Below are 144,179 nucleotides of genomic sequence, written 5' to 3' on the forward strand. Positions count from 1 at the left end.
TTAGAGTATATATAAAATTACAAGCTCTGAGAGGAAGACTCAGAGTCAGTATTCAGTCAAGGAGAGGTCTTCCCAGGAGAACTTCAGGGGACTTCGAAGGAGAGGACTTTAGGAGAGTCAGGGCCAAAGAGGACTTTGGGAGAAGACTTGGGGGGATTCACAACTAGGATTGACTTCCAGTAAACCCACAATCCCACACTCTAGGAGATTCAGAGTCAGGATTCATTCCCATTTCAACCTTAGTGCTGGCTGGAGACATTCGGATAATGTCTCTTGGGAACCAAAGAGAGAGGTAGGCCTCTAAAAAAGCTTACAGAGCCAAGGAAAATATTCAGGATTTTGAAGGACACAATAAAGGATATGGATTTTAACTCCTGGCTGCATTTTGAGATTATTGAACTGAACTGAAACTAAGACTAAGGCTTACTTAGAAGTTCCCCAAGAAACCTGTTCCCAAAGAATGATTACAATTTAGAGAACAGAACATTACAATTACTTATTTTAGAAGTTGTCTGAAAAGGGTGTGCCCTTCCCAGAAGTGGGAGGGTTTGAAAGTCAGGAGCACCTTTCTCCCCAAAGGGGACACAGTTTACATCAGGCCCCCCTCCAAAGATTAAAGGGAACATAATTTACATCAACGAGATGTCTTCAACAATTTTCTTCATGTGTGACTTCTGCTAACTTTTCTATTTTCACACTGAAAGAACGCCTAGAGAGAAAAAACAGTAATAGTTTGTCAGAATTATTTAGTTAAATATAAACTTCTGAAATTAAATAAAAAAGAAAAGAGTCTTCTTGACATTCTTAACAACCTATTTTTTTTGTCCATCATCCCCTTGAAAAACAAATGATTCCATCCATTTCTAGATATATAAAATTAGATCTCTACTCTCAGGGATGAACAATCCATGTTTCTATTTTCTGTTTCTGCTCATGTAAACAGTTCAGCATTTACTTCAGACAGGCTTCATATTAGAAAACGCATAACCAAGCATGACAAGCCACTTTAGCAGACTTTAAAAGATCAGTTACCATGCCTCGGCCAAAGCTTTTTCTTCTTAATATTTGAATCCATGAACTTATCGCAATTCTTTTGGAATTGTTGCTTTCTATTGCCTTTGAAAAGCATGAAATCCCATCACTTTTTCTCATTTGAAAACTGGTAAATAATATTTGAAAACAAATATTATATACAGCTTCTAGACACTCATTCTGCTGTAGAAGTACAAACATGAATAATTTCAAATTTCTCAGGAAAGGTAAAATTTAGCCACTTTAATTCTTTATTTATAAAGTCACTAGTTAAGTTTATTAAAGAAATGGAAAGGCAGCTACTTAGCATAAGATTTAAGGAAATAATAAAAACATTTATATAGAATCTTAAGGTATGTAAAGTGTTTTAATATATGATCCTCACAATATTCCTAGAAAGTAAGACAAAGAAATTTAAGCACAGAAAAGACTTTAAATGACTTGCCCAGGGTCACTATAGCTAAGGAATATTTGAAGTCTTTAGATTAGAACTTCTCTCCTGGATTCCAAATACTGTGCTATAGTTAAATCCTGCTTCAGATAATAGTTGACTTTAGTTTGAATCTAGATGAGATCTTTTTCATTTGAATTTGTGACTTCTTAATTTCTCTCAGATCCAGTTGTTCAGATTTGCTAATCCGACTTCTCATAATTACAAATATTGACTCACCTCATTTAAATTTTTGGCTTAATTTATGATTAAATAAAACTTTCTGATAATTATCTTTATTTATTTACAATTCTCTGTGAATACCCCCTTTCTTCTCCTCTTCTCTATTTTTCTTCCAGTTTCTCTATCTTTTAGTCTGTTTCTAATAATTCTGAGAATTTTGTCTGCTTAATATTTCTTTTTATCATTAGAGCTAATGACATGTAAGTTGTTGGTTTTTAAAAATAATTTGTAATTTCATCAACAGCTTTTGTTTTTATTTTTTCTTATTTCAAGGATTACTTTTTTTTAACTTATCAGAAATCACAATCTTCTTATACACATAAAAGTCCTCATATAGTACCAGTAATATATGTCCTATTTTAGTTAATAATTAATAGTCCAAGTTTTTTTTTTAAATCCTTAATCCTCCCTTCCATATGGCTATCAGAGTTAAGAATTCCATGGCCATGACTTTTTAAATAAATATTTTATTGTATCTATGTATTTCTCACTAGAAGTTTTACATAATTACCTTGCTGTGTATCCATAGCTAAAGTTCAATTTCTCTTATAGCTAAAACACTTCATATTTAATAAGTTTCATTCATTATCTTTAACATTATGATGATTCACACACCTTTTGACCCTCAAAAGATGACAACCCAAATATAAACCCTAGAAGAAATGCTGCTTTTGCTAGTTTTTGCTATGATTTTCATAGGTTTACATATGCCCAGTTCTAACTTCACCAGTTTGATACTTCTGTTATCCAGATAGCATGATTGATTTCACTTGAAGTGATTCAACTCATCTTTTGGGGGTCTCTACTAATTTTGTATTCCTCTTGTTTTCTAATGGCTGTATTCATCCTGTTTGTTATTGAGAATTTCATGTTCCAGCCCTCCAAACCAAAGATCCCCATCTCTTCTATCCATTCTTTATATTCTTATATTGTTGAGATAATGTACTTGAGATTCCATATTATTAAAATGAAGCCATTATGTTTACTGAGAGACTTTGCATTATAATGAAAAAAAGAACTAGCATTAGAGCCAAGAAGACCCAAGGTCAAGTCTTGCCTGTTACATACTCTAGCTGTGTGATCCAGACAAGTCACTTAAACCCTGTGTCATATATAACTCATTAAGATTGTAAGTTTTAAAGGAAATGTAATCTGAATTGTCTTAGTGTGTGCTTCCTCATTAGGAGCTTCTATACCAGAGAAGTGATAGCTCCAGTCTCCAAACTATACCATCATGATTATAACAAAAGTCATGGAGGGGTTTTCTGCTGTAGATGTGAGCCAAAGCCCCAGCCAATTCACCTAAGACTTTATTTTATTGTTGTTCTAGTAATGACTTCTATTATCCCAAATTAATATTTCTTTTTGGTGTCTTATAAATTGAGATATGATCACTCTGATGTTTCCTGATCCAGCCAATAAGGTTTTACTGGCCTTAAACTATAAGAGACCTCAACTAGAACAATGAAATATTTTCAATCCCAAGTCCACACTACCCAAGTCCATCCTGGGTGAGGATGTAGGAGTATGGTAGGCAGTGAATGATTCAACCCCAGAACTCTTTTGAGTTTCAATGTGAAAATAAAATGAAGAACTTGTGAGAGCAAAGATTTTCTTTGTCCCCAAACAGAAAGGGAATATAAAGATACACTAATTCTTGGTTTCTTTGGATAAGGTGTTCCATTTTGCCATCTAGAAATTTGTGTAGTCACTACATCTTCAGATTATGGATGGTATGGTCTCAGGTACCCACCAAATCTGAAAAGCTTCTAATTATAAGGGCTTGGGAGATTTTAGGTTCCCAGGCAAGAAAACTGTGTTGGAGAAACAAGTGCCAATCATGTTGCATGGGAAGAAAGGGTTAAGGAAGTCAGAGAACCCAGGGGAATTTATGGAAACAGAGTCAGGAAAAGGATGACATTTATAGAGGGACCTGAAGTGTAGACCTAAATCAGTTAAAATATGACCAGAAGGTAGCACTGATGAAAATTAGCCCAAGATCAGGCTGGCATGGTCTGCTTATCAGGCTAGGCAGTTTTGAAGTGATTTCTCTGTTTCTTATCAGAAAAATAAAATATATATATATATATATATATATATATATATATATATATATATATATATATATATATATATATATATATATATATATATATGTTAAACACACTTAATTTGTGTATAGTTAATGTTGTTCATACTGCTGTCCTGGATTACCCAAAAATAAATTATGAGGTCACAAAAGTTTATCCCATTTCTCCTTTTAATACAACATTCTACTCTTCTATTTCTCTCCCTTCGCTAGCCTTCCATCTTCTAGCTTATTCATTATTATCATAGAATCATAGATTCAGAACTAGAAATAAACTTAGAAATCATCTAGTCTGACCCCCTCATTTTACAAATAGGATAACTGAACTCCAGAGAGATTAAGGTATTTGTTCAAGAGAGAATTTTGAAAATTAGGATTTGATCCAGATTCTCCAATTTTTAAACTAATAGTCTCTCATCCCAAAGAGCCTTTAACTATTTCCTAAGGTGATCTTGACTGGCCCATTCCTACAATTATGATGGGAAGCTTAATTTGACACTGAATGGAGAATAGATTTGAATAGGAAGAAATTTTATTTTGATAGATAGATTTATCAGTAGACTATTATTATAGCCCATGTGTAAGATAAGGAGGGTCTGTAACAGAGTGGTTGAAGAATGAGAGGAAAAAGAAGAGGTATATTTGAGAGAAATTACAGAGGAGGAAACTTGACAAAACTTGACAATCATTTGGAAAAAAGAGACGAGAAAGTATAAAGTCAAGGATGATACTCAAGTACTGAGTCTGATTATACAAATGATGGTGACATAGACAATGATAAAGAAAACTGGAATGGGAGAAGTGTTTGTGGGGAAAATAATAAGCATATTTTTGAACATGTTGTTTTTAAGAATACAGAACATCCAATTTAAGATATTTAAAAGTAAGTTGAAATTATGAGACTGATGGTCAGGAGGGAGATTAGCACTGAATAAGTAGATTTGAGTTATTTGCTTAGAGACAAAAAGTGATATCATGGGAGCTATTAATATCACCAAATAAAATAATATGGAGGAAGAAGAAAAGAAGCCCTTTGACAAAACCTTGGGGGATATCTTCATAAATAAGAAAAAAACTTTCAAATTTAAATTTTATATAATAAATGGTCATTCCCCTATGTCTCCCCTTACAATAATCACATTCAATATTTCCCTTCCTAATCTAAATATATTTTTCATATTTTCTATTGCTCTCTATTTGTTTCATCCCTTGATTTTTATATGTAAAGTGTATCTTATATGTGAAGCCTTTTTTTCTAATTAGATTCTCATGAATAGGGAAATTCTTTTTATTATCTATCTCCTCATGCAGTGAGGGAAGTGTTGTGCATATAGTAGGTGCTTATTTACATAAGTTAAGGTAATTTAAATCATGATCAAAGCATAATACATGTATTCTCTAAAGATACAATCATTCATTCATTTTTAATAGAACACCAAATAAAGAAAATAAGACTTAAAACAACAAAATCCTGAGGTGTCATCCAACTAGAATATATTAATAGGTTATGATATTCCAGGCACTATACTAAACACTAAAGAAACAAAGAAACAGACAAAAAAAATCTACTACATAATATTTTCCTTCAAGGAGCAAACATTTAATTGAGGGAGATAATACATAAATAATTTTCATGGTTTAACTGTGAAAATAAGCTGCTTCTAGGAAATCCATTCAATTTCCCTCATAATGGTTTAAAGAACAAATCTCTTTTTCATGAAGAAATTTTAAATCCTTGAGGTTTAAAATACGAACAAAACCTGATCAAACTTTCTTTGTGATTTTTTATGTCATTAAACATTTTCAGATCTCATTTTCCTTTTCTGTGAAATGAGCTAATTGGACTAATCTCTAATCCCTTCCATTTCTACTTCTACGATCCTATGATTTTTAGATATTTTTTTGCTTTTAAAACACCAGTTTACCACTAAACTATGGACTTTTATCTTGCAATTTATGACATAATTATGTAGTCCTTCACTAAGAGAGCAGAACCTTTTCACCAAAGCAGAGCTTTGTGATGCTTTGTGGATTTTCTTCTTGCTGTCCTTTTCCGCCCCTCCAATAAATGTTCAGTTTAAAGTTTATGACAAACACAACCTTAGCAGAGACCACAAACAGATAGAGAAGGCAAATTAAGATATGGTTCTGTGTACCATATTATTATGATACTTCATTTGCCAGGATTTTCCTCAAAGCAGCATAAGAATTTATGGCTCTAAACTGTGTGTATCATAAGCATCTTGTTTCATTTTGATCAAGAAATGTTTTCTGCCAATACTGCTTTGTAGTAACCAGCTTCCAAGGGGGTAACATTAAATAATCTCCAGCTCACTTCTAATTCTAAATCTCTGATTTGTGATTCTTCACCTGAGATTAGATGAAGTTCTTCAGTCTCCATATTTTCATATTCCCCTGCCCCTCCCTTACTTTTTTTTCTATTACATATTCACTTGAAAATATTATCATAATTTTCCATTTAAACTCAGCAACAAAGCAGCTCCCCAGATAAATGAATAGGAAAAAAAAAGCACAAAGCTCTCCATCTTAGAAAATTCCTATCCTCTGATTCTGATGGGAACTTGGCCTCTCAAAAGCAGTTAGGAAAAAGCACAAAAATAACATAAATATTTTATCTGCAATACAGTAAACTCTTAGCCTAACTTAGCTGCCTATTTGAATGGTGGATTTATTTCCATCATCAGAACCAGGTTAGGAAGACCTACCAATGAGACTCCCAATTTCTAATGTACCTGTAGTAAATAAATGAATGATTGTTCTGCACCATCATGTTTGAGAGAGTGATTGGTGGGTAAATCTTGACAAAGGATTTCATTGATTCCACAGCACATTTTTGAAGCACCACTTCCAAAATGTTTAATGTGTGCACCTATGAACTAGTCACTGGTGCTGTTTCTGATCACCACAGAGAGCACACCTATAAAAGATAGAACTAAAGAAAACTGCTCTTATTACTCTCTTCTGGATAAAAAAGATGGGATAGCCAAAGGACAATTATTCTTGGGGTCATTATAAAATAAAGTTCATCACAAGGGTGCCCCTTTTTATTCAAAATGTATTGAATTATTTGAATTTTCAGGAGGTGTCTTTTAAGGGAGTGTTTTGATCACTTAGATAATAAAGGTAGAGCACGACTTACAGTTTCGTGGAACTTAACGGTACAATTACAACATCTTTTCAGTGCATGAAGTGGGGTTATAGATCAGTAACTGTACATTGTTCTTACCTGGCATTTCTCTAATATTTGCAATGGCAGTACCTTCTTAATTGGAGAGGCAGTATCTAGACTCTAGTTAGAACATGAAGTCCATGACTGAAGTTATTTTTTCTATTAACCAAACACTTTTAATCCTTTATGATTAACAACAAATAATCTTTCTTTTCCCATTCACTATTCAGAAAGTGTATATGTTTTAATGCAACAGGGACCACAGAAATGAACACTAATGAGTTTCATGATAAAAGTCAATTCTCTCTTTAAACACTGATGTTACAGGGTAGAGCCAAGATGGTAAAGGCAGGGACTCATCTGAGTTTTAAGATATTTAAATTTAAAGGTATTTAAAATACATTTAAATAATTACTATAATCAAATTCTTGAGCAGCAGAACCCATAAAAAGATGAAGTGAGATTCCAGTCCAAGACAACTTAGAGAAATTAGCAGGAAAGCTTTTACACAAGATGAAAATGGAGCACACTCTAGTACAGGTCTAGAGCATATCTTCTCAGTCATTGAATCAAGCAGCAGTATCTGTTCCTTCAGGGATTTTCAGCCCACAGATGGCAAGGGGATCAAAAAACTGAGCAGGAGATTATAGTGGGCCTTTGTTATCACTGAGATAAGGCTCCCTTGCTTTGCTCATACTCAAAACTGGGTGGCAGTCCTAGGAGGCAATCCCAGGAGACTCAGAGCACAATAAACCAGAGCTTGCAAGCACAGTGAAGCACAGTCCTAGGTCAGAAAAGAATGCTTGTAGTTGCTCACAGATCACAGCACCGTTTAGGAGAGGAGTAAACAGACCTCTCCTTAAATTATATTCCCTTGTAAGAACTAAAAATGCATAAGTCCCTGGAAGTTTCCCTGAAAACAGCTATATCAAACCCTTGAAGTGTGGAACTATACACCCCCTACCCTGGAAGCAGAGCACTACAAAGACGAAATTGAGGAAAAATTGGGAAGACAAATGAGTGTCATGTAAGATAATCATGAAAAAATGAGTCAACAGCTCAATAAAGAAGACATACAAAAAACACTGAAGAAAATAACACCTTAAAAAAATAAATAACATTGCAACACTCCTGTCAGGTTGGCTAGAATGATAGGGAAAAATAATGCAGAATGTTGCAGGGGATGTGTTACAGGGACACTGATGGATTGTTGGTGGAATTGTGAATACAACCAGCCATTCTGGAGAGCAATTTGGAACTATGCTCAAAAAGTTATCAAACCCTTTGACCCAGCAGTGTTACTATTGGGCTTATACCCCAAAGAGACCTTGGAGAAGGGAAAGGGACCAGCATGTGCAAAAATGTTTGTGGCAGCCCTTTTTGTGGTGGCCAAAAACTGGAAACTACACGGATGCCCATCAATTGGAGATTGGCTGAATAAATTGTGGTTTATAAATATTATGGAATATTGTTGTTCTGTAAGAAATGACGAACAGGATGATTTCAGAAAGGCCAGGAGAGACTTACATGAACTCATGCTGAGTGAAATGAGCAGGACCAGGAGATTGCTGTATACTTCAACAACAATACTGATCAATTCTAATGTGTGCGGCCATTTTTAACAGTGAGATGAACCAAATCAGTTCCAATAGAGTAGTAATGAACTGAACCAGTTACATCCAGCAAAAGAACTCTTGGAGAAGATTATGAACCACTACATAGAATTCCCAATCCCTCTAATTTTGTCTGCCTGCATTTTGGATTTCCTTCACAGGCTAATTGTACACTATTTCAAAGTCTGATTCTTTTTGTACAGCAAAACAACTGTTTGGACATATATTTAATTTATACTTTAACATATTTAACATGTATTGGTCAACCTGCCATCTGGGGGGACGGGAAAAATTAGAACAAAGGGTTTGGAAATTCTCAATATTGTAAAATTACTCATGCATATATCTGCTAAATAAAACCTATTAAAAAAAAAACACAGTGTAGATCAAATGGTAAAGAATTTTTTTAAAGCCCATAGGAAAAGAATGCCTTAAAAATCAGAAAAAGGCAAATGAAAAGAGAGTCACAAAAATCCACTGAAGGAAATAACTATTTTTAAATAGCCTTCTATCTTCAAAATATATGCAGATAATACTCAACACTCATCCCTGCAAAATCTTGTGTTCCAAATTTTTCCTCCCTCCTTTCTCTCCATCCCCTCCCTCAGACATCAAGAAATCTTACATATGATAAACACATGCAATTCTCCCAATATACCTTCACACTTATCATGCTGCACAAGAACAATCAGATTAAAAAAGAGAAAGAAAACAAAATATAAAAATAAAAATGCTATGCCGTGATCCAGACTCAGGCCTCACAGTCTTCACCATGAATAAAGATAACTCTCTCTATTACAAGTCCGCTGGAATTAACCTGAATCACTTTATTATTTAAAAGAACCATGTCCATCAGGATTGATTGAAAATAACTCTTTTAAGGCCTCAACTCCAACATACATAAAAAATTGACTCTAATATATAAGAAATCAAGTCATTCTCCAATTGATAAATAAAGGATATGAACAGACAATTTTCAGATGATGAAATTGAAACTCCTTCCACTCATATGAAAGGATGTTCCACATCACTATTGATCAGAAAAATGCAAATTAAGACAACTCTGAGATACCACTACATATCTATTAGATTGGCTAAGATGACAGGAAAAAATAATGATGAATGTTGGAGGGGATGTGGGAAAACTGGGAAATTGATACATTGTTGGTAGAATTGTGAAAGAATCCAACCATTCTGGAGGGCAATCAGAAATTATGCCCAAAAAGTTATCAAACTGTGCATACCCTTTGATCCAGCAGTGCTACTACTGGGCTTATATCCCAAGGAAATACTAAAGAAGGGAAAGGGGACCTGTATGTGCCAAAATGTTTGTGGCAGCCCTTTTTGTAGTTACTAGAAACTGGAAAATGAATGGATGCCCATCAATTGGAGAATGGTTGGGTAAATTATGGTATATGAATGTTATGGAATATTATTGTTCTGTAAGAAATGACCAGCAGAATGAACACAGAGAGGCTTGGAGAACTGATACTGATACTGATGCTGAGTGAAATGAGCAGACCAGGAGATCATTATACACTTCAACAATGATACTGTATGAGGATGTAATCTGATGGAAGTGGATATCTTCAACAAAGAGAAGATCTAATTCAGATCCAATTGATCAATGATGGACGAATCAGCTATACCAACAGAAGGAGCACTGGGAAATGAGTGTAAACTGTTTGCATTTTTGTTTTTCTTCCATGGTTATTTTTACTTTCTGAATCCAATTCTTCCTGTGCAACAACAACAAAAAACAATTGAGTCCTGCGCAAATATATTGTATCTAGGATATACTCTAACATATTTAACATGTATGGGAATGGCTGCCATATAGGGGAAGGGGTGGAGGGAAGGAGGGGAAAATTCAGAACTGAAGGGAGTGCAAGGGATAATGTTGAAAAAAAAATACCCACGCATATGGACTGTCAAAAAATGTTATAATTATAAAATTAATAAAAAAGAAAGTTGGGACAATAATGCCCCCCCCAAAAAAGAAAATGACTCTTTTGAAAATAGAATTGAACAAATAAGAAAAGAAGTACACAAACTCACTGAAGAAAATAATTCCTTAAAAAAATAGAACTAAAAAAATAGAAATTAAAAGGTTTTATGAGAAATCAAGAAACAACAATACAAAACTAAAATAATAAAAATATAGAACATAGTGTAAAACATCTCATTAGAAAAACCAAATGGCCTGGAAAATAGATCCAGAGAAGATAAAATAAAAAAGGTCTGACCATAGATAGTTATTATGTAGACAAGGAATGACAGACTTCAATACCTGAAAATATTAAATGCAGAACATCTCCAAATGAAGCCTCAATGGATGCTATCTATGATTTGTTATTCAATTCAAAAGGCTCTACTTGAAGAATTAAAAGAGAATTAGAAGGTAAATGGGGAAAGTAAATTACAGCTTTAGAGCATTGTGTGAACCTTACTCATTATATTAGTCTCAAAGAGATAATATCAGTCTTATTTAGTTTAATAAAGAAACTTCTATCATCTTATAAGAAAGGAGAATAGAGAAATGAAAGTACAAGGCTAACAAAAGGGAGAACAAAAGTAGAAGGGGAAAGGGATATGAAAGGGAAGAGGGGTTATAAAAAGGAGTGCTGTTTGTGGAGTGATTGGGCAGAAGTAAAACATCAGTGAAGAGGGAAAGGAAACAAATGGAATTCCTCTGTTTCATTAAATGACCATCTTCTTCCATTGAAGAAAATGCTAAACTTAGCTGGGTAGATTATTCTTGGTTGCAATCCTTGTTCTTTTGATTTTCACAATATCATGTTCCAGGCCCTTTGATCCTTTAATGTGGAGACAACCAGATCTTGTGTGACCCTAATTGTGGCACCTTGATATTTGAATTTTTTTTTCCTACCTGCTTGCACTATTTTTCCTTAGTTTGGTAATTCTGCAGCTTAGCCACAATGTTCCATAGAGTTAATTTTTTTAGGATCTTTTCCAGAAGGTATTCAATGAAATCTTTCAACATATTTTTTCCCTTCTGTTTCTACTATCTCTCAACAGTTTTCTTTGATGATTTCCTGTAAAATAGTCTAGGCTCTTTTTTTTCATCATAATATTCCGGAAGTCCTATGATCCTCAGATTATCTCTCCTAGATCTATTTTCCATGTCTGTAGATTTTACCAGTAAATATATGACCTTATTCTCCAGCTTTTCTTTTTTTTTTCTTTTTTTTTTTTTTTTGGTTTTCTTTGACTGATTCTTGGTTTATCAATGAATCGTTCATTTCTATTTGTTCAATCCTGATTTTTAATGAGTTATTTTCTTCATTCACATTTTTTTAGTTCTTTTTGTATATGCCATATTGAGTTTTTAAATGATTACTTTGCTCTGTTGAATTTTTTTTCCATTTCACTAATTTTTTTTAGGGAATTATTTCCTTTTTTCCAATTCAGAAATCCTACTTTCCTATGATTTTTTAACCTTTTCTAATTCACAAATTTTGTTTCCCTGCACCTCTTGTGAATTCTTTATTTTTTCCAACTCAAATTTCAGTACATTGTTATTCTCTCTCTCTCTCTCTCTCTCTCTCTCTCTCTCTCTCTCTCTCTCTCTCTCTCTCTCTTTTCTAATTTAGGTATCAGTACAATATCTGTGTCATAAAAGGAGTTTGGTAGGACTCCTTCATCCCCTATTTTTTCAAATAATTTATATAACATTGGGGCTAATTGTACTTTAAATGTTTGGTAGAATTCACATGTGAATCCATCTGGCCCTGGGGATTTTTTCCTGGGGAGTTGATTAATAGTTTGTTCTATTTCTTTTTCTGAAATGGGACTATTTAAGCAATTTATCTCCTCCTCTGTTAATCTAGGGAGCCTATATTTTTGGAGAAGTCATCCATTTCACTTAAGTTAATAAATTTATTGGCATAAAGTTGAGCAAAGTAACTCATTATTTCTCTTATTTCCTCTTCATTGGTGGAAAGATCCCCCTTTTCATTTGTAAGACTAACAATTTGATTTTCCTCTTTCCTTTTTCGGATCAGATTTACCAAAGGTTTATCTATTTTATTAGTTTTTCATAAAACCCAGTCTTAGTTTTCTTTATTAATGCAATTTTTTTTACTTTGTATATTATTGATTTCTCCCTTTAATTTTTGTATTTCAAGTATGACTTTTAGTTGGGGGTTTTTAATTTGGTCTTTTTTCAGCTTTTTAAGTTGCAGGCCCAATTCATTAATCTTCTCTTTCTCTATTTTCTTCAAATAAGCCTCTAAAGATATAAAATTTCCCCTTATTACCGCTTTAGCTGCATTCCACAGGTTTTGGTATGATGTCTCATATTGTCATTATCTTGGGTGAAATTATTAATTGTTTCTATAATTTGCTGTTTCACCCAGTCATTCTTTAAGATGAGATTATTCAGTTTCCAATTACTTTTTGGTCTACTTACCCCTAACTTCTTACTGAATGTAGTTGTTATTGCATTGTGATAGGAGAAGAAGGCACTTATTATTTCTGCCTTCCTGAATTTAATTTTGAGATCTTTATGTCCTAATATATGGTCAATTTTTGTATAGGTTCCATGAATTGCTGAGAAGAAAGTATATTCCTTTCTATCACCATTCAGTTTTCTCCAAATGTCTATCATACCTAGTTTTTCTAATGTTTTATTTACTTTTTAAATTTCTTTCTTATTTATTTTGTGGTTTGATTTGTCCAAATCTGAGAGTGCAAGGTTGAGATCTCCCACTATTATAGTTTTACTGTCTATTTCTTCTTGCAACTCTCTTAACTTTTCCTTTAGAAAGTTAGATGCTGTACCACTTGGTGCATATATGTTCAGTATTGACATGGCTTCATTGTTTATGGTACCTTTTAGCAGGATATAGTTTCCTTCCTTATATCTTTTAATTAGATCAACTTCTGCTTTTACTTGATCTGAGATAAGGATGGCTACCCCTACTTTTTTGACTTTAGATGAAGCATAATAGATTCTGCTCCAACCTTTTACCTTTACTCTGTATGTGTCTCCCTGCTTTAAGTGTGTTTCCTGTAAACTACATATTGTAGGGTTCTGACTTTTGATCCAGTCTGCTATCCATTTCTGTTTGATGGGAGAGTTCATCCCATTCACATTTAGTTAAAATTACTAATTCTGTGTTTCCTGCCATCATATTATCCCCAGAATATGCTTTTTTTCCCTTGACCCCCCGAACTCCTTCCACAATATTTAATTTATAGACCCCACTTGTGACACATAGCCCTCCCTTTTTAGTATCCCTCCCCCTATTTCCAAATCCCTTCCCTTTTATTGTACCCTTCCCTTATTCCCCTTTTCCTTTTCCCTTTTCCTCTCCCCCCTTTTAATGAGGTGAGAGAGAATTCTCTTAAAAACAAAGATGTCAATTATTTTCTCTTTGAGTCTACTCTGATGAGAATAAGATTCACACAATGTTTCTACCCCTCTCTAAATTCCCTCAGATATGGTATATTTTCTATGCCTCTTCCTGGGATGTAGTTTCCCTCTTCTTATCACTCCTCCTTTTTCTGATACTACTCCTTTTCCTTTACTACTCCCTCTTTTTTTATATCAGTAAAATCAAATTATCCATGTGTACTTTCTATTTATCCACAACAGAGATACAGTTATGAAGATATCTATAGATTTTCCCAGTAAGTATTTGACATTATTCTCCAGCTTTTCATTTATTTTTTTGTTTGACTGATTTTGGGGTTCTCAATGAATCATTCATTTCTATTTGTTCCATCTTGATTTTTAAGGAGCTATTTTCTTCATTCACATTTTTTAGTTATTTTTGTATATGCCCAATTGAGTTTTTAAATGAATTATTTTGCTCTATTGATTTTTTTTCCATTTCCCTATTTTTTTTTAGAGAATTATTTTCTTTTTCCAATTCAGAAATCCTACTTTCTTGGGACTTTTTTATCTTTTCCAATTCAGAAATCCTACTTTCCTGTGATTTTTTTAACCTTTTCTAATTCACAAATTTTCTTTCCCTGCATCTCCTGTTAATTCTTTATTTTTTCCAACTCAAATTTCACAACGTTGTTATTCTCTATCATAGCTTCTCTTTCCTTTCCCCATTTTTCTTCAAACTCTCTTAACTTTTTAATAATCTCTTCCAGGAGAGAGTTATGTGATGGGGGACAGGAATCGTTCCCCTTTAGGCTGTTATCTGCTGACTCTCTGCTGTTAACTTCTTCGGGGTTGGATACCCGCTCTTTCTCTGTGTAGAAGGAATCAATCATTCTCTTCAGCTTGTTACTCATTGATAAAAATCTGCTGGGGTCTGTCCTTGGGGTAAGAAGTTTATTTATTTATTTCTTTACTAGCTTCCTCCCAAACAGGATGGATGCAGCGGTTCCTGTGTCTGAGCTAAGAGAGAGCTCTGGGAGAGAGTTTCCCTCCCCCTCCCTGGAAGTGCATTAGAGGTGATTAGTATGCCTGCACTGTGAGGGTTGCCCAGAGAAGGACCCTGCTGTGTGTCCTAGAGACTTCCCTGAGGTTAAAGACTGAACAGTAAAGGTGACACAAAGCCCAGCCAATGCGTCCCATGGGGCGTGGATATCAGCAGCTGATGTGAAAAGCCCTTGTGCTCAAACTAGAAGTGTCTGCCCAGAAACCGCGGTCCCTATTTCAAAGGTTCTGCTTCTCTGGGAATTCCAGGGCTGCAAGAGTTCCACAGCCTCAGGCAAAGCCTGGCACTATGTGGATTAGATGGTGCCTCAGGCTGTGTCCCCACTGTTCAGGCTCTTAACTACCCCAAGGTGAGGCCCAGACAGCAGAAAGCGGCTGCACAGCCATGCCGAGATCTGTTAGGTCACTTCTGGATTGGGGTGTTTCTAGGTTCTGGCTTTATATTTTAAAGTGGCTTGATTTCTCTACTGAACTGCTCTTTTATAAGCATGGAAGAGCTAACAGCCTGTGCCAGATTCTTCTATCTTAGTGGTTTCTCTGATCCCAGAGTTCTCCCCAGCTCTATCGGCGCAGTGTGCCACCACCCAACTGTCTGTGCTGGCCTTTTTTCTTCCTCCCCTGGGAACCGACCTTTTCTGTTGAAAATCCAGATTCTCTTCAGCTAGTATGTTGTGCTTCTAATCCTTGTGGTTTCTATCAGTCCAGTGTTATTTTTGAGGCTGATTTAACTAATTGGTAATGAGGGAAGAAGGGACTTTATAAATTTGTATGTATCTTCTGCATCCTCTTGGCTCCGCCCCTAGGACTCTGTTATTCTCTATCATAGCTTTTCTTTCCTTTCCCCATTTTTCTTCAAACTCTCTTAACTTTTTAATAGTCTCTTCTAGGAGAGAGTTATGTGATGGGGGGGTGAGTATCATTCCCCTTTAGGCTGTTATCTGGAGACTGTCTGCTGTTTGCCTCCTCAGGGTTGGATACCCATTCTTTCTCTGTATAGAAGTTGTCAATCGTTCTCTTCAGCTTCTTACCCATTGTTAAAATTCTGTGTGGGGTCTGCTCTTTGGGTAGGAAATTTATTTATGAGCTTCTTCCCAGACAGGGATAGGACGCTTCCTGTGTCTGGACTAAGAGAGAGTTCTGGGAGAGAGTTCCCCTCCCCCTCAGAAGTGACCTAGAGATATTTAGCATGGCTGCATTGAGAGGAGTACACAGTGAAGGACCCTCGCTGTGTGGCCTAGCTACTGCCCTGAGACTAGAGGCTGAACAGTGAAAGTGTCACAAACCCCAGCCAAAGCTTACCTGGGTCCATGGATATTAGCAGCTGATGCACAAAAAGCCCCTGTGCTCAAACCAGAAGTATCTGCCTGGAAAGCACAGTTCCTGCTACAAAGGTTCTGCTATTATGGGAGTTCCATTGCTGCTAGAGTTTCACTGCAGGGAGAATTCCACTGCCTCAGACTGAGCCCTGCACTATATTGATTAGAGGCTGCCTCAGGCTGTCCCACTCTGTTCAGGTTCTTAACTGCCCCAAGGAAAAGCCCTGGACAGCAGCAGGCGGCTTTAACGTGGCTTTGATTTCTCTTCTGATCTTCTATTTTTAAAAGCAGAATAGAGCTATCAGCCTATGCCAGATTCTTCTATCTCAGTCGCTTCTCTGATCCCAGAGTTCTCCCCAGCCCATTTGGCACAGTGTGCTAGCCCCAATGTGCTGATCATTTTTTTTTTTTCTTCCTCCCCTTGGAATTGACCTTTTCTGTTGAAATTCCAGAATCTCTTCGGCTGGTAAGTTGTGCTTCTAATCCTTGTGGTTTTTATCAGTCCAGGGTTATTTTTGAGGCTGATTTAATTAGTTGGTATTGAGGGGAAAAGGGAGCTTACAAATTCACGTGTATCTTCTCTGTCATCTTGGCTCCGCTCCTGAAGAGGGAAAGGAGAAAGAGAAAAATATAGCAGGGAAAATAAGATGGCAGGACATACAATTAGCACGTTTATCTGTGAATATGAATGGGATGAACTGTCCTATATAAGGGAAGCCTATAGGAGACTGGATTACAAGCCAGAATCCTACATTTTTTTTTACAAAAGTAAAGATAAAAGGCTGGAGCAGAATCTATTATGTTTCAGCTGAAGTTAAAAAAAAATCTTAGTTAAAAGAGATAAGGAAAGAAACAACATGTTTAACTCTTGAGATCTGCTTCTCTGTTATGGGTATATTTAGAGGATGCAGTTATAATTTAGTCTTAATGGGATGATTTACAAAAGAAATCAGAGGAGGAATGAAAATTATATTGTAAGAAGAGAAAAAATGGAGTCAAAAGGGGAGTAAATTACATTTCATGAGGAGGCATAAAAAGTCCTATTGCAATTGAGGGAAAGAGGGAAGGAGGGTGAGAATTGTGTGAATTTTACTTTCATCAGATTTGATTCAAAGAGAGAATATCAGAAACATTTATTTTCACAGAGAAGCTTGTCTCACTCTATAGAGAATTAGGGGGAGAAATGGAGAAGGAAGTGAGTAAACTAAAAGAAGAGAGAATATAAAGTAGAAGAAGAAAGGTATAATAATGTAAGAAGGGCTGCAAAAGAGGAGGGAGTGCATGATCAGTATCAAAATAGTGGAAAGAAGGGAAAGGAGGAAAGGGAAGAGGAAAATATAACGAAATAAACAAGATGCCAGAAAATACAGAGTTAGTAATTTTATCTGTGAATGGGAATGGGATGAACTCTCCCATAAAATGGAAGCAGATAGAAGATTGGATTAAATACCAGAATCCTACCATTTGTTGTTTACAAGAAACTTATTTAGACCAGAGTGACACATTTAGAGTAAATGTAAAAGGTTGGAAGCAGAATAAATGATGCTTCAGCTGAGGTTAAAAAAAAAAAAAAAGCAAGGGTAGCAATGCTGATCTTAAATCAAGCAAAAGCAAAATATATATATATATATATATATATATATATATATATATATATATATATATATATATATATATATATATATATATATCAATTTAAACAAGATAAGGAAAAGAACCACTCCTGCTTAAAGTTATCATAGATAAAGAAATAATATCAATATTAACATTATATATATATATATATATGCATTAAATTCCTAGAGGAGAAGTTGAAAGCTGCAAGAAGAATTAGAGAGCAATACTTTACTGGTAGGGTATCCTAAACTTGTTCTCTCAGAACTAGATAATCAAACCACAAAATAAATCAGAATGATGTTAAGGAGGTAAACAGGATCCCAGAGAACTTAGGGATGATAGAACTTTGGAGAAAATTGAATGGAGTCAGAAAATAATATACCTTTTTCTCAGTGATATATGGAATCTACACAAAATTATTGTATTAGAGCATAAAAATTACAAAATCAAATGCAGAAAGGCAGAAATAGTAAATACAATTTTCTCAGATCATGATGCAATTAAAATTAATTGCAATAAAAGTCAAGGGAAAATAGATCATAAATTATTTGAAAATTAAATAATCTAATCTTAGAGAATGAGTAGATGAAAAGATGAATCATAGACATAGTTGATGATTTCATCCAAAAGAATGACAATAAAGAGAGAATATACTAAACTTTGTGATATGTAGCCAAGTGATTATTAGGGGAAATTTCATATTCTAAATGCTTATATGCATAAAATAGGGAAAGAGAAGATCAATGAATTGGGCTTACAACTAAAAATGCTAGACAAATAATAAATTAACAATGCCTAATTAAATACCAAATTTGAAATTCTGAAAATAAAAAGAAAGATTAATAAAAAAGAAAATAACAAAGAAAAAGAGAAAATTAAAAAAAAAAGAAAAAGAAAATGAATTAATAAATAAAACTAAGATTCCACTTCATGAAAAAAAAATCTTTAGTTAATTTGGTTATAAAAAGGGCAGAAAAAAATCAAATTGTTAGCATTAACAATGGAAAGAGAGGACATTCCACCAATGAAGAAAGAATTAGAGCAATAATTAGGGGTTATTTTGCACAAGTATATATCAATAAATATGATAATTTAAGGGAAATGGAGAAATACTTACAAAAATATAGATTGTCCAGATTAACAAAAGAGGATATAAGTTACTTAAATAGTCCCATTTTAGGAAAAAAACTTGAACAAACTATTAATCAACTCCCTAAGAAAAAATGTCCAGGACTAGTTGGATTTATATATGATTCTACCAAACGTTTAAAGAACAACTAATTCCAATATTATGCAAACTATCTGAAAAAATGGAAAAATATTCCCCACCAGAATTGACTCAGGCCTGCACAGCCAAGCTGAGAAACTGCCCAGTGAAGAACCCTTACTGTGCAGATTAGCAACTGCCCTGAGGCTAGAAGTTCAGTAGTGAAAGTGTCACTATCCCAAGCCAAAGCCCTGCTGTGAGGCTGTGAGTATTAGTAGTTCCCCAGCAAATTCCCACCTGCACTGGAAGTGCCTGTTCTTAGGGAAACACAGTAATGCTGGGAAGTCCTATTGCCCCAGGCCGAGCCCCACACTGCACCCCAGTGCTATGCAGATTAGTGACTGATTGCCAGAGCCCTGTGATGCAGATTCCTGCTGCATAGCTGTGCTGTGATCTGTGCTGAGTCACTTCCAGTTTTGGGTGGGTACAGCAAGATCTTGTTAAGTTCTGGCATTTTTAGAGTAACCTCTACCTTTGGTTTTAATTTCTCTGCTCTTCTACTGCTTTGTAATCAAGGCAGAGCAGTCAGTCTGTGGAAGAGTCGTCTCTATAACTTTTCTAGCCACAGAAGTCATCCCTGCTCTTGATCTGCTGTGGATGCTAGACTCTCCTACCTCCCTGCTTGCAGTGGTCTGCTTCAGCCCTTCAGGTCAAACCTGTTCTGGTGGTCTTCCAGATTATCTTCAGCTGTAAGTTGTTGTACTTCTAATCTTTGTGAAGTTTACTAGTCAAGTGCTATTTTTGAGGCTGAATTTAATAATTGGTCATGAGGGCATAAGAGGAGCATACAAAGTCTCGTGTGCCTTCTCCACCATCTTGGCTCCCAAGAAAATAATTCTTAAAAATTATAATTGAACAAAGGAAACTGAATGAATCAAAAAGACTTTAAGATTCACTCAAACAAAGCCAAAAAAATTGAAAACATAGAAGAAAATGTAAAAAATACCTTACTGGAAAAACATCTGACCTAGAAAACAGTTCAAGGAAAGTCAATATAGGAATTACTGGACTTCCTGAAAACCTTGAGGAAAAAAACAAAACACAACACAACAAAAACAAACAAACAAAAAAAATGAGATATCACTTTTCAAGAAATCATAAAGGATAACTGCCCTCATATGGAGAACAGAGGGCAAAAGAGTCATTGAAAGAATTCACCAAGTACTGACTAAAAGAGACCCCACAATAAAAATTCCACAAAATATTGTAGGTAAATTTAAAAATTATATCAATGAGAAAATATAGAAACAATTCAGATATTAAGGAGCCACAATTATAATTACCCAGGTCATAGCTTTTACTTTAAAGGATTGAAGGGTCTGAATTCTGATATTCTAAAATACAAAGGTACTTGAATTTCAGCCAAGAATCAACTACCTAGAAAAATTACATATTATCTTTCATGGAAAAAGATGGACATTCAATAAAACAGGTAAATTTTATTTATTCCTGATAAAAGGACCAGAGTTGAACAGAATGTTTGATCTTCAAATACAGAATTTAAGAGAAGCATAAAAAAGAAAAAAAAAAATAACTTTCTTTTAAAAGTTAAGAAATTTATTCCCTATATGGGAAGATATGTTTAACTCTTGAAACCTGTATCTATGTTTTGGGTATACTGACAGGATGCAGGTATAATTTGATTTTATTGTCATGATATGAAAAGAAACTCGAGGTGGAAAAGAGATTGTCCTGGAAGAACAGAAAAATTGAGATAAAATGGGGTAAATTATATCTCATGGAGAGGCAAAAAAGACCTACTACAATAGAGGGATATAAGGAAGGTGGATGAGCTTTGTGTGAATCTTACTCTCATCATATTTGGCTGAAAGAATATCACACATATTTAGCATCACAGAAAAACTTTTCTTACTGTGTAGGGAAATAGGTGGGGAAAAGGAAAAGGAAAGTGGGAGGCTAATAGAAGGGAGAAGAGAAGTAGAAGGCAAAATGGATAAGAAAATGGGAGGAGCTCTAAAAGGGGAGGATTATTTAATGGAGGTGGTGGTCAGAAGCAAAATACTAGGGAGGTGAGAAAGGGAGAAAGGAAAAAATATAATTTGGGGAAAATAAGATGTCAGGAAATAGAGTTAATCATTTTAATTGTCAATGTGAATGGGATGAACTCTCCCATAAAATGGAAGCAGATAGTAGAATGAATTAAAATCCAGAGATTACAGCAACTTATCCCTAGATAATACACCATGACCAAGTAGAATCTGTACCAGGATGCAGGGCTGACTCATTATAAGGAAAACTATCAGCATAAATGACTATATCAATAACCAAACTAACAAAATCATATGATTATCTCAATAGATTCAGAAAAAGCATTTGACAAAATCCAACACTCATTCCTAATAAAAATACTAGAGATTATAGGAATAAATTGAGTTTTCCTTAAAAGGAACAATAGCATCTATTTAAAGCCATCAGTAAGCATTATATGTAATGGAGATAAAGTAAAACCATTCCCAAAAGGTCAGAGGTGAAACAAGATCGCCTACTATCACCATTACTATTCAATATTTTATTAGAAATGTTAGTTTTGACAAAAATATAATTAAAAAAAAAAGAAATTTGAATAGGTAATGAGGAAACCCAATTTTAATTCTTTGCAAATTATATGATGGTATACTTACAGAATCCTGGAGAATCAACTAAAAAACAAACAAACAAACAAACAAACAAAAAAACTACAAGAAACAATTCACAACTTTAGCAAAGTTGCAAGATACAAAATAAATCCACATAAATCATCTGAATTTTTATGTTTCCAACAAAGTACAGCAGCAAGACATAGAAAGAGAAATTCCATTTAAAATATCTGTTGATAAAATAAAATATTTGGGAGTCTACCTACCATCACAAAGTCAGGAATTATATGAACACAATTAGAAAACACTTTCCACACAAAGAAAGTCAGATATAATCAGCTGGGAAAATATCAAGTGTTCATGGGTAGGCCAAGTTAATATATAAAAATGGCAAAACAACCTAATAAATGTATTTATTCAGTGCCATACAAATCAAACTCCCAAAAATTTATTTTATAAGGTTAGAAAATAACAAAGTTCATCTGGAAGAACAAAAGGTCGAGAATTTCAAGGTAATTAATGAAAAAAATGCAAATGAAGGTGGCCTAGCTGTAGACTAGATCTAAAACTATATTATAAAGCAGTGGTCATCAAAATCATTTGGTACTGGCTAAGAAACAGAGTAGTTGGTTAGTGGAATAAGTTAGGTTTATTAGACACAATAGTTATTGATTGTTGAACCCAGTTCCCATGATAAGAACTAACTCTGACAAAAATTGCTGGAAAACTTTGAAATTAGTATGGTAGAAGTTAGGGATTTACCCACACCTAACACCATATACCAAGATACGGTAGAAATGGGTTCATGATTTGGACATAATGAGTGATATTATAAGCAAATTAGAAGAACAAAGAATAGTTTGTCTCTCAGATCTGTGGAGAAAGAAGGAATTTGTGGCTAAACAAGAACTGGAATACATTATGGAATAAAAATAGATAATTTGGATTATATTAAGTTAAAAAAAGGTTTTTGTATAACAAACCCATTGCAGATAAAATTAGAAGGGAAGCAGTAAACTGGGAAAAGTTTTACATTCAAAGGTTTTGATAAAAGTTCTAAAATACAGAGAGAATTAAGTCAGATTTATAACAATTTCAGCCATTGCCAATTGATAAATGATCACAAGTTATGACCAGACAATTTTCAGAGCAAAATATTAAAACGATTTCTAATCACATGAAAAGGTGCTCTAAATCACTATTGATCAGAGAGATGCGAATCAAGACAACTCTGAGGTAACTCTATACATCTTTTAGATTGGCTTAGATGTCAGGAAAGCATAATGATAAATGTTGTGGATGTGGGGAAAACTGAGACACTAATACATTGTTGGTGGAATTGTTGATTGATTCAACAATTGTTGGACAGCAATTTGGAACTATATCCAAAGGGCTATCAAAACATGCATATCCTTTGAATCAGCAATTTTTATACTTGGATCCCAAGAGATCTTAAAGGAGGGAAAGGGACCCATATGTGCAAAAAATATCTGTGGCAGTTTTGTTGTTGTTGTTGCTGTTGTTGTTGTTGTTGTTGTTGTTGTTGTTGTTGTTGTTGTTGTTTTTGTAATGGCAAGAAACTGGAAATTGAGTGCAGCCCATCAGTTGTAGAATGGCTGAATAAGTTGAGGTATATGAATGTTATGGTATATCATTATACTATAAGAAACAATGAGCAGAATGATTTCAGAAAGGCCTGGAGAGACTAAGTGAAGATGCTAAGTGAAGTGAATAGAACCAGTAGATCTGGCAACAGATGCACATACATGGCCACACCAAGATTATAAAATGATTAATTCTGATGTATGTGGCTCTTTTCAACAATGGCATGATTCAGGCCAGTTTCAATGATCTTGTGATGAAGAGAGAGCTATCTAGATGCCCCCAGAGATAGGACTGTGGGCACTGAGTATGGATAACAATGTAGTATTTTCTCTATTTTTGTTATGTAATTGCATTTTGTTTTCTTTCTCATTGTTTTTTTTTTCCTTTTTGATCTGATTTTTCTTGTGCATCAGGATAATTGTGGAAATTTGTATAAAAGAATTGCAAAATTGCAAATGTTTAACATATATTGGATTACTTGCCTTCTAGGGGAGAGATTGAGAGTAAGGAAAAAAAATGGAACACAAGGTTTTTCGGGGATAAATGTTGAAAATTATCTATGCATATATTTTGAAAATAAAAATATTCAATAATATATATACATATATATATATATACACACACTAACTTTTTGCTCACACTGTGTGAATTTCAAATAAACAAACAAAATTAATTAATTCATTTGGAAAATATAGTTTAGATCTGAAGTATCAGTGGCCATATAACTAAGCAACACTACTAGATATTGCTCAAATAAGATTAACATTTTATTGGGGGAACATTTAAGAAAATAAATAAAAATATAAATGAACATAGGTAATGGAAATGTGTATTTTCCAAGTCAATAATTAGTCTGTATGGATCAAATATACTTAATGGATTATTTTTATTTAACATCATTGGTTTAAACAGTTTGATAATAAAAGCAATCTCTGACATCAAACACAGTGAAATAAATAAATTCATTTCAGTACAAAACAAACATTTAGTGAGTATATTGTCTTTGAAAATGAATGTGCTAATTATTGGAAGAGATTTAAATTTTACATAAGATCAATCTTCTTGGAATATATTTATATGCAGGTATCAATAATCAGAATATCAAATAGTGCATAATGAACGCTAATTCATGAAATTCGAGCAATGTGTTATGTAAATTTGGAGAGAAATTATTGATTGTGAATATCAAGGGAAGATAGTAAGGAGGACATGTTATTGCAATTGTACACTAAGTAATGCATAATTCAGCAGAGAAGAGGGAGAAAAATGATGACATGTGATATATGAAAACATGTAATATAAGTTAAGAAGCTGGGAAGAATAGAGTTTGCATATGTAGCTGTTGGGAAGTTCAGACTCATTCTGTTTTTCTTGGTGTTGACAGAAAACAAATATGACATCATGATTCAAAAGGTCAATGTCAACTATATCTGATGGTTCTCCCATAGGTCAGGCAAAAATAATCTATTCAGAATAGCTGTAATTAAAAGTGTATCAGGGTTGTAATATAAATCAGAATTGAAAAGTAAAGTGGTGATATATTGTGAAAAATTTATATCTATACAAGTGTTGGTAGTCACAAGTCATCACAGAAAACAGCAGATCCATAGTTATATAGATTAGTATTATCATATAGCATCAGGCATGCTAGATCAGGCACTAAAGTCAGAGATTTTAAAAAGTCTTAAAGAAGTTACTGGTATTTTCATATTTAATAGTCTTCATTCTTCCTTAATTTTTGGAATATTACCTTGTCTTTATTTAACAACTGACGCTAGCAATAGACTTCCTCGTTGCCCTCAGTACCTTGAATAGCAATGTTTTGAAGTCAATTTGATAGCATATTAGCCTGAAGAGGTCAGAGATTTTGAAAGTAAGGATTTGGCCACAATTAGGGAGTAGAGGACTTGGCTATACCAACAGATTCTAGAGGAAAAAAGAAAACTTTAGTAGCCAAGAAGAAGGAAGATTAGAGAGGAAAGAAACTTGAGCAGAGAAGCTAATTAAAAGTTGTTACACTCAGTACAAAGTACAGTTGAGATGCGATGCTGGAGGACCTGAATTATGGTTATAGCTACTTAAGCAGATAAAAGCAGAAGTGATAAGTTTTGGTAACATTTTATTTTTAGTATGTAGAGATGAGTGGGATTGAAACATTTAAGATGAAACCAAGGTTGACATAATGGAAAATTTTGGAATAAGAAAGTTTGAAGATGAGATACTACAAGTGGAAAGATAACACATTTTTATTGTTATGAGCCAGAACTTGAAATAGGGCACTAAGTGGATTTGAGGAGACAATGGTTAAATCTAGTTTAGCATTGATTTAATCCTACAACAAATAATGGTTTCCTAATGATATAATGATTGGTGTATACTTAGTGTAGAGCATATAAATAAAAAGCTCTCAGGGCCAAAAAAGACAAGCACACTAGAAGCTTTCAGAGGCTGAGAGAGATTCATTCTATCATCCATCTTTGTGGTGGCTGGAGGCTGAAGCACGAACCTTTGGATTCAGGGAAATTCAGAAGCCATAGAAGGCAGGTGGGAGCTCAAGCTCTTGGAAACAAGGAGAGAGATAGGCCTCTATAAAAGCCAACAGGGCCCCAGGAAAGGCAACAAGACTTTGAAAGAGGCAATAAAGGATTTGGACTTTAACCCTTGGCTACTCATGTGGTGATTACTGAACTGAAACAAAGGCTGCCTCCAGATTCCCCAAGACAGGGGGCCTCAAACTATGGCCTGTGGGCCAGATGCAGCTCGCTGAGGACGTTTATGTGGCCTGCCTATGGCAAAATCAGACCCAAAGTGATGTTCGACCTAAACTCGTGTTAGCAACACACACTTCCAGCACTGGGCTGAGGCGGCAGAGACAGAGTGTGAGGCACTCCAACAGTCTGAGGCACAGTGAACTGTGCCCCTTTTTAAAAAGTTTGAGGACCACTGCCCCAAGAAAACCTCAACAGAGAACATTACATTTTAGAGAGAACATTACATGTTATGATCATTTTGAGTTTCAAATTTCTGCATGATATTTGGTTTAACATATCCAAAAGTTCAAGACTAAAGTTCAGAAAAGAGAATAGGGCTACATATATAAATTTGGGAATCATTTAAATGTAGATAATAACTGAAACCAGAGAAGATGATGAAATCATGAAGTGAGATAATATGAAAACAAAAGAAAAGAAATTAGGACAAAACTGTGGGCAATAATCATAGCTAATCAAGTGTTTAGAAAGCTAAATAGCACAGAGGATAGAGAATCAGTACTGAAATCAGAAAGACCTGAGTCCAAATCCAGCTTCAAACACTAACTGGGCAAGCCACTTAAGTCTGTTTGTCTTAATTTCCTCTTCTGTAAAATGATCTGAAGAAGAAAATGGCAATGCTCTCCAGTATCTTTGCCCAGAAAACCCTAAATGGAATCATGAAAATTTTCACATGATTGAACAACAGCAACAAAATCACAAGACTAGAAAGGGAAAGAACTTAGATATGAACTTAAGTCCTCTGACTTTTGCCTTCCTATGCAATAAAAACATTACCACGTAATCAGGTTGGGAGTAGGAAGAGACAATTTTATTTTATTTTATAAAAAGAGTTTTCCACACCCAAACCAACTGATCTTTCTCTCTGCTTTGACCTAGAATTGTTATGAACAAGCACAGTTTTCTCAGTTATTACAAGAGAAATATTATTATATAGAATTTTCACATGCTTTTGAAGTATTTGGTCTGTGTAGGCCATCTTTCCTAAATATATACCCTGGGGACCTATGCTATACTTTCAAACTGATTACATTCTTAGAGGAAATAGGACAGATGCTTCTGGGAAAGACAACCTGGAAAGGCCCCATTTTGCCAACTACATTTAATTGAAGTGTATCTATTTATAAACAACTGGAGCATTGTATCAGTCATCAGAAGCAAATAAAGCAGTAAACAGCCACTGAGGTCTCTAACTCTGAAGTTATCCTGTGGACCTTTGTTTGCATGAGGATCTGAGAGGCAACTGAAGAATATTCAAGCCCAATAACAGTTATAACAGATGCCAACTCTGATTAGGGGTTATTGTGGCACCCCTATGCCCTTCCATCAATTATAGTTGGCACCTCACCACCTTTAACAGAGACTCCCGAATAATACCATGTTGAATTACACTCTTGGTTTCCTTTTCTTCTTCTTCTTTTTTCTTTTTTTTCCTCAAGGCTGCGAAAATAATTTCCTGGGCCTCTGAAATCTATTTTCCAAGAGCACTTCCACCTGCCAAACTAATTAACAAACAGCATCCCTTGGGCAAGCAGCATGTTTTGTTTGCATTCAATTCCCAAAAAATGTTTTGAAGGGAAATACTTTCTCCTAAGTAGATAACCATCTGGAGAACCAAGAAGACTCAATTTAGGAGTAACCTACTTTTCAAACCACTCTATTTCTAGTGTCTACTTAGATAAATAATAGACTCCCTATGCCTGCAGTAAGGAAGACCTGAGTTCAAATTTTATCTTAGATACTTACTAGCTGTGTGACCCTAGGTAAGTCTTGTAACTTCTGCCTCAGTTCTGTGTGGGATAATTCCACAAGGATATCTTTAAAAAGAATGAAACTTCAATAGAGAGGCAAAAAGAATTTCTTTCTTTCTCATGAGAAAGAGTACTTCCCATATGCGTTCAGAAACAGCATGCAAGGAGTACAAATAACTCAACAAAGTACAAAACGTTTATCCCTAATTCAATACCCCATCCCCTGGCTCTTCCTCCTATTTCCTGGTCTTCAGAACTTACAATCTGAACTTGGGAATTTCCCCCAGCAACAATAGAAAAGAGCATAAAATAAAGTTACTTGCTCAGCACCAAAGGAGTGGTCTGGAGAGGAAGCAAGGTCTGGGGTAAGAGAATCTTGCTAATTATGGCTCCTCATCCTTCTTTTATCTGATTTATCATTAGTCACAAAAATAATTGTTTAGACAAGTGGTTGTCATGTAAGATTGTAAACATTTTATAAAAATGTTCTTTATGCTTCCTGAGGGGGCTTCACTCTTTAGGTATTCTATTGGTTTCCTTCAACTACAAAATGAGGATAATGATAAATTCTGAGTTGGATTATTGGGTTATTGAGTTTAATTGTACAACAAATTTGTTGAGGGTCAGTACTGAAGATATTGTATGCATTGACCCATAAAGTATCTGGAAGCTGAATTTTAGAGAAAATAATACCTCAAAAATTATTGTGTCTTGAAACGTCCAATTACATGTCCTGTCCTATGTTTCTTTTTGTGTTTCTTATTACTAAAATTCAGGATTGTTTCTTGACTCTAAAGCCAAGGGAGTGATAATATTTGGTCACCAATATCCTACTAAGACAGAAAGGAAGGTCATTTTGAGTAGGAGGGGAGGGGGTCTCATTCATATAAATAACAGAAAGCCATCTTCCTCCTCAGTTTACATTTCTGGCTGGGAACAAGAATGCTGAAACAAGTCATTACTTTAATCTGTGATCTGATTGGGATCATTCCTTCCTGTGTTTTCTTGTACCTGGTCCAATGAATCATAGAATCATGCTTAAGGAATAGGAAAGGACTTTAGATCCAGACTTCTCTCTTTATATGTGAGAAAACTAAGACTCAGAGGTTGTGACCCCCTTGGGATTCAAACTCATGTGCTCTATTGCAAAATGTAGCATTACCTGTACTGTGCCATGATATCACAATATACATGGTAACAATATCATCTCCTGCCTAGAGGAATAGTTGAACTGGAGCCATCTAATAAAACAAATGAAAAAAATAGAAAAAAAAAAAAGTAGGGCAGAGCCAAGAAGGCAGGAAGTAGACACATCTCCATCTGAGATGTGGTCCTCCCAGTGGCCCATCAAATCAACAGTAGAGTAAGTCTCTGAAATGGTTTTGGAGTGATAAAACCTACAAACATTAGAAGTTCAACAGATTTTCAGAAGATACTTTGGAGGAACTTGATAAAAAGCCTGTTTTAATAGAGAAGTGAGAGAGGTTGCCAAGCCCACATTGCAGTGCAAGAAGGCCAGGGCAGAGAACCAGGGAGGTCCAGCTTCCAAGTATTGAGTTATCTACTGCAAGGCTCTTAGGTTACTCTGTCCTAGTTGCAATACAATGGTTTAGTAGATTTGCTGAGATGCACCAAAAAGCAAAAGCAAATGGCAAATTGTGAGCTACTGAGCCCCAGAAGAAGCAGAACCTGGCCAAGCCTTCCCAAGCACAATAAGCCAGTGAGCAGCTCTGGCTCCAGGGCAAATTAAAGTGTCCGTTACCCCTTTTGTCTTAAAAGCAGACTTCACCCTTTTAAAAATAGCAAAAAAAAAAAAAAAAGCCAAAAGAACTCTGCCCACAAACAACTTTTGTAGAGAAAGAGAACAAGAGAATTCAAACTGTGAGGATGGTAAAGGCAAATCAGCTTCAGATGAAGTCCAAAAAGGTGATATGAGTTGGTCACCATTTCATAAGTCTCTTTTTTTTTATTAATTATAGATTTTATTTAACAGATATATGCATGGGTAATTTTACAGCCCTGACAATTTCCAAACCTTTTGTTCTAATTTTTCCCCTCCTTCACTGCCCTCCCCCAGATGGCAGGTTGACAAATACATATTAAATATGTTAGAGTATAAATTAAATACAAAATATGTATACATGTTCAAACAATTGTTTTGCTATACAAAAAGAATCAGAATTTGAAATAGTGTACAATTTGCCTGTGAAGGAAATCAAAAATGCAGGAGGACAAAAATAGAGGGATTGGGAATTCTATGTAGTGGTTCATAGTCATCTCCCAGAGTTCTTTCACTGGGCGTAGCTGGTTCAGTTCATTACTGCTCTATTGGAATTGATTTGGTCCATCTCATTGTTGAAGATGGCCACATCCATCAAAATTGATCATCATATAGCATTGTTGTTGACGTATATAATGACCTCTTGGTTCCGCTCATTTCACTCAGCATCAGTTCATCTAAGTCTCTCCAGGTCTTTCTGAAATCATCCTATTGGTCATTTCTTACAGAACAATAATATTCCATAATATTCATATACCACAATTTATTCAGCCTTTCTCCAATTGATGGGCATCCAATCAGTTTCCAGTCTCTGGCCACTACAAAGAGGGCTGCCACAAACATTCTTGCACACACAGGTCCCTTTCCTTTCTTTAAGATCTCTTTGGGATATAAACCCAATAGTAACACTGCTGGATCAAAGGGTATGCACAGTTTGATAACTTTTTGAGCAAATTGATCAAAATTGCTCTCCAGAACAGCTGGATGTATTCACAATTCCATCAACAATACATCAGTGTCACTATTTTCCCACATCCCCTCCAACATTGCACATTATCTTTCCCTGTCATTCTAGCCAATCTGATAGGCGTGTGTAGTGGTATCTCAGAATTGCTTAATTTGCATATCTCTGATTAATAATGACTTGGAGCATCTTTTCATATGGCCAGAAATAGTTTCAATTTCTTCATCTGAGAATTGTCTGTTTATATCCTTTGACCATTTATCAATTGGAGAATGGCTTCACAAGTCTCTCTTAGAGAAATTCAAAAAGATCATAAAAGAGAGAATAAAAATGGGGAAAGAAAATGAGATTTTTGCAAGTGGGTATGGAAAAGGAAAAAAAAAATCTCTGAAGAAAACTCTTTAAAGATAGATGTGATGAAACGGGAAAAATATATAACTCCTCACAAAAGAGATTTGATGAATGGAAAGGGAAAATTACATCTTACAACATAGATATGAAAAAGAAAAGAATTCATTAAAAAACAAAATCTGTGAAATGGCAAAAAAGTGCAATGTACAAAACACTTCATATTTAAGTTCAATTAGGCAAATGCAAAAGGAGATTTAAAAAGCTAACTGAAGAAAATTAAATCATTAAACATTACAGTTGAAGAGATGAAAGTTAATGAATTAATGAGACCTAAAAAATAAGTCAAATAAAACCAAAAATATAAAAAAAATAGAAGAAAATGTAAAATACCTCATTGGAAAAACAAATGACTTGGAAAATACAACTGGAAAAGACAATCTTAAGAATTATTGGGCTTACTGACAGCTATGATGAAAAAAAAAGAGTCTAGATGTCATCTTTCAGGAACTCATCAAGAAAAACTGCCTGAATGTCCTAGAACCAGAAGGTAAAATAGCCATTAAAAGAATACACTTATTAAGCAGGGTAAAGGGCTGGAGAGACTTATATGAATTGATGCTAAGTGAAATAAGCAGAACAGGACAGCATTGTACACAGCAACAAGAAGATTATATGATGATAAATTATGATAAACTTTTCTCCAACAGTTAGAGGATTCATACAAGTTCCAATATTCTTGTGATGAAGAGAATTATCTTCACCCAGAGAGAGGAGTGTGGGACCTGAGTGTGGTTCTCAGCATAGTCTTTTCACCCTTTTTGTAGCTGTTTGCTTTTATTTTATTTTCTTTCTCCTTTTTTCCTGTTTTCTTTGAGTTTTTTCTTGTGTGGCAAAATAATTGAATAAATATGTATGGATATACTGTATTTAACATGTATTACTACCCTTAAGGGACAGGTCAATTCTCTGAGAGTCTCTACAGCTGTGGATCATAACATCTGAAGGAGTTGCAAGGCAGCTTTTACTAACACAGGTGTTGTGGACTGGGAATTAGATAAACTAGAGGCAGAGGGAAGAGCAGAGAGATCAGACAATTCAAGGCCCCACAGGAGGCTTTGGCTGGGGTTTGTGACACTTTCACTGTTCAGCCTTAAACCTCAGCGCAGTTGCTAGGCAACACAGTGGGGATTCCACACTGGACACTCCTCACAGCACAGCCTTGCTAACCACCTCTGAGGCATTTTCTAGAAGGGTGGAAGAGAACTCTATCCCAGAGCTTTCTCTTAGCTGAGACACAGGGTTGTTGGATTCTACCCCCGGGCTGGGAGGAAGCTGATAAATTTCTTGTCCAAGAGCAGACCCCCACAGAGTTTTAACAATGAGTAAGAAGCTGAAGAAAATGATTTACACCTTCTATACAGAAAAAGATTGGGTATCCAACCCTGAGGAGGCGAAGAGCAGATGAAACCCTAAAGGGGAATGGTACCAGCCCCCCCCTCACAAAACTCTCTCCTGAAAGAGATTATTAAAAAGTTAAAAGAATTTGAAGAAAAATGGAGAAAGGAAAGAGAAGCTGTGACAGAGAATAACAACGTGCTGAAATTTGAGTTGGAAAAAATAAAGAATTCACAGGAGATGCAGGAAAACTAAATCTGTGGATTAGAAAAGGTTAAAAAATCACAGGAAAGTAGGATTTCTGAACTGGAAAAGATAAAAAATTCCCAAGAAAGTAGGATTTGTGATTTGAAAAAGGAAATAAACTCATTAAAAAAAATAGTGAAATGGAGAAAAAAAATTCAACAGAGCAAAATAATTCATTTAAAAATTCTATTGGACATATACAAAAAGAACTAAAAAAATGTGAATGAAGAAAATAACTCATTAAAAATCAGGGGACTGAACAATAGAAATCAATGATTCATTGAGAAACCAAGAAGCACTCAAACAAAAAACAAAAAAAAAAAAAAAAAAAAAAAAAGAAAAGAAAAGTTGGAGAATAATGTCAAATACTTACTGGGAAAATTTATAGACCTGGAATATAGATCTAGGAGAGATAATTTGAGGATCATTGGATTTCCCAAAAATTGTGATTAAAAAAAGAGCCAAGATTCTATTTTACAGGAAATCATCAAAGAGAACTGTTGAGAGATAATAGAAACAGAAGGGAAAATAGGCATTGAAAGAATTAATTGAACACCTTCTGAAAAAGACCCTAAAAAAATAACTCCACGGAACATTGTGGCTAAGCTGCAGAACTACCAAACTGAGGAAAAAGTATTGCAAGCAGCTAGGAAATAAAACAATTCAAATATCAAGGTGCCACCATAAGGGTAACTCAAGATCTGGCTGCCTCCACATTAAAAGATCGAAGGGCCTGGAACCTGATTTTCTGAAAGGCAAAAGAACTAGGATTGCAACCAAGAATAAATTACCCAGCTAAGTTTAGTATTTTCCTCAATGGAAGAAGATGGTCATTTAATGAAACAGAGGAATTCCATTTGTTTCTAAGAAAAAATTCAGACTTAAACAAAAAAATTGATCTACATCCACAAGACTGAAGAGAAGCAGAAAAAAAGGTTAAAATAACTCTTGAGAACTGTATTTCTGTTGCGGATATACAGAAAGTCCACATGGATAATTTGAGTTTACTGATATAACATAAAAAGGGAAGTAGTAAAGGGAAGGGGATAGTATCAGATAAAGGGAAAGGAGATATAAAAAGAGGGAAACTACATCCCAGGAAGAGGCATAGAAAATATACCACATCTCAGGGAATTTAGAGAGGGGGAGAAATACTGTGTGAATCTTACTCTCATCAGAGTAGACTCAAAGAGAAAATAATTGACATATTTGATTTTCAGAGAATTCTCTCTCACCTCAATATAAGGGGGGAGAGGAAAAGGAAAAAGGAAAAGGGGAATAAGGGAAGGTACAAAAAAGGGGAAGGGATTTAAAAGTAGGGAGGAGGGATACTAAAAAGGGAGGGCTGTGCATTACAAGTGGGGTCCATAAATTAAATACTGGGGAACGGGTTCAGGGGGGACAAGGGGAAAAAAAGCCTAATCAGAGGATAATATGATGGCAGGAAATAAACAATTTGTAATTTTAACTGTAAATGGGAATGGGATGAACTATTAAATGGAGGCAGACTGGATCAAAAATCAGAATCCTACAATATGTTGTATACAGGAAACACACTTAAAGAAGGGAGATGTATACAGAGTAAAGGTAAAGGGTTGAAGCAGAATGTATTATCCCTCAGATGAAGCCAAAAAAGCAGGGGCAGCCATCCTTATCTCAGATCAAGCAAAAGCAGAAATTGATCTAATTAAAAGAGATAAGGAAGGAAACTATACCCCTTTAAAAGGTAGCATAGATAATTAAGCCGTATCAATACTAAACATATAAGCACCAAATGGTATAGCATCTAACTTCCTAAAGGAAAAGTTAAGAGAGTTGCAAGAAGAACTAGACAGCAAAACTATAATAGTGGGAGATCTCTACCTTGGACTCTCAGAATTAGAAAATCAAACCAAAAAACAAATAAGAAAGAAATTAAAGAGGTAAATAGAACATTATAAAAACTAGGCATGATAGATCTTTGGAGAAAACTGAATGGTGACAGAAAGGACTATACTTTCTTCTCAGCAGTTCATGGAACCTATAAAAAAAATTGACCATATATTGGGACATAAAGATCTCAAAATTAAATGCAAGAAGACAGATTTAGTAAATACCTTCTTTTCAGATCACAATTCAATAAAAACTATATTCAATAAGAAATTAGGGGTAAATAGACCAAAAAGAAATTAAAAATTAAATAATCTCATCTAAAGTGGTAATAAGAGGAAATGTTATATCTTTAGAGGCTTCCTTGAATAAAATAGAGAAAGAGAAGAGTAATGAATTGGGACTGCAACTTTAAAAGCTAGAAATAGACCAAATTAAAAAACCCAAGAACTTGAAAACTAAACTTGAAATTCTAAAATTAAAAGGAAAATCAGTAATATTGAAAGTAAAAAAAAAAAAAAACTATTGAATTAATAAATGAAACTAAGATTTGGTTTTATGAAAAAGCCAATAAAATAGACAAAACTTTGGTAAATCTGATCAGAAAAAGGAAAGAGGAAAATCAAATTGTTGGTCTTACAAATGAAAAGGGGGATCTTTCCACCAATGAAGAGGAAATTAGAGAAATAATGAGTTACTTTGCCCAACTTTATGCCAATAAATTTGATAAATGAAATGGATGACTGCCTCCAAAAATATAGGCTTCCTAGATTGAGAGGAGGAGATAAACTGCTTAAATACTCCCATTTCAGAAAAAGAAATAGAACAAGCTATTAATCAACTCCCCAGGAAAAAATTCCCAGGACCAGATGGATTTACATGTGAATTCTAACAAACATTTAAAGAATAATTAGCCACATTGTGATATAAATTATTTTTAAAAATATGGGATGAAGGAGTCCTACCAAACTCCTTTTATGACACAGACATGGTACTGATACCTGAAGCAGGTAGATTGAAAACTGAGAAACAAAACTATAGACCAATCTCCTTCATGAATATTGATACTAAAATCTTAAATAAGATATTATCAAAAAGACTTCAGAAAATCATCCCAAGGATAATACGATATGATCAAGTAGGATTTATACCAGGAATGCAGGGCTGCTTTAATATTAGGAAAACTATTAGTATAATTGACAATATTAATAATCAAATTAATAAAAAACATATCATTATCTTAATAGATGCAGGAAAGCATTTGATAAAATCCCACATCCATTCCTACTAAAAACACTTGAGAGTATAGGAATAAATGGACTATTCCTTAAAATAGTCAGGAGCATATATTTAAGACCTTCAATAAGCATAATATGTAATGGAGATAAACTGGAACCCTTGCCAGTAAGATCAGGAGTGAAACAAGGTTGGCCAGTATTAACATTACTATTCAATAATGTACTAGAAATGCTAGCCTCGGTAAGCATTTCGAGAGTCGAGAAGGAGATTAAAATAATAAGAATAGGTAATGAGGAAATCAAACTGTGACATCTTTGCAGATGATATGATGGTATACTTAGAGAACCCCAGAGATTCTAATAAAAAGTTATTAGAAATAATTCACAACTTTAGCAAAGTTGCTGGATATAAAATAAATCCACATAAATCCTCAGCATTTTTATGCATCACCAACAAAATGCAACAGCAAGAGATACAAAGAGAAATTCCATTCAAAACCACTGTTGAGAGTATAAAAAATTTGGGAATGCATCTACCAAAGAAAAGTCAGGAATTATATGAGCAAAATTACAAAACACTTGACACACAAATAAAGTCAGATTTAAATAATTGGAAAGACATTCAGTGCTTGTGGATAGGCCAAGTGAATATAATAAAGATGACAATACTCCCAAAAGTAATCTATTTATTTAGTGCTATACCAATCAGACTCCCAAGAAACTATTTTAACGATCTAGAAAAATAACAACAAAATTGATATGGAAGAATAAAAGATTGAGAATTTCAAGGGAATTAATGAAAAAAAAGTTAGATGAAGGTGGTCTAGCTGTATTTGATCTAAAGTTATATTATATAGCAGCAGTCACCAAAACCATTTGATATTGGCTAAGAAATAGACTAATCATTCAGTGGAATAGGTTAGGTTCACAGGGCAAAATAGGGTACAACTATGACAATCTAATGTTTGACAAACCCAATAATCCCAACATTTGGTATAAGAATTCATTATTTGAAAAAAAAACTGTTGGGAAAACTGGAAATTAGTATGGCAGAAATTAGATATGGATCCACACTTAACACCATATACCAAGATAAGATCAAAATGGGTCCATGATTTAGGCATAAAGAATGAGATCATAAACAGATTAGAAGAACAGAGAATAGTCTACCTCTCAGACCTGTGGAGGAGGAAGGTTTATGACCAGAGGAGAACTAGAGATCATTATTGATCACAAAATAGAAGATTTTGATTACATCAAAATCAAAATCTTTTATACAAACAAAACACATGCAAACAAAATTAGAAGGGAAGTAACAAATTGGGAAAATATTTTTACAGTTAAAGGCCTCTTTTACAAAAGTCTATAGAGAACTGACCCTAATTTATAAGACATCAAATCATTCTCCAATTGATAAATGGTCAAAGGATATGAACAGACAATTTTCAGATGATGAAATTGAAACTATTTCCACTCATATGAAAGTGTTCCAAATCTCTACTGATCAGAGAAATGCAAATTAAAACAACTCTGAGACACCACTACACACCTGTCAGATTGGCTAAGATGACAGGAACAAATAATGATGAATGTTAGAGGGGATGTGGGAAAACTGGGACACTAATACATTGCTGGTGGAGTTGTCATTCTGGAGAGCAATTTGGAACTATGCTGAAAAAGTTATCAAACTGTGCATACCCTTTGATCCAGCAGTGCTACTACTGGGGTTATATCCCAAAGAAATACTAAAGGTGAGAAAGGGACCTGTATGTGCCAAAATTTTGTGGCAACTCTTTTTGTAGTGGCTAGAAACTGGAAAATGAATGGATGTACATCAATTTGAGAATGGCTGTGTAAATTATGGTATATGAATGTTATGTAATATTATTGCTCTGTAAGAAATGACCAGCATGATGGATACAGAGAGGCTTGCAGAGACTTATATGAACTGATGCTGAGTGAAATGAGCAGAACCAGAAGATCACTATACACTTCAGCAGCAATACTGTATGAAGATATATTCTGATGGAAGTGGATATCTTCAACATCAAGAAGATCCAGCTCACTTCCAATTGATCAGTGATGGAAAGAAACAGCTACACCCAGAGAAGGAACACTCGGAGTTGAATGTAAACTGTTAGCACTATTGTCTTTCTACCCAGGTTACTTATACCTTTGGAATCCAATTATTAACGTGCAACAAGAAATTTGGATTTACATACTATATTGTATCTAGATTATACTGTAACACATTTAATATCTATAGGATTGCTGTCATCTAGGAGAGGGAGTAGAGGGAGGGAGGGGAAAATTTGGAAAAATGAATACAAGGGATAATGTTATAAAAATTACTCATGCATATGCACTGTCAAAAATTATAATAATAAAATTAATAAAAAATAAAATAAGACAAAATATAAAATATTTGTTAGTTTATATGAGAAGTCAAAGTCAGGAACCATATGAACACCAAACAGTTTTCACATAAGTTAAATAAGATCTAGTCCATTAGAGTAATATGAGGTACTCATGCGTAGGCTGAGCAAATATAATGAAAATGACTGTGCTACCTAAATTAACCTACTTATTTAGTGCCGTACCAATCAAACTCCCCAAATTTTTTTTTTTTACAAATCTAGAAAAAATGATAACAAAATTAATCTGGAATAACAAAAGTTCAAGTATTTCATATTAATTAATGAAAAAAAATGCCAATGAATGTACCTTACTGTGACAGACCAGAAACTGTATTATTAAGCAAAGGTCATCACAAATTGTTTGGTACTGGCTAAGAAATAGAGTAGTCAATCAGTAGTATAGGTTAGCTTTACAGGACAAAATAGGCAATGGCAATAATAAACTAATGTTTGGCAAACCCAAAGACCCCAGCTTTTGGGATAAGAATTCACTATTTGACAAAAACTGCTAGGAAAATTAGAAACTAGTATGGCAAAAACTAAATATTAAGCCATACCTAACACTGTTTAGCAAGATAAGGTCAAAATGAGTTCATGATGTAGACGTAAAGAATGATATTATAAATGAACTGGGGCACTTATTTTCTGTGGATTTGTGAATTGATACATCCATTCTGGAGAGCAATTTGGAATTATGCCCAAAGAGCTATCAAAATATCCATACTCTTTCATCTAGCAGTGTTTCTACTGAGCTTATATCTTACAGGATGAGATTTTACATTTACACATGTGCAAAAAAAAAAAAAAAAAAAAAAAAAAAGTTTGTGGCAATCCATTTTGTAGAGGCAAAAACTGGAAACTTTAGTTGGATAATGGCTGAATGGTATATGAATATTATGAAATATTATTGTTCTATAAGAAATGATAAGCTGGATGCTTTCAGAGAGCCCAGGAGAAATTTATATGAACTGATGTGAAGTAAAATGAGCAGAACCTGAATATCATTAAACATGGCAACAACATGTGCAATTATTTTTAATAATCAGATGCTTCAGGCCAGTTCCAATAATCCTGTCCTGAAGAAAACTTTCTAGACTCAGAGAGAGTATTATAGGAATTGAATGAGAATAACAACATAGCATTTTCACTCTTTTCATTATTATTTGCTTAAATTTTATTTTCTTTCTCATTTTTATTCCTTCTTGATTAAATTTTTCTTGTGCAGCAAGAAAATTTGTATACATAAGTATGGATATTTTGGAGTTAACATATTTTTTTGCCAGGTATAATATATATAGAATTACTTAACATATTGAGGAGTGGATGAGGGAAAAATGGTAAATTGGAACAAAAGATTTTGCAAGGGTTAGTGCTGAAAACTTGTCCACACATAGGTTTTGAAAATAAAAAGCTTTTAAAAAGAAAAAGAAAAAAGAAAAAAAAAAAAAATATATATATATATATATATATATATATATATATATATATATATATATATATATATAATATTTCATTTGAAAAACAACTGACCTGGAAAATAGATCCAGGAGAATATTTTAAAATTATTGGTCTACCTGAAAGTCATGATCAAAAAATGATCTTGAACATATGCTTTCTTTTTTCTTTTTCTGTTTTTTATTATAAAGCTTTTTAATTTTCAAAACATGTGCATATCCATCAGCATTAACCCTTGAAAAATCAGGTGTTTCAATTTTTTCTCCCCTTATCTACAACTCTCCTAGATGGCAAGTAATACAATGTTACACATGGTAAAAATATACTCAGTTCCTACAGTCCTCTTTTTGGTTGTAGATGGCTCTCTTCATCACACAATCATTGGAAGTGACCTGAAAAATGTCATTGTTGAAGAAAGCCATATCCATAAGAAATGATCATCACTTAACCTTACTATTGCCATCTACAACAAATATGTTTCTTTTTTATATCTGTCTCTATCTCTATATTTTTGTAAAGAGTTATATGCTTTTTCCATTTCTAAAAAGGTAAAAAGAAATCTTGAGAGCTATATTTCTGCAATAAAGATATGTAGAGACCAGATGTATAATTTGTCCTAGAAAATAGAGGTGGAAAGAAAATTATATCATAAAAAAGTGTAAAGTGGTGGTACTACATATCATGAAGAAGCAAAGGTAACCTATTATATCTGAGAGAAAGAAAGGAGGGAGATGAACACAGTGTGTATCAATAGACATATTCGATTTATGGTGAAACTTCTTCTACTTCATTGAAAAGTGAGACGGAAGGAGTAAGCTAAGGGGAAGGGAATACACAAATTGTGAGGAAAAGGGGTAAAATAAGGGGAGGAACTTTAAGGTGGGGGAGGGATACTAAAAAGGGAGGGCTGTGAAAAGCAAGTGGTGCTCACAAGTTTAATCCTGGGTAGGGGGGTAAGAGGGAAGGAAAGGAGAAAAGCATAAGCAGGGGTTAACAGGATGGCAAGCAATATAGAATTAGTCATTCTAACCATAAATGTGAATGGGATAAACTCCCTCATAAAGAGGAAGCAGTTAGCACACTGGATTAAAAGTCCGAATCCTACTATATGTTGTTTACAGGAAACACACCTGAAACAGGGTGATACATTCAAACTAAAAGTAAAAGGGTGGAGCAGAATCTATTATGCTTCAGGCAAAACCAAAAAAGCAGGGGTAGCCATCCTCACCTCAGATCAAGTAAAAACAAAAATTGATCTAATTAAAGAGATAAGGAAGGGCATTTTGTCCTGCTAAAGGGTAGCAAAGATAATGAAGCAGTATCAACAGTTTACATGTGTTACAATATAACATAGATACAATACATGTGTGTAAATACCATTTTCTTCTTGCACAATAAGCATTAGATTCCGAAGGTACATGTAACCCGGGCAGATAGATATTAGTGCTAACAATTTACATTCACTTCCCAGTGTTCCTTCTCTGGGTGTAGTTATTTCTGTCCATCATTGATCAACTGGAAGTGAATTGGCTCTTATTTATGTTGAAGATTTCCACTACCATCAGAATATATCCTCATACAGTATTGTTGTTGAAGTGTACAGTGATCTTCTGGTTCTGCGCATTTCACTCAGCATCAGTTGATGTAAGTCTCTCCAGGCCTCTCTGTATTCCTCCTGCTGGTCATTTCTTACAGAGCAATAATATTCCATAACCTTCATATACCATAATTTACCCAACCATTCTACAACTGATGGACATCCATTCATCTTCCAGTTTCTAGCTACAAGAAAAAGAGCTGCCACAAACATTTTGGCACATATATGTCTCTTTCCACTCTTTAGTATTTCTTTGGGATATAAGCCCAGTAATAGCACTGCTGGGTCAAAGGGTATGCACAGTTTGATAGCTTTTTGGGCATAGTTCCAAATTGCTCTCCAGAATGGCTGGATTCTTTCGCAACTCCACCAGCAATGTATTAGTGTCCCAGTTTTCCCACATTCCCTCCAACATTCATCATTATTTGTTCCTGTCATCTTAGCCAATCTGACAGGTGTGTAGTGGTATCTCAGAGTTGTCTTAATTTGCATTTCTCTCATCAATAGTGATTTGGAACACTCTTTCATGTGAGTGGATACAGTTTCAATTTCTTCCTCTGAGAATTGTCTGTTCATATCCTTTGACAATTTATCAATTGGAGAATGGTTCGGTTTCTTATAAATTAGGGTCAGTTCTCTATATATTTTGGAAATGAGACCTTTGTCAGAACCTTTGCTTTTAAAAATATTTTCCCAATTTGTTACTTCCCTTCTAATCTTGTTTGCATTAGTATTATTTGTACAGAAACTTTTTAGTTTGATGTAATCAAAATCTTCTATTTTGTGATCAATAATGATCTCTAGTTCTCCTCTGGTCATAAATTCCTTCCTCCTCCACAAGTCTGAGAGGTAGACTATCCTCTGTTCCTCTAATCTATTTATTATCTCCTTCTTTATGCCTAAATCATGGACCCATTTTGATCTTATCTTGGTATATGGTGTTAAGTGTGGATCCATATCTAATTTCTGCCATGTTAATTTCCAGTTTTCCCAACAGTTTTTCCAAATAATGAATTTTTATAACTAATGTTGGTGTCTTTGGGTTTGTCAAAGATTAGATTGCTTTAGATGTACACTTTTTTGTCCTTTGTATCTAATCTGTTCCACTGATCTACCGTTGTGTTTCTTAGCCAATACCAAATGGTTTTGGTGACTGCTGCTATATAATATAGCTTTAGATCAGGTACACTTAGACCAACTTCCTCTGAGTTTTTTTTCATTACTTCCCTTGCAATTCTCGACCTTTTATTCTTCCATATGAATTTTGTTGTTATTTTTTCTAGGTCACTGAAATAGTTTCTTGGGAGTCTGATTGGTATAGCACTAAATACATAGATTAGTTTCGGGAGTATTGTCATCTTTATTATATTCGCTCGGCCTATCCAAGAGCACTGAACGTCTTTCCAATTATTTAAATCTGACTTTATTTTTGTGGCAAGTGTTTTGTAATTTTGCTCATATAATTCCTGACTTTTCTTTGGTAGATAGATTCCCAAATACTTTATACTCTCAACATTTTTTGGGAATGAAATTTCTCTTTGTATCTCTTGCTGTTGCATTTTGTTAGTGATATATAAAAATGCTGAGGATTTATGTGGATTTATTTGTATCCTGCTATTTTGCTGAAATTTTGAATTATTTCTAGTAGCTTTTTAGCAGAGTCTTTGGGGTTCTCTAAGTATACCATCATGTCATCTGCAAAGAGTGATAGTTTGATTTCCTCATTTCCTACTCTAATTCCTTGAATCTCTTTCTCGGCTCTTATTGCCGAGGATAGCATTTCTAGTACTATATTGAATAGTAATGGTGATAGTGGGCAACCTTGTTTCACTCCTGATCTTACTGGGAAAGGTTGTAGTTTAATTCTGTTGCATATTATGCTTACTGATGGTCTTAAATATATGCTCCTGATTATTCTAAGGAATAGTCTATTTATTCCTATACTCTCAAGAGTTTTTAGTAGGAATGGATGTTGGATTTTGTCAAATGCTTTTTCTGCATCTATTGAGATGATCCTATGGTTCTTATTAATTTGATTATTAATATGGTCAATTATATTAATAGTTTTCCTAATATTAAACCAGCCCTGCATTCCTGGAATAAATCCTACTTGATCATAGTGTATTATCCTGGAGATGATTTTCTGAAGTCTTTTTACTAATATCTTATTTAAGATTTTAGCATCAATATTCATTAAGGAAATTGGTCTATAATTTTTTTTCTCAGTTTTCGATCTACCTGGTTTAGGTATCAGTACCATGTCTGTGTCATAAAAGGAGTTTGGTAGGACTCCTTCATCCCCTATTTTTTCAAATAGTTTATATAGCATTGGGGCTAATTGTTCTTTAAATGTTTGGTAGAATTCACATGTGAATCCATCTGGCCCTGGGGATTTTTTCCTGGGGAGTTGATTAATAGCTTGTTCTATTTCTTTTTCTGAAATGGGATTATTTAAGCAATTTATCTCCTCCTCTGTTAATCTAGGGAGCCTATATTTTTGGAGGAAGTCATCCATTTCACTTAAGTTATCAAATTTATTGGCATAAAGTTGGGCAAAGTAACTCCTTATTATTTCTCTAATTTCCTCTTCATTGGTGGAAAGATCCCCCTTTTCACTTGTAAGAGTATCAATTTGATTTTCCTCTTTCTTTTTTTTTTTGATCAAATTTACCAAAGGTTTATCTATTTTATTGGCTTTTTCATAAAACCAACTCTTGGTTTTATTTATTAATTCAATAGTTTTTTTACTTTCAATATTATTGATTTCTCCTTTTAATTTTTGTATTTCAAGTTTAATTTTTGGTTGGGGGTTTATCATTTGGTCTTTTTCTAGCCTTTTAAGTTGTAAGCCCAATTCGTTAATCTTCTCTTTCTCTATTTTCTTCAAATAAGCCTCTAAAGATATAAAATTTTCCCTTATTACTGCTTTAGCTGCATCCCAAAGATTTTGGTATGATGTCTCATCATTGTCATTATCTTGGGTGAAATTGTTAATTGTTTCTATAATTTGCTCTTTCACCCAGTCATTCTTTAAGATGAGATTATTCAGTTTCCAATTACTTTTTGGTCTATTTACCCCTAACTTTTTACTGAATGTAGCTTTTATTGCATTGTGATCTGAGAAGAAGGCATTTATTATTTCTGCCTTCCTACATTTAATTTTGAGATCTTTATGTCCTAGTATATGGTCAATTTTTGTATAGGATCCATGAACTGCTGAGAAGAAAGTATATTCCTTTCTATTGCCATTCAGTTTCCTCAAAATGTCTATCATACCTAGTTTTTCTTATGTTCTATTTACTTTTTTAATTTCTTTCGTTTTTGTTTTGTGGTTTGATTTGTCTAAATCTGAGAGTGCAAGGTTGAGATCTCCCACTATTATAGTTTTACTGTCTATTTCTTCTTGCAACTCTCTTAACTTTTCCTTTAGAAAGTTAGATGCTATACCACTTGGTGCATATATGTTTACTATTGATATGGCTTCATTATTTATGCTACCTTTCAGCAGGATATAGTTTCCTTCCTTATCTTTTTTAACTAGATCTACTTCTGCTTTTGTTTGATCAGAGATAAGGATAGTCATCCCTGCTTTTTTGGCTTTACCTGAAGCATAATAGGCTCTGTTCCAACCTTTTACCTTTACTCTGTATGTATCTCCCTGCTTTAAGTGTATATCCTGCAGACAACATATTGTAGGGTCTGATTTTTGATCCAATCTGCTATCTGTCTCTGTTTGATGGGATCGTTCATCCCATTCACATTTACAGTTAAAATTACTAATTCTGTATTTCCTGCCATCATATTATCCCCAGATTATGCTTTTTCCCTTGACCCCCCTGATCCCCTCCCCGATATTTAATTTACAGACCCCCCTTGTGATGCGCAACCTTCCCTCTTTTTTTTAGTATCCCTCCCCCCTCCCTCCAAGTCCCTTCACTTATTCTCCTTTTCCTTTTCCCTTTTCCTCTCCCCCCTTTTATTGAGGTGAGAGAAAATTCTCTGAAAAACAAATATGTTAATTATTTACTCTTTGAGCCTCTCCTGATGAGAGTAAGATTCACACAATAACTCTCCCCCTCACTAAATTCCCTCAGATATGGTGTATTTTCTATGCCTCTTCCTGGGATGTAGTTTCCCTCTTTTTATCATTCCTTGCCTTTTTTCTGAAATGACCTCCTTCCCTTTACTACACCCCCCTTTTTTATCTTTTCCAATTCAGAAATCCTACTTTCCTGTGTTTTTTTAACCTTTTCTAATTCATAAATTTTGTTTCCCTGCATCTCCTGTGAATTCTTTATTTTTTCCAACTCCAATTTCAGGACATTGTTATTCTCTATCATAGCTTCCCTTTCCTTTCCCCATTTTTCTTCAAACTCCCTTAATTTTTTAAGAGTCTCTTCTAGGAGAGAGTTATGTGATTGGGGGCAGGAATCGTTCCCCTTTGGGTTGTTATCTGCTGACTCTCTGCTGTTAACTTCCTTGGGGTTGGATACCCGCTCTTTCTCTGTGTAGAAGGAATCTATGGTTTTTCTGGCTTTTTTGTTCATGTTTATAAAATCTTTTGGGGTCTGTCCCTGGGGTAGGAAATTATTTATTTACTTCTTTACCAGCTTCCTCCCAGACGGAATGGATGCAGTGGCTCTTGCACCTGAGCTAAGATAGAGCTCTGGGAGAGAGTTCCCCACCCCCTCCCTGGAAGTGCCTCAGAGGTGACTAGCACTGCTGTGCCCCGAGGGCGCTGTGTTTTAGTGGCTTCTCTGAGGTTGAGATTGAACAGTAAAGACGGCACAAAGCCTAGCCTATGCATCCTGGTGGGGCGGGAAAATGTGGTCCCTAGTTCAAAGGTTCTGCTTCTCTGGGACTTCAGGACCTGAGTTCCACTCCCTCCAGCTACGCTAGGCAGTGTGTGTTGCCTTGGGCCGTATCCACCCACTTGTCAATCTCTTAACTATTCTCAGGTGGGAACTGAGGCCACACCCCATGGTGCCAAGATCTGCTGAGTCACCCCCAGTGTCCTGGAAAATCTAATCTATCTGAATTTTTAAAGTATTTTAGATTTCTCTTCTGAACTGCTATATTATAAGCAGAGAAGAGCTAACAGCCTGTGCCAAATTCCTTTATCTCAGTGGCTTCTCTGATCCCAGAGCCCTTCCCAGCGCAATCGGCGCAGTATGCTAGCACCCAGCCATCTGTGCTGGCCTCTCTTCTTCCTCCCCTGGGAACTGACCTTTTCTGTTGAAACTCCAGATTCTCTTCAGCTGGTAAGTCGTGCTTTCAGTCCTTGTGGTATCTCTCAGTCCAGGGCTATTTCTGAGGCTGATTTATCTAATTGGTTGTGAGGGAGTGAGGATGTTCAGAGAGTCGTGTGTTTCTTCTCCGCCATCTTGGCTCCGCCCCCCCAGCATCTAAATTTTAAACGAGAAATTAAGAGAACTGCAAGAAGAAATAGACAGCAAAACTATAATGGTGGGATATCTCATCCTTGCACTCTCAGAATTAGATAAATCAAACCACAAAAAAAATAAGAAAGAAGTCAAAGAGGTAAATAGAAAACTAGAAAAGTTTGATATGATAGATCTTTGGTGAAAGCTAAATGGAGACAGAAAGGAGTATACTTTCTTCTCAGCAGTTCATGGAACCTATACAAAAACTGATCATATACTAGGGCATAAAAACCTCAAAATCAAATGCAGTAAGGCAGAAATAGTAAACGCATCCTTTTCAGACCACAATGCAATCAAAATTACATTATAATAGTACATTACAATAAAAAGTCAAGGGAAAATAGACCAAAAAATAATTGAAATCTAACTAATCTTATACTAAAGAATGATTGGGTAAAACAGCAAATCATCGACATAATTAATAACTTCACCCATGAAAAAGAAAATAATGAGACATCATACCAAAATGTGTGGGATACAGACAAAGCTGTAATAAGGGGAAGTTTTATATCTCTACGGGCAAACTTGCATAAAATAGAGAAAGAGAGGGCCAACGAATTGGGCTTACAACTAAAATTGCTAGAAAAGGAACAAATTTAAAACCCCCAGACAAACACAAAATTTGAAATTCTAAAAATAAAAGGTGAAATTAATAAAATTGAAAGTAAAAAACTATTGAATTAATTAATAAAGCTAAGAGTTGGTTCTATGCAAAAACCAACAAAATAGACAAACCCTTAGTAAACCTGATTAAAAAAAAGGAGAAAAAGGAAATTGTTAGTCTTGAAAATGAAAAAGGAGAACTCACCACTAATGAAGAGGAAATTAGAACAATAGTTAGGAGCTACTTTGCTCAACTTTATGCCAATAAATTTGATAACTTAAATGAAAAGAAAGAATACCTTCAAAAATATAGCTTGCCCAGATTAACAGAGGAAGAAGTAATTAGTCTAAACAGTCCCATCTCAGAAAAAGAAATAGAACAAGCTATTAACCAACTCCCTAAGAAAAAATCCCCAGGACCAGATGAATTTACATGTGAATTCTACCAAACATTTAAAGAACTAACTCCAATGTAATATAAAATATTTGAAACAATAGTGATTGAAGGAGTCCTACCAAATTCTTTTTATGACACAGACATGGTACTCATACCTAAACCAGGTAGATTGAAAACTGAGAAAGAAAACTATTGAACAATCTCCTTAATGAATATTGATGCTAAAATCTTGAATAAGATATTAGCAAAAAGACTTCAGAAAATCATCGCCAGGATAATACACTATGATCAAGTAGGATTTATAACAGGAATGCAAGGCTGGTTTAATATTATGAAAACTATTAGTATAATTGACCATGTTAATAATCAAATTAATAAAAAATATAATATACATATATTCTATATATATATATATATATGTATATATATATATATAATATATATAATAAATATAAAACAAATTATAACGAGTATATATTTAAAACCGTCAGTAAACATCATAGTTAATGGCAATAAACTAGAACTTTTCCCTGTAAGATCAGGAGTGAAACAACGTTGCCCACTATCACCATTATTATTCAATATAATACTAGAAACTCTAGCCTCAGCAATAAGAGCTGAGAAAGAGATTCAAGAAATTTAGAGTAGGAAATGAGGAAATCAAACTATCACTCTTTGCAGATGACATGATGGTATACTTAGAGAACCCCAAAGACTCTGCTAAAAAGTTATTAGAAATAATTCAGAATTTTAGCAAAGTTGCAGGATACAAAATAAATCCACATTATACATTACCAACACAATCCAACAGCAAGAGATACAAAGAGAAATTCCATTCAAAATAACAGTCGATAGTATAAAATATTTGGGAATATATCTACCAAAGGAAAGTCAGGAATTATATGAGCAAAATTACAAAACACTTGCCACAAAAATAAAGTCAGATTTAAATAATTGGAAAGACATTCAGTGCTTTTGGATAGGCCAAGCAAATACAATTAAGATGACAATACTCCCTAAACTAATCTATGTATTTAGACTCTTAAGAAACTATTTTAATGACCTAGAAAAAATAACAACAGAATTCATATGGAACAACAAAAGGTCGAGAATTTCAAGGGAAGTAATGAAAAAAAAATTAAATGAAGGTGGCCTAGCTGTACCTGATCTAGAACTATATTATAAAGCAACAGTCACTAAAACCATTTGGTATTGGCTAAGAAATAGACTAGTTGATCAGTGGAATAGGTTAGGTTCACAGGGCAAGATAGTGAATAAAAATAGCAATCTAGCACTTGACAAACCCAAAGATCCCAACTTTTTGGATAAGAATTCATTATCTGACAAAAACTGCTGGGAAAACTGGAAATTATTATGGCATAAACTAGGCATGGACCTACATTTAACACCACATACTAAGATAAGATCAAAATGGGTCCAAGATTTAGGCATAAAGAATGAAGTCATAAATAAATTGGAGGAACATGGGATGGTTTACCTCTTGTACTTGTGGAAGAGGAAGGAGTTTGTGTCCAAGGTAGAACTAGAGACCATTATTGATCACAAAAAAGAAAATATTGATTACATCAAATAACTAAGTTTCTGCACAAACAAAACTAATGCAAACAAGATTAGAAAGGAAATAACAAATTGGGGAAAACATTTTACAGTTAAAGGTTCTGTTGAAGGCCTCATCTCCAAAATATACAGAGAATTGTCTCTAATGTGTAAGAAATCAAGCCATTCTCCAATTGAGAAATGGTCAAAGGATATGAACAGACAATTTTCAGATGATGAAATTAAAACTATTTCCATTAATATGAGTTTTCCAAATTACTATTGATCAGAGAAATGCAAATTAAGACAACTCTGAGATATCATTATACACCTGTCAGATTGGCTAAGATGACAGGCACAAATAACAATGAATGTTGGAGGAGCTGTGGGAAAACTGGGACACTGATGCATTGTTGCTGGAGTTGTGAAAGAATCCAATCATTCTGGAGAGCAATCTGGAATTATGCCCAAAAAGTTATCAAAATGTGCATTCTGTTTGACCCAGCAGTGCTACTCCTGGGCTTATATCCCAAGGAAATACTAAAAAAGGGAAAGGGATCTGTATGTGCCAAAATGTTTGTGGCAGCCCTTTTTATAGTGGCTAGAAACTGGAAAGTGAATGGATGTCCATTAATTGGAGAATTGTTGGGTAAATTATTGTATATGAATATTATGGAACATTATTGTTCTGTAAGAAATTACCAACAGGAGGAATACAGAGAGGCTTGGAGAGACTTACATCAACTGATGCTGAGTGAAATGCACAGAACTAGGGGATCATTATACACTTCAACAATGATACTGTATGAGGATGTATTCTGATGGCAGTGGATATCTTCAACATAGAGAAGAGATAATCCAATTCCAATTGATCAATGATGGACAGAATCAGCTACATCCAGAAAAGGAAAACTGGGAAATGAATGTAAACTGTGAGCATTGTTGTTTTTTTTTGTTGTTGTTGTTTGTTTGTTTGTTTGTTTGTTTTGTTTTGTTTTTTTGTTTTTGTTTTGTTTTGTTTTGTTTTTCTTCCCAGATTATTTTAACTTCCAAGTACAATCCTTCCTTTGCAACAACAACAACAACAAAATTTGGTTCTGCACATATATATTGTATCTAGGATATAGTATAAGATATTTAATATGTATGGGAATGCCTGCCATCTAGGGGAGGGGGTGGAAGGAAGGAGGGGAAAAATTCGGAACAGAAGGTTGTACAAGGGATAATGTTGTAAATTAAAAAAAAATACCTATGCATATGTACTGTCAAAGAAAATGTTATAATTATAAAAATTAATTTAAAAATAGAGGGGAAAATGTTTTATTTGTTCAAAAACATTAAGAGCAGTTCTTTTTGTAGTGATAAAAAACTGTAAATTCTGGGGATGGTCATTACCTGAACAAGGAATAAGTTGTGGCAGATGAATGTGGTACAGTATCCTTATTGTGCTGAATAAATTGTGCTGATGAAGTGATGCAGAGTGAAATCATCAGACAATTTATACTATATTAGCAATGGTATAAATAATAAACAACTTTGAAGAGCTTTACAAACTCAAGAATGAAATAAGAAACAAGAGAACATATGTAATTACAGCACTAAATGAAAGAAAAAATCCAATAAAACCACAAAACAAAAGATCATGATCTATATATTCAAGAAAACTATGCATATTTATTACATATATTACAATAATATTATACATATTGTAAATTTTGTTTTTCTTTTTTACTTTTTTCCTAATAGAGAGGCAAAATGATAATGATGCAGGACAATCATAAAAATGTCCAGTTGATAAAACACACACACACACACACACACACACACACACACACACACACACACAAATACTGAAGAAAATAACATCATAAAAACAGACGAGGCCAAATGCTCAAGGTAGTACAAAAAGCCAAGGAGGAGAAGAATACCTTGAAAAGAATTGACTAAATGGAAAGACACAAACTCACTGTAGAAAAAAATAAACCCACCTCCTTAACAAATAGAATTGTCCAAACTGCAGGAAAAATACCACTGAAGAGAACAGCTATTTGAAAAGTAGAATTGGAGAAATGGAATAGGCCCTTCGAAGGCTCACAGAAGAAATTTATTTCTTTAAAAATTCAAACTGAGCAAATAGAAGCTAATGAGTTTATGAGAAATAAACAGTAAAAGAAAACCAAATTAATGAAAACATAGAAGACAATGTGAATATCTCATTGGAAACACAATTAACTTAAAATATAGATCCAAGAGAAATAATTTAAATATTACTGGACTACCTCAAAGTCATAAAAAAAAAATAAAAACTACTTAGTTATCATCTTTCAAGAAACTGTCAGGACAAAAACTACCATGATATTCTAGAACCAGAGGGTAAAATAGAGATGAAAAGAATTCACCAATTGTTAGGATTACTAGGTGATAACTCAGGTTGTCTGGACAATGACAAGGTGAGAATTCAGGTTGTCTGGACAATTACAAGGTGAGAACTCAGGTTGACTTGACAGTTCTCTGGCTCAGATTATAAGAGGAGCAAGCTCATTGGTTGGAGTACTTCTTCCCAGAAACCCTTGCATTATCCCACACCCAGTCTCTGGGAGTATAAAAGAGGCAACATTGGGCCTGGACAAGCAGTCTGGACTTCCCCTGAACTGGGGAAGGACAAGAGCTGGAGGAGATTCAGAGCCAGGATTCAGGAAGAAGAAGAGGCTGGCTGGAGGCTCCAGAAGCCTCCCAAGAAACCTGCTCATAGAGGAAAAGATTATACAGAAAAGAAACCTCCTCCCAAAGAAGGATCACAACTGAGAGACTATCAGAACTTAAAATCAACTGAGAGAGGATCAGAACGTTACAACCAATCATGCCCTGAAAGAAATATTAACATGAAAACCCCCACAAATATAACAAATTCCAGAGTTCCCAAGTCAAGAAGAAAATATTGCAAGATGCCAGAAGAACCAAATTAAATATGAGGACGCCACAGTCAGGATAATAGGATAGCAGCTTCTGGACTAAAGGATCAGAGAGTTTGAAATATAATATTCAGGAGAGCCAAGTGGCTAGGATTACAATCAAGGATCACATATCCAGCAAAACTAAGTATAATGATCAGGGGGAAAATGTATATTCAATTCATACTTGATGAAAAGACCAGAGTTGAATAAAAATATGACTTTGAAATACTAGACTCTTAAAAAACCTTGAAAAAATAAACAGAAAAAGGAAATCTTAAGGTTTAAATGAAGTTGAACTTTTTACATTTCTACATAGGAAGATACTTGTAAGTCATAAAAGCTTTCTCATTATTAGGGCAGAGTGTATCTAAACAGAGAGCACAGTTGTTAGTTAAATATGAAACAATGATATCCAAAATTAATAACATTAAGGGGTGAGAAGAATATATTGGGAGAAAAGGAGAGGGAGTGGTAGGCATGTATACTCAAATGGGTATAAAAATCTATTGCTATATAGGAAAGTAGGAGCGAAAGGGAAGAGAAGAGGAGGAGAGGAATAAAAGAGAAGACTAGAGGAGGGGGTAATCAAAAGAAAACACTTTTCAAAGGTGAAAGGAGGGATAAAATAGAATAAACAAGGGAAAATAGTTAATGAGAGTTATTGGGGAGGGAAACATTGAGGCAAGTTTCTAATAAAGGCCATGCTATGCATCCCTGCCAGAAAGGTGATAGGTGGCAAGCTTTTTTTTTTCCTTTTTCTTTTTGCTAAGGCGATTGGAGTTAAGTGACTTCACCAGGGTCACACAGCTAGGAAGTAGTAAGTGTCTGAGATCACATTTGAACTCAGGTCTTCCTGACTCAGGGCTGGTGCTCTATTCACTGCACCACCTAGGTGCCCTTGTGGCAGGGTTTTTTGTTGTTGTTGTTGTTGTTGTTGTTGTTGTTGTGGTTGTGGTTGTGGTTGGTTGTTTTGTGTGTTTTGTTTTGTTTTGTTTGAATAAGAAAAACATTTTATTTCAGCAATTAATTTAACTTCAAAATATTGACTTCAAATTTGATATAATTATATATGTATTTTTACATTAAGCTCATTTTACAGATTTTTTCTTGATTAAAACCTTTTTGTTTTCAAAACATATGCATAATTTTCAACATTTACCCTTGCAATATCTTGTGTTCTAAATTTTCCCTCTTTTTTCCCCCAACTGCTCCCTTAGATGGCAAGTAATCCAATCTGTTAAACATGAACAATTCTTCTATTCATATTTCCACAATTATCATGCTTCACAAGAAAAATCAGATCAAAAAGGGAAAAAAAGAGAGCAAACAACATGCAAGCAAAAAACAAAAAAAGTGAACATACTCTGTTGTCATGTACACTTAGTTCCTACAATCTTCTACCTTGATGGGTGATAAGCTTTACATGAAGAATGAAATATGTATATTTGTCCAATACTAGTTTAAGCATTTGTTTTTCCGTATTACATATATTTGTTTTGTTCTTTTCTAATTGTTCAATCAAGAGCAAGAGTTAATGATAGCAAAATAAAGGGAACATGTAACAAAAGTTTGTAGGGATTTTAGAAGTGAACATGTAACAAAAGTTTATAGGGATTTTAGAGGTTATAATTTTTTAAAACCAGGCAGTAACTTGGAGATCAAGATACCTGTATTTTTTTTTTATATTTCAATAACTATTTCATTATAAATGCCTTGATATTTTTAATGCTAAATGTTTTATTTCTTTCATTAAATACACTAGTTGTATAAAACCCCTTAATTTTTTAAATAAAGAAACTGAAGCCCTAGAAAAATTACTGATTACAGATCCTATCAGATCAATCTAGTTTGCAATATGTCTTCTGATTGCAAACTCAAGTTATCTTTAAGCACTATGTAAGTCACTAGAGTTTGGAGGGCTATCCTGGCTTGGCAGGTCATTAATTTCCCCTCCCCCAACAAGCAAAAATAAATATTAATTAGTAAATATACATATGTATATGTGAATGTGTATTTGTATATAAAATCCATGTGTATATATATATATATATATATATATATATATATATATATATATATATATATATATATATATATATATATATATATATATATATATATATATATATATATATATATATATATATATATATATATATATATATATATATATATATATATATATATATATATATATATATATATATATATATATATATATATACACAAACACATACACATACACACAGAGAAGAGATGAAGTTGCAAAAAGACACTCCAGTCTCAGTACTTCCCTCAGCACATGCCTCTCCTTCCCATGATGAAAGAACATTTTGGGCCAATCAGGGTTAAACCTACCACTAAATCACTGGACTCCTGTGCAGAAAGGCTGGTCCCTCACCCCCTTCCTAAGGCTTTCATTTTTCTCTAAGATGATAAATAAGAGCCATGAGATTCTTGGGATTGGCTGCCACCAGCCATCTTGATTTTTTTCATTTATGGGATAAGGTAGTTTTCAACCATCATGGCCTCCAAGTGGTGGACACCTTGCAGCTCTGGGTACAGCCATGGAAATCTTTGTGGTGAGTCTGTCCAGCAAGAGAAGGTTTCACCCTGGGTTCTATGAGACTGCACCTGTGAGGGCCTATAATGGAGCTACATGATCCAGGAAAGTTGTCTCTCTGACTCCTTGATTCCTTTGAAAAGGTTTGAGACCCTGCTTAGCTTTGGTATTTAAGCCCCTCCCCCCTCCCCAATCCAGGATTCAAACTCTGGACTCCTGGATTGTTTTCAGTTGGATTTTGTTTTAGTCCCACCATGGCTAGAGTGATCCTGTCATGGAAAATCACATTCAAATGTGGCCTAAGATACTAATTGTGCAGCTCTGAGCAAGTCCTTTAATTTGCCTTAGCTTCCTTAACTATAAAATGGAAATAATAACAGTGCCTACCTCCTAAGGATCCAATGAGATGATATTTGGTAAGTTCCTGGCACATAATAAGTACTATATAAATAGTAGCTATTTTGTTTTTCAATATTTCATTTTTCCAATTACATATAAAGATAGTTTTCACCAGTTTCCATATTTTTCTGCCTCCCTCACCTCTTCCTCCCCAAGATAGCAAGCAATCTGATATAACTTATACATAATCATTTGAAACATTTCTATATTAGCTATTATTTTTATAACTATTATTTATTATCAGTCAGAGAGTAGGAGAAGTCTAGGAAGAACAGCCAGGAGAAAGAATTAAGAGCTTTGAGACATGCCATATAAAGCTACGTGGAAGGAGATGTCATGCCACTATTTCCCGTACCTTCAACACCCTTAGGACACTCCAGGGGCTAGTTCATACTTCCATCATGAAATATAAAATCATATTTTGTATTTTTAAAGCCATTAATACTTTTTTTCCTTCCTGTCTTTTCAGTTTAATTTATTACACTTTATTTCCCTACATAGATCCAATCTTTCTAACTTCTTAAAAGCATGTCATTGTTAGATATAGAATAACCCAGTATGAGAAGGAGATTGAAATTTGGATTGGGGGTGTGTCAGCATATTAAAAGTGCCACTTACTATCAAGAATTTATGTGTATTGAATGCTATTTAATATACAGAAATAGAGGTGAAGAGACTAATTTAAAATTTGCAAAATAGTTCATTGGCAGAAAGTCATTTGCTATGTTATCATTAATTTTTTTGTAGAATTAAGGAAATATATGTTCCTTCTTTTTTACAGAAAGTGGGTCTATATTGGCATATTTCATACACTGCTAACCTGATATATATTGCTTTGATTGAAAATGTTTTTATTTCCTTAATTATTGCAAGGACTCACTGGGTATGGGAGTGATATATTTAGATATGATCAAGAACTAGCAAAATAATTGGTATTAAACAAATACTTTAAAATTGTTATAAATTTCAAGCTTTATTCAAGTCTTTATTTTTGGTTCACCATTAAGATATGTAATGTTGGTTAATATCAACATTGCTATGATAATCTATTACTATTAAGAACTTTGATTTGCTGATACTAATGCTGACCAGGAAGAAAATGGGGTTTTGGGGGGCGGAGCCAAGATGGCGGAGAAGAAACACACTACTCAGTGAACGTCCTCACTCCCTCACAACCAATTAGATAAATTAAGTCTCAAAATTAGCTCAGGACTGATAGATACCACAAGGACTGGAAGCACGACTTACCAGCTGAAGAGAATCTGGAGTTTCAACAGGAAAGGTCAGTTCTCAGGGGAGGAATAAGAAAGACCAGCACAGACGGTGGGGTAGGGGCACACTGCGCCCATTGCGCTGGGAGGGGCTCTGGGACCAGAGAAGCCACTGAGGTAAAGGAATCTGGCACAGGCTGTTAGCTCTTCTCTGCTAATTATTTAGCAGTTCAGAAGAGAAAGCCAAAATATTTTAAAACTCAGATTAGATTTTCCCCCCCCCCCCCACCCTGGGGGTGACTCAGGCACAGATCTAGGCACCAGGGGGTGTGGCCTCAGCTACCTCCTGAGAATAGTTAAGAGACTGACAAGTGGGTGGATACGGCCCAAGGCAACACACATGGCCTAGCTTAGCTGGAGGGAGTGGAACTCAGCTCCAGGAAGTCCCAGAGAAGCGGAACCTTTGAACTAGGGACCGCGGTTTCTGGCAGACACTTCCAGTTTGAGCGCAGGGGCTTCTCACGTCACCTGCTGCAGACATCCACTCCCCACCCGGACACATAGGCTGAGCTTCTTGCTGTCTTCACTATTCTACGCCCTCAAAGCACAGCAGTGCTAATCACCTCTGGGGCACTTCCAGGGAGGGGGTGGGGAACTCTCTCCCAGAGCTCTCTCTTAGCTCAGGCGCAGGGGCCGCTGCATCCATCCGGTCTGGGAGGAAGCTGGTAAAGAAGTAAATAATTTCCTACCCCAGGGACAGACCCCAAAACATTTTTTAAGTATGAGCAAAAAAGCTAGAAAAACTATAGATTCCTTCTATACAGAGAAAGAGCGGGTGTCCAACCCCGAGGAAGTTAACAGCAAAGATTCAGAAGATAACAACCTAAAGGGGAACGATTCCTGCCCCCCATCACATAACTCTCTCCTAGAAGAAGCTCTTAAGAAATTGAGGGAGATCGAAGAAAAATGGGGCAAGGAAAGGGAAGTTATGATAGAGAATAACAACGTCCTGAAATTGGAGTTGGAAAAAATAAAGAATTCACAGGAGATGCAGGGAAACAAAATTAGTGAATTAGAAAAGGTTAAAAAAACACAGGAAAGTAGGATTTCTGAATTGGAAAAGATAAAAAAGTCTCAAGAAAATAGAATTTCTGAATTGGAAAAAGAAAATAATTCTCAAAAAAAAAAAATTAGGGAAATGGAAAAAAATTCAATAGAGCAAAATAATTCATTTAAAAACGAAATTGGGCATTTACAAAAAGAACTAAAAACTGTGAAAGAAGAAAATAACTCCTTAAAAGTCAGGATGGAACAAATAGAAATGAATGATTCACAGAGAACCCAAGAATCAGTCAAACAAAACAAAAAAAATGAGAAGCTGGAGAACAACGTCAAATACTTACTGGGAAAATCTATAGACCTGGAAAATAGATCTAGGAGAGATAATCTGCGGATTATTGGACTTCCAGAAAACTATGACCAAAAAAAGAGCCTAGATTCTATTTTACAGGAAATTATCAAAGAGAACTGTCCAGAGATAATAGAAACAGAAGGGAAAGTAGATGTGGAAAGAATTCATCGAACTCCTTCTGAAATAGACCCTTAAAAAAGAACACCATGGAATATTGTGGCTAAGCTGCAGAATTACCACACAAAGGAGAAAATCCTACAAGCAGCTAGAAAAAAACAATTTAAATACCAAGGTGCCACAATAAGGGTCACCCAAGATCTGGCTGCCTCCACATTAAAAGATAGAAGGGCCTGGAACCTGATATTCCGTAAGGCAAAAGATCAAGGACTGCAACCAAGAATGAACTACCCAGCTAAGTTTAGCATCTTTTTCCATGGAAGAAGATGGTCATTCAATGAAACAGAGGAATTCTATATGTTTCTAAGAAAAAAAACCAGACTTAAACAAAAAATTTGATCTACATCCACAAGACTGAAGAGAAACAGAAAAAGGTACACAGAACCCTTGAGAACTGTAACTCTGTTGTGGGTATATAAAAAATACTCAAGGATAATTTGATTTTACTGATATAAAAGAAAAAAAGGGGGGTGTAGTAAAGGGAAGGAGGTCGGTTCAGAAAAAGGGGAAGGAGTGATAAAAAGAGGGAAACTACATCCCAGGAAGAGACATAGAAAATACACCATATCTGAGGGAACTTAGTGAGGGGGAGAATCATTGTGTGAATCTTACTCTCATCAGAAGAGGCTCAAAGAGTAAATAATTAACATATTTGTTTTTCAGAGAATTTTCTCTCACCTCATTAAAAGGGGGGAGAGGAAAAGGGAAAAGGAAAAGGGGAATAAGTGAAGGGACTTGGAGGGAGGGGGGAGGGATCCTAAAAAAAAAAAAAAAAAAAAAAAGAGGGAGGGTTGCGCGTCACAAGGGGGGTCTGTAAATTAAATATCAGGGAGGGGGATCAGGGGGGTCAAGGGAAAAAAGCATAATCTGGGGATAATACGATGGCAGGAAATACAGAATTAGTAATTTTAACTGTAAATGTAAATGGGATGAACGATCCCATCAAACGGAGACGGATAGTAGATTGGATCAAAAAGCAGAACCCTACAATATGTTGCCTACAGGAAACACACTTAAAGCAGGGAGATACATACAGAGTAAAGGTAAAAGGTTGGAACAGAGCCTATTATGCTTCAGGTAAAGCCAAAAAAGCAGGGGTAGCTATCCTTATCTCAGATCAAGCAAAAGCAGAAGTAGATCTCGTTAAAAAAGATAAGGAAGGAAACTATATCCTGCTGAAAGGTAGCATAAATAATGAAGCCATATCAATACTAAACATATATGCACCAAGTGGTATAGCATCTAACTTTCTAAAGGAAAAGTTAAGAGAACTGCAAGAAGAAATAGACAGTAAAACTATAATAGTGGGAGATCTCAACCTTGCACTCTCAGATTTAGACAAATCAAACCACAAAACAAACAAGAAAGAAATTAAAAAAGTAAATAGAACATTAGAAAAACTAGGTATGATAGACCTTTGGAGAAAACTGAATGGCAATAGGAAGGAATATACTTTCTTCTCAGCAGTTCATGGATCCTATACAAAAATTGACCATATACTAGGACATAAAGATCTCAAAATTAAATGTAGGAAGGCAGAAATAATAAATGCCTTCTTCTCAGATCACAATGCAATAAAAGCTACATTCAGTAAAAAGTTAGGGGTAAATAGACCAAAAAGTAATTGGAAACTGAATAATCTCATCTTAAAGAATGACTGGGTGAAAGAGCAAATTATAGAAACAATTAACAATTTCACCCAAGATAATGATAATGATGAGACATCATATCAAAATCTTTGGGATGCAGCTAAAGCGGTAATAAGGGGAAATTTTATATCTTTAGAAGCTTATTTGAAGAAAATTGAGAAAGAGAAGATTAACGAATTGGGCTTACAACTTAAAAGGCTAGAAAAAGACCAAATTATAAACCCCCAACCAAAAATTAAACTCGAAATACAAAAATTAAAAGGAGAAATCAATAAAATTGAAAGTAAAAAAACTATTGAATTAATAAATAAAACCAAGAGTTGGTTTTATGAAAAAGCCAATAAAATAGATAAACCTTTGGTAAATTTGATCAAAAAAAAGAAAGAGGAAAATCAAATTGATAGTCTTACAAATGAAAAGGGGGATCTTTCCACCAATGAAGAGGAAATTAGAGAAATAATAAGGAGTTACTTTGCCCAACTTTATGCCAATAAATTTGATAACTTAAGTGAAATGGATGACTTCCTCCAAAAATATAGGCTCCCTAGATTAACAGAGGAGGAGATAAATTGCTTAAATAGTCCCATTTCAGAAAAAGAAATAGAACAAGCTATTAATCAACTCCCCAGGAAAAAATCCCCAGGGCCAGATGGATTCACATGTGAATTCTACCAAACATTTAAAGAACAATTAGCCCCAATGTTATATAAATTATTTGAAAAAATAGGGGATGAAGGAGTCCTACCAAATTCCTTTTATGACACAGACATGGTACTGATACCTAAACCTGGTAGATCGAAAACTGAGAAAGAAAATTATAGACCAATCTCCTTAATGAATATTGATGCTAAAATCTTAAATAAGATATTAGCAAAAAGACTTCAGAAAATCATCTCCAAGATAATACACTATGATCAAGTAGGATTTATTCCAGGAATGCAGGGCTGGTTTAATATTAGGAAAACTATTAATATAATTGACCATATTAATAATCAAATTAATAAGAACCATATGATCATCTCAATAGATGCAGAAAAAGCATTTGACAAAATCCAACATCCATTCCTACTAAAAACTCTTGAGAGTATAGGAATAAATGGATTATTCCTTAGAATAATCAGGAGTATATATTTAAGACCGTCAGTAAGCATAATATGCAATAGAAATAAACTGCAACCTTTCCCAGTAAGATCAGGAGTGAAACAAGGTTGCCCACTATCACCATTACTATTCAATATAGTACTAGAAACGCTAGCCTCGGCAATAAGAGCCGAGAAAGAGATTCAAGGAATTAGAGTAGGAAATGAGGAAATTAAACTATCACTTTTTGCAGATGACATGATGGTATACTTAGAGAACCCCAAAGACTCTGCTAAAAAGCTACTAGAAATAATTCAAAATTTCAGCAAAGTGGCAGGATACAAAATAAATCCACATAAATCCTCGGCATTTTTATATATCACTAACAAAATGCAACAGCAAGAGATACAAAGAGAAATTCCATTCCAAACAAATGTTGAGAGTATAAAATATTTGGGAATCCATCTACCAAAGAAAAGTCAGGAATTATATGAGAAAAATTACAAAACACTTGCCACAAAAATAAAATCAGATTTAAATAATTGGAAAGACATTCAGTGCTCTTGGATAGGCCGAGCGAATATAATAAAGATGACAATACTCCCCAAACTAATCTATTTATTTAGTGCTATACCAATCAGACTCCCAAGAAACTATTTTAATGACCTAGAAAAAATAACAACAAAATTCATATGGAAGAATAAAAGGTCAAGAATTGCAAGGGAACTAATGAAAAAAAACTCAGAGGAAGGTGGTCTAAGTGTACCTGATCTAAAGCTATATTATATAGCAGCAGTCACCAAAACCATTTGGTATTGGCTAAGAAATAGACCGGTAGATCAGTGGAACAGATTAGATACAAAGGACAAAAAAGGGTACATCTATAGCAATCTAATCTTTGACAAACCCAAAGATTCCAACATTAGGGATAAAAATTCATTATTCGGAAAAAACTGTTGGGAAAACTGGAAATTAGTATGGCAGAAATTAGATATGGATCCACACTTAACACCATATACCAAGATAAGATCAAAATGGGTCCATGATTTAGGCATAAAGAGGGAGATAATAAATAGATTAGAGGAACAGAGGATAATCTACCTCTCAGACTTGTGGAGGAGGAAGGAATTTATGACCAGAGGAGAACTAGAGATCATTATTGATCACAAAATAGAAGATTTTCATTACATCAAACTAAAAAGTTTCTGTACAAATAATACTAATGCAAACAAGATTAGAAGGGAAGTAACAAATTGGGAAAATATTTTTAAAAGCAAAGGTTCTGACAAAGGTCTCATTTCCAAAATATATAGAGAACTGACCCTAATTTATAAGAAACCGAACCATTCTCCAATTGATAAATGGTCAAAGGATATGAACAGACAATTCTCAGAGGAAGAAATTGAAACTATATCCACTCACATGAAAGAGTGTTCCAAATCACTACTGATCAGAGAAATGCAAATTAAGACCACTCTGAGATACCACTACACACCTGTCAGATTGGCTAAGATGACAGGAACAAATAATGACAAATGTTGGAGGGGATGTGGGGAAACTGGGACACTAATACATTGCTGGTGGAGTTGTGAAAGAATCCAGCCATTCTGGAGAGCAATCTGGAATTATGCCCAAAAAGTTATCAAACTGTGCATACCCTTTGACCTAGCAGCGCTACTACTGGGATTATATCCCAAAGAAATACTAAAGAGCGGAAAGAGACATATATGTGCCAAAATGTTTGTGGCAGCTCTTTTTGTTGTAGCTAGAAACTGGAAGATGAATGGATGTCCATCAGTTGGAGAATGGTTGGGTAAATTGTGGTATATGAAGGTTATGGAATATTATTGCTCGGTAAGAAATGACCAGCAGGAGGAATACAGAGAGGGTTGGAGAGACTTAAATCAACTGATGCTGAGTGAAATGAGCAGAACCAGAAGATCGCTGTATACTTTAACAACGATACTGTATGAGGATGTATTCTGATGGAAGTGGAAATCTTCAACATAAAGAAGATCCAACTCACTTCCAGTTGATCAATGATGGACAGAGGTAGATACACCCAGAGAAGAAACACTGGGAGGGGAATGTAAATTGTTAGCACTAATATCTGTCTGCCCAGGTTGCATGTACCTTCGGATTCTAATGTTTATTGTGCAACAAGAAAATGATATTCACACACATGTATTGTACTTAGACTATATTGTAACACATGTAAAGTGTATGGTATTGCCTGTCGTCGGGGGGAGGGAATAAGGGAGGGGGGGTAATTTGGAAAAATGAATACAAGGGATAATATTTTAAAATATATATATATATATATATATATAATAAAAAAAATTAAAAAAAAAAAAAAAAAAAAAAAAAAAGAAAATGGGGTTTTGGGAAGGGACAGAAAGAATGATAAAACTAGGGAAGCTCCAGTCAAAGAAAAGAGATTATTTACAGATACACACACAAACACACATATACAAACTCAAGTGCTCTCTCACACACACACACACATATACATGAGTGTATTTGTATGTATTTACACATATATGTGCTCATGAATAATGTATTCATATTCCAGCTTTCATATGCATTACTGTTAGCCTTAGGTTGGTCCTCCAAGCACTTTCTTCTTTTGAAGTTCACTCTTAATTTATCATGATGAAGTAACTGATGTTGCTTTTTTGAAACTATATGCAATTATGTTTACAATCTCTTTGGCTCTGAGAAAAGTAATCTATCAGTTGCATTTGATAGATATCTCTCCCTACCAAAAAAATTAGTAAATGATGATATAATATTAAAAAAAATTAATGAAATTATCTGCCTTTAGTCAGTTGATGCATTAGATAGAATACTGGTCCTGAGTTAAATAGCACTTCAGGCATTGCCTAGCTGTGTGACCCCTGAATTTCACCTAATTTTGGTTTGACCGGGTTTTATGTGTAAAATGGATTTATTGTTACACTAACCTTGAAAGATTGTTATAAAGGTCAAATAAGAAAATATAAAGTGCTTTTTACAGTGGTTGGCATATAATAAATGCTATTTAAATGCTTATTTTTTCTCCTTTTCTGTTCCTTGGAACTAACTATTGGAAATTTAGTTTTTGCTGTCAGATTTATAAAAGAAACTAAGAAAAATATTTTAAAAGTGTTGATTAGAAATTTCTGTTTAGTAATTGTGTGCATATATGTGCAAAATATTAAATATTTATTCACTCTACAAATAACATATATTTATATCATTAATAATAAAACTAACATTTATTGTATAGTCATTTGGTCTAAAGAGTTTTAATTACTTATGAATGTTCATATTAGATAAATATGATGGAAGAACTTGAAATGAGGACTAAAGTTTAAAAAGAAATTGCAAGGTAAGTTATTTATGTTTTTAAACTTTATTTGGTATTTCAGTAACACTTTCTACACTCACTTTTAATTTTAACTCTTGAAATATCTTGTATTCTTTCCATATATGCTAACTTAACTTAGACCCTGAAAAGAAAAGCATTGATGCGCAAATGATACATATTGCAGTAAATATAAATGAAGCATTTTTTTTAGGTGTGTGGTTTTTTTGTTTTTGTTTTTTTGTTTGTTTGTTTGTTGTTGTTGTTGTTTTTGGAGTGGCAAGGTTTTGTTTTTAATTTATTTTTATTATAGTTTTTTAAATACAAAACATATGCATGGGTACTTTTTCAACACTGACCCTTGCAAAACCTTCTGCTCCAACTTTTCCCCTCTTTCCCTCAACCCCCTCCCCTAGATAGCAGGTAGTTCCATACATGTTTACTATGTTAAAATATATGTTAAATACAACATATGTATACATATTTATATAGTTATCTTGTTGCATAGGGAAAAAAAAAAGGATTTAGAAAGAAGGTAAAAATAACCTGAGAAGAAAAAAAAAACAAAAATGCAAGCAAACATTAACAGAAAGTGTGGAAATATTATGTTGTGGTCCATATGCATTTCCCAGTGTTCTTTCTCTAGGTGTAGCTGGTTCTGTTCATTACAGATCAATTAGAACTAATTTGGATGCTCTCATTGTTGAAGAGAGCCACATCCATCAGAACTCATCATCATGTAGTATTGTTGTTGAAATGTATAATGATCTCCTGATTCTGCTCATTTCACTTAACATCAGTTCATGTATGTCTCACCAAGTCTTTCTGTGTTTATATTGCTGGCCATTTCTTATAGAACAATAATATTCCATAACATTTATATACCACAATTTATTCAACCATTTTCCAAATGGTGGGCATCCATTCAATTTTCAGTTTCTATCCACTACAAAAAAGACTGTCACAAATATTTTTGCACATATGGGACCCTTTTCCTTCTTTAATATCTCTTTGGGATATAAGCCCAGTAGTAACACTACTGGATCAAAGGATATGCACAGTTTGATAACTTTTTGAGTATAATTTCAAATCGCTCTACAGAATGGTTTAATCCATTCACAACTCCCCCAACAATGCATCAGTGTCCCAGTTTTCCCACATCCCCTCCAACACTCAGCATTTTCTTTACCTCTCATCTTAAGCCAATCTGACAGGTGTGTAGTGGTATCTCAGAGTTGTCTTAATTTGCATTTCTCTGATCAACAATGATTTGGCACACCTTTTCATATGACTAGAAATAGTTTTAATTTCTTCATCTGAAAATTGTGTGTTCATATCCTTTGACCATTTATCAATTGGAGAATGGCTTGATTTCTTATAAATTAATGACAATTCTATATATATTTTGGAGATAAGGTCTTTATCAGGACCTTTAACTGTAAAAATGTGTTCCTGGTTTATTGCTTCCCTTCTAATCCTGTCCACATTAGTTTTATTTGTACAAAAGCTTTATAGATTAATATAATAGAAATTTGCTATTTTGTGATCAATAATGGTCTCTAGTTGTTCCTTGGTCATAAACACCTTTCTCCTCAACTAGCCTGAGAGGTAAACAATCCTACATTCCTCTAATTTTTTTTTATAATCTCATGCTTTAAGCCTAGATCTTGAACCCATTTTGATCTTATCTTGGTGTATGATGTTAAGTATGGGCCAATGCCTAGTTTCTACTATACTAATTTGCAATTTTGACAGCAATTTTTGTCAAATAATGAATTCTTATGCCAAAAGTTGGGATCTTTGTGTTTGTCAAACACTAGATTGCTATAGTTAGTGACTATTTTGTTTTGTGAACCTAACCTATTCCACTGATCAACTAATCTATTTCTTAGCCAATATCAAATGGTTTTGGTAAGTGATGCTTTATAATATAATTTTAGACCAGTTACAGCTAGGCCACCTTCATTTGACTTGTTTTTTTCATTAGCTCCCTTGAAATTTTGTGCTTTTGTTCTTCCAGCTGAATTTTGTTTTTATTTTTTCTAGATCAGTAAAATAGTTTCTGAGGAGTCTGTTTGGTATAGCATTAAATAAATAGATTAGTTTAGTGAATATTGTCATCTTTATTACATTCACTCGACCCATCCAGAGATGTTAGAATTCTTATAAGGTGCTAAGTCAGTGGCATTGATAGAGACAATGATTATATATTTAGTACTTACTAGAGTTCTATAAGATTCACAACTTTAAGAGAGTATATATATATATATATATATATATGTGTGTGTGTGTGTGTGTGTGTGTGTTTGTGTGTGTGTGTGTGTGTGTGTGTGTGTGTGTGTGTGTATGTATGTATGTATGTATGTATGTTAGGAGCCTCAACCAGGAATCACTTCTGGGAGATTCAGAGCCAGGATTCAGTTGAGGAGATTCACAAGTTGGGTAGAACTAAGGAAAACAGAGAAATGGTGGCAGGCTGTTCTGTGGAGAACACTGAAATCAAGATCTGTAAAGCCTCAAGAAAACTAGCCAAGCCCCAAGTCAAGATTTGGAAAGAGACAGTAAAGGATTTGGACGTTTAATCCCTGAATTGAACTAAGGATGCCTCCAGAAGCTGCCCAAGAAACTTTCTCCCAGAGAACACTATATTTTAGAAAAGAACATTACATTTTGGCATCCCAACGTGGGACAGACACAATCCTAACTTCAGTGGGAAAGCTTCTGATCCTGATTTCAGTGGAAAAGTCTCCTCAATCCAGAAATTAGAGTGAGTACAAAAATACACAAGGAAACGGTGTAAAGAGTATTTCAGCTGAAATGGGACAGATGTTTAGAAAACAGTCTTCTTTTCCAATTAAAAAAAAATGTTTAGAGAGCATTGTCAGACTTACGAAAAGTCGAGGTTTGATTATAATTTGGGAGCAGATCATTGAAATTTTAGAAACTGTACAGTACATATCTCCTTGCTTCTATATGGAAAAAGAATTGGATTTAGAGGAATGGAAATTAGTAGGAAAGCAATTATGTCAATTCTACAATGAAAAGGGACCTGATTCAATTTCCAAAGACACACTTAATACATATAATTTAATATAACTGGCTTTAGGAAATTATATAAGTTATAGCATAAGGAAAAAGAAGAAAGAGCAGGAGTGGGAGGTGCCAAATAAACTAGGTGAAAAGGATGAAGAATCAGATATGAATGGAGTTAAATACAATTCTGAGTGTGGCACTTTACAACAGGAGCATTTCCCTTCCTCTGACCTACCTTCCTCAATAAACCTTCATGGGTGGAGAAAGAAGGAGGAGGGGGAGAGGTAGTAACACATTCAGAACCACCTATTTAGCAGCCTATGATAAGATTACAAAAGGCACTGCTTAAGACAAAAATTGAAGGACAGGTTATATCTGATTTAAAAATAAATGCATACCTTTTGATTGAAGAGCTTGACTTTTCAGGTCAAAAAAGGAGAAGATATATTCCTTTTGATCTGGGAAAAATTAAGGATTTGAAAAAAAGTTGCACTCTTTATGAGGCTACATCATCTTATGTTAAGATGTTACTAGATAGTTTGGCTTATGAAATCCTAATCCCCAGTGATTGGAAATCCATAGCAAGGACATGTTTAGAACCTGGACAAAACTTGTTGTGGCATTCAGAATATCATGAACTATGTAGGATTCAAGCCAGATGCAATAAGCAAAAAGGAGTTAATGTTCAAGTCACTTTTGACCAACCAGCAGGTGAAGATCAGTATGGAGAGAATTCAGCACAAGTTAATTATCCCCTAACAGTGTATGAGCAAATTTCTAAGGCTGCAGTAAAAGCTTGGGGTTCTCTCCCAGAGAAAGATGGAGGTAAAGCCATCACAAAAATAGAGCAAGGTCCCAATGAATCCTTTGCAGATTTTGTGGGGCGTTTGCAAACAGCTGTCACAAGAACCATTGGAGAAAATGTAGCTACAAGAATAATAAGACAACTAGCTAAGGAAAATGCTCATGAGGTTTGCAGAAGAATTATATGGGGATTACACAAGGATGCTGCTTTAGAGGAGATCATAAGATGCTGTGCCACAGTTGGCACAAATGCTTATTATACCCAGACTATGATGACCTTGGGAAAACAGGGTCCTTCTTGGCAAGGGACTTCTAGAGAAAATCATCAATCTTTTTAGTGTGGAAAAACAGGACATCTAAGACTCAGTGCAGGCAAAGAGATAGAGTGAAAAGGCAGGGTGAGAGAAGACCTAAAACCCTATGTCCAAAATGCCACAAGGGCTTCCACTGGGCCTCAGAATGTAGATTGACCCAGAGAAATGAGAGGCAGGGCCCAGCCCCAAGATAGCATACAAAAGAAAGGTGGGACATGATGGCAGCTGAGTTTACACCCAGAGAGTCAAGTTCAGGTCTCTGATGTAATCTCTCAGCCAAAAAGCAATCACATAGTAGAAAGGGATTGCATGATCAACCAACAGAAAAGCAATCAGATAGCAGAAAGGGATTACAATTGGGGAGATACAGACTTTTTAAACCAACAGGGCAATATCTAGTGAAATTGCCAGGTGATGAGGAGAGATCTAGAAAGTGGTAAATAAAAGGGAATTAGATAGGTTAATTGCTTGGGAGAAAGGGTTTGCTTGTATTCCTACAGATGGAGAAGGAAACAGATGGAGAAGTGTTAGGTTCTTACTAAGTGCTAAGTCAGTACTTAACAATTCTCTAGTCCACATCTTTTGGTTCTGGCTTTTAAGGGGAGTTTTATCCCTTTGAACTTCTGGGGAGGAGCTTACATGTTTAAAAGGAGCAAGTTTATTGGTAGAAGTAATTTTTCCACAAGCCCTTGCGTTCTAACACACCCATTATCTGGGAGGATAACAGAAGACACTATTGAGCAAGGAGTGAGTCTACTCTAGGAAAGAGTCTGGCCGGGAGATTGAGTTGATACAGCAGATCTCCTCCCAGAGAGTGATCTGCAGTTTCTAGAGACAACAGGAACTTTACAGAGAAGGAAACAGATGGGTGGCAATGAGCACCGGGAGAGAGACAGAAAAAGAGAAAAATCTGGAAACAAAGGAGAAGACCTAAGAAAAATATCTGCAGAAATCATTGGATTCCCTAACACAAGATAAAACTGTTGCAGGACTTGAAAACCATCAGAAATCATTGGATTCCTTGAGATGAAAAATTTGATAAAGACTGTGGCAGAAGTTGAAAACCAGCAGTAATCACTGGATTCCGTAACACAAGATAAAACTATTGCAGGACTTCAAAGCTTGCAGGAATTATTGGATTCCTGGAACATGAACTAATGGACAATAGATTCCTTTATGACTATTTCTAGGACTTATGGACATAATTCCTCATGTTGATTCATACTATTTGTTACATCACCACTAGCCTGTGTTATGTTATTATATGCTTATGTAATTTATGTAATTATATGTAATACCTCCCATATTGATGGATTTATGTATACATGTTTCAAGTGAGCACCTTCAGAACCCATTAATGTTTTTTAATTTCCCATTTCCTTTGGTGTTTTCATGTCCCTTCCTGAGAAGTCAGGGAGGGCGTGATCACCTTCTCTTTTTATGGTGTTTTCACTCCTTTTTTTATCAGTCAGAGAAGGCATGATTGCCTTCTTTTTTGGGGTTCTCACCTCCTTGAGAAGTCAGGGAGATCATGATCACCTATGTTCTAAAATCAAAAGAAAGTAAATATTAGAATTCTTACAGGGTGCTGAGTCAGTGGAATTGATACAGACAATGATTATGTACTTAGTACTTACTAGAGTTCTGCAAGATTCAAACCCTTAAGAGAGCATAGATAAGCTAGGAGCCTCAACCAGGATGCACTTTGGGAGATTCAGAGCCAGGATTCAGTTGAGAGATTCACAAGTTGGGCAGAATGAAGCGAGACAGAGAAGTGGTGTCAGGCTGTCCTGTGGAGAACACAGAAACCAAGATTCAGAAGACCTACAGAAAACTAGCGGAGCCCCAAATGAAGGAGATAAGATTTGGAAAGAGTCAATAAAGAATTTGGACTTTTAATCCCTGGCTGCATTTGGGGGGATTATTTTACTGAACTGAAACTAAGGCTACCTCCAGAAGCTGCCCAAGAAACCTTCTCCCAGAGAACATTATATTTTAGAGAAGAACATTATACAGGAGCACTTATTATTTTTCCAATTGTTTAGATCTGACTTTATTTGTGGGGACTGTGTTTTGTAGTTTTGCTCATATCATTACTATCTTTAGCATGACAGAAAGACTCGTAAATATTTTATACTATTGACAGTTATTTTAAGTGGAATTTCTCTTTGTATCTCTTGCTGTTGGATTTTGTTGGTGATGTATAAAAATGCTGATGATTTATGTGGGTTTATTTTGTATCCTGAAACTTTGCTTAAGTTGTGGATTATTTCTAAAAGCTTTATAGTAGAATTTCTGGGGTTCTCTAAGTATAATCTCTTTTTCATCTCTTATTGCCAAAGCTAGCATTTCTAATACAATATTGAATAGTAATGGTGATTGTATTTCACTTCTGATCTTATTGGGAATGTTTGCAATCTTTCTCCATTACATATGATGCTTACTGATGGTTTTAAATAGATGCTACTAACTATTTTAAGGAAAAGGCCATTTATTCCTATATTCTCTAGTGTTTTTAATAAGAATGTGTGGTGGATTTTATCAAATGCTTTTTCTACATCTATTTGAGATAATCATTTTTTTTTGTTAATTTGGTTATTGATATAATCAATTATGCTAATAGCTTTCTTAATATTGAACAAGCCCTGCATTCCTGGTATAAATCCTACTTGGTCATGCTGTATTATCCTGGGAATAATTTTCTGTAATCTTTTTGCTAACATTTTATTTAAGACTTTTGCATCCATATTCATTAGGGAGATTGGTCTATAATTTTCTTTATCTGTTTTCGTCCTACCTGGTTTAGGTATCAATATCATGTCTGTGTCATAAAAGAAATTTGGTAGGATTCCTTCTTTCCCTATTTTTAAAAATAGTTTATATAGCATGGGAGTTAATTTTCTTTAAATGTTTGGTAGAATTCACATATAAATTCATCTGGTACTGGGTATTTTTTTATGGAGTTGATTAATAGCTTATTCTATTCTAAAATGGGACTATTTAATGAATTTACTTCCTCCTCTGTTAATCTAGGCAACCTATATATTTTTTTTTATATTTATTTATTTTTTATTTTATATATATATATATATATTTTATAATATTATCCCTTGTATTCATTTTTCCAAATTACCCCCCCTCCCTCTATTCCCTCCCCCCGACGACAGGCAATACCATACATTTTACATGTGTTACAATATAGTCTAAGTACAATACATGTGTGTGAATATCATTTTCTTGTTGCACAATAAACATTAGAATCCGAAGGTACATGCAACCTGGGCAGACAGATTGTAGTGCTAACAATTTACATTCCCCTCCCAGTGTTTCTTCTCTGGGTGTATCTACCTCTGTCCATCATTGATCAACTGGAAGTGAGTTGGATCTTCTTTATGTTGAAGATTTCCACTTCCATCAGAATACATCCTCATACAGTATTGTTGTTGAAGTATACAGTGATCTTCTGGTTCTGCTCATTTCACTCAGCATCAGTTGATTTAAGTCTCTCCAACCCTCTCTGTATTCCTCCTGCTGGTCATTTCTTACCGAGCAATAATATTCCATAACTTTCATATACCACAATTTACCCAACCATTCTCCAACTGATGGACATCCATTCATCTTCCAGTTTCTAGCTACAACAAAAAGAGCTGCCACAAACATTTTGGCACATATATGTCTCTTTCCGCTCTTTAGTATTTCTTTGGGATATAATCCCAGTAGTAGCGCTGCTGGGTCAAAGGGTATGCACAGTTTGATAACTTTTTGGGCATAATTCCAGATTGCTCTCCAGAATGGCTGGATTCTTTCACAACTCCACCAGCAATGTATTAGTGTCCCAATTTCCCCACATCCCCTCCAACATTTGTCATTATTTGTTCCTGTCATCTTAGCCAATCTGACAGGTGTGTAGTGGTATCTCAGAGTGGTCTTAATTTGCATTTCTCTGATCAGTAGTGATTTGGAACACTCTTTCATGTGAGTGGATATAGTTTCAATTTCTTCCTCTGAGAATTGTCTGTTCATATCCCTTGACCATTTATCAATTGGAGAATGGTTCAGTTTCTTATAAATTATGGTCAATTCTCTATATATTTTGGAAATGAGACCTTTATCAGAACCTTTGTTTTTAAAAATATTTTCCCAATTTGTTACTTCCCTTCTAATCTTGTTTGCATTAGTATTATTTGTACAGAAACTTTTTAGTTTGATGTAATCAAAATCTTCTATTTTGTGATCAATAATGATCTCTAGTTCTCCTCTGGTCATAAATTCCTTCCTCCTCCACAAGTCTGAGAGGTAGATTATCCTCTGTTCCTCTAATCTATTTATTATCTCCCTCTTTATGCCTAAATCATGGACCCATTTTGATCTTATCTTGGTATATGGTGTTAAGTGTGGATCCATATCTAATTTCTGCCATACTAATTTCCAGTTTTCCCAACAGTTTTTTCCGAATAATGAATTTTTATCCCTAATGTTGGAATCTTTGGGTTTGTCAAAGATTAGATTGCTATAGATGTACCCTTTTTTGTCCTTTGTATCTAATCTGTTCCACTGATCTACCGGCCTATTTCTTAGCCAATACCAAATGGTTTTGGTGACTGCTGCTATATAATATAGCTTTAGATCAGGTACACTTAGACCACCTTCCTCTGAGTTTTTTTTCATTAGTTCCCTTGCAATTCTTGACCTTTTATTCTTCCATATGAATTTTGTTGTTATTTTTTCTAGGTCATTAAAATAGTTTCTTGGGAGTCTGATTGGTATAGCACTAAATAAATAGATTAGTTTGGGGAGTATTGTCATCTTTATTATATTCGCTCGGCCTATCCAAGAGCACTGAATGTCTTTCCAATTATTTAAATCTGATTTTATTTTTGTGGCAAGTGTTTTGTAATTTTTCTCATATAATTCCTGACTTTTCTTTGGTAGATGGATTCCCAAATATTTTATACTCTCAACATTTATTTGGAATGGAATTTCTCTTTGTATCTCTTGCTGTTGCATTTTGTTAGTGATATATAAAAATGCTGAGGATTTATGTGGATTTATTTTGTATCCTGCCACTTTGCTGAAATTTTGAATTATTTCTAGTAGCTTTTTAGCAGAGTCTTTGGGGTTCTCTAAGTATACCATCATGTCATCTGCAAAAAGTGATAGTTTAATTTCCTCATTTCCTACTCTAATTCCTTGAATCTCTTTCTCGGCTCTTATTGCCGAGGCTAGCGTTTCTAGTACTATATTGAATAGTAATGGTGATAGTGGGCAACCTTGTTTCACTCCTGATCTTACTGGGAAAGGTTGCAGTTTATTTCTATTGCATATTATGCTTACTGACGGTCTTAAATATATACTCCTGATTATTCTAAGGAATAATCCATTTATTCCTATACTCTCAAGAGTTTTTAGTAGGAATGGATGTTGGATTTTGTCAAATGCTTTTTCTGCATCTATTGAGATGATCATATGGTTCTTATTAATTTGATTATTAATATGGTCAATTATATTAATAGTTTTCCTAATATTAAACCAGCCCTGCATTCCTGGAATAAATCCTACTTGATCATAGTGTATTATCTTGGAGATGACTTTCTGAAGTCTTTTTGCTAATATCTTATTTAACATTTTAGCATCAATATTCATTAAGGAGATTGGTCTATAATTTTCTTTCTCAGTTTTCGATCTACCAGGTTTAGGTATCAGTACCATGTCTGTGTCATAAAAGGAATTTGGTAGGACTCCTTCATCCCCTATTTTTTCAAATAATTTATATAACATTGGGGCTAATTGTTCTTTAAATGTTTGGTAGAATTCACATGTGAATCCATCTGGCCCTGGGGATTTTTTCCTGGGGAGTTGATTAATAGCTTGTTCTATTTCTTTTTCTGAAATGGGACTATTTAAGCAATTTATCTCCTCCTCTGTTAATCTAGGGAGCCTATATTTTTGGAGGAAGTCATCCATTTCACTTAAGTTATCAAATTTATTGGCATAAAGTTGGGCAAAGTAACTCCTTATTATTTCTCTAATTTCCTCTTCATTGGTGGAAAGATCCCCCTTTTCATTTGTAAGACTATCAATTTGATTTTCCTCTTTCTTTTTTTTGATCAAATTTACCAAAGGTTTATCTATTTTATTGGCTTTTTCATAAAACCAACTCTTGGTTTTATTTATTAATTCAATGGTTTTTTTACTTTCAATTTTATTGATTTCTCCTTTTAATTTTTGTATTTCGAGTTTAATTTTTGGTTGGGGGTTTATAATTTGGTCTTTTTCTAGCCTTTTAAGTTGTAAGCCCAATTCGTTAATCTTCTCTTTCTCAATTTTCTTCAAATAAGCCTCTAAAGATATAAAATTTCCCCTTAGTACCGCTTTAGCTGCATCCCAAAGATTTTGATATGATGTCTCATCATTATCATTATCTTGGGTGAAATTGTTAATTGTTTCTATAATTTGCTCTTTCACCCAGTCATTCTTTAAGATGAGATTATTCAGTTTCCAATTACTTTTTGGTCTATTTACCCCTAACTTTTTACTGAATGTAGCTTTTATTGCATTGTGATCTGAGAAGAAGGCATTTATTATTTCTGCCTTCCTACATTTAATTTTGAGATCTTTATGTCCTAGTATATGGTCAATTTTTGTATAGGATCCATGGACTGCTGAGAAGAAAGTATATTCCTTCCTATTGCCATTCAGTTTTCTCCAAAGGTCTATCATACCTAGTTTTTCTAATGTTCTATTTACTTTTTTAATTTCTTTCTTGTTTGTTTTGTGGTTTGATTTGTCTAAATCTGAGAGTGCAAGGTTGAGATCTCCCACTATTATAGTTTTACTGTCTATTTCTTCTTGCAGTTCTCTTAACTTTTCCTTTAGAAAGTTAGATGCTATACCACTTGGTGCATATATGTTTAGTATTGATATGGCTTCATTATTTATGCTACCTTTCAGCAGGATATAGTTTCCTTCCTTATCTTTTTTAACGAGATCTACTTCTGCTTTTGCTTGATCTGAGATAAGGATAGCTACCCCTGCTTTTTTGGCTTTACCTGAAGCATAATAGGCTCTGTTCCAACCTTTTACCTTTACTCTGTATGTATCTCCCTGCTTTAAGTGTGTTTCCTGTAGGCAACATATTGTAGGGTTCTGCTTTTTGATCCAATCTACTATCCGTCTCCGTTTGATGGGATCGTTCATCCCATTTACATTTACAGTTAAAATTACTAATTCTGTATTTCCTGCCATCGTATTATCCCCAGATTATGCTTTTTTCCCTTGACCCCCCTGATCCCCCTCCCCGATATTTAATTTACAGACCCCCCTTGTGACGCGCAACCCTCCCTCTTTTTTTTTTTTTTTTTTTTTTTTTAGGATCCCTCCCCCCTCCCTCCAAGTCCCTTCACTTATTCTCCTTTTCCTTTTCCCTTTTCCTCTCCCCCCTTTTAATGAGGTGAGAGAAAATTCTCTGAAAAACAAATATGTTAATTATTTACTCTTTGATCCTCTTCTGATGAGAGTAAGATTCACACAATGATTCTCCCCCTCACTAAGTTCCCTCAGATATGGTGTATTTTCTATGTCTCTTCCTGGGATGTAGTTTCCCTCTTTTTATCACTCCTTCCCCTTTTTCTGAACCGACCTCCTTCCCTTTACTACACCCCCCTTTTTTTCTTTTATATCAGTAAAATCAAATTATCCTTGAGTATTTTTTATATACCCACAACAGAGTTACAGTTCTCAAGGGTTCTGTGTACCTTTTTCTGTTTCTCTTCAGTCTTGTGGATGTAGATCAAATTTTTTGTTTAAGTCTGGTTTTTTTTCTTAGAAACATATAGAATTCCTCTGTTTCATTGAATGACCATCTTCTTCCATGGAAAAAGATGCTAAACTTAGCTGGGTAGTTCATTCTTGGTTGCAGTCCTTGATCTTTTGCCTTACGGAATATCAGGTTCCAGGCCCTTCTATCTTTTAATGTGGAGGCAGCCAGATCTTGGGTGACCCTTATTGTGGCACCTTGGTATTTAAATTGTTTTTTTCTAGCTGCTTGCAGGATTTTCTCCTTTGTGTGGTAATTCTGCAGCTTAGCCACAATATTCCGTGGTGTTCTTTTTTTAGGGTCTATTTCAGAAGGAGTTCGATGAATTCTTTCCACATCTACTTTCCCTTCTGTTTCTATTATCTCTGGACAGTTCTCTTTGATAATTTCCTGTAAAATAGAATCTAGGCTCTTTTTTTGGTCATAGTTTTCTGGAAGTCCAATAATTCGCAGATTATCTCTCCTAGATCTATTTTCCAGGTCTATAGATTTTCCCAGTAAGTATTTGACGTTGTTCTCCAGCTTCTCATTTTTTTTGTTTTGTTTGACTGATTCTTGGGTTCTCTGTGAATCATTCATTTCTATTTGTTCCATCCTGACTTTTAAGGAGTTATTTTCTTCTTTCACAGTTTTTAGTTCTTTTTGTAAATGCCCAATTTCGTTTTTAAATGAATTATTTTGCTCTATTGAATTTTTTTCCATTTCCCTAATTTTTTTTTTTGAGAATTATTTTCTTTTTCCAATTCAGAAATTCTATTTTCTTGAGACTTTTTTATCTTTTCCAATTCAGAAATCCTACTTTCCTGTGTTTTTTTAACCTTTTCTAATTCACTAATTTTGTTTCCCTGCATCTCCTGTGAATTCTTTATTTTTTCCAACTCCAATTTCAGGACGTTGTTACTCTCTATCATAACTTCCCTTTCTTTTCCCCATTTTTCTTCTATCTCCCTCAATTTTTTAAGAGCTTCTTCTAGGAGAGAGTTATGTGATGGGGGGCAGGAATCATTCCCCTTTAGGTTGTTATCTTCTGAATCTTTGCTGTTAACTTCCTCGGGGTTGGATACCCGCTCTTTCTCTGTATAGAAGGAATCTATAGTTTTTCTAGCTTTTTTGCTCATACTTAAAAAATGTTTTGGGGTCTGTCCCTGGGGTAGGAAAGTATTTACTTCTTTACCAGCTTCCTCCCAGACCGGATGGATGCAGCGGCTCCTGCGCTGGAGCTAAGATAGAGCTCTGGGAGAGAGTTCCCCACCCCCTCCCTGGAAGTGCCTCAGAGGTGATTAGCACTACTGTGCTTCGAGGGCGTAGAATAGTGAAGACTGTAGGAAGCCCAGCGTATGTGTCTGGGTGGGGAGTGGGTGTCTGCAGCAGGTGACGTGAGAAGCCCCTGCGCTCAAACTGGAAGTGTCTGCCAGAAACCGAGGTCCCTAGTTCAAAGGTTCTGCTTCTCTGGGACTTCCTGGAGCTGAGTTCCACTCCCTCCAGCTAAGCTAGGCAGTGTGTGTTGCCTTGGGCCGTATCCACCCACTTGTCAGTCTCTTAACTATTCTCAGGAGGTAGCTGTGGCCACACCCCCTGGTGCTGAGTCAGCTGAGTCACCCCCCAGGATCGGGGAAAATCTAATCTGAGTTTTAAAATATTTTGGCTTTCTCTTCTGAACTGCTAAATAATTAGCAGAGAAGAGCTAACAGCCTGTGCCAGATTCCTTTACCTCAGTGGCTTCTCTGATCCCAGAGCCCTTCCCAGCGCAATGGGTGCAGTGTGCCCCTACCCCACCGTCTGTGCTGGTCTTTCTTATTCCTCCCCTGAGAACTGACCTTTCCTGTTGAAACTCCAGATTCTCTTCAGCTGGTAAGTCGTGCTTCCAGTCCTTGTGGTATCTATCAGTCCTGAGCTAATTTTGAGACTTAATTTATCTAATTGGTTGTGAGGGAGTGAGGACGTTCACTGAGTCGTGTGTTTCTTCTCCGCCATCTTGGCTCCGCCCCCAACCTATATATTTTTGACAATATTCATCCATTTCATTTAAGTTATCAAAATTATTGGCATAAAGTTGGGCAAAGTAACTCCTGATTATTGCTCTAATCTCCTCTTCATTAATGGAAATTTCTCTTTTTTCATTCTTAAGACTAATAATTTCATTTTTCTCTTTCCTTTTTCTGATCAAATTTACCAAAGGTTTATCTATTTTGTTGGTTATTTCATAAAAAACAACTCTTAGCTTTATTAATTAATTCAATAGTTTTTTTTCTTTTAATTTTATTGATCTCTCCTTTTATTTTTAGAATTTCAAGTTTATTCTTTGATTGGGGATTTCTAATTTGCTCTTTTTCCAGCTTTTTTAGTTGTAATCCTAATCCATTGATTTTTCATTCTCTATTTTATGCAAATAATCCTCTAGAGATATATAATTTCCCCTTATTACCACCTTGCCAACATCTGACACATTTTGGTATGATGTCTCATTATTGTCATTTTCTTGGGTGAAATTAATTGTGTCTATGATTGTTTCACCCAATTATTATTTAGGATGACATTATTTAGAATTACTTTTTGGTCTATTTTCCCTGGGTTTCTTATTGAATGTAATTTTTATTGCATTGTGATCTGAGAAGGATGCATTTACTACTTCTTGCTTTCTGCATTTGAATTTTAGGTCCTTATGTCCTAATATATAGTCAGTTTTTGTATAGGTTCCATGAACTGCCGAGAAGAGAGTGTATTACTTTCTGTCTAGGTGTGTGTTCTTTTAAAAAGACATCTCTTAATAATCTTTATTTAAAAGATATCTACTTAGGAAAGAACAAATAATGAGGCAAACATCTCTCTAGACATTATTGAAATAGAAATACTTTCTTTAGTGTTATCTTTATTTACAAATATTTTGTTATTTGCAAATTTATGATCTGCTCAGATATTTCGCTTTGGTTTGTGTGTGTGTGTGTGTGTGTGTGTGTGTGTGTGTGTGTGTGTGAAATAATGTTTTCTCCAAGCAAATGTTTCAGATATTTTATTTTATTATCTCTCTTTTGTCATTGATAAACAGACTTAGATTGGCAGAGAATGACATTTTAATTTTTATCTTTTGCTTTTGGAATATATTAACCCATTATTTTTTGCTATTTCTTGTAGCTACAGACTATATTCTATTTAAATGTCCCATCTTGTATGTTTAAAGATCTTTCCCTTTTGATTATAAATTTTGATTTTTTTGTTTGTAATTCTTAAATTTCTCATATATCTTGGAGCTAAAACCATGTTTTTTTCTGGTCAATTGGTGTTTGGTTTTCTTATTCGGTTCTATTATTTTGTGTACTTATTATATTCAAAAGTCATATTGACTTTGTCTTGTCATTGAACTCTAATGAATCTTAACTAGAGAATGAGGCTGAAGGCTGCAATTTGCCTCACTTAAATCCAGGATATTGAATCATGTTTGATAGCATGAAATCGTGAAAGGTTAATTGAACTTAATTCTTAAAGCTTTCAAAGTTTGTTCTTTTTGCAGAGTTCTTGTTATGTAAATTATTTGAATTATTATATTTTTCATCAGTTCATAAAATTTCTTTAATCATTCTTTTTGTCTGCTTCTGTTTACTTCAGTCGTATCTGTTTATAAAAACTTTTCCATGCCTTTTTGAAATCATTTTCTTCATTGCTAAATGAATTGTACTCCTATTTTATTTATATGCCACAACTTTTTAAACTACTTATTTGATGGATATTCCTTTAATTCCAATTCTTTCCCACCACAAAATAAGCTGTTAAAAATTTGCAAATAGAACTTTTTTTCCTCTCTCTAATTACTTTAGTATAGGTGGAGAAAAGGGAATGAAAAAAGCATTTGGTATGTATCTATTATGCTAACACTTGTACTAAGCATTTCAAAAATATTACCTCATTTTATTTTCACAACTGGCAGACAACTATTGTTAATAAGTCATTTAAAATTGAGTAAATTGAGGCAGACAGAAGTTAAATGACTTATCCAGGGTAACATGGAGATTTGATATCAAATTTGAACTCAGGACTTCTTGACTATAAGCTTTAAGAGTGAAATGATTGGATCAAAGGAAATTGTAACTTTTGGTGTTTACAACTTTCTTTCCAAAATGTGTCCATTCACAGGAGCACCAGTGGAGATCTATTTGTCTTTTTTTCTTCATAATCTCTTCCATAGTCATCATTTTTCTTTTTTGTCATATTTGACATTGGTGGATTTGAGATAGAATCCCTAAGTTGTTTTAATTTACATTTCTCTTGATTAGTAATGATTTGGAACTTTTCTTTTTTATGACTATAGTTTGTCTCTTTCTTTCATTTGAGTACTCTGTTCATCTCCTTGAACCATTTATCAATTAGGGAATGGCTATTTTTTCTTAAAAATTTGAGCCAGTTCTTAATATAAAATTAATTGAATTTTTTTCCAACTTGTACCCTTTAATTTTAATTTCATTGGATTTCTTTACACAGATAAAAAATCTTTAGTATTATGTTGTCAAAATTATCCATTATATTTTCTGTGATCCTTACTCTTTCTTGCTTCCTTAAAAACTTTTCATCTCTTCAAAGATCTGATAAGGTATTTAAAAAATTAAAATGTACATATTTACTTGAAACTTAAATGCAAAATAGAAAAAAAAAAGAGAGAAAAAGAAAAAAAAAATGTAGTGGTACTGCTGGATCAAAGGGATCAGTTTTATAGACCTTTGGTCATGGTTCCAAATTATTCTCCAGAATATCATTTCATAACTCCATCAACAATGTATTTAGTGTGCAAGTTTTCCCACATTCCATTAAATACTTATTATCATTATCTTTTCTGTCAACTTAGCCAATCTGAGGGATGTGGGGTGTTACCTCAGAGTTGTGTTAATATGCATTTCTCTAATAGTGATTTACAGCATTTTTTCATATGACTATAGATGCTTTAATTTCTTCATTTAAAAATTATCTTCTTATATCATTTAACCATTTATTAATTGGGGAACGACATGTATAAATTTGAGTCAATTCTCTATATATTTTAGAAATGAAGATGTTTTCCTGTTCCTTGGATATAAAACTTTTCCCCCACTTTTTTTTTTATCCCCTTCTAATGTTGTCTGTATTGGTTTTGTCTGTACAAAACCTTTACAATTTAATATTATCAAAATTATCATTTTGCATTTCATATTATTCTCTGGTTCTTCTTTGGCCTTAAATTGCTCCGTTCTCCACATATCTGATAAACTATTCCTTGATTTCCTAATTAGCCAACAGTATCACTCTTTACACCTAAATTATTTACCCATTTTGACCTTATTTTGGGGGTATGAGATGTAGGTCTATGCTGAGTTTTTGACATTATTTTGCAGTTTTCCCAGCAAGTTTTGTGAAATTGTGAGTGCTTATGCCAGAAGCTGAAAATTTAGAGTTTATCAATCCCTAGATTATTATAATCATTGGGTTTTGTGTAATGTGTATATGATTTATTTCTAGTCAGTACTATATGGTTTAAGTTTGGTGTTGCTAGATTACTATCCTTTGCATTTTTTCCCCATTAATTTCCTTGATATTCTTGACCTTTTGTTCTTTCACATGAATTTCATTATTATTTTTCTAAATCAACAAAAAAATTTTGGCAGTGTGATTGGTATGGCACTGAACAAGTAGAAACTATTTTGGTAGAATTGTCATTTTTATCACATTAGTTTGACCTACTCATGACAACTGATATTTTTCCAGCTGTTTAGATATGTCTTTATTTGTGTGAAGTGTTTTGTAATTGGGTTTATTTGGACTAGGTAGACACCCCAAAATTTTATTTTGTCTATATTTTTTTAAATATAATTTCTTTATCTCTTGCTTCTGATTGTTAGTAATATAAAGAAATGAAGCTATATCATGCAACTTTGCTAAAGCTGTTAATTGTTTCAAGTACATTTTTGGATGATTCTCTAGGATTCTCTTAATTCTCATCATATCAACTGTAAAGAGTGATAGTATTATCTTTTTATTTCCTGCTCTAATTTTTTAAATTTCTTTTTTCTTTTCTTTCTGCTAAAGCCAATATTTCTAAGTATAATATTGAATAATAGTGGTGAAAATGGACATCTTTGTTTTACCCTTGATCTTATTGAGAATGCATTTAGCTTCTCCCCATAACAAATAATATTTGCTACCTTATATCAAGATAAGGTTGAAATGGGTTTATGATTTTAAACAAAAAGGGTGATAACTGAAAGCAAATTAGGAGAACAAGGGATAATAGCTCTCTTTCATATCTGTGAAGAGAGTCATTAGAAGAACTAAAGAACATTAAGAAATACAAAGTGGTTAATTTTGATTATATGAAATTTTTAAAAAAATTACACACAAAACCAATGCAACCAAGATTAGAAAAGAAACAGAAAACTAGGGAAACATTTTTACAACCAATGTTTCAAAAGTTATTTCTAAAATATAAAAAATTGCCTCAAATTTAGGAGAATACAAGCCATTTTCCAATTAATAATCAAAAAATATGAACAGATAATATTCAGATGATGAAATTAAAACTATTTCTAATCATATGAAATAATGCTTTAAATTACTATTGATTAGAGAAAATCAAATTAAGACAACTGTGAGGAAACACTTCAGTCCTCTGAAATTGGCTAAAATAACAGGAAAAGATAACAATAAATGCTATTGAGATTATCATATGATGTCTGATAGTTTTGTTATTGATAGGTTCATTTTTGATAGTATTTTTCCTTATATTGAATCAGTCATTCATTCTTGGTATAATCCAACTTGATCATAGTATTTCTTGCTGATAAAGTGTAATATCTTTGCTAATATTTTATTAAAATTTTTGCATCAATTTAATTAGGGAGACTCATCTGTAATTTTCTTTCTCTGTATTACCTCTTCTTGGTTCGCATATCAATACCATATTTGTACCAAAAAGAATTTGACAGGACTCCTTGTCTTCTAATTTCATAAAACCAACTTTTGGTTTCATTAATTAGTTCAATAATTTTCTTATTTTCAATTTTATTAATATCTTCTTTGAGTTTCAGAATTTCTAATTTGAGATTTTTAATTTGTTCTTTTTTTAATTAAACACCCCATTAATTCATTGATTTCCTTTTCTCTATTTTATTCATATAACTATTTAGTTATAAAATTTCCCATAAGAACCGCTTTGCCTTCATCCTGTAAGATTTTGGAATGTGGTCTCATTATTATAATTCTCTTGGATGAATAAAATTTTTGATAATTTTGATGATTTATTTTTTGACCCTCTCATTCTTTAGAATTACATTATTTAATTTGCAATTGGTTTTTAGTCTACCTTTTCCTGGCCCATTACTAAATATAATTTTTATTGCATTACAATCTGTAAAGAAAGCTAGTTAATGGTTTTCCAGAGAATGGATAGAAATTTGTTGGAACTTAAGATGCTGGGATGATGTAAATTGATTTTCTGGTAATAAGATCCTATACAAGAAATTAAATGATTAATTGTTAGACCATTTCATTTAAATTCATATTTTTTTTAATTGAAAAGATATTTAAATATATCTTTTTGGAGGCAAAGCCAAGATGACAGAGAAGTTAGATGGAACTTTCTAAGTTTTCTAATTCCCTTTCTACCAAGTATTTAATTCAGCCTCAAAAACAGCGCTTGATGGGTAAAACCCATGAAGATTGGAAATACAAAAACTTATCAGCAGAAGAGAACCTGGAATATCACCAAAAAAGGTTTGACCTGAGGTGGTGGGATCAGACCATCACAGAGCAGAGAGAGAAAGTGGAGCTGGGTGGCCTCTGCAGCTGGAAGCCTTACATAGAGCTCTCTGCCATAGCCTGATTGCTTTGCTTTGGTGGCAGAGTAGTGGACCCCTGGGGTAGTGGGTACACTGAGGGACGCCAAAGCCTGAGAGGATCTGGCTACGCCCACCCAGGACCTGAAGTGACCTAGCACAGACCATAACACAGCTCTTTGGGACATTCGGCAGTGAGGGGCTTGTGGTGGGGGGCAGTCACACACAGCAGGAGCACAGCCTGGGACAACCTATCATCTGTATGGCTCGGCCATAGGTAGTGGAATTTCCCCAGCTTGACTGTACTGTCCAGGCAGAGATACTTCGGGTAAGATGACGGATAGGATGACTGCAAATACTCAAAGCAGGCCTTTGTGTGGGGGCAGTGATACCTTTACTCCTTAACCTCTTGTCCCAAAGCTGTCACTAATCCTCACAGTGGGGCTCCTTGTAGGGCACTTACACAGCCCAGCCTGTGATACTCAGGCATACTCACTTCTGTGTGGAGCTCTTCCCAGAGCCCTCTCACAGCATGGCCCTTCCTTGAAGCCCATTGAGAGGGCAAATACTGTCCATAATCCCATCTTTGCTCTGCAGAGGAAGATGGTAATCTCTTTGCACTGAGGGAAGACCCTAAAGGCTTTTAAAAAATGAGAAAAAAAATGAAGAAAACGATTGATAGCTTCCATGCAGAAAAAGAGCTGGTTTCCAAATCTGAGGAGGATAATAGCAGATAGCCTCCAGACAATATCCCAAATAACACTCTCCTAGAAGAAAGTATTAAAAACCTGAAGAGAGAATTAGAAGAAAAACGGGGAAAGGAAAGAGAAGATTGCTAGATAATAACAATGTTCTGAAATGTGAATTAGAAAAGGTAAGCAACTTCCTGAAATGTGAATTGGAAAAGTTATAGAATTCCCAGGAAGTGCAGGGAAACAATTAAGGAGTTGGAAAAGGTAAAGAAATCACAGGAAAGCAGGATCTGTAAAGTGGAAAAGATAAAGAATTCCCAAGAAAGTAGGACTGGTGAATTGGAAAAAGAAAATAACTCACTAAAAAACAAATTTAGTGAAATGGAAAAAAATTCCATAGAGCAAAACAACTCATTTAAAAACTCAATTGGACACATATAAAAAGAAGTAAAAAAAAACTAATGAAGAAAATAACTCATCAAAAGTCAGAACAGAACAAATAGAAATGAATGATTCACTGAGACACTAAGAATCAGTGAAGCAAAGCCAAAAAAATGAAAATCTGGAGAAAAATGTCAGCTATCTACTTGTCAAAATGACAGACCTGGAAAATAGATCTAGCAGAGATTATTTGAGGATTATTGGACTTCCCGAAAATTATGATGAAAAAAAAATTGCCTAGATACTATTTTACAGAAAATCATCAAAGAGAACTGCTCAGAGATAATAGAACCAAAATGTGAAATAGGCATTGAAAGAATTCATAGAATCCCATCTGAAAAAGACCCTAAAAACAAAACAAAACAAAACAAAACAAAACAAAAAACAAACAAAAAAAAAAAAAAAAAAAAAAAAACAAACTCCACACAACATTGTGGCCAAATTTCAGAACTATCAGACTAAGGAAAAAATATTAAAAGCAGCCAGGAAAAAACAATTAAAATACTAAGGTGCCACAATAAGGGTCACTCAAGATCAGGCTGCCTCTACGTTAAAGGATTGAAGGGCCTGGAATCTGATATTCCAAAAGGCAAAAGAACTTGGAATGCAACCAAGAATAAACTACCCAGCTAAGTTGAGCATTTTCTTCCATGGAAGAAGATAAGAAGATGGACATTTAATGAACTAGATGAATTCCACTTGTTGCTAAGACAAAAAAAAAAAAAAAAGATTTTAACAAAAAATTTGATCTGAAACCACAAGACTCAAGAGAAGCAGAAAAAGGTAAAAGGAACTCTTGAAAACTTTATTTCTGTTGTGGACATACATTACGACTACATCTATAATTTGATTTTTAGGATATAACAAAAAAAAAGGGGAAGTAGAAATGCAAAGGGGATAGTGTAAGAAAAAGGGGAGCAAATTTATGAATGGCTGGATTCTTTCACAACTCCACCAGCAATGTATTAGTGTCCCAGTTTCCCCACATCCCCTCCAACATTCATCATTATTTGTTCCTGTCATCTTAGCCAATCTGACAGGTGTGTAGTGGTATCTCAGAGTGGTCTTAATTTGCATTTCTCTGATCAGTAGTGATTTGGAACACTCTTTCATGTGAGTGGATATAGTTTCAATTTCTTCCTCTGAGAATTGTCTGTTCATATCCTTTGACCATTTATCAATTGGAGAATGGTTCGGTTTCTTATAAATTAGGGTCAGTTCTCTATATATTTTGGAAATGAGACCTTTGTCAGAACCTTTAACTTTAAAAATATTTTCCCAATTTGTTACTTCCCTTCTAATCTTGTTTGCATTAGTATTGTTTGTACAGAAACTTTATAGTTTGATGTAATCAAAATCTTCTATTTTGTGATCAATAATGATCTCTAGTTCTCCTCTGGTCATAAATTCCTTCCTCCTCCACAAGTCTGAGAGGTAGACTATACTCTGTTCCTCTAATCTATTTATTATCTCACTCTTTATGCCTAAGTCATGGACCCATTTTGATCTTATCTTGGTATACGGTGTTAAGTATGGATCCATATCTAATTTCTGCCATACTAATTTCCAGTTTACCCAACAGTTTTTTCCAAATAATGAATTTTTATAACTAATGTTGGTGTCTTTGGGTTTGTCAAAGATTAGATTGCTATAGATGTATCCTTTTTTGTCCTTTGTATCTAATCTGTTCCACTGATCTACCGGTCTATTTCTTAGCCAATACCAAAAGGTTTTGGTGACTGCTGCTATATAATATAGCTTTAGATCAGGTACACTTAGACCACCTTCATCTGACTTTTTTTTCATTAGTTCCCTTGCAATTCTCGACGTTTAATTCTTCCATATGAATTTTGTTGTTATTTTTTCAAGCAAAAGCAAAAATTGATCTATTTAAGAGATAAGAAAGGAAACTATATCTTGCTAAAGGGTGGCATAGACAATAAAGCAATTTGAATACTAAATACATATGCACCAAGTGGTATAGCATCTAACTTCCTAAAGGATAAGTTAAGAGAGTTGCAAGAAGAAACAGACAACAAAACTATAATAGTGGGAGATCTCAACCTTGCGCTCTCAGAATTAGATAAATCAAACCACAAAACAAATAAAAAAGAAATTAAAGAGGTAAATTGAATATTAGGAAAATTAGGTGTGATAGATTTTTGGGGAAAACTGAATGGTGATAGAAAGAAGAATAGTTTCTTCTCAACATTTCATGGAACCTATACAAAAATTGACCATATATTAGGACATAAAGATCTCAAAATTAAATGCAGGAAGGCAGAAATAGTAAAGGCTTTCTTTTCAGATCACTATGCAATAAAAACTACATTCAACAAAAAAGTTAGAGGTAAATAAATCAGAAAGTAATTGGAAAGTAAATAATCTCATCTTAAAGAATGATTGTGTGAAACAGAAAATTATAGACAACAATAATAATTTCAATCAAGATAATGACAATGAAGAGACACCATATCAAAATTTGTGGGATGCAGCTAAAGAGGTAATAAGGGGAAATTTTATATCTTTGGAGGCTTACTTGAAGAAAATAGAAAAAGAGAAAATCAATGAATTGGGCTTGCAACTTAAAAAGCTACAAAAAGACAAAATTAAAAATCCCCAATGAAATACTAAACTTGAAATTCTAAAATTAATGGAGAAATTAATAATATTGAAAGTAAAAATACTATTGAACTAATAAATAATATTTAGAGTTGGTTTTATGAAAAAACCAATGAAATACATAAACATTTGGTAAATCTGATTAGAAAAAGGCGAGAGGACAATCAGTGTTCGTTTTAAAAGTGAAAAGGGGGATCTTTCCACCAATGAAGAGGAAACTAGAGCAATAATAAGGAGTTATTTTGCCCAACTTTATGCCAATAAATTTGATAACCTAAGTGAAATGGATGACTACCTCCAAAAATATAGGCTTTCCAGATTAACAGAGGAGGAAGCAAATTGATGAAATAGTCCCATTTCAGAAAAAGAAATAGAGCAAGCTATTAATCAACTCTCTAAGAAAACATCTCCAGCACCAGATGGATTCACAGGTGAATTCTACCAAATATTCAAAGAACAATTAGCTCCAATGTTATATAAACTATTTGAAAAAAAATAGGTAATGAAGGAGTCCTACCAAATTCCTTTTATGACACAGACATCCTACTGATACCCAAACTAGGTAGGTTGAAAACAGAGAAAGAAAACTATAGACTAATCTCCCTAATCAATATTGATGCTAAAATCTTAAATAAGATATTAGCAAAAAGACTCCAGAAAATCATCCCCAGGATAACACATCATGATCAAGAAGGATTTATAACAGGAATGCAGGGCTGGTTTAATATTAGGAAAACTATTAGTATAATTGACCACATTAATAATCAAATTAATAAAAAAACATATGATCATCTCAATAGATGCAGAAAAAGCATTTGATAAAATCCAACATTCATTTCTATTAAAACACTTGAGAGTATAGGAATAAATTAACTTTTCCTTAAAATAATCAGTACCATTTATTTAAAACCATCAATAAGCATCATATATAATGAGGAAAGATTGCAACCATTCCCATTAAGATCAGGGGTGAAACAACGCTGTCTACTATCACCATTAGTGCTAGCTTTGGCAATAAGAGTGGAGAAAGAGATTAAAGGAATTAGAGTAGGAATGAGGAAACCAAATAATCACTCTTTGCTGATGATATGATGGTACATGTAGAGAACCCCAAAGATTCAACTAAAAAGCTTTTTGAAATAATCCACACCTTTAGTAAAGTTGCAGGATACAAAATAAATCCACATAAATCATCAGCATTCTTATATGTTACTAACAAAATCCAAAGTTAGAGCTACATAGAGAAATTCCATTTAAAGTAACTACTGATAGTATAAAATATTTAGGAATCTATTTGCCAAGGGAAAATCAGAAACTATATGAGCAAAATTACAAAACACTTTCCATACAAATTAATTCTGATGTAACCAATTGAAAAAATATTAAATGCTCTTGGATAGGAGGGGCAAATATAATAAAGATGAACATACTACCTAAACTAATCTATTTTTTAGTGCTATACCAATCAGACTCCCCAAAACTATTTTATAACCTAGAAAAAATAACAACAAAGTTCATATGGAGAAACAAAGGTCAAGATTTTCAAGGGAGTTAATGAAAAAAAAAATCAAATAAATGTGGCCTAGCTGTACCAGATCTAAAATTATATTAAAAAGCAGTGTTTACCAAAACCATTTGGTATTGGCTAAGAAATAAACTAGTTAATCAAGGAAATAAGTTAGGTCCAAAGGACAAAATAATCAATAACTCGCAGATAAGATTAGAAGGGAAACAATAAACTGGGAAAACATTTTTACAGCCAAAGGTTCAGATCAAGGCCTCATTTCCAAAATATATAGAGAATTTACTCTAATATATAAGAAATAAAGCCAATCTCCAATTGATAAATGGTCAAAGGATATGAACAGACAATTCTTGGATAAAGAAACTGAAACTATTTGTAGTCATATGAAAAGATGCTCCAAATCATTAATAATCAGAGAAACGCAAATTAAGACAACTCTGAGATACCACTACACACCTGTTAGATTGGCTAGAATGACAAGGAAAAGTAATGCAGAATGTTGGAGGGGATGTTGGAAAACAGGGACACTGACACATTGTTTGTGGAACTGTGAATACATCCAGCCATTCTGGAGAGCAATTTGGAACGATGCTCAAAAAATTATCAAACTGTGCATACCCTTTGACCCAGCAGCCTTGTTATTGGGTTCGTATCCCAAAGAGATCTTAAAGAGGGGAAAGGGACATGTACGTGCAAGAATGTTTGTGGCAGCCCTCTTTGTGGTGTCCAGAAAACGAAAACTACATGGATTCCCATCAAATCGTGGTATATGAATATTATGGAATATTATTGTTCTGTAAGTAATTACCAACAGGATGATTTCAGAAAGGCCTGGAGAGACTTACATGAACTAATGCTGTGTAAAATGAGCAGAACCAGGAGATCATTATATACTTCAACAACAATACTGTATGATGATCAATTCTGATGTATGTGGCCCTCTCCAACAATGAGATGAACTAAGTCAGTTCCAACAGAGCAGTAATGAACTGAACCAACTACATCCAGTGAAAGAACTCTGGGAGATGACTATGAACCACTACATAGAATTTCCAATCCCTCTAATTTTCTCCGCCTAAATTTTAGATTTCCTTCACAAGCTAATTGTACGCTATTTCAAAGTCCAATTCTTTTTGTTTAGCAAAACATCTGTTTGCTCATGTATACATATATTGTATTTAATTTATAATCTAACATATTTAACATGTATTTGTCGATCTGCCATTGGGGGGAAGAGGAGAAAAATTGGAACAAAGGGCTTGGTAATTGTCAGTGTTATAAAATTACCCATGGAAATATCTGGTAAATAAAAAGACTATTTTAAAAATAAATAAATATATCTTTTCACTTAATTTGGCAGTTCTTAATCAGGCAGTTCTATTTCCATGGATTTTGAATGGATTTCTAAAGCCATTGATAGCATGTACAAAACAACTTGATTTCAATTTTAATTCCATACTTAACATCTCTAATATATATGCTTTGAGTATTTGGAACTTTGCTGGGGATTGGCTTGCAGAAGAAGAGTATGTTTGTGTAAGAGAAAATTGACAGTAGAAGCCATTTTGTAAGATAAGTTTGACTGGGAGAAAGAATGATAGAGATGTCATATGTAAGCCATCCCATCCTATTCATCGTGTATATCTGCTTTTGAAAAGACATTAATATCTGACAATACTTTCATTCTTTGAAGATATGTAGCACACTGTTAAAGTACTTAAAAGCACATGAATGGATCAAATACTAAGCTTGATTTCAAATGGGGGAGATAATTGTTAGGGAGTCAAGTCATCTTGTAGCTCCTGCATTCATAAGCACAGTGTCTATGATCAAACTTTGGATGAATGAATTTCTTTTACATAGTTTCCAACTAGGATCCATTAAGAACTGAATTTGCAGGTTCCTGATATCAGAATTCCTATGGATTTGGAATATGGGTCAAAGTAAGTGATATTAATATGTTTGACTTTCCTTTACAATTTTAATTAAAATGCTTTATAAAATAATTATGTTGATACTGGCAATTCAGTGAGTCACATATTTTGTAGAGGTCTAATATTATGATATAGAACAAGAAATGTCAAACATTGCAGAATGGTCTGAACCACATTAAATATAATATTTAATATAAATGAATATTTAACAAAATAAATGAAAATATACAGTGAACTAAAGGTAATACTTGTTCTCTAAATCAGTTTGCACCTTTTGGGGATATTTTTGTATGGTTTTGTGGCTCCTGTTTCCATTTGAGTTTTTCACCAGTAATATAGAATATACCTCAAAATTTTTTGAAAGGAAAAACAAATGATTTCATATACTGCATTTATCACTATAATAATCTTCAACAATTAACTTTTTAAAAAAATAATACCTTTTTATTTTCATAACATATGCAAAGATAGTTTTCAGCATTCGTCCTTGCAAAACCTTCTGTTCCAAATTTTTCTCCCTCACTTTCCCCAATCTCCTCTCTTAGACAAGTAATCCAATGTGTGTTAAACATATACAATTCTTCTATATATGTTTCCACATTTATTGTGCTATATAAAAAGTCAGATCAAAAAGGAAAAAAAAATGAGTAAGAAAACAAAAAGCAAACAACAACAAAAAAAAGGTGAAAATACTATATGTTGTAATCCACATTCAGTCCCTGTGGTTCTCTTTCTGGATGCAGTCAATTCTCTATATTTTGGAAATGAGGTTTTGATCAGAACCCTTGGATTTAAATTTTTCCCCAATTTTCTGTTTCCCTTATATTTTTGTCTGCATTTTATTGATTGTATGAAACATTTTTAATTTAATATAATCAAAATACATTTTTCATTTTATAATGAACTTTTGTTCTTCTTTGGACATAAATTTCTTCTTTCTCTACAAATCTGACAGGGAGACTATCCTTTGCTCTTCTAATTAAGCAATTAACTCTTAATGCTATGTAATCTATTAACACAATCAAATAGAAACCCCAAACTATAAAGCAAGATGCTTTTGAATAACAAGATTCAGGAACAAACTTAAGGCATTGTTAAATGTCCCAGCCTAATCCTGGTCCTTCAGTAAGAAACTTGGCAAGGATTTAAAAGAGCACCCAATGAAAGTATTGATAAAACCTCAGAAAAATTAATATTAATTTATATATATATATATATATATATATATATATATATATATATATATATATATATATATATGTATGTATATGTCAACATTAATAGCTGTTAATTAGTGACCTACCTTTTTATCCTATTTCTCTTAAAACCCAACTTCTGCAAAGGTCAGTTTCTGTAGGGCATGAGTGAGTGATGAGATTTCTGTTAGTCTTCAAGGCACATGTTTCTTCAGTTAGGTTGGGTAGGACCAAAATCAATTGAGAGACCTAATTTCTATTTAGAGTATAAACAAAATGCAATCTAGGTGAGCCTTTGCCTGGAGGAGAAACCTCCTGGACTGATTCCTCCATTATTGTTGAGTAATCCAGATAATGAAGGAAAAAAATACCCAGAGAAGTAGAGATGGAAATGGCTTCTCTTGTTAAGATACCTTGAGGTTGCTTGTCTCATAGGCAGCAGGAACTAAAGAAGTTTATCCTATCTTTTCATTGAATATCTACTAATCAGGGTTGAGTTTCACTTGTCCAGAGAAGTTCCCTTTCAGAGGGTATTTAAAATAAAATCAGAACCTTCCTTTGCAAATTGATTACATAGAGAAATAACTGACCATCAGTTTATTAATTACAGACTAGTCTAATTAATTAATTGGTTGTTAATTACTCAGAAACACTATATATTGGGTTTCACATACCAATGAAAATGCCAGAATATTCCTTTCAGGCCAGATCTGAAAAAAAAAACAAAAAAAAAAAAAAAAAAAAAAAGATGGCCAGAAGCCTACCCACCTTATAAACTCTCCCTGCCCCACAATAATAATATATTAATTAACCCATATTGATGTATGGTAGATGGGGATTGAAGTCAATGGGAACTCTTTTTGTTGCCTGAGTCTGAAACAAAGGAATGAATTGTACACATGCAGTTAAACTACTAGAAAGTATAAAAAACAAACACAAAAATAGAAATTCTGAAAAAAAGTTTTAGAAAAATAAAACAACCATTTTAAATAAAAATGTTAAATTTAAAAATAATAACTAGCATTATATAGCACATTCAAATGTTTCTTAACCCTAGGAGGCAGATGCAATGAACATTCTTTATTAATGTTTAAGATTCCCGTAGAGCTTGATTCTTAAAGAATATTCAGAGAGGGAAACTTTTTTTTTTTTTTGATCCCATAAGGAGAAAAAACAAAGCAAAACAAACAAAACCCTTTTTATTCCAGAATATTTCCAGTATAAAAAATATGGGCTTTAAAACTTTCTAAGTCTATGTAATAACCTAGGATTTAAACAATTCAGCAGAAGTACATTCTTAATTAGATCAGAAATTAGTAAAAAGATGGGCAAAGTATAAGACTTGCACAGCATAATTGGATTTGTTTTATCAGTATTTGGGTTTATCCCTAAATAAATGGTTGACTAGAAACCCCAGATGACTTTTCTTTGGTGTGTTGGATGGATGGATGAATGCATATATAACTCAGTTACTTGAGTAATGATTTTCCATATTACCTTTCCAATACATTCATTTTAGTTGATATTAGCACCACCGTCAAGTACAGAGAAAACGGAGTAACAAAACATTAAGGGGAAAAAAAAAGTTTTCATAGAAATGTAAAATAATTTTTGTGGGTTTTTTTTTTTATTATTCAGAATTTAAATTAAATTATCCATGCATTAATTATCTGAATATTTAATGATAAGTCACATTGTCACTATTACTAGTGTTATTAGAAAAGTCAAAAGAATATACATTCAGACCACTTTTTATAAAAACAAAAGAAAAAAGTCAAAGGGGAGGGAATTTTTTTTTTTAATTTTTATCATCAAAACTTTTATTTTTAAACCATTAGCTAACTTTCTACTTTTTAATGTGATATCAGTTCTGATCTATATTTATTGTTCTGTGGGACATATGTTTTGAGCCTTCAGCAGATATTAGGTAAATCTAATAATCATTTGGAAGAAAAATTTGACTAGGATCTGTTTTGAGTGAACTACTGAAAAATTTCTTCTCTGAGGTAATGGTGCCACCTGGAGGCTTTGGTGAGAAAACAAACACCTTTTTTCAATCACTGAAGAAGTAAAATAGGATCTAATGAAATATAGAACAAACTGCACATTGATAGCTGGATGCTTCCCTTTTGTTTATGGTTCATTTTTTTAATGTGAAGTATTTTTACTTTAATTTCATGTATATTTAATTGGTTTGCAATATTTAAATTGTAAATTATAATTGAATCCCCCAAAAACAAAATGGAAAGAACCTAATAAAGTTCATACTAGCACATTCTCCCCTCAGAATAAAATGAAATAAAATAATGATTGACTTGCCAGGCACATGTTAAATAATTTTCCCCTTGTATTTTGTGGGTTTTCTTCAAATTTCATAATGTCTCTTCTGAGTCTGATGTTTTATTTGATGTTTGTTATTAATCATTTAGAAGGAGGGAACAAGCATTTATAAACTAAGAATTTTAAAATATATATTATTTGATCTTCAAAACAATCCTATTGGAAGAACAATTTCTTTTGAAAAAGGCTAAAAAATTCAAGCCATAAGGGAGAAAATCTTATAAAAACACCACAAATCAATATTTTATATAATTAAGATGTAAACATACTACATAAAATTAATGTCCAAATACTCTAATATACTTATAATTGTCTCTTATTGGAATAGTCTCATAACTATAGCTGTACTTTAAAAAAAGAAGACATTAAAACAAGAGTATCTTATTTATTTAGTATTTTTATAATGAACTTAAGTCAGTATATTCAGTATTCAGTATACAATGAAAGTTCATATAATATTAAAAAGTTTGTATAGGATGTAGCGAAAGTTTTTAGTATATATATATATATATATATATATATATAAAACAACCATTTATAGCACATTCAAATGTTTCTTAACCCTAGGAGGCAGATGCAATGAACATTCTTTATTAATTTTTAAGATTCCCATAGAGCTTGATTCTTAAAGAATATTCAGAAATACTCTCTGAAAGGGAACTTCTCTGGACAAGTGAAACTCAACCCTGATATATATATATATATATATATATATATATATATATATATATATATATATATATATATATATATATATATATATATATTTATATATGTTAGATAAAAAAATTGAAAATTTGCTAAAATAAAACCAATCCATGTAAAATTAGGAAAAAAAAAACAGTAAATGGGTAGGGAAATTATTAATTTTTTTCCACAAGTTTCCTTGATTTGAAGGCCTCATTTCTGATATACTTCTGATTAAAATTTATGAATAAACTATTCCTCAATTGATATTAAGCCACAGGCTATGAACAGGAACCTTTCAAGGGAAGAAATAAAAGCAATCTATAGAGAAACAGGGAAAAATATTCTCCATATAATTCAAGTAATGCCAATTAAAACAACTCAATTTCCAATTCACATTCTTCAGGATAGGGAAGTTAACAAAAACAATGGACCTGCATATACTTCTAAACATTTTTTAACACTTTTGTACACAGTATAAGATTTTACACAATACTGGTTTGCCCTTTAATCCTCAAGGACAGGCAATAGTAGAGAGGAGAAACAGACCTAAAGATGCTCCTCCAAAAACAAAAGAAAGGGGGAGCCATTAGTAACCCTAGAGAACATTTAAGCCTAGCCCTTTATACGATTAACTTCTTGATTTTTGACAAAGATGCACTGGCTCCAGTAGACAGGTTTTATAAGCCACCAGAAGAACAGTGTCCAGTGCGAGCAGCTCCACTATCTTTAGATAATCGCTAGATGATGTGGAGAGACCTAGAAAGTGGTAAAAATAGAGCATACATTTATTTACCACTAGCATATAATAATATACATAATAATCATATATTACTAAATACATTAATATAAGAATTACTAATAATTATATAATACATGCAGATCATTACCTAATAAATCTAATATAGTACATAATACATAATATGTATATATTACATAAGACATTACATGTTGGCGTACATAGACATTATATCCATGAAGGTAGATCAACAAAACTATTTCCCCTAGCAGATCATCACCAATAGTGGTACCTTTATCCCCAACTCACGAGAGATCAGCAACCCGCCATCAGAAGATACAACATCCTTCAGAGCAAGCCCATTAACTGCAGACGAACCTAAATTGCTTTGACTGGCTACTGGTTGCTACTTCAGGCCCATTCGTTCCTATTTCAGCTCAACCATGCTTTTCGTCGAGGCATTTGTGATGGTAACAGTGCAGTTTGGCCTCATATGGCGACATCTCCAGTGATTTCAACAGCATAAGGTAGGTTTTTATTTGAGGGTGGTTTATCAGCAGGGCAGGAGCCTGGGGGATGCCAATAAACAGAGCAGACTTACATAACAAGAGATACCAACATTGCAACCCGACATCAACTGAAAGATGATTACAGCACACACGGTCATTTCCAAGTGGTATTACCAATGAATCATTGACATAACATGAATGAATGACATAACATTACTTTTGATTAATACTGTATTTTTATTGCTTAGATACAAAGGAAGGATATAACATGAATTGTATTTAGATATATTATCAATCATCAATAGACATAAATATTAATGATTACTTAAACCTCAATAGACATGCGTTTATACTTTCCCCTCCCCCCCGGCCAAATCCAGACAAGAGGAGCACGAAAAACACATTTAACGCACAAGCCCAAATGCAGATGTGCACACGTGTGTATGTGTATGTGTGTGCATGTGTGCGTGTATGTGTGTATGTGCATATGTGTGTATGTGTGCATGTGTATATGTGTGTGCCTGTATGTGTGCGCGCATGCACATATGTGTGTATGCACATGTGTGTGCATGTATGTGTGTGTATGTGTATGCATATGTGCATGTGTGCGTGTATGTGTGTGCGTATGCACATGTGCGTGTGTATGCGTGAATTAATAATTTATAATAATTTATAAATTTTTTTTCCGCTAAACCCCCCTACCCCCCTTACTAAATTTTATCGCTTCCGTCAAACCCCAAAACCGGATGATAGGCCTCTAGTATGGTACAAAATACCGTGGAGAAATAGGTTTAAACCTGTATATAATAGTAGTTACTTACCCTAAACCCACTTAAACTACTATTAGATACTTCTAATATAAATTATTACAGAATATAACAGAATATTACAGAATGTAAAAGCACCATAAAATATCAAAAAGTACTACAAAATATGAATTTACTATTACAAATTTTATTTTACTACACAAACTATATTAAATTGACCATATTTCACTTATAAACCAAAACCTTGGCTTCCTTTCTTTTTTTTTTTTTTTTTTTTTTTTTCAAATGTAAAAAATAATCAATACTGACATAGCATACAAATTTAAATTTTTATAATTTTTTTTTCCCTTTATTAGTTTGTGTAGCTTAACCAAAGCATAGCATTGAAAATGCTCAGATGGACTTTAATCAGTTCCACAAGCACAAAGGTTTGGTCCTGGCCTTACTGTTAACTTTTATTAGACCTACACATGCAAGTCTCCGCAATCCGGTGAGTATGCCCTTAAAACTCTGCCTAGAGATTTAGGGAGTGGGTATCAGGCACACTACTAAAAGTAGCCCATGACACCTTGTTTAACCACACCCCCAAGGTATACAGTGGTGACTAACATTGAGCAATAAAGGCAAGTTTGACTAAATTATAGTAAAAAGGGTTGGTAAATCTTGTGCCAGCCACTGCGGTCATACGATTAACCCAAATTAACAGAAGAACGGCGTAAAGTGTTTTTAAGCTAAATAACTCTTCAAAAGGTTAAAAATCAACTGTGCTGTAATACGCCCTAGTTGTAATTAAAATAGGCAACTAACGTGACTTTATCACCTGCTGAGGACACTAAAACTAAGATCCAAACTGGGATTAGAGACCCCACTATGCTTAGCTATAAACCGAGCTAATTAAATAACGAAATTACTCGCCAGAGAACTACGAGCCACTGCTTAAAACTCAAAGGACTTGGCGGTGCCCTAGACCCTCCTAGAGGAGCCTGTTCTATAATCGATAAACCCCAATACACCTCACCCCTTCTTGCCCAACAGTCTATATACCACCATCGTCAGCTCACCCCAATAGGGCTCAAAAGTGAGCAAAATCATGAAACCATAAAAACATTAGGTCAAGGTGTAGCATATAGAGGGGGAAGCAATGGGCTACATTTTCTACTTTAGAACATAACGAAGTGTCTATTGAAATAAAGATATGAAGGATGATTTAGCAGTAAATTAAGAATAGAGAGCTTAATTGAAAATGGCAATAGGGTGGGCACACACCGCCCCTCACCCTCCTCAACAAAGTAACTTACTTATATCTAATAAGAATATGTAAAAAAGAGGAGATAAGTCGTAACATGGTAAGTGTACTGGAAAGTGCACTTGGAATATCAAAATGTAACTTAACTAAAGCATTTAGCCTACACCTAAAAGATTTCAGCTAACCCTGACCATTTTGAGCGATTGGTTTGACCAGATTGGTTAACTGCTTGGGGGAGAGGGTTTGCTTGTATTTCTACAGATGGAGAAGGAATCAGATGAGTGCCAACAAGCTATATTCGCCTTGTCCATTGGAGAGAGACAGAGCAGACCCTTGAAATGAAGAAGACCCAAGAAACATTGGGTGGTTCTGTTGCTGACTATACCCAGTAAATGACTTTGCTATTCTCAATATTGCATTGTATTCTTAGGACAATGATGCACAACTATTTTGAAGGACTTAAGATAAAAAATCTTAGCCATATCCAGAGAAGAAATTGATTTGTCTGAATACAGTTTGAATAACTTGAACCTCTCTCTCTCTCTCTCTCTCTCTCTCTCTCTCTCTCTCTCTCTCTCTCTTTCTCTCTCTCTCTCTCTCTCTCTCTCTCTTTCTCTCTCTCTTTCTCTCTCTCTCTCTCTCTCTCTCTTTCTCTCTCTCTTTCTCTCTCTCTCTCTTTCTCTCTCTCTCTCTCTCTCTCTCTCTCTCTCTCTCTCTCTCTCTCTCTCTCTCTCTCTCTCTCTCTCTCTCTCTCCCTATCTCTGTCTCTGTCTCTGTCTCTTATATTTTGTTTTTCTTTTAGTATTTTTATTAGGGTGGGAATTTTATGTTTTCTTTCATGATTTTTATGGAAATGAATAACTTTACATGTGATTTCTTAATATGGGCTGGGGGTGAAAATGAGGGAGATAATCTGGAATTTGGAAATCTAATATATGCATACATATTTATGCAATTATCTTGCTGCACAAGAAAAATCAAATAAAAAAGGAAAAATTGAGAAAGAAAATGAAAGCAAACATTAAAAAGAATGAAAATGCTATGTTGTGATGTACACTCAGTTCCCACAGTCTTCTCTCTGGGTACAGATGACTTTCTCCATCACGAGACTATTAGGACTGGTCTAGATCATCTCATAGTTGAAAAGAGCCAGATCTATCAGAATTGTTGCTGTATCCTAGTTCTGCTCATTTCATGTAGCCTCAATTCATGTAAGTGTCCCCAGACCTCTCTATCATCCTGCTGATCATTTTTATAGAACAATAATATTCATGACATTCATATACCACAACTTATTCAACCACTCCCCAACTAATGGGCACCAACTCACTTTGCAGTTCCTTGTCATTAAAAAAAGGCAAAACATTTTTGCATATGTGGGTCCATTTCCCTTTTTTATAATCTTTTTTTGGATACAGGGAGTACAGATGGTACTGTATCAAAAGTATAAACATTTTGATAGCCCTTTAGTCTTAGTTCCATATTACTTTCCAGAATGGTTGGATCACTTCCCAACTCCACCAACAATGTATTAATGTCCCAATTTTACCACATCCTCTCCATCATTTGTCATTATCTTTTCCTGTCATCATAGCCAATCTGACAGATGTGTAGTGGTACCTCACATTAGTCTTAATTTACATTTCTCTGATAAATAGTGATTTAGAGCATTTTTTTCATATGACTAGAAATGATTTTAATATCTTAATCTGAAAATTGTCTGTTCATATCCTTTGAGCATTTATCAATTGGAGAATGGCTTGAATTTTTAATAAATTTGAATAATTGCTCTATATATTTTTGAAATGAGGCCTTTATATCAGAATCCTTGAATGTAAAAATATTTTCCCAGTTTATTGCTTCCTTTGTAATGTTGTCTACATTGGTTCTGTTTGTACAAGAAGCATTTTAACTTAATATAATCAAAATTATTTATTTTTTGTTCAATAATTAATTTCAGTTCTTCTTTGGCCAGAAATTCCTTCCTTCTCCACAGATATGAGTGGTAAACTTTGTAATTTGCTTATAATATCTCTCTTTATATCTAAATCATACATCCTTTCGACCTTATCTTGGTATCGGTTTTAGTTGTGAGTCAACGCCTACTTTCTGTATAAATGTCCAATTTTTTTCATACCATTTTAGAAAAGTGAATGGATTTTATTTCCTTTCTGACCTTGAATGTGGTGTTGGATAAGACTTTTTTTTTGCTTTTTTTAAAAGAAAATTAATTTTTCTTTGCTAAAGTCCTGCAACCTCTTATGTTGTAGAGAGTTTATTATACTATCATTGGAGTGAGCACCCACACCAACTGAAAACATGCATCCTATACTTTATTTAAGTACAGATATGTCCAGTTGCATGTGTTCCTGATCACACTACTTGAGTTTATAATTATATAAAATATGATGATTGTTAATAACACAGTAGAAATATTCAGTGTTAATTCAAGTAATGGGACCACTTCATGGCATTCATTTTTCTCACTACTCAGGACATAGATGTTTAATTGATTTCAGCATCGTCATTATAATCCAAATAAAAATACATTAAAACTGAACAAAAGCAACATATGTTCCTAAATCAAAATATTCAACTTCCTGAATCCACTTTTTCTTTCCTGAAGCCTTTAATTCATTGGTCAACTATAATGAAACTACATCTGCATACCTAAGATCTTCAATTGCCTAACTTTCACTTCACAGTTCATACCATGAACCTTCAATAAGGACTTTCCAGACAAAACTCACTAATATTAAATATATACTTCTTGATCTACATTTGCTATTCTGAAAGAATACAATTTTTACTTCCACAATAAGATACTCTTAACAATTCCTTAATTACAAGGGTGCCTCATCCTTTTGCTCTCATGTCTTAAATTAGGATTCCTTTCAGTCTCTTTACATCCTTTTCCATTTTGTTTGGTTTTACTACTGCTGAACTTTGAAGTGTTGTGCTATAGTGAAACTTAATGGCAATGAGGAGGCACAGCGGATAAAATGTTGGATTAGGAGTCGGGAAGACTGAGATTTTATCAGGATTACATAGCTACTAAGTAGAAGAAAGTATTTGAACTCAAAACCTTTTAAATCTCCAAGGCATGTAATCTATCCATTATGATACTCAGCTGCTATTACTTTCCTGAGTGATAATAAAGATAGTACATTTTAGTCAGCCAGTCAGTAGATAGTATAGTAGATAGTTCTCATCAACAAAGTGAGAAATTTAGAGATGTTGGCATCACAAAATGGATTAATTTTTAATTTAAATTGCTTTTCAATTTACTTTTTAATTTAGCTATTAAAATATTAAATTAAAAAAATCAAAAAATTTAACTTGTATACTAACCAAATGCTACATATTCACAGAGTGTCTATTAAGTTATTACAGAGGAATGTAGCATGTCCTATTGTCTGTTTCTATGAGAAGCATTACATACACGAAGTATTAGCTCCCTGATACTTAAGAAAAACATGCTGTAGGAGAAAGATGCTGTGATTAAGGAAGCTTAAAAGGTTAAACTCTCAGGAATGAAAAATTTTTATCTCAGACTTTGTCCTATTCCTTTTCATTTGAGCCTCTTCAACACTTAGAAAATGCTTTCACTTCTCTTTTAAAGTTACATTATTATTTGTGACACATAAATTTGATAAGGAATACCAAAGGTAAAAGATTATAGGCCGATTTTAAATATATATCCTCGAAGATTTCTACACAGGGTAGTGTGATGAGAAAAGCAGCATCTGTGGAGAACCTGGGTTTAATTTGTGTATCTGATACACACATTCATGAGCCATCGTTTCCAAGGTGGTTGTTTACAACTCAACTGTACTTTTAAAATTTCATGGTTAACCAATTTATAGAAAATCAGTCCTGTTTGGAAATAACTTGGCACAATGGATAGACCAATACAACTTAAGTCAAACCTAGCAATTACATTTTGCTCCAGGTACTTAATTAGGCATATCACTTAACCTCTTTCAACCTCACTTTTCTCATGTATAAAAGGAGGGTAATGAGAGCACCTTTTTCATAGGTTTTTTATCAGGATCATATGAGATAAGGAATATAAAATGCTTTTATTCTCTATTATATTGCATCCAAACAAATTTATTCATTATGAGAAAAAATGCAATCTTTTATAAATTGTGTCCATATTAACCCATATATATATATAAATATATACCAAAAAAACTTGCACATTTTTTCAAACACTACAGAACCTACCATAAAGTGATGTGTTTTTTCTTTTCCTGCAAAGATTGATGTTTAAAAGATATCACAGATCTAGAGGATGCTTCTTAACACTGTGTGTGTATGTGTATTTGTGTGTCATTGGACTCTTTTGGCAATGGGATACAACTTATGTACCCTTTTTCTGAATAATGTTTTATATTCACAAAACAAAATTTTAGGGTTCAGAAGGAAACCCGTTTACAAAACATTATAATTATACAAATAATAATAATAATAATATTATGCAAAGCTTTATAATTTTTTTCATAGATCCAAAGTTAAGAACTATGATCTAAAGTTGGAAATGATCTCAGAGGCTACCCAGTTTAAATTTAAAGATGAGAAAGCTCAGACTCAAGAAAATAAAAGAACTTATCTAAGATCACACAAAGGAATGTCAGAGTTGGATTTGAACCCAGTTCCTCTAATTATAGTGCCTGCTGTGCTTTTTACATTAGATTAGAATAATTTCCACAAGAAACTCCAGGGAAGACATATATTGTCTTGTAAAGCACTATGCAAATATTAGCTTTTTTGCTCATACCTGGTTACAAGAATATGCTCAGTCTGAAGGATCAATGAGAATCTTGGACTTGGGGACTAGAGTTGCTGCTCACTTAGGAGGTTCCTCTGAATGGAACTAATTGTCACTTTTCTCAAATAGAAAGTCAGTAGTGACATTAGAGGGCACAGGGAAGAAATCCATGTACTTAGAAAAGGGATATAATTCTCAAAAACAAATAAGTAGTTTACCTCCTGTTCCCCGAAGATAAAGGTGCCAAGGAAATGTTTTTGTTTAATAAATAAAGCCCAGCTTTTACATGGTAATCTAGGGAATGATCTAAATAACAATCTTCAGTGGAATAACCTGAATTCTAACAATGAACCTTGCAAAATCCATTTTGCTCCTCTAAATTCATCCTAATCTCTGTTGTTTATCCACTGTCTTAATAGAAGCAAGAGGAAATCAATGAAAAGGAATGTATCTCTAGAAACTTTATTACACAGGGAACTGGATTTGAGCAGATGGTCTGAGTCTGAACACTGTTTCTGATAGTTAATTTGTGATCCTTGGACTTCAATTTCCCATAGGCAAAATTAGTGGGTTAGATTCTAAATATATAGTTTTACCAACTTCCAGCCAAGATGGTGGCGAGGATGCACACAGCTGCTTGAGCTCCGTGTTTCCTCTCAGAATTTACTTCATGACAAGCCTCTGAATTAATGCTTGACTAGAAAAAAAAAAAAAAACTGACAAATTATTACCAACAGAAGACATCCTTGAAATTCACCAGAAAGGGTCTGTGGTTCCTCAGGGGAGGGATCGAACAGACAGGGTGCAGGCTGAGGACAGGAGCGAGAGCGAGGAAGGCAGATCACACTGCTCAGACCCAAAAGGGAGGGGTGCAATCTCTTCCATTTCTTCAAAATGACCTTTACCCCAGTGTGGATATTCCATCTTGGCAGCAAGCTAGGAGCACCAGAGAAGATGTAAACACTGGAAGTAAAAAATAAAACCCCAGAAATCTAGCATCTCTCAGGACCCGGCCATCCCCACCCCCATCCAGAGTGACTTAGCCCGTTCTTAGAGCCTCACAGCTCAGACACATCACAGCCATCACTGTCCTGTTAGTGCCTTGCTGCTGTCTTCCGCAGTCTGTAGAGGAAGCCCAATAACACCATCCAGCCCCATCTCCCCTACCCCAGACACAGACCAATTGTTTTTCTTGTCAATTTGTTTTCTTCAATTCCCAATCTGACAAAATGAACAAAAAAATTAAAAGGGCTCTAACCACTGACAGCTTCTCTATGGATAGAGAGCAGACTTCAAACACTGAGGAGACTAAAAGCAGACTGTCTCCAGAGGAATCCCCTAAGGGGGATATGTTCTGCTTCTCAATACAAAAGAATCTCATAGAGGAAATCAAAAAGGCTCTCACAAGAGAGCTAGAAGAGAAATGGGAAAATGAAAGGGAAGCTTGGCAAGAGAGTCTGGAGAAGTCATCCAGAGTGGATTAAAGAGATCAAATCATTGAGAAATAAAATTAGTGATTTGGAAAAAGAAAATACCTCTCTAAAAATAAAATTGATGAAATGGAAAAAAAATTCATAGAAGATAAAAACACAATTGGACAATTACAAAAAGACATAAAAAAGTGAGTGAAGAAAATACATCATTGAAAATTAGAATCAAACAAGTAGAAAAGAATGACTCAAGGAGAAACCAATAAGTAGTCAAGCAAAACTAGAAAAACGAAATGATTGAAAAGAATGTAAAATACATTATTGGAAAGACAACAGACCTGGAAAACAGATGTAGGAGAGACAATTTGAGAATAATCGAACTCGCTGAAAAATGTGAGGAAAAAAAGAGCCTGGACATTATTTTCGAGGAAATTATCAAAGAGAACTGCCCAGACATTTTGGAAACAGAAGGTAAAATAGACATTGAAAAAATTCATCAATCACCTACTGAAAGGGACCCTAAAATCAAAACGCCAAGAAATATAGTGGTCAAGTTCAAGAACCATCAGACTAAGGAAAAATTATTGGAAGCTCCTAGGAAAAAACAATTCAGATATAGAGGAGCCACAATAAGGAAAACCCAGAATCTAGCAGTGTCCACATTAAAGGAATGAAGGGCCTGGAATATGATATTCCGAAAGGCTAAGGAACTTGGTATGCAGCCAAGAATAACTTACCTAGCAAAAATAAATATCCTTTTCCAGGGAAGAAGATGGACATTTAACAAAATAAATGAATTCCATCTATTTTTGATGAAAAAAACAGATCTATACAAAATATTTGATCTTCAAATACAGAACTCAAGAGATTTCTAAAAAGGTAAAAAAAAATCTTGAGAACTATATTTCTGCCATAAAGATATGTAAAGAACACATGTATAATTTGTTCCAGAAACTACAGGTGGAAAGGAAATTATATCATAAAAAAAGGTAAAGTGGTGGTACTACATCTTATGAAGAGGCAAAGGTAACCTATTATATCTGAGAGAAAGAAAGGAGGTGGATGAACATAGTGTGTATCAATAGACATTAGATTTAGGGTGAAACTTCTTCCACTTTATTGAAAAGTGGGAGGGAAGAAGTAAGCTAAGGGAAAGGGAATACAGAAATTGTGAGGAAATGGGGTAAAATAGGGGGAGGAACTTTAAGGTGGGGGAGAGATACTAAAAAGGGAGGGTTATGAAAAACAAGTGGTGCTCACAAGTTTAATACTGGGGAGGGGGGTAAGAGGGAAGGAAAGGAGAAAAGCATAAGCAGGGTTTAACAGGATGTTGTCAATATAGAATTAGTTATTCTAACCATAAATGTGAATGGGGTAAACTTCCCCATAAAAAGGAAGCAGTTAGCAGACAGGATTAAAAGCCAGAATCCTACTATATGTTGTTTACAGGAAACACACCTGAAACAGGGTGATACATTCAGAATAAAAGTAAAAGGGTGGATCAGAATCTGCTAAGAGTCAGGTGAAGCCAAAAAAGCAGGGGTAGCCATCCTCATCTCAGATAAAGAAAAAACAAAAATTGGTCTAATTAAAAGACATAAGGAAGGGCATTATATCTTGCTAAAGAGTAGAATAGATAATGAAGCAGTATCAATATTAAACATATATGCACCAAGTGGTGCAGCATCTAAATTCTTAAAAGAAATTAAGAGAGCTGCAAGAAGAAATAAACAGCAAAACTATAATACTGGGAGATCTCAACCTTGCACTCTCAGAATTAGATAAATCAAACCACAAAATAAATAAGAAAGAAGTCAAAGAGGTAAATAGAATACTAGAAAAGTTTGATATGATAGATCTTTGGCAAAAGCTAAATGGAGACAAAAGGAGTACACTTTCTTCTCAGCAGTGCATGGAACCTATACAAAAATTCATCATATACTAGGACATAAAAACCTCAAAATCAAATGCAGGAAGGCAGAAATAGTAAATGCATCATTTTCGGACCATAATGAGATGAAAATTGCATTCAATAAAAAGCCAGGGGAAAATAGACAAAAAAATAATTGGAAATTAAATAATCTCATACTAAAGAATGATGGGGTGAAACAGCCAATCATAAACATAATTAATAACTTCACCCAAGAAAATGACAATACTGAGACATCATTCCAAAATGTGTGGGATACAGTCAAAGCAGTAATAAGGGGAAGTTTTATATCTCTAGTGGCCTACTTGGATAAAATAGAGAGAGAGGTCAACAAATTGGGCTTACAAGTAAAAATGCTAGAAAAGGAACAAATTAACCCCCTCAGACAAACATGAAACTTGAAATTCTAAAAATAAAAGGAGAGATTAATAAAATGGAAAGGAAAAAAAAACTATTGAATTAATTAATAAAACTAACTGTTGGTTCTATGAAAAAGCCAAAAAAATAGACAAACCTTTAGTAAATCTGATTTAAAAAAGGAAAGAAGAAAATCAAATTGTTAGTCTTAAAAATGAAAAGAGAGAACTTGCCACTAATAAAGAGGAAATTAGAGAAATAATTAGGAGTTACTTTGCCCAAGGTTATGCCAATAAATTTGATAACTTAAATGAAATGGAAGAATTCCTTCAAAAATATAGATTGCCCAGATTAACAGAGGAAGAAGTAAATTGATTAAACAGTCCCATCTTAGAAAAAGAAATAGAACAAGCTATTAGACAATCCCTAAGAAAAAATCCCCAGGACTAGATAACTTTACATGTGAATTCTACCAAACATTTAAAGGACAATTAGCCCCAATGCTATATAAACTATTTGAAGAAATAGGGAATAATGGAGTCCTACCAAATTCATTTTTATGACACAAACATGGTACTGATACCTAAACCAGTTAGGTTGAAATCAGAGAAAGAAAATTAAAGACCAATGTCCCTAATGAATATTGATGCTAAAATCTTAAATAAAATATTAGCAAAAAGACTACAGAAAATCATCCCCAGGATAATACACTATGACCAAATGCAATTTATACCAGGAATGCAGGGCTGCTTCAATATTAGGAAAACTATTAGTATAATCAACTATATCTATGTCCAAATTAACAAAAAACATATGATCATCTCAATAGATGCAGAAAAAGCATTTGACAAAATCAAACATCCATTCCTAAAACACTTGAAAGTACAGGAATAAATGGACTATTCCTTAAAATAATCAGGAGCATATATTTAAAACCGTCAGTAAACATCTTATGTAATGGCAATAAACTGGAACCTTTTCCAGAAAGATCAGGAGTGAAACAAGGTTGCCCATTATCACCATTACTAGTCAATATTGTATTGGAAATGCTAGCTTCGGCAATAAGAGTAGACTAGTTTGACTGAATGGAGATATTAGTTTTATCAGTCTGGAGGTAATCAGTACATTCATGTGTCTCTCTTACCTATTTACAAAGTGTAGGAAATAGGGAATTTGGGTAAAATTTTGTCCTACAGAGAGAGAAAAGACTTTTGCACTTTCCCTAGGCAGAACAGAGTGAAGTGAATAATTGTTATATTGTGTAATTTAATAATATCTTTTAAATAATCTTGTTTTTTTGTAGAGGGAAATGGAGAAAAGGACCTTCTCTAGCTTTCTTGAATAGAAATTTTGCTCTGCTCTAATTGAATGCTGCATTTTGACTCACTCCTTCCTAAAAAAAGAAAAAAAAATTAAATCTCTATTTGCAGTCTTCAACATTACTCTGTTGCCATCATTCAAATTCCCCAAATTCTAAAACACTGATAATTATTATTATTTTTTCCTCTGGAAGCAAACTCAGCAAAATGCTATGTACCCAAACTCTTATGAGCCCCTTTTCTTAGGACCTAACCATTCCAAAAAACAGCAAATGGTGTAAATAGTTTTATTATATAATTTACAGGAAATGCTCTTGACCACCTTCCCATTTTCTCATTGTTACTGTAAATTTTATTTGTAGAAAATGTAGAGGGGTGGTGCTGTTAGAGAGAGGAAACACACAAAAGATATATTTTTTTTTAACAGAATAGCTTTATCACATGCCAAAAATTTAAATAAATGGGTGGGCTCTCTTGAGAAGTCTACTTAATTAGTGGTTTTTTTTTCGTTTTTTTTTTTTTTTTTTTTTTTTTTTTTTTTTTTTTTTTTTTTTTGAGTAGGAGAGCAAGGTCAAAAACTGACCTGATTGGAATTGTTAGAGACTTGAAATTTGGTATATTATTTAACCTTGGACAATTCATTTAACTCCATTTGCCTGAGTTTTCTTATCTGTAAAATTATCTCGAGGAGGAAATAGCAAACCATCTAGTATCTTTGTCAAAAAAAAATCCCAAACAGGATAATGGAAAGTTGGGCATGACTGAAGTGACTGAATAACACACAACAAACATTATTTTAAAATACAATTTAAAAATAAAATTGTGTGTTTGTGACAGCCCTCTTTTTAGTGGCCAGAAACTGGAAACTGAGTGGATGCCAGTCAATTGGAGAATGGCTGAATAAATTGTGGTATATGAATAATATGGAATATTATTTTTATTTAAGAAATGACCAGAAGATGGCGAAGAAGATACATACAAATTTCTAAGCTCTCTCTTACCCTCAATATGAACTATTTAATTCAGCCTCAAAAATCACACTGGACTGGTAAAAACCACAAAGATTAGAAGCACACCTAACCAGCCAAAGAGAATCTGGAATTTCATCAGAAAAGGTCAGTCATGAGGGGTGGAGAAAAAGACTGGTACAGACAAAGTTAGAATAAAAGCTAGCATATTGTGCCAAAGGGCCTGGGGAGGCCTCTGGGCTTAGAAAAGCTACTGAGACAGAGGAATCTGGCATAGGTTGATTGCTCTACTCAGATTTAAAACAGAAGATCAGCAGAGAAAAACAAACAAACAAACAAACAAACAAAAAAAAAAAACAGAACCTATAACTAACCTAAACCAGAAGTGACCCAACACAGATTGAGGCATGGCTGTGCAGCCACCTTCTGCTGTCCAGAGCTTTCCTTGGGGCAGTTAAGAAGCTGCACAATGGGAGACACAGCCCGGGGCAGCCTCTAATCCACACAGTGGGGGGCTCAGCCTTACTAGTGGAACTTCCACAGCAGGCTAACTCCAGCAGCAGTGAAATTTCCTCAGCAACAACTGGGCTTCCCCAGGCAAAGACACTTTGGGTCTGTGTGCTGTGGTTTTTCGCTGGTCAACTGCTAATATCTACAGCCCCATGGGGGCTTTGGCCCGAGCTGTGACACTTTCACTGGTCAGCCTCTAGCTTCAGGGCAGTTGCTAGGCCATACAGTGGGGGGTTCTTAACTGGGCACTCCCCGCAACACAGCCATGCTAACCACCTCTGAGTCACTTCCAATGGGCAGGGGAAATCTCTCCTAGAGTTCCCTCTTACCTTTGCAGCAGGTTCACAAGAAAGCTGCAATCCATCCTGTCCCTGTTCTGCAATGGAAACTGGTAAATTCCCTACCATATAGGCAGATCCTTCTAAGACCAAGGACTTGGAGTGGTACCGAGATTCTCCAGAGAGCAAGTCTAGATACAAAACAATGTTCTCTCTGAACTTAACATCAGGTAAATCTCTAAAGGACTTTCTGAAATCATCATGCTGATCATTTCTTATACAATAATAATATTCTGTAATATTCATATACCATAACTTTTTAAGCTATTCCCTAACTGAAGAGCATCCACTTCGTTTCTTTTTCCTTGTCATTACGTAAAGGACTGCTACAAATACTTTTACATTTGTGGGTCCCTTTCCTTCCAAAGGGGACTTTTACAAAAGAAAAAAAAAAGGATCTATACATATCAAAAAATATTTATAGTAGTTCTTTTCTGGGGGAAAAGAATTGTAAATTGAGGGATACTTAGTAATGGAATAGTAGAATAACTTTGGTATTTGATTGTGATGAAATACTATAGTAAGAAATGATTCAGAAGAAGCAGAATTCCATCAGCTTATGCAAATTGAAATGTACAATACCATACATAGCAACAGCCACACTGTGAGCAAGCTTACTTTAGCATTTTATTATACCTCTGCCAAAATTCACCATATTTTCTTGGTCTGTGAATAATTTAATTGATGGAAAAATATGTGGAAATGATAACATTAAATCAATCAATAAATAAGCAAAGGAATTAATGAATGAAGTGAATAGCATATTTAATGGTTTAAGAAAGAAATAAAAGTCTGTGCAAGATAAAAGGTTGAGTTTTTTTTTTTTTTAAGGGAGCAATTAAGGAAGGAAAATAATATTTATAACCTTATTTTTACTGATGCCCTCCTGAGATACATGTGACTCAGTATAAAATCAGACAAATTTCATTTAATGCTCTGAAAAATTAATTTTTATTTTAATATGCATTATCACTAAAAAGTGATCTCTTAATGAAAACAATATAAGAAAATCAGGAAATGTGAAAACTACTCTCAGATATTCCCAGTGAAAGAATAATGAAGATTTTGAGGTGCACATTTTTGTTACTATGAAATCACTTACTATTAAATAATTTGCATATTGCTAGAAGCCTGAAACTCATTCTTGTTCATGATTTTCTCAGATGTTTTTGTTGTGGTGGTGTTTTTTTTTTTTTAATTTGTTTTTGTGTGGCCAATTTATTTGTATGAATTACCTCACAGCGTGACTTTATTGAAAAATCGCTAGCCTTGGTATCAGACCTGGGTTTGAATCCTAATTCTGGTATAGTTTGTGTGAGTGTGGTGAATCTCCTCAAGCCTCAATTACCTCATCTGTAAAAAAAACCAATAATATACCAATTATTTTAACATTATTTTCTATCTCACATGTTTGTCTTAGAAAAAATTAAAACAGATTAATGTTATATATTAATATAATATATAATTTAATATATAATATAATCTTGGCTTGGAAAATTTTTAATTTCTCTTAATGTCAAGTATCATTTAAGTATAAAATATCACTTCACTTTATTATTATTAGCTATTGATATATTATAAGCATGTAACAAAAGGTCTTCTAAATTAAATATTCAAATATCTCCTCAATAAGGAAAGAAACACATCATATTTATTATAGCAAAATAACAAAAAAGTGATGTTACACTTCCCACATATTAACTCACTATAAATATTTCTCCACAGAAAAAATGAAACATTTCAGTATTTAGCTATTATACACAGTACAATGAATCCCTTTACTGAAGAAAACATTAATGTTTGTTATTATCCTTAATTATCTGTCTTAGTGAAACTATTGTTAGTAATTAAGATAGTATTTTACTTTTAATGATTTTCTCCATTTCAATCTCTCTATGCACAAAACCTTTTAATTTTCACTTATAACTAAAAGTATCATTGCCTATTTCCATATTTAACAGATTAGCAAACCTGCAAACAAATATAATTTAAAAGAAATACAAAGCTACTGAGTTAAATGAATGTTTGACACTGAAAAAATTATAATAGGGATTATAATATAATTTGGAAGCAGCATTTGTCTAATAAAATTCATTTTCTTTAGCTATATTTTTATAAAATAGTGGAAATTCATTTAGTATTAACATTTGATACTACTGTGAATTTAGATGGAAAATTTATAACATTTCAAGAAAAAAAATATATTTTCTTTTCATTTGCTAACTAAAACCCACTTGGGGGATATTAAAACTATTTGTGGAAAGTAATATTCTTGGTGTTTTTCTGCAGGTCTCTGGATAGCCTTACTTTCATCAGAGTAATCACCAGGAGAATAGCCAGGTGTTAAAGTCCAAATCCTTTATTATCTCCTTCACAATCTATTTTCCTTGCCTGGGGCTGGGAAGATTTCTGGAGAGTCTTTCAGAAGGGCCTTGGTCTCAGTGCGTGACGTGCAGGAGGGCAGGCCAGCCACCACTGTGCTGATGAAGAAGGAAATGAATTTTTCTGAGCTCTCCCCCACCCTTGGCTTATATGCTCTATTCTAAGTATAAGCCAATCATTATATCACTAGGAAACCATTATTCCTTGTAAGAATAAATTAATCATACTGAACTTAGAGAACTATTAATTACCATGCTAAACTAGATAACTATTGTATCATCAATTCCACTGACTTAACACCTTAACACTTACCTTATAACAATCTGAAAAGATTGGTCCATAACAATAGAAGGGGAAGCTAGTTGGTGGAGTGGATAGAACACCAGCTCTGAAGTCAGGAGGATCTGAGTTCAAATTTGGCCTCAGGCACTTAACAATCCTGGCTGTTGTGACCCTGGGCAAGTCATTTAACCCCAATTGGCTTAGCAAAAAAAATAAACTGGTAACTGTTTTTAAAAGTGCTATAGTCGAGGGCGGAGCCAAGATGGCGGAGAAGAAACACACGACTCTGTGAACGTCCTTACTCCCTCACAACCAATTAGATAAATCAGCCTCAGAAATAGCGTTGGACTGATAGATACCACAAGGACTGGAAGCACAACTTACCAGCTGAAGAGAATCTGTAGTTTCAATAGAAAAGGTCAGTTCCCAGGGGAGGAAGAAGAGAGGCCAGCACAGATGGCTGGGTGCTAGCATACTGCGCTGATTGCGCTGGGAAGGGCTCTGGGATCAGAGAAGCCACTGAGATAAAGGAATCTGGCACAGGCTGTTAGCTCTTCTCTGCTTAGAATACAGAGGAGAAATCTAAACTACTTTAAAAATTCAAAGATAGATTAGATCTCGGCACTGGGGGGTGTGGCCCCTAGCTCCCACCTGAGACTAGTTAAGAGATTGAGAAGTGGGCAGATACGGCCCAAGGCAACACACACTGCCTAGCTCAGCTGGAGGGTGTGGAACTCACCTCCAGAAGTCCCAGAGAAGCTGAACCTTTGAACTAGGGACCTCGGTTTCTGGCAGACACTTCCAGTTTGAGCACAGGGGCTTTTCACGTCACCTGCTACTGACATCCACGCCCCACTGGGAATAATAGGCCGGGCTTTGTGTCACCTTTACTGTTCAGTATCAAACCTCAGGGAAGCCGCTAGAACACGGCGCCCTCAAGGCACAGCAGTGCTAGTCACTTCTGAGGCACTTCCAGGGAGGGGGTGGGGAAATCTCTACCAGAGCTCGCTCTTAGCTCAGGCACAGGAGCCGCTGCATCCATCCAGTCTGGGAGGAAGCTGGTAAAGAAATAAATGAATACTTTCCTACCCCAGGGACAGACCCCAAAAGATTTTTCAAGTATGAGCAAAAAGCCCAGAAAAATCATAGATTCCTACTACACAGAGAAAGAGCGGGTATCCAACCCCGAATAAGTTAACAGCAGAGAGTCAGCAGATAACAGCTTAAAGCGGAACGCTTCCTGCCCCCCATCACATAACTCTCTCCTAGAAGAGACTATTAAAAAATTAAGAGAGTTTGAAGAAAAATGGGAAAAGGAAAGGGAAGCTATGATAGAGAATAAGATTGTCCTGAAATTGGAGTAGGAAAAAAAAAAAGAATTCACAGGAGATGCAGGGAAACAAAATTTGTGAATTAGAAAAGGTTAAAAAATGACAGGAAAGTAGGATTTCTGAATTGGAAAAGAAAAAAAGTCTCAAAAAAATAGAATTTCTGAATTGGAAAAAGAAAATAATTCTCAAAAAAAAATTAGGGAAATGGGAAAAAATTCAATAGAGCAAAATAATTCATTTAAAAGTTAAATTGGGCATTTACAAAAAGAACTAAAAACTGTGAAAGAAGAAAATAACTCCTTAAAAGTGAGGATGGAACAAATAGAAATGTATGATTCACAGAGAACCCAAGAATCAGTCAAACAAAACAAAAAAAAAAATGAGAAGCTGGAGAACAACGTCAAATACTTACTGGGAAAATCTATAGACCTGGAAAGTAGATCTAGGAGAGATAATCTGAGGATCATTGGACTTCCTGAACACTATGATCAAACAAAGAGCCTAGATTCTATTTTACAGGAAATTATCAAAGAGAACTGTCCAGAGATAATAGAAACAGAAGGGAAAGTAGATGTGGAAAGAATTCATCGAACTCCTTCTGAAATAGACCCTAAAAAAAGAACACCACGGAATATTGTGGCTAAGCTGCAGAATTACCACACAAAGGAGAAAATCTTGCAAGCAGCTAGAAAAAAACAATTTAAATACCAAGGTGCCAAAATAAGGGTCACTCAAGATCTGGCTGCCTCCACATTAAAAGATAGAAGGGCCTGGAACCTGATATTCCGTAAGGCAAAAGATCAAGGACTGCAACCAAGAATGAACTACCCAGCTAAGTTTAGCATCTTTTTCCATGGAAGAAGATGGTCATTCACTGAAATAGAGGAATTCTATATGTTTCTAAGAAAAAAAAACAGACTTAAACAAAAAATTTGATCTACATCCACAAGACTGAAGAGAAACAGAAAAAGGTACACAGAACCCTTGAGAACTGTAACTCTGTTGTGGGTATATAAAAAGTACTCATGGATAATTTGATTTTACTGATATAAAAGAAAAAAAGGGGGGTGTAGTAAAGGGAAGGAGGTCGTTTTAGAAAAAGGGGAAGAAATGATAAAAAGAGGGAAACTACATCCCAGGAAGAGGCAGAGAAAATACACCATATCTGAGGGAATTTAGTGAGGGGGAGAAACATTGTGTGAATCTTACTCACATCAGAAGAGTCTCAAAGAGTAAATAATTAACATATTTGTGTTTCAGAGAATTCTCTCTCACTTCATTAAAAGGGGGAAGAGGAAAATGGAAAAGGAAAAGGAGAATTAGTGAAGGGACTTGGAGGGAGGGGGAGGGATACTAAAAAAAGGGAGGGCTGTGCATCACAAGGGGGGTCTGTAAATTAAATATCAGGGAGGGGGATCAGGGGGGTCAAGGAAAAAAGCATAATCTGGGGATAATATGATGGCAGGAAATACAGAATTAGTAATTTTAACTGTAAATGTGAATGGGATGAACGCTCCCATCAAACTGAGACGGATAGCAGACTGGATCAAAAATCAGAACTCTACAATAGGTTGTTTACAGGAAACACACTTAAAGCAGGGAGATACATATAGAGTAAAGGTAAAAGGTTGGAGTAGAATCTATTATGCTTCAGGTAAAGCCAAAAAGCAGGGGTAGCTATCCTTATCTCAGATCAAGCAAAAGCAGAAGTTGATCTAGTTAAAAAAGATAAGGAAGGAAAATATATCCTGCTGAAAGTAAGCATAAATAATGAAGCCATATCAATACTAAATATTTATGCACAAAGTGGTATAGCATATAACTTTCTAAAGGAAAAGTTAAGAGAATTGCAAGAAGAAATAGACAGTAAAATTATAATAGTGGGAGATCTCAACCTTGCACTCTCAGATTTAGACAAATCAAAACACAAAACCAATAAGAAAGAAATTAAAAAAATTAAATAGAACATTAGAAAAACCAGGTATGATAGACCTTTGGAGAAAACTGAATTGCAATAGAAAGGAATATACTTTCTTCTCAGCAGTGCATGGATCCTATACAAAAATAGACCATATATTAGGACATAAAGATCACAAAATTAAATGTAGGAAGGCAGAAATAATAAATGCCTTCTTCTCAGATCACAATGCAATAAAAGCTACATTCAGTAAAAAGTTAGGGGTAAGTAGACCAAAAAGTAATTGGAAAATGAACAATCTCATCTTAAAGAATGACTGGATGAAACAGCAAATTATCAAAACAATAATTTCACCCAAGATAATGACAATGATGAGACATTATACCAAAATCTGTGGGATGCAGCTAAAGCGGTAATAAGGGGAAATTTTATATCTTTAGAGGCTTATTTGAAGAAAATAGAGAAAGAGAAAATTAACAAATTGGGCCTGCAATTTAAAAAGCTAGAAAAAGACCAAATTAAAAACCTCCAACCAAAAATTAAACTTGAATTACAAAAATTAAAAGGCGAAATCAATAATATTGAAATTAAAAAAAGCTATTGAATTAATAAATAAAACCAAGAGTTGGTTTTATGAAAAAGCCAATAAAATAGATAAACCTTTGGTAAATTTGATCAGAAAAAAGAAGGAGGAAAATCAAATTGTTAGTCTTACAAATGAAAAGGAGGATCTTTCCACCAATGAAGAGGAAATTTGAGAAATAATAAGGAATTACTTTGCCCAACTTTATGCCAATAAATTTGATAACTTAAGTGAAATGGATGACTTCCTCCAAAAATATAGGCTCCCTAGATTAACAGAGGAGGAGATAAATTGCTTAAATAGTCCCATTTCAGAAAAAAGAAATAGAACAAGCTATTAATCAACTCCCCAGGAAAAAATCCCCAGGGCCAGATGGATTCACATGTGAATTTTACCAAACATTTAAAGAACAATTAGCCCCAATGTTATATAAATTATTTTTAAAAAATAGGGGATGAAGGAGTCCTACCAAATTCCTTTTATGACACAGACATGGTACAGATACCTAAATCAGGTCGATCAAAAACTGAGAAAGAAAATTATAGACCAATTTCCTTAATGAATATTGATGCTAAAATCTTAAATAAGATATTAGCAAAAAGACTTCAGAAAATCATCTCCAGGATAATACACTATGATCAAGTAGGTTTTATTCCAGGAATGCAGGGCTGGTTTAATATTAGGAAAACTATTAATATAATTGACCATAATAATAATCAAATTAATAAGAACCATATGATCATCTCAATAGATGCAGAAAAAGCATTTGACAAAATCCAACATCCATTCCTACTAAAAAATCTTGAGAGTATAGGAATAAATGGACTATTACTTAGAATAATCAGGAGCATATATTTAAGACCGTCAGTAAGCATAATATGCAATAGAAATAAACTGCAACCTTTCCCAGTAAGATCAGGAGTGAAACAAGGTTGCCCACTATCACCATTACTATTCAATATAGTACTAGAAACGCTAGCCTCGGCAATAAGAGCCGAGAAAGAGATTCAAGGAATTAGAGTAGGAAATGAGGAAATCAAACTATCACTCTTTGCAGATGACATGATGGTATACTTAGAGAACCCCAAAGACTCTCCTAAAAAGCTATTAGAAATAATTCAAAATTTCAGCAAAGTGGCAGGATACAAAATAAATCCACATAAATCCTCAGCATTTTTATATATCACTAACAAAATGCAACAGCAAGAGATTCAAAGAGAAATTCCATTCCAAACAAATGTTGAGAGTATGAAGTATTTGCGAATCCATCTACCAAAGAAAAGTCAGGAATTATATGAGAAAAATTACAAAACACTTGCCACAAAAATAAAGTCAGATTTAAATAATTGGAAAGACATTCAGTGCTCTTGGATAGGCCGACCAAATATAATAAAGATGACAATACTCCCCAAACTAATCTATGTATTTATTGCTATATCAATCAGACTCACAAGAAACTATTTCAATGACCTAGAAAAAATAACAACAAAATTCATATGGAAGAATAAAAGGTCGAGAATTGCAAGGGAACTAATGAAAAAAAAAAGTCAGAGGAAGGTGGTCTAAGTGTACCTGATCTAAAGCTATATTATATAGCAGCAGTCACCAAAACCTTTTGGTATTGGCTAAGAAATAGACCGGTAGATCAGTGGAACAGATTAGATACAAAGGACAAAAAAGGGTACATCTATAGCAATCTAGTCTTTGACAAACCCAAAGATAACAACATTAGGGATAAAAATTCATTATTTGGAAAAAAACTGTTGGGAAAACTGGAAATTAATATGGCAGAAATTAAATATGGATCCACACTTAACACCATCTACCAAGATAAGATCAAAATTGTTCCATGATTTAGGTATAAAGAGTGAGATAATAAATAGATTAGAGGAACAGAGGATAGTCTACCTCTCAGACTTGTGGAGGAGGAAGGAATTTATGACCAGAGGAGAACTAGAGATCATTATTGATCACAAAATAGAAGATTTTGATTACATCAAACTAAAAAGTTTCTGTACAAATAATACTAATGCAAACAAGATTAGAAGGGAAGTAACAAATTGGGAAAATATTTTTAAAAGCAAAGGTTCTGACAAAGGTCTCATTTCCAAAATATATAGAGAACTGACCCTAATTTATAAGAAACCGAACCATTCTCCAATTGATAAATGGTCAAAGGATATGAACAGACAATTCTCAGATGAAGAAATTGAAACTATATCCACTCATATGAAAGAGTGTTCCAAATCACTACTGATCAGAGAAATGTAAATTAAGACAACTCTGAGATACCACTACACACCTGTCAGATTGGCTAAGATGACAGGAACAAATAATGATGAATGTTGGAGGGGATGTGGGAAAACTGGGACACTAATACATTGCTGGTGGAGTTGTGAAAGAATCCAGCCATTCTGGAGAGCAATTTGGAACTATGCCCAAAAAGTTATCAAACTGTGCATACCCTTTGACCCAGCAGTACTACTACTGGGCTTATATCCCAAAGAAATACTAAAGAGCGGAAAGAGACCTATATGTGCCAAAATGTTTGTGGCAGCTCTTTTTGTTGTAGCTAGAAACTGGAAGATGAATGGATGTCCATCAGTTGGAGAATGGTTGGGTAAATTATGGTATATGAAGGTTATGGAATATTATTTCTCTGTAAGAAATGACCAGCAGGAGGAATACAGAGAGGCCTGGAGAGACTTACATCAACTGATGCTGAGTGAAATGAGCAGAACCAGAAGATCACTGTACACTGCAACAACAATACTGTATGAGGATATATTCTGATGGTAGTGGAAATCTTCAACATAAAGAAGAGCCAACTCACTTCCAGTTGATCAATGATGGATAGAGGTAGCTACACCCAGAGAAGAAACACTGGGAAGTGAATGTAAATTGTTAGCACTAATATCTGTCTGCCCAGGTTATATGTACCTTAGTAATCTAATGCTTATTGTGCAACAAGAAAATGGTATTTACATACATGTATTGTATCTAGGTTATATTTTAACACATGTAAAATGTATGGGATTGCCTGTCATCGGGGGGAGGGAGTAGAGGGAGGGGGGGATAATTTGAAAAAAAATGAGTACAAGGGATAATATTATAAAAAAATATAATAAAAAAAATAAAAAAAAATTAAAAAGCCAAAAATAAAGTGCTATAGTCACATATATTAATGATTCAGAAAGTAAAGTTTCTGCCAGCCAAGGCTTTGACAGTGCCAGAGAGTTCAATATTAGGAATTTATTTGATCTTGTCAAATAGAAGTAACATTAAAGAAGGTTGCACCTGCCAATCAGTTGGGAAGGACTAATAATCTGGAAGATGTGGCAACAAGGCAGAGATTATATTTAGTAAGGGGGATGATTGCTGGAACTCTTTCTTCTCAGAAATTAGCTGCAATCAAAAGTCTTTATTCTTTGTCTTTTGAGGTTGAGGTCAGGGGATTAGATCTAGCAATCTCCCCACCCCTTTCCTCTCTCTCTCTCCACAGCCAGGAGAACGAATCAATTTCCTCCTACTCCACCCACTCAAGTCACTTTCCCTTCTTTGTCTGCACCCACCAATCAACTCAGCACAGAATAGTTGGGGAGGGTCATCCTTCAAACATGTTAATAGAGAATTCTCCAATTGGCAATTAGTCTCACGTGCTCTATTATCCAATTCTAGCCCTTTATATCTCCTGATTTCTTTTGTTTTAGAACACAGGTGGTCACGCCATCCTTGACTTCTCAGGGAGGTGAGAACCCCAAAAAGGAGGTGATCACATCCCCCCAACTTCTCAGGAAGGGAGATGAAAGCATTAAAAAGGAGATAATCATGCCCCCCCAGACATTTCAGGAAGGGAGATGAAAAGCACCAAAGGGAATGGGGAATGCTAGCAGGTTTCTGGGTTGAAGGGTCTTTTAGAGTCAAGTATGCACAGACCTATCAGCATGGGAGATATTACATAAACACATAGCAATAACACACAGGCTATTAGTGATGACTCTCCCCACAGTCAGTGCAGGCTCGATGTGGTGTAACAAACATGAATTGTACATGCAAGTAGTGATATAACAAATGATATAAATCAACATGGTGTTGTATAAGATTTCCAGAAATTATAGAAGGAGGATATGTAAACATCAGTCACACATACGCCTTCTTCAGCAACCAATAGTCCAAAACAAATCTAGTATCCATTGCTTCACGTGTCAGGGAATCCAATGATCCCCCACAAGTTTTTGAAGTCCCACAACAGTCTTTATATATGTTAGGGAATCCAATGATTCCTACAGGTTTTGAAGTTCTGCAACAGTCTTATGATGCCTCAGAAAATCCAATGATTCCTGAGGACGTTCAAGTCCTACAACAGTCTTGTCATGTCTCAGAGAACCCAATGATTCCTGAGGATTTTCAAGTCCAACAATTTTTGATGCCCATGACTCAAATGCCATAACTGCCAGGATTTTTTAGTGGTAGGCACAATCAGCAATGGAACCACCTGATGTTTCTTGGGTCTTCTACTGCATTTCAAGGGTCTGCTCTGTCACTCTCTCCGATGGACAAGGCGAATACGGCTCGTTGGCACCCATCTGATTCCTTCTCCATCTGTGGAGATACAAGCAAAGCCTCTCCCCCAAGGAGTTAACCTATCTGGTCCCTTCCATTCACCACTTTCTGGGTCTCTCCACATGACCTGACGATTATCTAAAGACAGTGGAGCTGCTCACACTGGACACTGTCCTTCTGGTGGGTTATAAAAGCTGTCTGCCGAAGCCAGTGCATCTTTGTCAAAAATTAAAAAAAAAATACTGGTATAGAGAACTATATTTAGAAGTTCTCTAGGGTTACCCGGGCTCCCCCTTCCTTTTGTTTTTGGAGGAGTGTCTTAATATTTCTGTTTCTTCTCTCTACTATTGCCTGCCCTGGAGGATTAAAAGGTATGCCAGTGGTGTGTAAAATCTTATACTGTGCACAAAAATGTACAAAATGTTTAGAAGTATATGCTTGTATAAGGAATTCAGTTACCACTCGGGCTGTCTCTTTTGCTGCTGGCATTGCAAAAGTGAATCCTAAAAAGTTGTCTACCACAACATGGATAGAAGATAGATACCAAACAATTTATAATGGGTCACATCCATTTGCCAAATTTCATTAGGTCTCAAACCATGAGGGTTCTTCTCTGGAGGGAGTGTAGGAACATGGAAAGGAAGGCAAGCTGTACAGGCTTTTACTATGACCCTACCTTCTTCTCTTGTTATTCCAAATTGTATACGTAAAGCTAGGGCAGCCTGATGATAATTAGATGAGATTCTTGGGCTTCTTGAAATAAAGGAGTATTGACTAACATGGTTAGAAGGCTATCTGTCTTTGAATTACCATCAAAAATAGGACTCCCACTATGGGAATGGACATGCAAAATATAAATCTTACCTGGATGCTTTCTCACTTGCTCTTGAAGTTCCTTAAAGAGCTGATATATATTGGAGGCTACAAATTTTATTTGGGCTGTGGCAATTCTTTGTACCACACCTAATGAATAGGCTGAATCAGTAATTATATTTATGTCTCCTGAATAATAAGCAAGAGCTAAAATGATTGCATATAATTCATTCTGCTGAGTGGACTGAAAAGGAGTTCTGATTACTCTCTTTATAGTTAAGTCACAAGAGTTTACAGCACAAATATTATGTTTGGATGCATCTGTAAAGCTAGTTGGTCCTTTAAGAGCAACTTTAGAAACATTTTCTTGGAGAATCCATCACCAATTATGTAACAGTCTGGTTATCTTTAATGGAGATCTGTGTGTAAAATTTGGAGCCATGGCTAATAAATTTGCCACTCTGGGAAGGTTTCACAGCACACACTAACTTGTGCATTAGTATAAAAGGTGTATATCTTGTCAGGCCTTATCCCAGATAATTGTACTGCTCTCTTAATGGCCTTTAATAAAATTCTAGCCACAAGCACTGTGTAAGGAATAAGACTTTGTTCTGGTTGTGCTGGGAGGTTCACCCACTCTATCACACTGTCTCCTTGATGAAGGACTGCTGAGGATGCCTCTTGTGTAGCAATAACTGATATTTCCAAGGGTTTTTGAGTGATTCTTTCAACCACATTGGATAAAGCCTTCTCAACTTGTCTCCAAGCCTCTTGAGCTTCTTTTGTAATCTGGCGTGGTGAAGTTAAAGCCCTGTCTCCCCTTAAAATGTGATATAATGGTTGCAATTGGCAGGTAGTCAGGCTTAGCATGGGACCCATCCATTGGATATCCCCCATCAATTTCTGGAAGTCATTTAAAGTGTTTAGCTTCTCTGTTCTTAAGGAGAGTTTTTGTACTGTAAGCACCTTAGGATATACTTCATATGCTAAATATTGAAAAGGAGCATACCTCTGAATTTTTTTTTCTGGAGCTATGTGCAATTTATAATTCCTTGGTTAGTTTCTGTGCTTTTTTTGTAGACATGCTTCTAACATTTGTTCCTCAGGTGCACATCCAATATATCATACATGTAATGTAACAGCATTACTTTTGGAAATGCTTTTCTTACTGGAGTAAGAGCAGCAGCAACATACATTTGACAAATAATAGGGCTGTTTTTCATTCCCTGTGGTAAAACTGTCCATTCATATATTTTATGAGGCTCAGCTAAGTTAACCCTGGGCACTGAAAAGGCAGATCTCATACCCTCCTTATCTAGAGGGATAGAATAGAAACAATCTTTTTTTTTTTTTTTTTTTTTTTTTTTTTCCCTGAGGCTGCGGTTAAGTGACTTGCCCATGGTCACACAGATAGGAAGTGTTAAGTGTCTGAGATCAGATTTGAACTCTGGTCCTCCTGAATTCAAGGCTGGTGCTCTATCCACTGAACCACCTAGCTGCCCCAGAAATAATCCTTAATGTTGTGTGAATCTTAATCTCATCAGATTTGGCCCAAAGAAAGAATATTAGATCTACTTGATTTCATGGGGAACCATCTCTCAACGTGTAGAAAAGTGGGAGGGGAAAGAGTTAGGCTAAATAGAAGGGAAAAGGGAAATAGTATAAGAAAAGTGGGGGTCTCTACAGGGGAGAGGGCTACTTGAGAAAAGTTGTGCTTATAAATAAAATGATGAGGAAAAGGAAAATGGGAAAACAGAAAGAGAAAAATATAATTTGGACTTAATAAGATGGAAGGAAATACAGAATTAGTAATTTCAATTGTAAATGTGAATGGGGTGAACTCTTCCATAAAACGTTAAGTGGATGAGCGACTGGATTAAAAACCAGAATAGTACAAAATGATGTTTACAAAAAGCACATGTAAAGCAGAGCAATATATACAGAGTAAAGGTAAAAGGTTGAAGCAGAATCTATTATTCTTCAGGTGAAGTAAAAATAAGCAGGGGTAGCCATCTTGATCTCAGATCAATAGAATGCAATAATATATTTAATTAAAAGAGATAAGGAAGGAAACTATATCTTGCTAAGGGTTACAATAGATAATGAAACAATATCAATATTAAACATACATGCACCAAGTGGTGTAGCATCTAAATTCCTAAAGGAGAAGTTAAGAGAACTGCAAGAAGAAATACACAGCAAAACTATAATAGTAGGAGATGTAAACCTTGTTCTATCAGAACTGGATAAATCAAAACACAAAATAAATAAGAAAGAAATCAAAGAGGTAAATATAATACTAGCAAAATTAGATATGATAGATACTTGGAGAAAATTGGATAGAAATGAAAAAGAGTACCCTTTCTTAGAGGCAGTCCATGGAACCTTTGTAAAAATTGATCATATTTTGAGGACATAAAGATCTCAAAGTCAAATGCAGAAAAGCAGAACTAATAAATCCATTTTTTCCAGATCATGATTCAAAAAAAATTATATTCAGTAAAAGACCAGGGGAAAATAGACCAAAAAGAAATTAGAAAATTTATACTCTCATCCTAAAGAATGAATGGGTGAAACATCAAAGCAGAGATACAATCAATAATTTCATCCAAGAGAATGATAATAATGAAACAGCATACTGACATTTGTGGGATGCAGCCAAAGTGGTAATAAGGGGAAATTTTATATTGCTAAATGCTTAACTTTCATGAAATAGAGAAAGATAAGGCCAATAAATTGGGTTGAAACTAAAAAAAGCTAGAAAAAGAACAAATTAAAAACCCCAATCAAATTCCAAATTTGAAATTCTAAAGATAAAAGGAGAAATAAAAAATTGAAACTAAAAAAGCTATTGAATTAATAAATAAAACTAAAAGTTGGTTTTATAAAAAAAACACAAAATAGACAAACAATTAATTTGATTAGTAAAAGGAAAGAGGAAAATCAAATTATTAGTCTCAAAAATGAAAGAGGAGAACTATCCACCAATGAAGAAGAAACTAGAGCAATTATCAGGAGTTGCCTTGCCAAAGTTTATGCCAATAAATTTCACTACCTAAATGAAATGGAGGAATATCTATAAAAATATAGATTGCCCAGATTAACAGAAGAAGAAATACATTATTTAAATAGTCCTACTTTAGAAAAATAAATAAAACAAGCTATTAATCAACTCCCTAAGAAAAATTCCCAGCACCAGATGTATTTACATGTGAATTCTACCAAACCTTTAAAGAACAATTAACTCCAATACTATGTAAATTATTTGAAAAAATAGGGAATGAAGGACTCTACCAGATTGTTTTTATGTCATAGACATCGTTCTGATACCTAAGCCAGGTAGTTTAAAAACAGAGAAAGAAATTATAGACCCATCTTCCTTGCTGCAAAAATCATCAGTAAAATATTAGCAAAAATATTACAGATAATCATCCGCAGGTTAATACACCGTGACCAAGTAGGATTTATACCAGGAATGCAGGAATGGTTCAATATTAAGAAAATTATTAACATAATTGAGTATATAAATAACAAAATTAACAAAAATATATGATTACCTCAACAGATGCAGAAAAATCATTTGATAAAATCCAACACTCATTCCAATTAAAAACATGAGAGAGTATAGGAATTAATGAACTTTTCCTTAAAATACTCAGTAGCATATATTTCAAACCATTTGCAAGCATCATATGCAATGGAGATAAACTTGAACCATTCCCAATAAGATCAGGGGTGAAATAAGGTTCACCATTATCAATATTGCTCTTCAATATTATATTAGAAATAGTAGGTTTGGCAATAAAAGAAGAAAAAGAGATTAAATGAATTTGTATAGGTAATAAGGAAACCACATTATCACTGTTTGCAGATGAAATGATGGTATACTTAGAGAAGAACAGAGAATCAAATAAAAAGCTATTAGAAATAATCCATAATTTTAGCAAAGTTTCAGGATACAAAATAAATCCACATAAATCTCGGCATTCTTATACATCACTAACAAAATCCAACAGCAAGAGATACAAAGAGAAATTCCATTTAAAATAACTGTGGATAATATAAGATATTTGGGAATTTATCTGCCAAGAGAAAGTCAGGAACTATATAAGCAATACTAACAAAACACTTTCCACACAAATACAGTCAGATCTAAGCAACTGGAAAAATATTAAGTGCTCTTGGATAGGTCAAGCGAATATAATAATGATGACAATATTCCCTAAACTAATCTATTTATTTAGTGCTATACCAATCATACTCCCAAGAAACTATTTTATTAACCTAGGAAAAATAATAACAAAATTCATTGGGAAGAACAAAGGTCAAGAATTTAAAAGGAATTAATGAAGAGAAAAGCAAATGAAGGTGGCCTAACTGCACTAGGTCTAAAATTATATTATAAAGCAACAAGCATCAAAACCATTTGGTACTAGCTAAGAAATAGAGAATTTGATCAGTGGAATAGGTTAGGTTCACAGAACAAAATAGCCAATGACCATAACAATCTCATAATCAACAAACAAGAATGGCTCAGCTTTGGGGATAAGAATTCACTATTTGACAAAAACTGCTGGGAAAATTGGAAATTAGTATGGCAGAAAGTAGGCATAGTCCTACACTTAACACAGAATACCAAGATAAGTTTGAAATTGGGCTCATGATCTAGACATAAAAAAATTATGTTACAAACAAATTACAAGAATATAAAATAGTTCACCTGCAAGATTTGTGGAGGAGGAAGGAATTTGTGAACAAATGAGAACTAGATACCATTATTGATCATAAAACAGATACTTTTTATTATAAAGGTTTTTGTACAAACAAAACTAATGCAGACAAGATTAGAAGGGAAGCAATAAACTGGGAAAACTATTTTACATCTAAAAGACTTGATAAAGGACGCATTTATAAAATATATAGAAAATTTGTAATGTCCCTGTTTGGGCTCCAAAATGTTAAAGTCCAGGCTAGCTCCTCTGAAGGGCTCAGAATAAGTCCTAGTCAGGATAAGCAAAAGTCTTTACCCCACTTTGGGTGGCAAAATGTAAAGTCCTGATAGCCTCTCACTTGTAACCCTTCTCTGGGAGGAGGTTTCTTTTCTGTATAATCTTTTCCTCTGTGTGCAGGTTTCTTGAGAGGCTTCTGGAGCCTTCCACAAGAGTGAAGGCAGAATCTCAAATCCTCTTCTTCCTGAATCCTGGCTCTGAATCTCCTTGAGCTTCCCTGAAATTCTCCTGGGAAGTCTTGTTCTTATCCCAATCTAGACTCTCTCCTTCCAGACTGCCATCCAAACTTTCTATCCCAGTCTAGACTGACTTCAGACACAATGTTGCCTTCTTTTATCCTTGCAGGGAATGGGCTTGTGAGAATTCAGGGACTTGTGGGAAATACTTCAACCAATGAACTTGCTCCTTTTAAAAATATAAACTCCTTTAAATATGTAAACTCCTTTTTAGAAGTTTAAAGGTGCAAACTCCTTTTAAAGGTTTGAACTAAAAGTGTGAATTCTGAGTTAGAGAATTGTTTAGACAAACTAATTTTTCACCTTGTAATCCTAACAAAAATTGATACAAATGTTATAACAGTTCAATTCATTCTCCAAATGATAAATGGTCAAAGGAAATAGACAATTTTCAGATGATGAAATTGAAACTATTTATAGCCACATGAAAAGATGCTCTAAATCACTATTGATAAGAAAAATGCAAATTAAGACAAATCTGAGAGGTATGTGATATTAAGATGACAGGAAAAGATAATGACAAATGTTGGAGGGGATGTTGTAAAAATGGGACCCTGATTCATTGTTGATGGAACTGTGAACAGATCCAAACATTCTGGAGAGGAATTTGGAAGTATGGTCAAAAAGTTATCAAATTCTGCATAACCTTTGATCCAGCAGTGTTTCTACTGGGATTATATCCCAAAAAAATCTTATATGAGAGAAACTGACCTACATATGCAAAAATGTTTGTGGCAGTCCTCTTTATAGTGGCAAGAAACTGGAAACTGAGTGGATGCCCATCATTTGGAGAATGGCTAAATAAATTATGGTATATTAATTCTATGGTACACTATTGTTCTTTAAGAAACAACTAGCAGGATTATTTCACAAACGTTTGGAGAGACCTACATGTACTGATGCTAAGTGAAATTAGCAGAACCAGGAGATGGATAATCATATGGTTTTTGTTAGTTTGGTTTTTGATATAGTCTATTATGCTAATAGTTTTCCTGATAGTGAAACAAGCCTGCATCCCTAGTATACTACTTGGTCATGAAGTAATATGTTGGGGATGGCTTTCTGTAATGTTGTTGCTAATACTTTATTTAAGATTTTTGCATTAATGTTCATGAAGGAAAAAGGTCTATAATTTTCTTTCTCTGTTTTCACCCTACCTGGTTTAGCTATCAGCACTATATCGGTATCAAAAAAGCAATTCCTTATTTCCCTATTTTTTCAAATAGTTTATATAGTATTGAAATTCATTGTTCTTTAAATGTTTGGTAGAATTCAAAGGTAAATTCATCTGGCCCTGGAGATTTTTTTCTTAGGGAGTTGATTAATAGCTTATTCTATTTCTTTTTCTAAAGTGGGATTATTTAAATAATTTATTTTTCTTTTATTTATTTCCTCTTTTAAACTGGTCAATCTATATTTTTGTAGACATTGCTCCATTTCACTTCAATTAACACATTTATTGGCATATAGTTGAAAAAATAATTCCTAATTAATTTGTGCTAATTTCCTCTTCATTGGTGGAAAGTTCTCCCTTTTCCATTTTTGAGACTACCAATTTGATTTTCTCCTTTCCTTTTTCTAATAAAATTAACTAAGAATTTTTTCCTTACTTGTTGTGGTTTTTTTCATTAAACCCACTCTTAATTTTATTTATTAATTAAATAGGTTTCTTATTTTCATTTTATTAATCTCCGCTTTTATTTTCAGAATTTCAAATTTGGTATTTAATTTACAATTATAATTTGTTCTTTTTAAACTTTTTTCATGAAAGCCCAATTCATTGACTTCTTGTTCTCTACTTTATGCAAATCAGCATCTAGAGATATCAATTTTGGGGCGGAGCCAAGATGGCGGAGAAGATATACGAGAATTTGTAAGTTAAATCAGCCTCAAAAATAATGCTGGACTGATAAAAACCACAAGTATTAGAAGCACAACTTACCAGATGAAGAGAATCTGGAATTTCAACAGAAAAGGTCGGTTCCGAGGGGAGGAAGAAAAAAGACCAGCATAGACAGGCTTAGGTGCTAGCACACTATGACGATCCAGCTAGGGAGAACTCTGGGATCAGAGAAGCCACTGAGATAGAGGAATTTGCACAGGCTGTTAGCTCTTCTCTGCTTATAAAATAGCAGTTCAGAGAGAAATCAAGCCACTTTAAAATAAAAAGCCAGATCCTAGAACCACACCAATCCGGAAGTGACTTAACAGATCTCAGCATGGTTGTGCAGACAAGTTCTGCTGCCTGGGGCTTCTCTTTGGGGTAGTTGAGAGCCTGAGCAGCAGGGAAATAGCCCAAGGCAGCCTCTAATCCACATATGTAGGGCTCAGCCTAAGGCAGTGGAATTCTAGCAGCCATGGAATTCCCAGAGAAGCAAAGCTCCAAGAGAAGCAGAACCTTTGAAGTAGGGACTGTGGTTTCCAGACACACACATCCAGTTTGAGTGCAGGGGCTTTTCACTTCAGCTACTGATATCCATGGGCCCACAGGAGGCATTAGCTGGAGTTTGTGATGCTTTCACGGTTCAGCCTTAAACCTCAGGGCAGTCACTAGGCCACAGAGCTGGGTCCTTCATTGGGCATTTCTCACAGCACAGCCTTTCTAAGCTGAGGCATTTCCAGGGAGGTGGAGGGGAGCTCTCTCCCAGAGCTCTCTCTTAGCTCAAGCACAGGGTGGTTGCATTCTACCTCCGGTCTGGGAGGAAGTGGGTAAATAAATAAACTTCTTACCCCAAGGGCAAACCCCAACAGATTTTTAACAATGAGTAAGAAGCTGAAGAGAACGACTGGCACCTTCTACACAGAGAAAGAGCGGGTATCCAACCCTGAGGAAGCTCACACCAGATAGTCTCCACATACCACCCTAAAGGGAAATGATACCTGCCCCCCATCACATGACTCTCCTACAAGAGACTATTAAAAAGTTAAGAGAGTTTGAAAAAAATGGGGAAAGGTAAGAAAAGCTATGATAGAGAATAACAACATCCTGAAATTTGAGTTGGAAAAAATAAAGAATTCACAGGAGGTGCAGGGAAACAAAATTTGTGAATTAGAAAAGATTAAAAAATCACAGGAAAGTAGGATTTCTGAATTGGAAAAGATAAAAAATTCTCAAGAAAGTAGGATTTCAGAATTGGAAAAAGAAAATAATTCACTAAAAAAATTAGTGAAATGGAAAAAAAAAATTCAACAGAGCAAAATAATCCATTTAAAAACTCAATTGGGCATATACAAAAAGAACTAAAAAATGTGAATGAAGAAAATAACTCATTAAAAATTAGAACTGAACAAATAGAAATGAATGATTCATTGAGACACCAAAAATCAGTCAAACAAAACAAAAATAAAGTAAAGGTAAAATACTGGAGCAGAATCTATTATGCTTCAGGTAAATCCAAAAAAGCAGGGGTTACCATCCTTATCTCAGATCAAGCAATAGCAGAAATTGATCTAATTAAAAGAGATAAGGAAGGAAAATATATCCTGCTAAAAGGTAGCATAAACAATGAAGCCATATCAATAATAAACTTATATGCAACAAGTGGTATATCATCTAACTTCCTAAAGGAAAAGTCAAGAGAGTTGCAAGAACAAATAAACAGCAAAACTATAATAGTGTCAGTACTCAACCTTGCACTCTCAGAATTAGACAAATCAAACCACAAAACAAATAAGAAAGAAGTTAAAAAGGTAAATAGAACATTAGAAAAACTAGGTATGATAGACCTTTGGAGAAAACTGAATGGTGATAGAAAGGAGTATATTTTCTTCTCAGCAGTTCATGGATCCTATACAAAAATGGACCATATATTGGGACATAAAAACTTCCAAATTAAATGCAGGAAGGTAGAAATAATAAATGCCTTCTCAGATCACAATGCAATAAAAACTACATTCAATAAGAAGTTATGGGTAAATGGACCAAAAACTGCATAATATTTTTAATCTTTTTTTAAATTAATTTTTATAATTATAACATTTTCTTTGACAGTACATGTGCATAGGTAATTTTTTTACAACATTATCCCTTGTACTCTCTTCTCTTCCAGTTTTTAGCCCATCCCCTCTATCCCCTCCCCTAGACGGCAGGCATTCCCATACATATTAAATATCTTATAGTATATCCTAGGTACAATATATATGTGCAGAACTGAATTTTGTTGTTGTTGTTGTTGCAAAGGAAGGATTGTATTTGGAAGGTAAAAATAATCTGGGAAGAGAAACAAAACAAAACAAAACATATGTTGTAGATATCCACTTCCATCAGAATATATCCTCATACAGTATCATTGTTGAAGTGTGTAATGATCCCCTAGTTTGGCTCATTTCACTCAGCATCACTTGATGTAAGTCTCTCCAAGCCTCTCGTAGTCCTCCTGTAGGTCATTACTTACAGAATAATAATATTCCATAACATTCATATACCATAATTTACCCAACCATTCTCCAATTGATGGTCATCCATTCATTTTCCAGTTTCTAGCCACTATGAAAAGGGCTGCCACAAACATTTTGGCACATACAAGTCCCTTTTCCTTTTTTAGTATTTCCTTGGGATATAAGCCCAGTAGTAGTATGGCTAGGTCAAAGGGTATACACATTTTGATAACTTTTTGGGCATAATTCCAGATTGCTCTCCAGAATGGTTGGATTCTTTCACAATTCCACCAACAATGCATCAGTGTCCCAGTTTTCCCAGGCCCTCCAACATTCATCGTTATTTATTCCTGTCATCTTAACCAATCTGACAGGCGTGCAATGATATCTCAGAGTTGTCTTAATTTGCATTTCTCTGATCAATAGTGATTTGGAACACTCTTTCATATGAGTGGAAATGGAAACTGAATAATCTAATCTTAAAGAATGACTGAATGAAATAGCAAATGATAGAAAAAATAATTTTACCCAAGATAATGACAATTATGAGACACCATACCAACATTTTTGGGATGCAGCTAAAGCAGTAATAAGGGGAAATTTTATATCTTTAGAGACTTATTTGAACAAAATAGAGAAGAAGAAGATTAATGAATTGGGTCTGCAACGTAAAAAGCTAGAAAAAGACCAAATTAAAAACCCCCAACCAAAAATCAAACTTGAAATACTAAAATTTAAAGGAGAAATCAATAATAATGAAAGTAAAAAAAAAATATTGAATTAATAAATAAAACCAAGAACTGGTTTTATGAAAAAGGCAATAAAATAGATAAACACTCGGTAAATCTGATCAGAAAAAAGAAAGAGGAAAATCAAATTGTTAGTCTTACAAATGAAAAGGGGAATCTTTCCACCAATGAAGAGGAAATTTGAGAAATAATAAGGAGTTACTTTGCCCAACTTTATGCCAATAAATTTGATAACTTAAGTGAAATGGATGACTTCCTCCAAAAATATAGGCTTCCTAGATTAACAGAGGAGGAGATAAATTGCTTAAACAGCCCCATTTCAGAAAAAGAAATAGAAGAAGCTTATAATCAACTCCCCAGGAAAAAATCCCCAGGACCAGATGGATTTACATGTGAATTCTACCAAACATTTAAAGAACAATTAGCCCCAAAGTTATATAAACTATTTGAAAAAATAGGCGATGAAGGAATCCTACCAAAGTACTTTTATGACACAGATATGGTAGTGATATTTAAACAAAGTAGTTCGAAAACTGAGAAAGAAAACTATATACCAATTTCTAAATTAATATTGACGCTAAAATCTTAAATAAGATATTAACAAAAAGACTTCAGAAAATCATCCCCAGGATAATACACTATGATCAAGAAGGATTCATACCAAATGCAGGGCTGGTTTAATATTAGGAAAACTATTAGTATAATTGACTATATTAATAATGCAATTAATAAAAAACATATGATCACCTCAATAGATGCAGAAAAAGCATTTGACAAAATCCATCATCCATTCCTACTAAAAATGCTTGAGAGTATAGGAATAAATGGACTATTCCTTAAAATAGTCAGGGGCATATATTTAAGACGGTCAATAAGCTTTCCCAGAAATATCAGTAGTGAAAAAACATTGCCTACTATCACTATTACTATTCAATATTGTATTAGAAATGCTAGTCTCGGTAAAAAGAGTCCAGAAGGGGTTAAAAGAATAAGAGTAGGTAATGAGGAAATCAAACTGTTACTCTTTGCAGATGATATGATGGTATACTTATAGATATTCTAATAAAAAGTTATTAGACATAACTCACAACTTTAGCAAAGTTGCTGGATACAAAATAAATCCACATCCTCAGCATTTTTATTCATCACCAACAAAATGCAACAGCAAGGAATACAAAGAGAAATTCCATTCCAAACAAATGTCGAGAGTATAAAATATTTGGGAATCCATCTACCAAAGAAAAGTCAGGAATTATATCAGCAAAATTACAAAACACTTGCCACAAAAAGAAAGTCAGATTTAAATAATAGGAAAGACATTCAGCGCTCTTGGATAGGCTGAGTGAATATAATAAAGATTACAATACTCCCCAAACTAATCTATTTTTTAGTACTATATCAACTAGACTCCCAATAAACTATTTTAATGACCTAGAAAAAATAACAACAAAATTCATATGGAAGAATAAAAGATTGAGAATTTTAAGGGAATTAATGAAAAAAAAAAGTCAGATGAAAGTGGTCTAAAGCTATATTATATAGCAGCAGTCACCAAAACCATTTGGTATTGGCTAAGAAATACAACGGTAGATCAGTGGAACAGATTAGATACAAAGGACAAAAAAGTGTACATCTATAGCAATCTAATTTTTGACAAACCCAAAGATACCAACATTAGGGATAAAAATTCATTATTTGGAAAAAAACTATTGGGAAAACTGGAAATTAGTATGGCAGAAATTAGATATGGATCCACACTTAACATCATATACCAAGATAAGATCAAAATGGGTCCATGATTTAGGCATAAAGAATGAGATAATAAATAGATTAGAGAAAGAGAAAATAGTCTACCTCTCAGACCTGTGGAGGAGGAAGGAATTTATGACCAAAGGAGAACTAGAGATCATTATTGATCACAAAATAGAAGATTTTGATTACATCAAACTAAAAAGTTTCTGTATAAACAATACTAATGCAAACAAGATTAGAAGGGAAGTAACAAATTGGGAAAATATTTTTAAAGTTAAAGGATCTGACAAAGGTCTCATTTCCAAAATATATACAGAACTGACCTTAATTTACAAGAAATCAAACCATTCTCCAATTGATAAATGGTCAAAGGATATGAACAGACAATTCTCAGATGAAGAAATTGAAACTATATCCACTCATATGAAAGAGTGTTCCAAATCACTCTTGATCAAAGAAATGCAAATTAAGACAACTCTGAGATACCACTACATACCTGTCAGATTGGCTAAGATGACAGGAACAAATAATGATGAATGTTGGAGGGGATGTGGGAAAACTGGGACACTAATACATTGCTGGTGGAGTTGTGAAAGAATCCAGCCATTCTGGAGAGCAATTTGGAACTATGCCCAAAAAGTTATCAAACTGTGCATACCCTTTGACCCAGCAGTACTACTACTGGGCTTATATCCCAAAGAAATACTAAAGAGCGGAAAGAGACCTATATGTGCCAAAATGTTTGTGGCAGCTCTTTTTGTTGTAGCTAGAAACTGGAAGATGAATGGATGTCCATCAATTGGAGAATGGTTGGGTAAATTATGGTATATGAAGGTTATGGAATATTATTGTTCTGTAAGAAATGACCAATAGGATGAATTCAGAAATGTTTGGAGAGACTTCCATTAACTGATTCTGAGTGAAATGAGCAGAACCAGATGATCACTATACACTTCAACAACAAAACTGTATGAAGATGTATTCTGATGGAAGTGGATATCTTCAACATAAAGAAGATCCAACTCACTTCCAATTTATCAATAATGGACAGAAATAACTACACCCAGAGAAGGAACACTGGTAATTGAATGTAAAGTGTTAGCACTACTGTCTATCGACCCAGATTACTTATACCTTCAGAATCCAATAGTTAACATGCAACAAGAAAATTGGATTTACACACATATATTGTATCTAGGTTATACTGTAACACATGTAAAATGTATGGGATTGCCTGTCATTTAGGGGAAGGAGGAGTGGGAGGGAGGGGAAAATTTGGAAAACTGAATACAAGGGATTATGTTATAAAAAATTACTCATGCATATATATTGTCAAAAATATAATTATAAAATTAATTTAAAAAAGAGATACCAATTTTCTCCTAATCATTATTTTGGTATCATGTCTCATTTTTGTCATTCTCGTTGATGAAATTTTTAATTGTGTCTATGATTTGTTCTTTCTTCCATTCATTCTTCAAAATTAGATTATTTAATTTCTAGTTAATTTTTATTCTGTTCTCTCCTTGTTTTATATTGCAAGTGACTTTTATTGAATCATAATATGAAAAAATGCATTTACTATTTTTTCTTTCTGCATTTGATTTTGAGGTTTTTATGCCCTAATACATGGTCTATGTTTGTATAAGTTACATAAACTACTGAGAGAAAAGTAAATTCCTTTCTTTCTCCATTCAATTTTCTCCAAAAGTCTATCATAACTAAAATTTCTAACTTCTATTTATTTTCTTTTTTTTATTTAGAATTTTTTCCACAGTATATATGAATGAGTAATTTTTTTATAATATTGTGCCTTGTATTCATTTTTTCCAAATTTTCCCCTCTCCCTCCATTACCTCCCCCTAATGACATGCAATCCCATACATTTAGCATGTGTTACAACATAACCTAGATACAATATATGTCGGTAAATAACATTTTCTTGTTGCACATTAAGTATTAGCTTCCAAAGGTATAAGTAAACTGGGTAGATAGACAGTAGTGCTAACCATTTAGATTCACTTCCCACATCTTCCTTCTCTGGGTGTAGTTATTTCTGTCCACCATTGATAAACTGGAAGTGAGTTGAATCTTCTTTATGTTGAAGATATCCACTTCCATCAGAACACATCTTCATACAGCATTGAAGTATACAGCTATCTTCTGGTTCTATTCATTTCACTCAGCATCAGTTGATGTAAGTCTCTCCAAGCCTCTCTGTAATCCTCCTGCTGGTCATTTCTTACAGAGCAATAATATTCCATAACCTTCATATACCATAATTTACCCAACCATTCTCCAATTGATGGACATCCATTCATCTTCCAGTTTCTAGCTACAACAAAAAGAGCTGCCACAAACATTTTGGCACATATAGGTCTCTTTCCGCTCTTTAGTATTTCTTTGGGATATAAGCCCAGTAGTAGTACTGCTGGGTCAAAGGGTATGCACAGTTTGATAACTTTTTGGGCATAGTTCCAAATTGCTCTCCAGAATGGCTGGATTCTTTCACAACTCCACCAGCAATGTATTAGTGTCCCAGTTTTCCCACATCCCCTCCAACATTCATCATTATTTGTTCCTGTCATCTTAGCCAATCTGACAGGTATGTAGTGGTATCTCAGAGTTGTCTTAATTTGCATTTCTTTGATCAAGAGTGATTTGGAACACTCTTTCATATGAGTGGATATAGTTTCAATTTCTTCATCTGAGAATTGTCTGTTCATATCCTTTGACCATTTATCAATTGGAGAATGGTTTGATTTCTTGTAAATTAAGGTCAGTTCTGTATATATTTTGGAAATGAGACCTTTGTCAGATCCTTTAACTTTAAAAATATTTTCCCAATTTGTTACTTCCCTTCTAATCTTGTTTGCATTAGTATTGTTTATACAGAAACTTTTTAGTTTGATGTAATCAAAATCTTCTATTTTGTGATCAATAATGATCTCTAGTTCTCCTTTGGTCATAAATTCCTTCCTCCTCCACAGGTCTGAGTGGTAGACTATTTTCTCTTTCTCTAATCTATTTATTATCTCATTCTTTATGCCTAAATCATGGACCCATTTTGATCATATTTTGGTATATGGTGTTAAGTGTGGATCCATATCTAATTTCTGCCATACTAATTTCCAGTTTTCCCAACAGTTTTTTCCAAATAATGAATTTTTATCCCTAATGTTGGTATCTTTGGGTTTGTCAAAGATTAGATTGCTATAGATGTATCCTTTTTTGTCCTTTGTATCTAACTGTTCCACTGAACTACTGGTCTATTTCTTAGCCAATACCAAATGGTTTTGGTGATTGCTGCTATATAATATAGCTTTAGATCAGGTACACTTAGACCACCTTCCTCTGACTTTTTTTTCATTAATTCCCTTCCAATTCTCGACGTTTAATTCTTCCATATGAATTTTGTTGTTATTTTTTCTAGGTCATTAAAATAGTTTCTTGGTAGTCTGATTGGTATAGCACTAAATAAATAGATTAGTTTGGAGAGTATTGTCATCTTTATTATATTCTCTTGGCCTATCCAAGAGCACTGAATGTCTTTCCAAATATTTAAATCTGACTTTATTTGTGTGGCAAGTGTTTTGTAATTTTTTTCATATAATTCCTGACTATTCTTTGGCAGATGGATGCCCAAATACTTTATACTCTCAACATTTGTTTGGAATGGAATTTCTCTTTGTATCTCTTGCTGTTGCATTTTCTTGGTGATATATAAAAATGCTGAGGATTTATGTGGATTTATTTTGTATCCTGCCACTTTGCTAAAATTCTGAATTATTTCTAATAGCTTTTTAGCAGATTCTTTGGGGTTCTCTAAGTATACCATCATGTCATATGCAAAGAGTGATAGTTTGATTTCCTCATTTCCTACTCTAATTCCATTAATCTCTTTCTTGGCTCTTATTGCCGAGGCTAGCATTTCTAGTACTATATTGAATAGTAATGGTGAGAGTGGGCAACCTTGTTTCACTCCTGATCTTACTGGGAAAGGTTACAGTTTATTTCTATTACATATTATGCTTATTGACGGTCTTAAATATATGCTCCTGATTATTCTAAGGAATAGTTCATTTATTCCTATACTCTCAAGAGTTTTTAGTAGGAATAGATGTTGGATTTTGTCAAACGCTTTTTCTGCATCTATTGAGATGATTATATCATTTTTATTAATTTGATCATTGATATGGTCAATTATACTAATAGTTTTCCTAATATTAAACCAGCCCTGCCTTCCTGATATAAATCCTACTTGATCGTAGTGTATTAATCTGGGGATGATTTTCTGAAGTCTTTTTACTAATATCTTATTTAAGATTTTAGCATCAATATTCATTAAGGAAATTGGTCTATATTTTTCTTTCTCAGTTTTTGATCTATCTGGTTTAGGTATCAGTACCATGTCTCTGTCATAAAAGGACTTTGGTAGGACTCGTTCATCCCCTATTTTTCAAATAGTTTTTTTAGCATTGGGGCTAATTATTCTTTAAATGTTTGGTAGAATTCACATGTAAATCCATCTGGTCCTGGGGATTTTTAACTGGAGAGTTGATTAACAGCTTGTTCTATTTTTTTTTCTGAAATGGGACTATTTAAGCAATTTTTGCCCTCCTCTGTTAATCTAGGAAGCCTATATTTTTGAGGAAGTCATCCATTTCACTTAAGTTTTCAAATTTATTGGCATAAAGTTGGGCAAAGTAAATCCTTATTATTTCTCAAATTTCCTCTTCATTGGTGGAAAGATCCCCCTTTTCATTTGTAAGACTAAAATTTTGATTTTCCTCTTTTTTTTTTTTTTTCTGATCAGATTTACCAAAAGTTTATCTATTTTATTGGCTTTTTCATAAAACCAAATCTTGGTTTTATTTATTAATTCAAGAGTTTTTTACTTTCATTATTATTGATTTCTCCTTTTAATTTTTACATTTCAAGTTTAATTTTGGTTGGGGATTTTTAATTTGGTCTTTTTCTAGCTTTTTCAGTTGCAGGCCCAATTCGTTAATCTTCTCTTTCTTTATTTTCTTAAAATAAGCCTCTAAAGATATAAAATTTTCCCTTATTACTGCTTTAGCTGTATCCCCCAGATTTTGGTATGATATCTCATCATTGTCATTATCTTGGGTGAAATTATTAATTGTTTCTATAATTTGCTGTTTCACCCACTCATTCTTTAAGATGAGATTATTCAGTTTCCAATTATTTTTTGGTCTATTTACCCCTAACTTTTTACTAAATGTAGCTTTTATTGCATTGTGATCTAAGAAGAAGGCATTTATTATTTCTGCCTTCCTACATTTAATTTTGAGGTCTTTATGTCCTAATATATGGTCAATTTTTGTATAGGATCTATGAACTGCTGAGAAGAAAGTATATTCCTTTCTATCGCCATTCAGTTTTCTCCAAAGGTCTATCATACCTAGTTTTTATAATGTTCTATTTACTTTTTAAATTTCTTTCTTATTGGTTTTGTGTTTTGATTTTTCTAAATCTGAGAGTGCAAGGTTGAGATCTCCCACTATTATAGTTTTACTGTCTATTTCTTCTTGCAAGTCTCTTAACTTTTCCTTTAGAAAGTTAAATGCTATATCACTTGGTGCATATATGTTTAGTATTGATATGGCTTCATTATTTATGCTATCTTTCAGCAGGATATAGTTTCCTTCCTTATCTCTTTTAATTAGATCAACTTCTGCTTTTGCTTCGTTTGAGATAAGGATAGCTACGCCTGCTTTTTTGGCTTTACCTGAAGCACACTAGATTCTACTCCAACCTTTTACCTTTACTCTGTATGTATCTCCCTGCTTTAAGTGTGTTTCCTGCAGACAACATATTGTAGGGTTCTGATTTTTGATCCAATCTGCTATCCATCTCAGTTTGATGGGATCGTTCATCCCATTTACATTTACAGTTAAAATTACTAATTCAGTATTTCCTGCCATCATATTATCCCCAGATTATGCTTTTTTCCTTTGACCCCCCTGAAACCCTTCCTCAATATTTAATTTATAGACCCCACTTGTGGAGTAGTTTTCCCTTTTTTTTAGTATCCCTCCCTCCTCCCTCCAAGTCCCTTCCCTTATTCTCCTTTTTCTTTTCCCTTTTCCTCTTCCCCCTTTTAATGAGGTGAGAGAGAATTCTCTGAAAAACAAATATGTTAATTATTTACTCTTTGAGACTCTTCTGATGAGAGTAAGATTCACACAATGTTTCTTCCCCTCTCTAAATTCCCTCAGATATGTTGTATTTTTTATGCCTCTTCCTGGGATGTAGTTTCCCTCTTTTTATCACTCCTTCCCCTTTTTCTGATACTACCCCTTCCCTTTACTACACCCCCCCTTTTTATATTACTAAAATCAAAATATCCATGCGTACTTTCTATATATCCACAACAGAGATACAGTTCTCAAGGATTCTGTTTACATTTTTCTGTTTCTCTTCAGTCTTGTAGATTTAGAACAAAATTTTTGTTTAAGTTTGGTTTTTTTTTGTGAGAAACATGTGGAATTCCTCTATTTCATTGAATGACCATCTTCTTCCATGGAAAAAGATGCTAAACTTAGCTGGGTAGTTTATTCTTGGTTGCAATCCTTGATCTTTTGCCTTTTGGAATATCAGGTTCCAGGCCCTTCTATCTTTTAATGTGGAGGCAGCCAGATCTTGTGTGACCTTTATTGTGGCACCTTGGTATTTAATTTTTTTTTTTCCTAGCCGCTTGCAAGATTTTCTCCTTTGTGTGGTAATTCTGCAGCTTAGCCACAATATTCCATGGTGTTCTTTTTTAAGGGTCTATTTCAGAAGGAGTTCGATGAATTCTTTCAACGTCTATTTTCCCTTCAGTTTCTATTCTCTCTGGACAGTTCTCTTTGATGATTTCCTGTAAAATAGAATCTAAGCTCTTTTTTTGGTCATAGTTTTCGGGAAGTCCAATGATCCTCAGATTATCTCTCCTAGATCTATTTTCCAGGTCTATAGATTTTCCCAGAAAGTATTTGACGTTATTCTCCAGCTTTTCATTTTTTTTTTGTTTTGTTTTGTTTGACTGATTCTTGGTTTATCAATGAATCATTCATTTCTATTTGTTCCTTCCTGAATTTTAAGGAGCTATTTTCTTCATTCACAGTTTTTAGTTCTTTTTGTAAATGACCAATTTTGCTTTTAAATGAATTATTTTGCTCTTTTGAATTTTCTTCCATTTCCCTAATTTTTTTTAGACAATTATTTTCTTTTTCCAATTCAGAAATCCTATTTTCTTGAGACTTTTTTATCTTTTCCAATTCAGAAATCCTACTTTCCTGTGATTTTTTTAACCTTTTCTAATTCACAAATTTTGTTTCCCTGAATCTCTTGTGAATTCTTTATTTTTTCCAACTCCAATTTCAGAACGTTGTTATTCTCTATCATAGCTTCTCTTTCCTTTTCCCATTTTTCTTCAAACTCTCTTAATTTTTTAATAGTCTCTTCTAGGAGAGAGTTATGTGATGGGGGGCAGGAAGTGTTCCGCTTTAAGCTGTTATCTGCTGACTCTCTGCTGTTAACTTCCTTGGGATTGGCTACCCACTCTTTCTCTGTGTAGAAAGAATTGGTCATTTTTCTTGGTTTTGTACTCATATTCAAAAAATCTTTTGGCGTCTGTCCCTGGGATAGGAAATTATTTATTTCTTTCTTTACCAGCTTCCTCCCAGACTGGATGGTTGCATTGGCTCCTGCGCCTGAGCTAATAGAGAGCTCTGGGAGAGAGTTCCCCACCCCCTCCCTGGAAGTGCCTCAGAGGTGATTAGCATGGCAGCGCTTTGAGGGTGCTGTGTTTCCTAGTGACTTTCCTGAGGTTTAAGACTGAACTGTAAAGGAGACACAACGCCCAGCCAATGCGTCACAGTGGGGCTGGATGTCAGCAGCTGACCTGAAAAGCCCCTGCACTCAAACTGGAAGTGTCTGTCCTGAAACCACGGTCCCTATTTCAAAGGTTCCGCTTCTCTGGGACTTCCAGAGCTGAGTTCCACAGTCTCCAGCCGAGACAGGCACTATGTGTTACCTTGGGCCGTGTCCCCACTCTTCAATCTCTTAACTATATCCAGGTGAAAGCAAGTACAGCTTAAGTCGGCCACACCCACAGTGCAGAGATCTGTTGAGTCACTTTCAGATTGGGGTGGTTCTAGTATCTGGTTTTATATTTTAAAGTGGCTTGATTTCTCTTCTGAACTGCTGTTTTATAAGTAGAGAAGAGCTAACAGCCTGTGCCAGCTTCTTCTATCTCAGTGGCTTCTCTGATCCCATAGCCCTCCCCAGGGCAATTGGCACAGTGTGCCACCACCCAACCTTCTGTGCTGGCCTTTCTTCTTCCTCCCCTGGGAACTGACCTTTTCTGTTGAAACTCCAGTTTCTCTTCAGCTGGTAAGTAGTGCTTCCAGTCCTTGTGTTTTCTATCAGTCCAGCACTATTTTTGAGGCTGATTTAACTAGTTGGTATTGAGGGAAGAAGGGAGCTCACAAAATCGCGTGTATCTTCTCCGCCATCTTATCTATTTACTTTCTTAACTCCTTTCTTATTTATTTTGGCTTTCTATTTAGCTAGTTCTGAGAGAGCAAGGAGTGGGGGAGTCATCCTTGTTTGTTTTGTATCTCTCTTAACTTCTGTAGTATATGGATGTTATACCAGTTAATCTTTATTTGTTTAGTGTAGATATTGCTTCTTTATCTATGGTACCCTTCAGTGAAATATAGTTTCCTTCCTTATCTATTTTATTTAGATCTATCTTTGCTTTTACTTCATCTAAGATCAGCATTTTTTTTTCATTTGAAGCGTAATCGATTCTGCTGTAGCCCTTTACCATTATATATATATATATATATATATATATATATATATATATATATATATATATATATATATATGTAAAACTCTGCTTTAAATGTGTTATAAGCAACATATTGTAGTATTCTTACTTTTAATTCAGTGTGCTATTTTCTTCCATGTTATATGAGGATACTTCCCACTTACATTGACAGTTAAAATAACTAATTCTGAATTTCCTGCCATCTTATTCACCCTAATTTTTGCTTTTCCCTTTCCTTTCCCCTTCCTTTCACCCCAGTATTTTGTTTTCTAACAGCACGCACATCTCTCAAACAGCCCTTTCTATGCTCCTTTTGAGTTCTATGCTTGGAGATCAAAATTTTTGTTCACTTCTGGTAATTTCATGAGAAATAGATGAAATTCACCTATATCATTAAATTTCCATTTTATTCCCTGAAAGATAAGGCTCATTTTAGTTAGATAGCTTATTCTAGGCTGTAATACTAGTTTCTTTACCTTACAGAATATCAGATTCCAAGCCTTTAAGCTGGAAGCTGCTAAGTCCTAAGTAATATTGATTGTGACTTCTCGGTATTTATTTTTTTTCTTTCTGGCTGCTTGCAATATATTTTCCTTGGAGTGATAATTATGAAATTTAGCCATGGTTTCCTTGGAGTTTTCATTTTGGAATCTCTTTCAGTACGTGATACATGAATTCTTTCAAAGGCTATTTTAACCTTCTGATTCTAAGGCATCAGGGCAGCTTTCCTTTCTAATTTCCTGTAAGATAATGTCTAGCTTCTTTTTTTCATCATGACTTTTAAGAAGTGCAAAAATCATTAGATTGACTCTCCTAGATCTGTTTTCCAGGTCAGTTTCACTAGAGGCATTTCATATTTTCTTCTATTTTTTTTTTTTATTTAAAATTTTTTTGTCTGATTCTTGAAGTCTTATTGAGCCATTCACTTCTTTTTTGTTAAATTCTCATTTTTAATGTATTATTTTCTTCAGTTACCTTTCTAAGCTTCTTTTGTATTTGGCCAATTGTATTGTTTTGTTCATTGCAATTTTTTCCATTTCACAAATTCTGGTTTTCATGAATTTTTAAGGAATCATAAGCTTTTTTACATTTCATCAAATCTATTTTAGGAGTTATATGCTTTTTCCCATCTCTTCTTGAAAAGTTTTCATTTCCTTTCTTTATTTTTCTTCTAACTCTCTTTTAAGATCTTTTATGCAATCTTCCAAAA

General features: G+C 34.2%; 1 long non-coding RNA gene and 1 other non-coding gene across 2 annotated transcripts; one reads left to right on the forward strand and one right to left on the reverse strand.

The window, feature by feature from the left end:
* Positions 1 to 13,917: 13,917 nt before the first annotated feature.
* Positions 13,918 to 71,220, reverse strand: LOC141546785 (uncharacterized). Its single transcript, XR_012483419.1, has 3 exons — positions 69,834 to 71,220; positions 46,482 to 46,659; positions 13,918 to 16,935 (listed from the first exon to the last, which is right to left on the reverse strand). It is a non-coding gene; the product is annotated as an uncharacterized LOC141546785 (long non-coding RNA).
* Positions 71,221 to 97,683: 26,463 nt separating this feature from the next.
* On the forward strand, positions 97,684 to 98,639 carry LOC141548115 (18S ribosomal RNA). The gene has a single exon (XR_012483814.1). It is a non-coding gene; the product is annotated as an 18S ribosomal RNA (ribosomal RNA).
* The last annotated feature ends 45,540 nt before the right edge of the window (positions 98,640 to 144,179 follow it).

This window comes from Sminthopsis crassicaudata, chromosome 6 (genome assembly GCF_048593235.1).
Source record: "Sminthopsis crassicaudata isolate SCR6 chromosome 6, ASM4859323v1, whole genome shotgun sequence".
NCBI lineage: Eukaryota > Metazoa > Chordata > Mammalia > Dasyuromorphia > Dasyuridae > Sminthopsis > Sminthopsis crassicaudata.